Consider the following 143,774-nt stretch of genomic DNA (forward strand, 5'->3'; position numbering starts at 1 on the left):
CTCATTCCATAATCTTCCGAATGACACAAAGTGCACCAGGATTAGGACTCGAGGGAAATTTGCATCCCGAACAAGCTCCATTCGCCATTGTTTCGGACAGGGACGTTTTTTCGGGTATAAATTCCATTCTTTTTTCACTCTCCTCAGTAAAGAGTGTTGTGGTGATATTTCACAATTTTGGGTAGGCCCGAGAGGCCTCGTTCATTCTACGAGTGTTATTTTGTAATGGGAAGAGGAGGAGGAGGCCTCAAGGAGACAGGAAAGAAAATAGCCGGAGTCTTTGACCTCTTGTGCAAGACTCAAGGATGTCTGTTTGCCAGTGAATACGCGTGTGACGCATCGCTTTTGTTTGAACACGTCGAAATTTTCACACGTTGTGAGAGAGGCAAAGACATCGTGGTGCTCACCCAATACCACCTAGTCCTAGATCACAATTCCCCAAACTTTTTGCTCCATCGCCTCCCCCCACAAGCGAACCCGTAGGATCGTATGCCATACTCGTATATAACTTCTATCGCTCCCTCCCCTGGACCGTTCCATCGCCTACCAGGGGGCAATATGGCCCACTTTGGGAAACACTGGTCTAGATCATAGGTATGATCCCCCATACTGCAGAATAGCCCCTAGGCTAGGAGCTTTGACAGGACAATCTAATCACATTTTTCACGGGCCCCACTACAGCCAATTTATAGTTTGAAAAACAAGAAAAATGATAAGAATCGTCCCGGAACCCCGAGCTGGTGCCCTGTCTACCTCACCCTTGTAGGGGCTATGATCATAGGTTTTCAACTGGAGTTCCGCAAGAGCTTTCGAGGTCACCGCGGAATCCAACGCTAAATTTTTATTTGCGAGTACTATTATAGAGAAATATTCATTTTTGTTTGGCTGCCATTTGGACAGTCTCACAATCATTAAAGGTTCCGTATAACTGTCGCGCATTCATCAAGGATTCCGTGCAACAGTCTCGTCTTATCGGAGGGTTCTGCAACAGTATTGGCAATATAATGAAGGGTTCCGTCCAACAGTCTCATAATATTAAGGGGTTTGTGTCTCGCAGTCATTGAGTGTAACTGTGTAACAGTTTGATATTCTCATCATCTGTGTAACAATCTGATATTCTCATCATCCGTGTGACAATCTGATATTCATCAAGGATTCCGTGTAACAGTCGGATATTCATCAAGCGTTCCGTCCAACAGTCATCGGGAGGTCTGTGTAACGATCTGATATTCATCAAAGGTTCCGTGTAGCAATTTGGTATTCATCAAGGGTTCCGTGTAACAGTCTGATATTCATCAAGAGTTCCGTCCAACAGTCTCACAGTCATCGAGGGTTCGGTGTAACAATCTGATATTCATCAAGGATTCCGTGTAACAGTCGGATATCCATCTAGGGTTCCGTGTAACGAACTGAAATGTTGGAAGCCTAGATACTACGTCAGCTGTCCATTTGTTATTGTCTCACCCGGACTTACTGGGTTGGCTGAGAACCAAAATTTTAACCACTTTACGATCAAGGACGTAATATTCCGTCCAAATGCTTGTGGAATGAACTCAAAAACAAGCTCTCTCTCTGTTTTCTTTCCTCTCTCCTCATTATAGCAAGGGTTTGTTGTAACCCCAGGAAGTTGTTCTTTTTTGCCTTCTCTTTTATTTCTACACAATTACCAGTGACTTTTTCCTCACATATGATGCATCTTCCTATTATATACATGCAAGAGCAAAAGAGAACAGGTTGGATGAGGGTGGAAAGAGAAATCTCTCTACTTCGTATATACCAACTCCATCTTTTATCTCTCTATCCTCTCTCTCATATCTGTACATTTTCCTTTCACACATTTGTGTTTCTTTTTTCCTTCCTATTCTTCTACTTTTTTCCCCTTTCCCGTTTTCCTTGCGGTTAGGTTAGGACAAGATTTATATATTTATCGCCCCTTCGTCAAATAGCGATCATCCGAATTTCTCGCCAGTTCCTTGTAAGCGAAGGGGTTCATGCTCCGTATAATGAATGACAAAACAGCAGGCCCGTCACTTAGGACGGGGGGCTTTTGAAAATACACTAAAAATGGTATATACATATATATATACATACATTGAGCACATGTGCTTTGCCCCCCCCCCCCCCGGAAAAAGTTGAAATGACGGCCCTGCAAAACAGAAGAAAGTTTCGAAAGCACATTTCTTTCCTAAACATTGTGCCTTTCTCATGAACCGCAAAAATGCATCATCAACTTATCACAATCAACTTCGGTTATAACGACACTTCGAAAGAAAGTGGCTGGTTCTCACAGAGAATAACGTTAATAAGCCTTGGGCGTTATAACGTCGATGAGAATGACGACGTCGGATATAACGGAGCTTTTTACTTCTGTTCCTATCTGCTTCGGTTGTAGTGACACCTCGGCTTTAACGTCAATCTTTGGCAATTTGATGAAACCGCAACGACCTTGGATATAACGACAACTTTTGTCGATTTCCGCTTCCGTTTTCAACTTCGGTTATAACGACAAACCGATTATAACGCCAATAATTAGCGGTCTCAGTGATTTCCTCGAAGAATAAATCTGGGAAAGTTATAACGTCGATGAAACCGCAACGACCTCGGATACGACGAGAATTTTTGACGCTTTTTTTGCGTTCGAAACAAAAGTTCTTCGTGTGTTTTCTTTACTCTTTCTTCACCACTGCAAAGCTTTACAGTAACGCAATTATCTGCGAAGAAGTTGCTCTTTCTTTCCCTCCTTTCTTTCTATACTCCTGTTAATGATTTTTTTTCCGCACATCTAATGTATCTTTCTGCTATATGCATGTAAGAGCGAAAGAGAATAAATACGTAGGTGAAGGACTCTGAAAAAAGAACTCTCTTATCTACCTTATGTATTATATTTTTTCCCTTTTATATATTTTTTCTTTCCTCATTCTTCTTTTTTCTAACGATGCGGTTAGGTTAGGACGAGGTTACCAGATTTATCGCTGATTCGTTAAATAGAGGTAATCCAAATTTCTTGCCAAAAGCTTATACGTGAACTGGTTAATCTGACTTTTGGTGCAAAAATGAGATGGTTGAACTGAATCTTGGCGTGGTGATATGTCATTTATATTTGACTCTTTGGTGTGGAAATGCGTCATTACTTTGGTTCTTGTCGGGGGAAAATGATGGCAAATCTGTCTCTTGGCAGGGGGAAAATGATGGTTAATCTGACTTTTGGTGGAGAAAATGAATCTTACTCTTGATGGCAAAATCAGATGATCAAACTTATTCTTGGCGTGGGAATGAGTTATACTTATATATATACACTTAAAAGGTAATTATTTGAAGAAAACATGAATGCAAGATGGAATTATATGAGAGTGAAATAGAACCTATGCAGTGGGTCGTCATCAGGGGCAACCCCACGTATGGTTCGAAAAGAGTAAGCGTTTCTGAAGGGTGGATATGCCCGATTACATTTAAATTCCAACCCTTGTTTCCCCCGACGCCTGCCTTCTCTAAAAACATGTCGGACGAAAAAATGACTATGAAAAAATATGTTGCAGAAAATACGACATTCTTTTCGAACCATTCATGGAGTTGCCCCCGACGATGACCCACTGCATCGGTTCTATTTCACTCCCATAAAATTCTATCTTTGTATTCATTTTTTACTTCAAATAATTCTCTTTTAAGTATAACTCATCAATGTTTCCCAAAGTGAACAATCATGATCCAAGGGGGATGGTAGGAGCTACGGCTGCCTAATTATTTTCTTCTACCATAAACCTGTTGCTGATAAGTTCTGTGATACGGGTCGCAATTAGGTACTTTGTCGGCCGGCTCAAGCACGCATTTTGCCCCCGCCCCAGCCGTATAATGTACAAGGAGCAGTGAAAGAGTGAATTTGAGGTGCCCCTTCAAATCCAGCACCCGGGGCACCAAGCCATTACCTCCTAGAGCAGCGGTTCTCAACCTTTTTTGACTCGTGGAGCCCTTTCTGGTCTATAATTTCTATTGCGGGGCCCCGTAGACCTATTTTTTATTTATTCATCGAAGTTAATTATTTTTATTTATATTACTTAAAATATTTATAATTTTTTCAAATTTACTGTTTTTTTTATTTTCCTCGAGCGGCCGCGGATCACAGGTTGAGAACCGCTGTCCCAGAGGTTTTCTAGTATCTAGGAGGCAATGACTAGACCCGTCTGCTCTCCTCTAGTTGCGGCCCTGTCTGCCATACATGGCTCACTGATTCATTTGCTCACTTTACTACAAAGCTGTAATCCTCACTGCTGTTGGAGGGGGGGTGGGGGGCGGCAGTACCGTCTTAACGCATCGGTCCACCCGAGCACGACCCAGGGCCTCAAGAAAAGGAGTCGCACAAAAATGAGATCTGACTGAAATTTTTGAAAGTAAGCATATGAATTTGTAGGCAAGCATTTTTAGCCAGGTAGGGCCTCAGAAAATTTGCTTGGCCCCGGTAGGGGGCGTGATGCTCTCAAGACTGCCCTGGGGGGGGGGGGGAAATTACTTAATACAGGATGGCTATTACAAAGATAAAAGACGCAATAAGTGGTCCTCAAAAATAATCGTGTGAATATCAAAGATATTTTATACAGGTTCCTACTACTGAGATAAACGGTGGCAGTTTTGGAGGGAAAAATTTTTTTTTGATTCTAATAAGCAAATAAATCTGATTCTTATAACCGATGATTTTCCTACGTTAAAATGACGTTTGGTTTTCGTTTCGCTGATTTGATTCTTACAAGTGGTTGATTATTATAACCAGCGATTATTATAGGCGGTGGCTACTGTATCCTACCGTTGGCGGGAATATGATGATCTGACCTTTGGTTAGAATAAGCGGGAAAAACGTCAAGTTAATCCGACTTGTAGCAAAAATTTGGTGACTGTTCTGATTTTTCGCTTGGAATTATTATCAGTGCTCTTAGCCGTGCGCCCACAACAGGTGACTGCGTCGGGACGGGACAATGTGGTGCTGGATAATGCATACGAGGACTGCTGCTTTGGTGATTAATCTCTTGGCGATACATGGCTGATTATCACTGTTATACAGCGTGGTTCCCTAATTACAATGCGTTTCAGACATGTATATGCCTTTATAATGGTTTGTCACTCATTTAATGCTGCCAATACAAAACCCGGGCAGCGCCGGGTATTGTAGCTAGTAAATACACTCATGTCCATAAATTAAGGATAATTCAGAATCACACGGAAATCGAAATCTGAAGTAAAAATTTCACCTCTAGAATTATCACACACATCTGCAAGAATGATATGCAAATTTCAGGAAGCCACCAGATGATGCCGATAGTACGTCACAATGACGAGAGTGTAAGAGGGGGGTATATAAGGAATGGTGGCAAAGAAGTAAAATTGTTCACAAGAGTTCTGTAAGGTGCTCAGTGCCATAAGCGAATAGTTATGACACAGAGGACGCATGTGGGTGATTTTTTACGTGGTAGAATTATCGGCCGCCTGGAATGTGGGCGTACTCAGATGGAAGTATCCGAGGAACTTGGAATTGCCCAAAGTGTCATCTCTAGGCTTTGGCAACGATTCCAAGATAACGGAAATCTCAGTAGACGTTACAGTACAGGTCGCCCCGAGTTACAACGCCTAATGAAGACCGGTATTTGGCAGTAACTGCCAAAAGAAGCAGACGGAGCACAGCATCCGACCTGTCTCGTCAGCTATCTGCAGCCACGGGTACCACAGTTTCAAGGCAAACCGTGTACAGACGTTTGGGAGATATTGGTCTATATGCTCGCCTGCCTATCAGATGTGTTCCGCTCACGGCAACTCACGGACATCGTCACAGTGGGCTTGTGTGATGTTTTCCGACGAGTCCAGGTTTAGCTCGCAGTCTGATTCACGTCGGACTTTCATATGGAGAACGCCAGGTACCCGTTACCACCAAGACAACATCATTGAACGACACCGTTACGGTGGTGCAGCATTGCTCGTTTGGAGTGGAATTATACTGGGTTCCAGAACACATCTGAATGTTCAAACCGGAACCATGAAAGCCCAAATTTATCGGGACATCATTCTGGAACAACATGTACGTTTGTTTAGTGGTGCCACGGGCGCAGAATTTGTGTTTATGGATGACAACGCCGAGCAAACACCGTGAACGAATGCCTTGAATCTGAGGATATAACCCGTATGGAATGGCCAGCATTCTCACCTGACTTGAATCCGATAGAGCATGTGTGGGACATGCTTGGCCGACGAGTTGCAGCCCGTCAACCACCTCCTACATGTGTACCGGAACTTCGGAGAGCATTGCTTGCTGAGTGGAGTGATCTTCCCCAAGATCAGATCGATAATTTGATACTGAGCATGCCTAGGCGTTGTACGGACTGTATTTCATCGCATGGGAGACATACAATGTATTAACCATCATACCAACCATGTAATAGTAAGTTTTTGTAAAGGAGATATTTTTTTTACAATTGCTCCAGGGAGCAAAAATCGTAGTTTTTATGAATGGTATCATGTTCTTTATCTTTTGTTTAATAAATGGGCTTTATGTATAAGTAACGTATGTTTTGTTTCTGAACCTTTATTTGCCGGAGCTGGCATTATCCTCAATTTATGGACATGAGTGTAAATAAGCACCAAAGCATAAAATAAATCACCATAAAAACTTGAAATTTCTCAGGAAAAATCACTTTACTTACTATAAATACACTGTACATATACATAATTATCGTCTGATAATTTCCCAATAAGAGAAAAACAAAATAGTATTCACCAGACACATTTTTTGACACTTTTCTCGTCCATTTTTGACACATTTACTAGAAAAAAAAATTAATAAAAAGCTCCAACGAAAAAAATATCCGAAGAAAAAAAAAAATTAACGAGACAAATTTCAGTCCATTTTCCGGACCCCACAAATTGGGACCAATCACGTCAGCATTAGGTGCTCCCGATGTGATGACCAGTCGAAATCACGGTGCTCCTTCGGAAGGATTGATTGATTGGAGAGCTTCTCCCCCGATATTCGCGCCGTCCCAACAATCGTATCTCTGCAAAGCTCTCGCCATGGCTTCCGAGGGAGGGAGGGAGAGAGAGAGAGAGAAATAAAATGGTTGAGAGGTTGAAAATGTCTCTCTGACTTCCTCAGAAGTTTTCGAAATGGTGGATGAAATGTGGATACTTCCTTTGCTTGTTGACGGTCTCGCAGGCGGCGCTGATGCTCTTCGTCAGAGCGGACGGTCCGCAGCTGAACACTCCTACCTTGCTGACCTGTCCAAAGTTAAGAGACACGTGTTCGTTAATAGTCACGTATATGCACCTTCACACCATATTATAAGCCGGATCCACACCAGCGGCTTCAACCGCGCGGAAAAACTGGTTCAGAGGCATGGGCGGAGATACGGGGGGGGGCGGCGTCGGGGGGGGCATTGCCCTCTCCAGCGTCAAAGGTGAAGTCGACTGATCTAATGTATATGCATGTATGAATTTACATCATCATCATCGTGCCTCCCAGACTTCTAAGTCTATCTCCGCCTATGTTTAGAGGTGGGGCCTAGGCACAGCGCGGCCTATTTCAATGGTTGGTTTTGCGGGCCGACCCCACCCACAACCGGTTTTGCGCAGCTCAGAATCGCGTAGCGCGGCTGGTGTGGACCCGGCTTGAGACGCAAACATAAAATTCAGAGATAGTTTCAGAAAATCTATGAAAAACCAGAAATCATTTTAAAAATCACTGAAAATTGAGGAAATAATTTTTAAATTTCATAATCAATGAACATTCAAAACTGCATAATTTCAGGATAAATAGAAATTCAGAAATAATTTCAGAATAATGAGAATTCGGAAATAAATGCAGAATAATGAGAATTCGGAAATAAATGCAGAATAATGAGAATTCGGAAATAAATGCAGAATAATGAGAATTCAGAAATAAATGAAGAATAACGAGAATTCTTAAATAAATGCAGAATAATGAGAATTCTTAAATAAATGCAGAATAATGAGAATTCTTAAATAAATGCAGAATAATGAGAATTCTTAAATAAATGCAGAATAATGAGAATGCAGAAATAAATGCAGAATAATGAGAATTCAGAAATAAATGAAGAATAACGAGAATTCTTAAATAAATGCAGAATAATGAGAATTCAGAAATAAATGCAGAATAATGAGAATTCAGAAATAAATGCAGAATAACGAGAATTCTTAAATAAATGCAGAATAATGAGAATTCAGAAATAAATGCAGAATAATGAGAATTCAGAAATAAATGAAGAATAACGAGAATTCTTAAATAAATGCAGAATAATGAGAATTCAGAAATAAATGCAGAATAACGAGAATTCAGAAATAAATGCAGAATAACGAGAATTCAGAAATAAATGCAGAATAATGAAAGTTCTGAAGTAACGAACTGTAGAATAATGAAATTTGGAATCAACGGAGAAAAAAAAAATTTCAGAAGAGAAATGTGTGTGAAAATTGAGAAATAATTTCGCAATCACACAATGAATGAAAAACTCGTAATATCAGAATCAAACAAAATTTGGAAACAATCTCCGAACTGATTTCAGAAATAGTTTCAGAGAATCAATGAAAAGTCAGAAATAATTTCAGATTTGAAGAAAGTTGACAAATAATTTGAAAATAATTTTAGTTGTGAAACTATTTCTGATTTTTCAACGAATTTCAGAATTAATTTCGGAATCAATAAAATTCCAAAAATAATTTCAGAATAAATGAAAAAATAATATAATTTCAGAATTGTTTAAAATTTAGAATAACTGAATATAAGTAACAATTTGATAATTCTTAAGAATAACACCCAACGCCTCGTGAGTGGATACGTACGTATGAGTGTTGGTACTGGACGAACTTGAGGAAAGAGGTCATGTCCGGCCGCCCGAAGTGATTGACCGCCCGAAGACCCGTGAACATGCTCTTGTTCGATATCCTCTGGAAGTGGTTCTCGCATATGTACTAGAAATATACACAGTAAAAGTCCGTTATAACGAGTACGGCATATAACGAGGATCTCGTTGTTAGAGATTGTTAAACAGAAGTCTCGTGTTGTTTAGGATTGTTAAAGATAAGAGATTGTTAAACAGAAGTCTCGTTTAGGAGATTGTGTTAAAGATACAAAATATTTTCGTTTATAGCGAGTAATTTATCAATGGAAATCCGAACACATTCACTATAACGACAACGGAAATTCTCTGGAAGCATGTTTCCCCCCATTTCGTTTCTTTTTAAGAAAATCTATAATTTAAGAAATCTATAAAATTGATTTTCTCTGTGTCTGTGTGTGCGTGAATGTTCTCTATACAAATCTACAATTTTGAATCGATCGCCACCAAATTTTGCATATATATCAAATGGGATCCGACTTAAACGATAGACTACTTTAAAAGTTCGTCAGAGCAGGGCAAATGCCCCAACTGGGCAAAAAAAACTGTCGGGCAACTTGGTTTTTGGGCCTGAACAATCACTTTCCGAAAGTTTGCTTTGGTTACCGTGGTTCCCTAGCAATGCGTTTCAGACGTTTATATGCCTTTACAATGGTTTGTCACTTTAACGTAAGGCGACTCGATAAGGATTCTGTTATTCTTCTCATTCTAGTGCCTTATTTATTCCCTTATTCTAGTGGCTATACTTTAACGCTGCCAGTGTGTATGTATAATAGTTTATGCCTTTATAATGGTTTGTGAAACTTTTTCAATCCCTCCAGTAATGAGAGCTTTTTGAATAGACGTCAGAATCATCATCAGCATCACTTTGAGGGGCAGGTAAAGGATGATCCCTATAGAAATGAGTGTTAAAATTGCCGATTTTACTGTAGAAATGTGGAAATTTGGTGGGGGTTTTCCGCCACATCAATGATTTTAAAAATTGTATTGAATTCTCGATTTTTGAAATATTGAGTTCGCTCAAAGATATACGAAGCCCAGGAGATTAAATATGAAGTAATTAGCCCCGGACCTACTTATGAGTTGGATATTCATGCAATAACATTGATTTAAACTATTTATTTATATCTTCTCCAGCATGAAAAAATTAATACCTCCGTATTGACTTTTAATATATTCAACTGCATAAATTCATACAGTTTAGGTTTTTTTTAAATTAATTATAAGCCCATAAAGTACATCGAAGAAATTCAACAGCTTAATTAGGCATTTTTTGAAGAAGAAACGGGCAGTTCATTCACTAATGACATAGCTCAAGTCGTCTTTCCCACTCTATAATTCGCAGATGATATTAAGCTATTCTCAAAGACGGACAACACAATTGGCCTTGAGGCTGCCTGCTTTCGTCTAAGAAGCTGGAACAATCTTCCTATTTCTATCGGCAAGAGTGGCTCTATGCGTCTAGTCTGACCCACCGACCCTGTCTGCTATCTGATAGGTCCTGAAGTTTTGCAACACTTGACCATATGCTCTGATCTGGGTATTTCAATATTCGGTTCCCTTGACTTCACGGATCGTTAGCGTAATATGGTCTGCAGGCCTAGTAGAGTCGCATATATGATACGCACGGCTCGATAATGTAAGTGAGTAAGTAAGTGACTAAGGGGGTAAGTGCGATATGCATACCCTGACTTTCGCTTTTTGCACATGTCCGACTGATTCTTGAATACTGCTCGCAGGTGTGGTGTCCATACAAAATTAAAGGCATATTACACGTCGAGAGTCCCCAAATGGCTTTTACTAAACGAATTACAGGTGTTGGTGTAAGATAATACCAAGAGAGACTCGAGATACTTGGCGGAGTGGAGCAGGGCTCGAGCTGACCTTATAATAACTGGTACATAATATGATATATTTGCCTTCTGATAACTCTTTTTTCGAAATCTTGGACAGGCGAACCTTGAACCTCCGCAGTCACAGTCTTCAATTCCAGTGGCCAGAGATGACCGCTATTTTTATGGCTTTAGATGCCGTTCAGCTAGACTGTGGAACAGTCTTCCACGTGACCACGTTTCCGCCCCTTATGCTGGATTCGTTTCTTCCTTGGACGATTTCAACTTTGCACCTTATATGAAGTGGTTTTTCTATTTGATTTATGTGTTCTTTTATGCTTTTGGTTTTGAATCTTACCAGCGTATGTGCAATCTTGACTACTGGGTTGTGTGATAAATAAATAAATACTCAGGGCTATACTTATCCCCGCCGACTACTCTCATGACGTCACAGATGAACTTGGCAACCCATGCGGAGGCCTTCTATCTTCAGGAGGTGCTAGGCAAACACGCATTTCGGCGCTGCCGTATAGTGTAGAAGAAGCAGTTCAAGATTGAATTCGGCATCCCCTTCTAGTCCACCGCTCGGACACTAGATCCACCTGCTCTTTCCCTAGTGGAGGCCCTACCAATTTCCGTGTATACTTTCGAAAATTTTAATCGGATCTAATTTTCACGAGGTGCCCTCTGTACTAGCGGGCCATGCACGGATGGGCCCATGCGTCAAGACGGCACTGACCGCAGATTGAAAGCGTAGTTCTGATCTGTGGTGTCACTCATGTTAATTTGTTTCTGTTTTGGCAAAATGTCGAAAAAAAAGGTAAATTAAATATTAAGACTCACCAACATAGTTGTGCGCAAATCGAATTTATGGAAGAACTGCGTGATGAATATGTGTACTTCCAGGACGTTGGTGACGTCTTTCTTCTCGACGTCCCTCAGGACGTCTATAAACCACTCGAAGTGCCGGTGAGACGGACAAATCCACAAAAAGTACACCTGGTGGCCAAAAAAAGAAATTAAAAAAAAACAATCAACACATGCAGGACTTCTATACCCTCCTGCAACATGCACTGAATACGAAAATTAATAGGATGTCATATGCAAATTGGTAATCTATATACATACATTGATTATGTGTGTATGTTCTCTATGCAAAAATCTACGATTTTAGACCGATGTCTGTGAAATTTAGCATACATGCCAAACCGGGCCCAACTTGAACGATAGGCTACTTGATAAGTTCGCCAGAGCTAGGCAAGTTCCCGAAATGGGCCAAAAAGTTGTCAGGTAACAAGAGTTTGTGGGACTAAGCAATGACTTTCGGAATGTCTGAGGACGGGGTTACACTATAAAAATTTGATAAAAGTTATTTTATAAAACTTTAAAACGCAACCAATAAGCATATCTGCTACATTCGAGCGAATGTAATCCGATGGGATTGTGAGCAAATGCGCAGATGATGTGAAACTTATGGGGTTAGTCGGGAATCGAAGCGAAAGGGGACAGGTTCCAGACGAATTTGAACAGGATTGCAGCATGAATGGAGCATTAACAAGTGTATTTTGGTTTGGACAACCTACGTTCCACCTACGAGTTGAATGGGGGGGGGGGGGGTGTCTCATTCCGGATGCAACTAACATCACCGATTTGGGAATTCTCATTGACGAGCGACTTAGATTTGCTGAACATTGTTCAGCGGTGGTAAAAAAAAACGAATAGAATGGTCGGTTTCATTCTCAAAAAAGGGTCTCTTCGCGCTCTCCTAAAGTCATTCTTCCTCTTTTCCTAGGCTCATTTCGTCCTGGATTTGCCGTCAGATTTTGGAGACCATACTTACAGAGGGACATTGAGAAGGTACAGAGAAGGGGCCACGCGTGCTCTTGATGGCACAAGGGACTTTAGCTACGGAGAAAAAATTCTGAAAATGTTCATATTTTGGAAGAACGCAGGTGTCGGGGGATGTGATTGAAGTGTTTAAAGTTTTCAAAGGGAGATGGACAGTATTATAAATAATGTTTCAAGAACTGGTTTAATATTAACAACAGATTATTTATTACGTTAAAAGTGGAGATACATAAACTAAGCACTGGAGTGAAAATGCCCAAACCGTCCACTCGCAGGAGACAAAAAAAAACGTTGTGTTCACAAAAGCCCGTTGCCACTACATGACAGCAAAATAAACCCCCCCCCCCCTCTTGGTTTTAGCCTTTTAAATGGCTAAGTACCGTATATACTCGTGTATAAGCCGAGTTTTTTTGTGGAAAAATTCGTTCCTCAAGTGGAGAGGTCGGCTTATACTCGGGTCAGTTTTTGATGACAATATATCGACTCCGCAATCAGTAGGCATTTTTGTAGGCGGCATTATTGGTATGAGATATGTTCAAACTCCACAGAACCAATAATGTCAGAGCCGAGGCAAAGAAATGGAAAATAGCATTGCCTTTAATACCAGGTGGGCTAACGTCGATTGTACAGCCTTTAGATGTGAGCATGAACAAGCCTCTCAAAGACTATTTGAGTAATTTGCGGATCGAATGGATGAGTTCCGATGATAAAGAAACTACAAAATAGTGGTGCCTTGAAGAAACCTGACATTGCCTAGTATGCCAATGAGTACATGCGGCGTGGAATTCTGTTTCCACCGAAATTATCATCCGATCCTTCAAAAAGTGTTGCATGAGCAATGCGATGGACGGAACTGAAGATGATATCCTCTTTGAAAGTGACAATGGAGATGACAGCCCAGATGAGGATAAAAACGAAGATGCCACACCCCCTATGATGATCTGATAGATTACAATGAGCTTGGAGACACAGAAGAAACGGATTAAAAATTTTGAATCAATTTCTATCGTAAATTTCCGTAAGATATTCATTTTGCATGAAAATATAAGATTTTTTTTCTCTAAAATGCTAGGATTTTCTGTGGGTCGGCTTAAACACGGGTTTTCAATTTATTGCGGTTTTGGTGGTCCTGAAGTGGGGAGGGGTGGGGGGTCGGCTTATACACGAGTATATACGGTATATTTATTACAGATACGAAGGGGCATGAGTTATTAATCTCAATAGTCAATCAACTGCTTCGACCAGTGTCGATTGGTAAGGGACAATTCTAGGTCGTTGTGTCGCAGGGAGTTTTTCCTCTAATGGGGGGTGGGAATAGGTTACCTGCGGGGGTCTTGCATACGATTGACACGTTTTAAAAAGAAATACGATAAACATATTGGGATAAATCGAAAAGATAACGGTACTTAGAAGGAGGCAACCATATTTTTATGGGCGTCTTTTTTTTCAGCCACCTCATTGGACAACTTCGTCTGTTGTGGCCTCTGTATTCATAGACATAAATTTTTACCTGAAATCACTTTGAATGATTCTGTAATTATTTATTTTTGGTAATTATAATTATTTATTTTTGGTAATTAATTCCTACAATATTCCATATTTTTCAATAATTATTTTGTGTTTTTCTTTTATTTATTTGCGTAGTAGGCTTATTAGTAGGCATTTCTATCCCAAATTCTGAAATTATTTCTTTGATTAATTCTGGAGTTTATCGGGGGTTTTTTTCTCGATGTTTTTAACCATTTTCTGAAAATGATTTGCGGTCCACGGCAAAAAACTAAATTTGGCCCGTGGACCGGAGGTTGTGCACCCCTCCCCCTGCTTTAGATCAATACACACCTTTTTGCAAGCGACTCCAGAGTACCTGTTGGTGGAGGTGCCGAAGACGAGATCGTTGAGAATCGACGCGTAAGGAGTGACTCCGATCCCACCTCCGACCATGACGGCGACTTCGAACTTGTACCAGTCCTGGTTGCCACCGCCGTAAGGACCTTCCAGTCGGATCTGGCGAGGGACCTACGACCAAAAATAAAGAAAGAAAGCCATCACGCATATTGCCACAATCGGTGCAGCCTTTCATTATACGTATTGGCTTGGAACCGAGCATAGTGCAAGACTCACCCGGATCCTGTGCCCGTTGACGAGGTTGTTCGGATCGAAGAAGTTCCTGAGTTTCCAGGTCCACGGACCCTGGGCCTTGACGTGCACGGACAGGTAGTTCTCGTGAGGAGCCGACGTCAGGGTCAGCGAGTGGTACTCGCTCGGACGGAACGCGGTGCAGGCCAATCGCACCCACTGGCCGGATAGGTACTTGAAATTCGGTGGCCTCGCAAACTTGACCATCGTGACATCTATCGACAAGGAAAAGGAGTATGAGCTAATCTGTAGACAACGAGATTATTACACAAGGTGATTCAGGAAGTGAAACTTTAAGGAATGATACAGTTCCTGCAGTGAATCGCTAGACGGCACTGTCATCGAACGCATAAGGGGGAATTCACGTCAACAGACACTCACCCTGTCGGGTCCGACACGGTAACCATTCTTTAACATAAAAATGTCTGTCTGTGCCTGCGCAGACCACGACACGATAGATATGAATATGTTCATGAGTTTTATATTAAAGAATGTTTACCGTGTCTGTGGATGTGAATCCACCCTACAGCGCTGGTTTTGCTGTCATTTCTATCGTGGAATTACAGAAGGGATGGACGAATCTGGAATAGGTGAACATGCATTTCATATTTGGCTCTGCTGCTGCGGACGAGAGTACTCCGGAAGCCCAAAGACTGTAACGGAAGTTTTTTAAGAGTGCTCTGAAAGGCCGAAGACCAGTAGTGTTTAGATTGAGTTTGAAAGCCAAACTTTGATTGTAGCGAATATGTTTGGGCCCCTGAAGCCCGAAAAAATGTACCAGGAGCGTTTGAGAATGCTCCGGAAGCCTTCAGACTGCACCGGGATTGTTTGTGAGTTCCCTGGAAGTCTTAAGACTATAACGGGAACGTTTGGGAGCGCTCTGGAAATTCAAAGACTGTAACGGGAGCGTTTTAGAGTGGACACCGATTGCCTTTGTCAGCGTCATGCAGGATACAAAGCATGCTGCGAGTTCGAGGACGCCACAAGAATCTTGTTTTGAACAGACGCCGGTTTCCTTCGTTTGCGGCATGCAGGATGCATAGTGCGTCATGACTGTGAGGTTGCCACAAGAAACCCGCACGTGGACACCGGTACCCTACGTCAGCGGCACGCAGGATACATGGTGTGCCAGGCCTATTAAGATGCCACAAGAAGCCCGTTCGACGTGGATACCGGTTCCCTTTGTCAGTGGCATGTGGGATACGTGAATTGCCAGCAGTTGTGAGGGCGAAAATAATTGTTTCATGTATGTTCTATCATTCCTGAAAGTTTTGCCTTCTAAATGACCCCTTGTACATATACAGTATCCAAGTTTGGTCGGCTCGTTACATCGAAAGATTTCGAACTCACCGGATGGCAACAGCTCCGTTTCCAGGATGTCCAGCTCGACGAACTTCGTCTGCAGGCTGACAATCTTGTCCAAGACGTAAATGACGGCCGGTCCGACGAAGAACATCCAGAACCTGGGAGTCTGCGAAGGAAAAAAAATACCATGAACACCTATCTACGCAACCAGAATATGGCCGGTAACACTACAGTATCCAGCTGCGTAAAGACTTTTCCTCGGACTCTACTGAACTTACCCCAGTGATCTTGGCCAATCCGTGCATGAGGCACAGGACGAACAGCAGCACGTACAGGCTGTGTGTCGACCAGAAGTATTTGTAGGCTTTCTGGCGGATGCGCGGGTGTGCGAAGACGTACATTATGCACACTATGATGTACAGCAGGAGACCAGTTATACCTGAAAACGTACAATTTAAGTTGCGGTCAACGTCTTGCGTACTTTACAAAAAATTCTCGCGCAGTGTTTGTCCATCCGTCACAGCCCCCCCCCTCCTGTTATCCTCCCTTCGTATGGCAAACGAATAATAAGTCTGAACTGGGGGTTTCACCGAACGCTAGGGTGGGACAAGGGTCCCCAAGACGTCACTATCGGTTACGTAAGAAACAATAATGAATTACAGCGACAAATGGTCCTCGTGTGTCCTGGTAATGCTTCTAGATCAATAGTTTCCGACCTGTGGTACGCGTACCTTCTGGAGATACGTGACGGGGAGGCCATTCAGGGGTTCGTGCAAAATAATCAGCAACAGCGGGGGGAAAAAGGAGTCAAGTTATAAAAAAAGTGCAAAAAACTTAATCGTATGCGTAACCGAAAAAAAAAAAAACAGGCCTCTAACGCATTGTTTTTTTCTTATTGAAGACAGGCTAAGAGAGCTTCCTACGCATTTTAAGAGATGCTCAGGCCTTAAACGCATTTCTATTTGTACACAATATGCGCTAACACATTCCTATAGGATACGCAAAGCAAGCCTTAAACGCATCCTATAGGCATGAAACGCTTTCAACTCATTTTTATGCGTGTGTGGCGTGACCTTCGGTGCATATGTGCATGGGTACATATACATGTATGGGTAATGCGACATTCGATGTATTCTTTTTCGTAGACCTACTGGGCACGCGTCTTCAACGCATTCCTATTGGTAGCAATACGCGCTTTTGACGCATTCTCATCGGTATGCAACACGAGCCTTGCACACATTCCCATGGGAACGCAATGAACGCCTTGAACACATTCCTATGTGTATGCAACGCACGTTTTGAAGATATGGGATCTTATACAGCGCACGCCTTGGCCACATTTCTATGGGTACGCGACAAGTGTCTTGAACACATTCCTATAGCTCCGAAATACGTGAATTTAACGCCTCTCTACAGGTATGCACTATCACTATTCACTGTCGCGACAAGTGCCTTGAACACATTTCTTTGGGTAGGCAACAAGTACTTTGAGCACATTCTCACAGGTATACAACGCACGCTTTGACCACATTCCTATGGGCACGCTATGTGACCTTGGACACATTCCTATAGCTCCGAAATACGCGCCTTCAACGCATCTCCACAGGTATGAACACTCGTCTTTGACGTTTTTTACTGATAGGTACGCGATACGCGTCTTCTCAACGCATTCGTATAGGTAATATTCAACTTTTTACTGAAATAAAGAGTAAACTCAGCGCCCTCCCTGGTCCAGCTCCAAGGGCACCAGACACTAGTTATGGTCCTGCGCAGGAGATACGCAAGCCTTCTACGAATTTCCGAGGGGTAAATAACGACTTCTACAGGCTGGTTCATTATCCGTAGAATCCCGGGATCGAATGCAAATAACATGTAACACTCAGATATGTCATTCATGTTTCAAGGCGTTGTATAGTTGTTAAAATGAAAAAGTTAACTTCTTTTATGCAGTCCCCCGTGTGCCCCAAAACCCAATTAGAAAGTTCTTTCCCTGTCTGTCCTGATGCCAACAAAAAAAAAATTATGTTTCTAAGTGCTGAGATATTCAAATTCGAAAAACGGAGGAAAGTTGGGAAAAAGAACTAAATGCGGGTAAAAACGGGTTACGTACTAGGATCAAAGGTTCGCCAGTAAAATGTCATACGCCCTGTTTGCTATGCTGCACCCTGTACACAATGAAGACACCTAACGCGTTAATTTTCTTACCTGTCAGAGTCTGGAAGAACCAATAGGAGATCGTCGGCTTGAAATCTGAGCTGCAAAAAAGTTTAATAATAATAATATTATTATTAATCGCAAATGATAATTATGATAATTAGTGTGTGTTGGTGAGAGAGAGAGAACTCACTCGAAGTGCATCTCGCTGGTCAGACACCTCAGGTTGTCGATTGGCTGAGTGGAAACGTGGTAAAAGTTTATACAATGCCCAACGGTGTGGATCACTAGAAGAAGAAAAGTTAATACATTATTATTAAAGTTTATCTTGCGGAAGGGGGGCTGTCCCCGATCATGACCTCGAGGTACTTTAGCCAAGGGAATTCTGCGCGCCCCCCCCCCCCCACACACGGAATCAGAGAAAATGATTGCTGTGGATAAGTTTACTATATTCTCAGAGGCGGATTTATGGGTTTACCGCCTGCGACTTGCTCATATTTTGCCACAAGTTTGCCCCCTATAGGCCATTTAATTTTTTCCGCCTGTAGACTATTCAAATTATGCAACCTGTAGGATTTTTTTTGAGGACTGTATTTGGCTAGAAATCTCCTGCTTACAAATTTACATGCTTGCTATTGAAGATTTTAACCAGATTTCATCAGTCCTCCCCCCCCCTTCCGGGGTGGGCCCATGCTTTTAAACGCCACTGAATCCCAAATCACTTAAGTGACCCGCGGCACAATTCCAAATTACTTAAGTGGACTGCGATATGTTTCCAAATCAATGAAATGGCCCGCAATCTTCCAAACGTTGAGCACTCTTGAACTGAAATTTTCCGCCTCCTGCGAATTTGACGCTGAGCTCCTCTATAAACACACCTCTGACCAAACTATCAGTTATGTAAGGCCACCCCCCTCCATCCCCTTCGAAAAAAATTAAAAAATTCCTGTCTAGGGACAGCCCCCACCCCCTTCCCAAACCAACGCAAAAGCATCTGTCCATAGAAGTAGCAGAGTATAGAAATGAATCAAACAAAGAGCAATGGCTTGTGACCATCGAGCTTATATTACTTACTTACTAAGGCCGGCATTACACTATAAAAATTTGATAAAAGTTCTTTTATAAAACATGAAAAACATGCAACCAATAAGTGCATCTATTACATTCGATCCAATGTAACCGATACGCTTATTGGTTGCATTTTTAAAGTTCTATTAAAGAACTTTTTTAAAACTTTAATCCCGGCCTAAGTAAGTATAAGCAGAAACGGATTTTAGTCGGTTGAGCTCCGGGCGCAACAGAAAATATCGGGCCTCTCAAATTAAAAAAAAAAAAGTGTAAAGTTTGAGTTTTTCGGGGCCCGGAGCGCCGCTTCTGAATATAAGCTCGATGCTTGCGACTCGTGCACAAAGCTGCATTAAGAGCATCTAATTAAGCATCTTTCAAGCGGCTTTGCTCGTGCACGATAAAAAAAAAAAGGCGCGCTAATGCAAATGAGGACGAGCTCCACAACGTTCGTGTGCTGCCATCTGGCGGGCACTGGTTCATTTCCGATTCACCTTGACAGCTGGCGCCCTCTGTTCTATCATCGGTCATCATTTATCTCTTTACAAGAAATATGTTATATATATGTATTCTCTTTACCACAGAGAAATATGTGTGTGTGCCACGCTCAGGCCGAAATCTGTCACTTCTCTCGTACAAATTACCCGAATTTCCTTCCACTCCGGAGATTGATGCATTACTGGTCCTCTTTTTTTCCTGAATTTCTGCCCTCCTTGGCTGTTTCCTCTGAATTTCTGGCTTACCCTCCCCCCCCCCCCCTCTTTCCGGGCATTCTCTGAATCTCTCCTCCCCTCCCCCTTCCCTTTCCAAATTGTTTACTCCCGTAGGTCTTTCTTCTGAATTTCTGCCTCCCTTTGCCTCTATGTGAGTTTCTGCCTCGCTTTGTTTCTGTCTGTATCCTTTTGCCTCTATCTGAATTTCTGCCCCCCCCCCTCCCTCCCAGCCATTTCCTGAATTTCCCCTACCCTTTCTGAATTTCTGGATCCCTTTAGCTCCATTTGAAAATTTCTTACTATCTTTATATCTGTTTGAATTTCTCTCTTCCTTTGCCTCTATCTGAATTTCTGCCTCCTTTTGGCTTAATAGGAATTTCTTCCTTCCTTCTGTTTGAACTTATCCCTACGTTTTCCTCTATGTGACCCCCCACCCCCATCTCCATCAGAATTCTCCCTTCCTTTGCCTCTATCAGAATTTTCCTCTTTGACTTTATCAGGATTCCTCTCTTTCTTTGCCTTTATCTGAATTTCTCCTTTTCTTCGCCTTTATCTGGATTTCTCCCTTTCTTTGCCTTTATCTCAATTTCTCCCTTTCTTTGCCTTTATCCGAATTTCTCCCTTTCTTTGCCTCTATCCGAATTTCTTCATTTCTTTGCCTTTATCCGAATTTCTCCTTTTCTTTGCCTTTATCTGGATTTCTCCCTTTCTTTGACTTTATCCGAATTTCTCCCTTTCTTTGCCTTTATCTCAATTTCTCCTTTTCTTTGCCTTTATCCGAATTTCTCCTTTTCTTTGCCTTTATCTGGATTTCTCCCTTTCTTTGCCTTTATCCGAATTTCTCCCTTTCTTTGCCTTTATCTCAATTTCTCCTTTTCTTTGCCTTTATCCGAATTTCTCCATTTCTTTGCCTCTATCCGAATTTCTCCATTTCTTTGCCTTTATCCGAATTTCTCCTTTTCTTTGCCTTTATCTGAATTTCTCCCTTTCTTTGCCTCTACCTGTATTTCTGCCTCTCCCCCCCCCCCCCCCATCTTCTGGGATCGCCGTGCATGCAAAATATGCATTCCAGACATTTTTGAAACGATGCAAAGTAGATGTAGGCATATTCAGAGCCAAACTTTTAATATGCATAATTCCTACTTCTACGTCGCAAGCTTCAAAATCGTCTTTGGGAGGGGGGGGGGGGGATGTTTGTGGACCAAAGTGAAATGAAATGTCCGGTTGAGTCCTCAAGATTGAGTGCGTGCTAGAAGGGGCTATGCGCGTGCGTAGTCTTTTAGCAGGTGATGGGGGGAAAACCGTAGGTAGGTAATATTATACTCACGCGTGAAAACGAGGGCGGTGATGGCGACCACCTTGTGGAACTGGACGTGGGAGTCCAGGGGCACGTACTGGTGCACGGGCAGCTCCCTCAGCTTCGTGATCAGGTTCCTGCACATGGTCAGCAGCAGCAACGGGTAGCAGAAGGATAGCGAGGCCGCCGAGCCCCTCGTTATGGCTATGCCGAGACCCATCACGTGCCTCAGGTCCATGTGCTCTGCCAAGTAAGCGTAATCTGCAATGTGCAATATACAAATGTATCAATGCGTGCATTTCAACTTGTACAGTAATAAAAAGTGTTGATCTCCTGGTTGGGGCGAGGACTCCGATTTACGGAAAATTCACCGACAACAATTCGTCATCAGTGAGTGAGTGACTGTGTGATTGAGCAAAGTAGTAGATGTGTGACCGAATTGGTTGGTGAATGAGCTATCGAATGAGCTAGAGAGTGAATGAGTGAGTAACCATATCAGTGTTCGAGTGATAGGGTAAGTTACCAAGTGAATGAGCGATTGACTGAGTGACCGTATGAGTGGTTGAGTAAGAAAGTAACTGAATGGGTGACCAAGTAATAGTATAAATGACTGAGGAAGTGAGTAGCCGTATAAATGATCGAGTGAGTAAGTAACCGTATCAGTGAGATCGAGTGAGTGAGTAACCGTATCAGTGAGATCGAGTGAGAGGATGAGTTAACAAGTTAGTGATTGAGTGGGTAAGTTACCAAGTGATTGAGCTATTCAGTGGAGCGAGTGGCCGTATGAATGACCAAGAAAGGAGTAAAAGTGAGTGGTTGAGTGAGTGACCAACCAATGAATGGTAAATGGCAGAGTGAGTGATTCAATGGCCGTTTACGTGACCTAGTGAGTGACAGTACGAAAGACCAAGTGAGTGACAGTACAAAATACCAAGTGAGTGACAGTACGAAAGACCAAGTGAGTAAGCAATTGCTTGACAGAGTGAATGAGCGATTGCGTAGGTGAGTAATCAAATGAGTAGGTGAATTACCGAGTGAGTGACCCACTCACTCGAGCACCAGATCACTCACTCCCTTGCTGATATGCTCTTTCGCCAACTCGCTCGACCCATTTGATCAATCACTCACTTTCTCACTCACCGCTCATCCATTCGATCACTCTGCCACTTAGTCGGTGAATTGTTGGAGATGAATTTTTTCCGTACGCGGGGTCCCTTTGAAAACGAAATTAAAAAAAAAAATGCTCACAAGTGAATCGTTCCAAGAAAAGCACCACGGTAATGACGTAGAAGACGAAAAGGTAGAATATGTGCTGGCGGTATTCCTCGAGGAAAGTCGCCAAGTGGTTCCACTTCTTCAACATGCAGTTCGGCTGCTTCTCCGGTGGCCTGCTTATCTGGAAACTAGTCATCCTAAAATGAGAAGAAGAAAAAATAAGTCGCTCAATTCTGGGTACGACGTCATCTAGTCACTTCAACAATCACATAATCACGGGCGTATTCACGGGGGAGCTAAGGGCGGCAAATTCGGGTGGGTGACAAACTGAGTGGTCGAGAAAATAAGACTAGAATGGGAGAAGGGCGGCAAAACCATAAACCAGTATCGAGAAGCACGTGAGTGACTAAAAGCGTTGGCAAGAATTTGTGCCACCAAAAGAGTGTGACCTAGAGAATCAGGAGCTAGGTCAGTGAGCGGCCAAAACAGTAAGCCATAGAGTAAGAAACCATGTCATTGACCAACTGAGCGACCAAAAGATTTACCCACAGAGCATAAAAGTATATGAGCGACTAAAAGTGTGTGCAAGTGTGTGAGTGAGTAAACGAATGTGCTAGCATAAATGTGTGACTATAGACTATTCAAACATGTAAGCGAGTTAAACAATGTGCAAGTATGTCAGCGTCCAAAAGAGTTACCTAAAGAGCGAGGTGGCAAATCAGTTTGAAAGAGTTGGCCTAGAGAGTGAAAGACCAGATCAGTGAGCAACCAAAATTTACCTAGTCCTAGAGAGTGTATAACCATGGGAGTGACCAAACGAGACATCTAATGACCGTTTGATGAAAATAGTGTCCTCGTAAGTGTGCAAGTGTCCAAAATGTTGATTTAAAGAGTGTGTAAGCATGCGAGTGTCCAAAAGAGTGACCTCGCTCTTTCGGTCACTCTTTTGTTCGAGTAAAATACTCCTCGATCTTTAGGAGTCAGATCAGTGAGTGAATGAACTAGAAAGTGAAGATCAGAAAGTGGAACCAGATCAGTGAGCAACCAAAATATTTATCTACAGAGCGACCAAACGAGAATACGGAAAACCTCGTAAATGTCAAAGAATTTGAGCAACCTAAATGGTGATCTAAAGTGTACAAGGATGTGAACGACCAAAGAAAGAATGTGCAAACAGGTCAGTGTCCTAAAAAGCCATGTGCCAGATCAGTGAATGGCCATCTCAGTGAGCGACCAAGAGCGTGTGAAAGGGGGGAAGAAAGAAAGATAGAACAGGGTGGCAACGTATTGAATGCGCCTCTGCATACGGGAAATCGTCTCGTCATCGTCATCTTACCTGGCGACGTTCGTCGACGTGTCCAGGAAGTTCTGTTTCGCTCCTGCAAAAAACAAAAGAAAGCGTGATGTAGTCGCTCATCATGGTCTTCTATCAAAAGTCAGAATAGAGACACTCTCAGAGACATTCAAGACACGTAAATGCAAACAAGGTCACACAACAAAGGCACAATTGCTGTCGAAATTTGCAGGACCGCAAAACCTTTTTACGGCTCAGGGCCTGTGGGAATGTGAGAAATAGTTTGCATTTCGCACATGCCGCTAAAAAAACAAACAAATGGGGAAAAACAGTTCAAGGATCGACTAACATAATAATAATAAGAATACGTAATAGGGAAAAATAGTAATTATGAGGAATGATAAATGTATGGGGAAATATAATTTGTGGGTGACTCACGGTTTACGGAAATTTCGCTTGCCCTGACCGTGTTAGTGACGAAGTGAGTGGGTGAGTGACCATATGAGTCACCAAGTGAGTGACCGTATGAATGATCTAGTGAGTGATTATATGACTGGCCAAGTCGAATGGCTATATGAGTGACCAGTAAACAACTTCGTTTACCTTTGGTATAACTTTTTTACCGAAAGTCCCAGCGATTTTCTGGGACCCGTATTTTTCTGGAGGAAAAATGACCAAGCCGGTTTTTTCTTCGCACATTCGTCCCAAATAGATATGTTGAAAATCTTGTCATAAACCCATCAAGCTTATATTACTGGAGGGAGTATGACGTCAGTGGTCTCCGCCTAGGCAGTGCTGAAAACGGTGTCCCGCAACACCATTTATTTGAAGATCACGTGACTCGGTGAAAACAAACACGATCTCCCGTTATTTTCTTATAAGGCATCCACATTAATTTAAAACAATAAATTAAATAATTTTAGCATCGATGAGATAATTCCAAAATTAATGAAAGGGGCCATGCAAGTATTACGTAAGCAGATTTTCAGCCCCCCTTCGCCCGTTGCCAGCAAAACACTGACCCCCCCCCCCCTCCCTTGTCAGTAAAATTTCGTCAGCACCTTAGAATATTTCATATCTTCAAAACGGGTGGTTGATGACGTAAGCAACCGTCAGAAAATCCGAAACCCCCCTCCCCTTCGATGCTGACGTAATACTTTAATGACCCCAAAGAGATAATTCCAGAATTAATGAGATATAATTTCAGAATCAATGAAAGAAATAATTCCAGCATTAATAAAAAAATAATTTCATCATTAATGAAAGAAACAAATCCAGAATTGATGAAAGCAATTATTCCAGAAAGAAATAATAATTAATAAAAGAAGAATAATTCCAGAGTTAATGAAAGGAAATTCAAGAATTAATGAAAGGAAATTTTTCCGCAAAGAAATAGGGAAATTGCCTGGCGGGAACTGCGTTTTCACCGAGTCACGTGATGTCCTTGCATTCGATGTTGACCACGCCGCAGCGGCTCGATGCATAAAGCCGGGTTTTCCTAGGAGCAGGTTTTCTGTGCCGCGTGCAACGTAAATCGCCCAGCGCGACACGCCGTCCACTCACCAATAAGCAAAACCGCATGACTGTTTTCCTACAGAGCGCGATACGTCTCACGACAGCGCTTTACGTCGGGCGTGATTGGCCGACTGCTTCTGGAGGAACCAAATGCGTCGTGAGCCGCGGTTTTGCCGATATTCTCTTCACTCTTGTGTGTTTTCTTTCCCTTCCCCCTGAAACCGGAGCATGCAGACGACAGAGTAGCTGATGCCAATCCCATATACTATAATATGACCGCCTTCTGATCTGATGCACCCCGCTAGGAAAACACAAACGCGTAGCGTAATTATGTAACACGTTTCTGCCTGCGCGAAATGGTCTAATTCGGTTCACGTGGCGCAAGAAACCTATTCCTAGGAAAACCCGGCTTAAACCACTTTATCTTTTAAATATGACAACATTTATCTTATCATGGCACCGCTGGCACTGAGCTTTCCTTATACCTCAGTGAACGCTGGTCATAACCAAGAAGGCTGGGTCACAAGATTGTCACAAGCCTACAGCTGATTGGCTATTTTCAGGGTTGTTATGACGTCACGTTTTCCCATAGCGGAATTCCGCCATCGCTAGTCATTGTAAAGACCCGCTCGCTCTGTTTTCGTTCTCCCTTGTCGTCTGGTGTTTCTGTATTGGAAAGTGTTCGCGTTGAGAAGGGTGTCAATGATAATCTTCAAGGACATCCTCACCGGTGACGAAATGTTCACCGACTCGTCCAAGTACACTCTCGTCGACGGATGTCTGTTCGAGGTCGAATGCCACCTCGTTTCCCGCAGCGCCGTCGGAGACATCAAGCTGTCCGGTGCGAACCCTTCAGCCACCGAATCTTGCGACGTCGACGACTCGGCCAACGTCGAATCCGGGCTGGACCTGGTCCTGAACCAGCGTCTGATACAGATCGATTTCTCCAGCAAGGCCGACTACAAGACCTACCTGAAGAACTACTGCAAGGCCCTGCGGGACAAGCTGGTCGAGATGGGCAAGTCCGACGCCGAGATCGGAGAGGCGAAGGCGGCGCTCACCGAGGCCGTCAAGAAGGTTCTGCCGAAAGTCGGCGACGTCCAATTCTACGTGGGGGAGAGCTCCAACCCGGACGGCCTGGTGGCAGTGCTGGAATACAGGGAGGAGGGTGAGGAGGCCGGTGGCCTGGAGAAGCCCGTCATGATCTTCTTCAAGCACGGCCTACTGGAAGAGAAAGTGTGACTCACCGACCACTTTTCTTGTTTAACGTCATTCTCTCAGTAAATGACTTTGAATTTATACGGCTTGTTCATCCATCCATGTGTGTGCGTATGTATATATATATGAAATGTTGCGATAGCGGGCAGCAGAAGCGGGTTTCCCGCCTGTGGGAGCGCTTGCCCCCCCCCCCCCCAAAGCTTGCATATTTGTAAACTCTTTAGGTCACTCGTTTGGTGACACTCATGTGGTCTCTAGGTCACTATTTTGTTCATTCACATGCTTACACACGCGCAATAAGTCACTCGCATGTTTGCACGCACGCCGCCCTTTAGACCAGTGTTTTGGGGCAACTCACGTGCTCTCTAGGCAGGGCCGTCGGGGGCCCAAGTGAATTTTCTGAAGAACGACCAGGTAAATTTATATGCATACTCCTCGAAAATTTCAACTTGTTCTCATTTTTTGTGAGGCCTTTTCACTTGAGGCCCCCAGGCCACATCCGGGTGGGCTTATACGTGAAGACGGCACTGGCTCAAAGTCACTCACGTGCTTGAAAACTGTAAATCACTCATTCAGATAGACTTGAAGATCTGGGGTGGCACGATGATGATGCTACACACGCATCTTTGGTGTTGGGAGGGGAAAGAAATATTGCCCCCCCCCCAGGGCCTGTTTCTCGCATGAGCAAACGAGGCACGTTCTTAGTGCCCCATAAAATTTCAGCCCCTCCCCCGAAATTAGCTGCCTCTCGTACTATGGATACGAGACATCGCGAATTATCGCCAAAAGCAATATTAAAGACAAGTAGAGTTGCATTTATAGCCAAAATCGAAGAATTGCCATTTACAGCCGTCAAACCGAAAGATACCCAGGCAACATAGCCATATGCCAATATCGGCTCATTGTCCACACGGACTAGATACCTCTGGCAATTTATTCATAAAAAAAGTATACATGACAATCATAACAACTATAAAATCAGCCAAAAAGAATGGTGAAAGGCAAGTGAACTCGCCAGTTAGGGACCGTTCAAGTATTATGTAAGCAAATTTTTAGCCATTTTTGACCCCTCCCCCCCCCCCCCCCTTGTCAGTAAAATTTCGTCATCAGCTCTGCCCCTTTGAATCCTATAAACTCATATTTTCATAAAGAGTGGTTGCTGACGTGAGCATTATCCAAACCCTCCCCCTTGTCAGCAAATCGGACGCCCCCCCCCATAGATGAAGACGTAATACTTGAACGGCCCCTTATAGCTGAAAAATCGAAGTAAAGGTACTAACTATAGTAAAAAAAAAGAAAGAAAATGCCAACATCAAAACATCTGGGGTATTAATTTAACGTCCGAACGTTGGCGCCATCCATCGACAGACCTGCGGAATCATCAGAAAAATGAAACCGATTACAACAGGGTTTCTCAAACTGAGCGCCGCTAACCTTTGTCGGGGGCGGTTGTTCGACAAACGTTTTCCGAAAAGATTCTCCGTTGATAACCCCTGGATTATGGAACAGCTGCTGCCATCTGATTTCTACAAAATAAAACGCACCTAGTACCATTCTTGGGAACTAGGTGGCAGTAAACCATCAAGGAAATATTTTTCGATGTCAACGATTCGAAACGTTGTACAGTCAAAGCCGTACAGCTTTCGGGAAGTAGGTCAAAACCGACAATATTGACACCAGCAACGAAAAAATTGGATGTTTGGCTTTTCCGGATTTGGTGCATTTGCAACTGAGGAAGAGTTTATTGTATCGATGGTAACCTGTATCACCAGGGGCCTGGCAGCAAATTCAACATGCTTGTTGACATATGTATAAAATTTGGACGGCTTTGATAGGCGGGGGGAAAAAAAATATCCCGTGTCATGAATTTGCTGCCATCTATGGTTTAGAAATAGTACTAGTTGATAGTTTCCTTTCTGAATAACAGATATGAGCATGAGTCCTATTTTCATATTTGCGATTCAATTATGAAGTTCTTAAATTTCTGGATAGGTGGCGGAAAAAGCTGCAGCATTTTGACACGAACTTTCAAATTGCATTAGGTATGCCATATTTTCCGGGAAACATTCGATCTCACGCACGCGCAATTGTCGCCAAAATAATTAAGCGAATGGTGGGAGAGGGGGTTCAGAAATTTCTCCCTCGCAAATTTCGCCGACCCTGCACGCGCAAGTGTGCCGTATTGGCCGATCAAGTAAGTGATTGTGTGAGTGAACAAATGATTTGGTGAGTAACCGTATGAGTGACCAAATAAGTTTGTGAGTGACTGCACGGTTTAGTGAATTACCATATGAAGGCATGAGTGACCAAGTAAGTGAGTGTAAGCATGAGTAAGGCCGGTATTACACTATAAAAGTTTGATAAAATCCCTTTTATAAAACTTGAAAAATCTCACCAATAAGGTTTATTGGCTACATTCTAGAAAATGCAACCGGTGACCTTATTGGCTGTATTTTTCAAGTTTTATAAAAGGACCTTTATCAAACTTTTATAGTGTAATACCGGCCTTAGTAAATGTGAGTAGCTGCGTGTGCATGACCATCATAATCTCAAATTTTACATCGCAGCAACCTTGACTGCATGGGCTGATCCAGGGTACTTCCATCAATCATCTTGGTCACTACTGTAAAATACGGGACAAGCGTGATATCGGGCTCTTGAGAAGAAATTGCTCACCTCTGATGGCGCTCAAAAAAAAAGCATTAAATTATTCGCAATCAACAATGAAAGTCGCCAATTCAGGGCAAAAAAAAAAAAAAACGGAACTGATAGCAGAGTTCTGGCTTTCAAAAATAGATTTAGATTACTCACCGTTATCAAAATAAAAATCGCCAATTCAGTCAAAAAAAACAGGACAGATGGCCAGCAGTATTACCTTTGCAGTCGAGGCCAATGGCGATGAAATCCCCTCGGTACTCCTTCATCATGAGCTTGAAGTCGTCGTAGCTGAGCTCGTTCTTGTCCTGGAGGCCGGACGCGGCGAACATGCCCTCTATCAAGTCCAGAACCTGCTGTTCCTCCAACGAGTTGGCCTTGGCGATGTCCACCAGAGACCTGAGCATCCTCATGAGCTCGCTCTTGTCGATGACGCCGTTGCCGTCGTCGTCGCACATGTCGAACACGATCCTCAGCTTGTCCTCCGTCTTGCCTGCGAATCAACAGCAAAATTAATGAAACATAACCATCTTCGTGGCGACTTTATTTGGCGACCGAATGCAGCTTAAATAAAACCATTCGATAACGAGATATAGCCAAAACATATTCATAATCGGCTTCTTGCCCTAATAGGTGTTTATTCTGGGTAATGTGTGTGTGTGTGTGTCGGAGTGAGCGAGTTATTGTGCATTAATGGGCACTACTGTCCCGTAATTTACGGGACACAACCACTTTCCCCGCTCCATTTTACTCTTGGGGTAATTCCCCTCCTGGATCTGATGTCCCGTATTATATTATTCTTGGGGTCTACAACCTTCTCCGGATCCTGTTGGTTGGTCAGAGAATAATTTCGCTTGAATTAGAGGGGGCTTCCCAAACATCGAGGGACCCTGCGCAGATTTCACATACTTGTCAATTACGGAATCAGGCTCAGCTTAGTTAGCAATAGCCTCTGCGCCCTGCCTTGAGCGAAGCCCTTGACAGAGTCATAGCTCTCCACATCCTGCACCAGGCCCTTAGGCTGGAAGACCCCCCCCCCCAGACCAAATTTTCCACGGGGTCTGACCTCTATAGTAAATTTAGTGATTAGTTAATTTCAAGTGTGAAAAAACAAAATATGACAAGAGCTCTAGTGCAGGGCTCGGTCATCCCCGTCCTTGTATGGGCCATGAATAGAGTTGAGACCTCGTATCTGACAGCTACGCTTGAGAATCACTGCCCAGGGCCTCAAATGGCAAGTCCTGACATGAAGGATGCACTAGATCAAGTATTTAGGGAGGCCCTAGAAAGATGTTTAATTCGTGAGTGAATATGTTTGAATTTGGTGTGCCCCGGAAAAATTTTCAACTTTCCCCCATGCGGAAATAGGGCCCTGGGAAATAGAACCTACCAGTTTCCTCGGAACAGCTACGCATGGAGTAAAACAGTAGCTGCGCTAAAAAAGTCGCCAATGTTGACAAAATCTTACCTCGAGAGAAGAGGACGACGGTGTCCAGGAATTCCTGGAAGCTGATGCATCCGTCCTTGTCCTTGTCGACGCAGTTGAACATCTGCTTGACGAACAGCGAGTCGGGCCTCATGCCCAGGGCCTCGGCGAACTCCTTCTTCGTGAGCGAGGTGCGCATCACCATGATGACGTCGCTGCTGACGTCCTCGAGCTTCCTCTTCTCGCCGGGCCTCAGGCCGAACGTCAGGGCGTAGGCCTCCCTGAAGAAGTGCTCCAGGCGCTTCTGCCTCTTCTCCTTTGTCTCGGCGTTGGCCAGCATCACGTCGCGGTACGTCTGGACGATGTCCAGCGACCTCTTCTGGCTCGAGAGGAACGATTCCAGCTTACCCAGGAACTTCTTCCGCGACTGCTCGCTGTCGAACTGCATCACCTGGTGGCGGAACATTCAATTAATACTGATTTCATCAACACGCGATATGTGCCAGTGGCGTCTTTGGGGGGAGGGGGGGGACAGGCTACGGGACCTAAGTCTGAGCCGAGTCCCCATACTATTTTAATGCACTACGTATGAAGTAAAACCCCTGTTTAAGGGACGGGTGTCCTGATCCGTGCCTCTTAAATAGTGATTAATGGTTGTCCCTTAAATGGCATACTCTTAAATAGAAGTATCCGTTATCAGAACACGTATGAAGACACGTATCAGAAGTTTTGTCCCTTAAGGGACAAAACGTCTGATTCCGGGCCACACCGGTAAAATGCTATCGGAAATTCAATTGATAACAAAAGTGGACTTTTCATTTTTTTTTACCAAATCGTGGTCCCTCGGCGATTTCAGCAGGACCATGGGCTTCTTGTTGATGTCCTCGGTGACCTCGACGACGATGGTGCTGAGTCCCTTAAGTTCGACCCTGCGTTGTACCTCTCCCTTGCGGTTGAGGGTCGAGATCGAGTCGTCGGGCCCTATCTTGACCTTGACGCAGCGTTTGTGGTTGCTGTGCAGCCATTCCTTTACCTCTGCAAATACATAAAAACACATATAATGTGGGTGACCATATTTCAATACAGTGGAAACGGGGGTGGACGAATGTCGCCAATTTCCCCACCAGATATCACCAGTCGGACAACAAATTGGACCAAATATCGCCGATGCACGACCAAAATGCTATAATAATAATATCTCTCGGAATGACCCGGGACCATGGGCTCCCTACATTCTGCAGCAGGGGCACACCCCAGACTAATTTTTTCAAGGAGTCCCTCTATACTAAATTCATCGATCAAAAAACGATGAGAATCGTCCGTTGTCCCTGAGCTAGAGTTCTGTCAGCCCCATCTTTGGTGGAAAGGGATCCCCATGACCGAAACAGAACTTTGACCTTTGAAGGTCCGACCCATAGACGGAGATAGACTTCAATATCTGGGGGGCACGATGATTGCTGGGGGCATGATGATGATGATGTCAATTCATATATATGCAAATACATTAGATCAGTAGGCTTTACCTTTGACGCTTCCCCCCCCCCCGTATCTCCGCCCATGGTCCGACCCAACCTCTTCCCCATCTCGGAGACCGAAACAGGCCTCTAAAATCGGGAGTCTGGTCACCCTATTGAAAACTAACGCCAATAACGTCATTAAAATTTTGGAATGGGAGGTAGGGCAGTAGCGTAGGCTGCAGAGGACCCCCGCAGGGCCACCCTAATAACACCATGGGCTCTTCAACAAAGTGATATCTGGGGGCTCCACCTAGCTCATATGCATCTTGAAAATCATAGTACAGTTTTTCATTATCACGAACACCCCCAACGCATTTGAGGGTCCCAGAAAATGCATGGATGGGCTTTTGTGTGAATGCACCCCACCTGGTAGAATAATTTCAACATCTTTAGAAGCTTACCTAGGAGGTCCCTGTATGCAGTTACGGCTTTTACGGGGGGGGGGGGGGGTGGAGCTGTGCACACTAATCAGCTAGGATCCAATCCGAGGTTTATGAGGGTGCCAACAATTTTTTTATCAACCATTTTGTGGCCTGTTTTCTGCGGCAAAACGTGAATCTTCTCTGATTTTCGAAGTGATGTGGTCTGAGCCAACCTGGAGGCCCCCCTGCCCCAGTTTCTGGTGAATTTTGTTAGGAATGTCTCTGGTCATCTCGTCAAATGTCCTCGTGAATGTCTGCAGGGAACCATTCAAGTATTACGTAAACAGATTTTCAGCCATTTTTGACCCCCCCCCCCGTCAACGAAATTTCGTCAGCAGCTTAGAATATTTCATATCTTCAAAAAGGGGTGGTTGATGACGTAAACATCCTTCAAACCCCCCTCCCCCTTGTCATCAAAAGTCAGCAATTCCGAAACCCCTCCCCCCCCCCCCCCCGATGCTGACGTAATACTTGAATGAACCCTAGTCATCAGATCGGGCACCGACGTAGACTCGGGGAGGGGGGAAGCAGGAATCCAGCCACCACACCCTTCCCCCCCCCCCATCGTGACTTGGGTCAAATATTGTTCGTTAGTCAGTGGTGAATTGATTTTATGTATTTCATTTTTGGGTCCCTGGGTAACTAACTAGCTTGCTCATGCGGAAATATAAGGCCCAGGATAAAAGTCTCCAACCAGGTTGCCGATATACGGCCAATGTGCCAAATCGAGATGAAACTTGGCGAGTAAATAAAATATCGTGAAAAACACGTGATCGCCAAGGTCGCTAAATGATGGGATAATTTAGTTTATTTTTGTCCAATTTGGCTGAAAAAAAAATTTATCAGCCGATTGGCTACAATTGAAAAGGGGAAGAAAATACACCCCTTCCTTTCTTGGAGGAGAGATCATTATAGTGACAACTAGTTCAATACTGAAGACACCATACCCTCGATCACCAACGACAATACTTGGAACACTAGACCTGGTTTAATACTGAGGACAATAGACAATACCACTAGCAGCACTCGGTTCAATACTAAGGGCACCGGACCAATCACTAGCTAGACTCGGTTCGGTACTGAGGACACCCGACCATTCGCTAACGACGATCGGTTCATGATTAAGGACTCCTAACCCGATGATTAGACAAGACTTGGGGATACTTGACACGACCATCAGACAAAATTCGACCCAAAAACTGGAGACACTTGAGTGAATACTTGTCCCTGGGAATAGATTTTAGTATCTAGCGATGACGCAGCTGCCGACAGAACAGTTTTTGTTTACAACAACCGCCAGAGGGCTCGCTACTTACCCAGTTTCTCGTAATGTTTCTCGGTCTTCTGTTCCTGTTTCTGCTTCATCCTGCGGCGACGGCCATTCTCCAGTTTAACGACACCATATCCAATGGCGGCACAAACTGCAAAAAAAAGAAAAATAGAAAAGTAATACAATCTCACGTGAGTCGTCAAATGATCACCGTCACTAATCGATTGGCGTCGAAACTCACCTATCGGTATAAACGCCAGCAATATGCAGGAATAGATGTAAGTCACTTCATTCCCGTGGAAGTAGTCGTAGCCGCCGAGGGTCATGCACGGCTCCAGGATTGAGCTTACTAGTTGCCTGGGCTGTGGACAGGGATCACCTGAGAGCAACAGAAACGCAAAATTAAAAGGCTGTCTTAGGGGGTCTCAGAACTCCAACGCCAAAATGAGAGAGGCGATAGTGCACGTCAAGACGAACAATTTTTCCAATAAAACACATGGTCGCAACCCATTTATTCAGGAGATACGTGCATTAACCCACTTCATAAGTCGCCAAAATATGGCAACATTAGCGTGAAGAGCTACGCGCGCGCTCGAGGAAATTTCTTCATTCCATTTTTTATAGTCACCACTGCTCTCCCCCTACTTTCCTCCCCTCATACTCCCATTATCTTCACAGGACTTTTTTTTCTTTTCTTTCTTTGGTGACATTGGCGTTAATGTGAGCTGAACATGGAAGTCATTTGTGACCACAGACTCCATTGACTACTAAACTATCGCCCCTCTCATTTTTTTTTTGGCGGTATATCAATATCGACTCTCACCGACCGTCACGCTCACTCACCTTGCCTCCAGATGAAGACGTCCTTCTGTATGTCCCCGGGATGGATGTTGGTCGCATTAACGAGGACGTCCCACAGCCGAATCCTTCTGATTTCATCAATCTCTTCGGGCGTGAAAATGCTTAAAGAGAAGAACTGTCAAAAATTAGGGCCCCGAGACAGATAATATACAGACTTGGCCCGCTTTATTCGAGGGCCCCGCGGACAAGATAATAATATATACAGACTATGTGAAGAATGAATGAAATGGGCCCGCGCGGCAGCGAGAGGAATGGGAAAATTGGCACTCACCTGTTCTGCGTGTTTTCGAACCAGAACCTGTCGGCGTCTCGGATCCGTTCGAACTGCTGCCGTATGATCTTGCGGAACAGCGGACCGGGTCGTCCGTCAACGTCCGTCTCGAGCATGCCGCCGATGTAGAGATCGATGTCGTCCATGTTCTTGTACAGGTTCGCCATGTCGTCGAACAGCTAAAGATCAGAAAACGAGACGGGGTTCTCTTAGTGACTGAACGAACGTGTGCGTCGTACGTACAAAGACAACTAGTGTCTGTCTGTTGAGATCAGACACGCATTCAATGCTGGTGACTCAAATCGGTGAATAAGTTACACACACGCACATCATTTAATAATGGGACATTTGACCTAGTGATTACTTTTTAAATTTGCCCCGATCACTAGCGACACTCGAATCAACGTCAAAGACACTAGAGTATACTTTTATCAACGTTAGGACATATACTGGGGACACTAGATATCAGTAGCAACACTCGTATCAGTACTTGGGATACTTGACCCGATTCTTTAGGCACACGTGGTTCAATACTTAGGACATGTGCCCCCCCTAATAAATAGCGATAACTTGGACACTAGATCTAATCACTAGCGACACTAGGTCATTTCTTGGAATACTCGACACGTTCCTTCAGCGACACTCGGTCCATTGCTTGCCCTGACAAATAGTGACAATACTTGGGACATTAGATCCGATCACTAGCGACACTAGGTTCAGTTCTTGGGACACTTGCCCTGATAAATAGTGACACTCGTTTACTTAATACTTGGGATGCTTCACCGAGTGCGAGAGGCATCCTAGTCTCTCAGCACACGTGGAGGTGTCCAGTGTCCGAAGCATATAAAATAGTGTCGCTTCCCAAGTATTTAACCTAGCGTCGTTTCCCAAGTATTGTGGTATCCGGAGTTATTATCACTCTGTCACACAAGGTGATTTAAGTACAGTCCTAACTTGGTTGCCTCCGAAGTTGGTCGTTTATAGTGATCTCGTAGGGTGCTCCTCTGGATACTACTATACTTGGGAAGTGACACTATTTTATATACTTCAGACACTGAAACCCCCCCCCCCACCACCAATTTCTAGCGACACTGAGATCAATGCCGGGGACACTAGAGACGTGAACCAGATGAACACTGGGACACTTGACACGATTACCAGACACATTCGATCCAAAAACTGGACACATGCTTAACACGATCGCCAGTGATATGTGTAGCAAGTGTAATCATACCTTGGGGGTGGCCTTGTACATCTCCGGATTGATGTGCGACCAGTTCTTGACTTGGTGCATGCCGAAGTACTTTCGCACGGTGTTGTAGTCGGGCAGACCGTTGTCTCGACCCCTCATGACGTTGAGGGCGGCCAGGTCTCGCCTCGAGAAGTCCATGGGCCCGAACAGCTTGTCTGTAAAGTGGTAAATACGATTACAATCTACTCAATAACGCTCTAATCTAGTTATGAAACAGCAGAATGGCGGACTCACCCCTGACGTCAGAGCAGAGCACGTTGTCCTCTCGTTCGGATATCTGCGAGGCCATCCCCATGAACAGTTCTTCGATGCCACTCTCTTCCATCACGGACTACGAAATAAAACGTTAAATGGTCATCATGAAGCGATCCCCGTCGTTCTCGCACGATATATTATTATAAAGAGTATGTGTGCGAACTCAACTTACCACAGAGTCCCACCAAGTAGAGCAGAGTCTCACCGCGGGGTAACCCGTCGGAGTCTTGCGGAACTCGCATTGGCCGTTCCTGCAAAAAACATTATGAAAGAATATCAATTATTGCCTGCACGTGGTAGTGCTGCCATCCAACTTCTATAGACGAAACTGGCGATAAATAAATATTTTGATGAGTGCGATTGAAATGTTCTAAAAGAAGATTTTTCTCATCGCCTATCTTGTTTGTCGCTTAAGAGGTAAAACTTACTCTTAAAATAAGACTTAGTCATTCTCACGCACACTTATTCGTTTGTTACAGTTAATTGTATATCCGAAATCTCTAGTTGGCGATATTTTTGGCGACAAAAAATTTCCAGCGTCACAGAGGATGTTATGATCGCGTGTCACGTTCGTGGATGAAAATAGGAGCGGGTGAGTATTTCAGAGAATTTTGTACTTGTGGTTCGAGTGGCATATAGAACGTACATATGTTACTGCCAAAGCCCGAAGTGCGGCCAATTCCCTTACGGGGCCAGCCACTTCGCGAATTGGCCAAGAGTTTTGGACAAAGTCCGAATTGCAGAAATGATTCGGACTTTGGCCGGTCATTTCGCGAAGTGGCCGAAGATTTCTGGCCAAAGCTCGATGTGCTGATGTAAGACACCCGGTAGGAACCAAATCCATTCTTTTTAATCACCAACGTGTGGCCATATAGTGTGGCTATATAGCAGCTGTATTGGATTAGCTCCAAGTGAAAAATTTGAGAGAAAAACTATAAAATTAATTATATATAAACATATAGTTTTTTCTGCCAAGTTTTGGAGGAAAAAAAATGATTGCCGCATCGTGACCGGTTTGATGGGTGGCCATAACTAACGTAGATATAATTATCACGAAAATGTACGCCACCTTGACGATGATTCTTAATCATGTCTTTCGTTATCGGACTTTGGCCAGGGATCAATTCAATTCAATTCGCCGACAATAGCCCCGGCAAATCGTCTAGGGACAATTTACTGCCGAATCCCTTTCGGGGGGGCTAATGCGGGTTTTTTATTGTTTATGAAAAAATATTTACAAAGCAAGACAAAAGAAAAATATTTACATGATATATACATTATATACATAAAGATTTCACGCCGCTATGTAAACCGACATTTTTCATTTTTTTTTTTTTTTTTTTATGCACAACCATTCATAGCCCTGATCACAGTTTGTCCCGGGGGTCTCTTGGGCCGTGACTTGGTCGCTAACTTATTGTTCAATGGCGCCGTGTTGCTGCCTGTGCTGCTAGTCTGCTGGATCTTCTCGTAGGCTGATCTGGTCTAGTTGTGTGGTTGCCTATGTCTATTCTCCTCCTGTGGAGTTTTTCAATGCCCTCTTTTTCGAGATAGCGCACGAGATTCTCAAGAGTTCGTGATTCTTTTTCGAGCCGGCTCATCCTCCTAAACCACTCCTTCACCAGCTCCTGCCTTGGTTTGATCAGGTGGAAGACTTTTGTGTAAGGGCAGCTGGTGGCATAGTGGAGTGGTGTGCCGACTTCTCCACACATACATTTGTTGTTGTTAGATATTTTGAATCTCTCGAGGTAGCTGGGGAATGGTCCATGACCAGTAAAGAAAATGGCTTTCTCTCGGGACCATCCCACAGCCCTCCATCCGACTCGAGGTAGGATATCGTGAATCAGTCTGCCTGGGTGTTCAGGTTCGTCCCAGTCCTCCTGCCACATTTTTAATAAGTGACTTTTCAGATTGGCCAGGGATCACCGGCCACTTCGCGAACTGGTCGCATCACGAATTGGTCAATTTCGGGCTTTGGCAGTAACATAAGGGTAGCCATGATCAAAGTTGGCGCGTTCTGAGACTGCTTACAGAAATGAGAAAGTTCTGAAAATTTGGTAACATCTAGATGAAGGGATGGAGAGAATTTTCAAAGTGCAACTTTTTGCAAATTTTAAACCTTAAAGTTTGGCCAAGTATCCCCGAACACAAGTGTTGACTGTCTCCAAAGTTCAATCGAATATCTTTAGTCATTAGGTCAAACGTACCCAATGTTCAATCAAGTGTTCGGTCATCTGGCCAAGTGTCGCCCCAGTATTCAATCAAGTGTATAATAATCTGACCAAGTGTCCTTGTATTTCAATCGAGTGTCTTTTGTCATGGTGGGGGGTCTAGTGTCCTGAGCAGCGAGGGGCTGTAGTCATCAGGACAAGTGTCCCTACTTCTGAATCGAGTGTGCTTAGTCATCGATCAAGTATCAAATGCTGCCCCCCCCCCTCCCCGAAATGTGACAAAATGACCGAAAAAAGGGAAAAACATGGCCACATCTATTGTACTATCATTTTGGTTTGCCCCCCCCCCCCCACGAACGAAATTTCTGGCTACGGGCCTGTAAGCATGATAGTGAACAAAAGGTTGACCCAGCGGTCATGGGACGAAAAGAGTGATCTAGAGAACGTGCAAGTATGCGAACGACGAACAAAGTGACATAGAGAGGGATCAGGTCAGTGAGTAACCAAAAGAGTGTGTGAGCATGTGAGTGACACAGCAGAGAGAGAGAGAGAGGGCGATCTACAAAGTGTACGAGTATTGGAGTGACCAAGAGAGTGACCTAGAAATTGTCAAAGCATGGGAGTGACTTGTAAAACGGGGAGCCCCTTTGCACTTGAGGTTCCTGGGTAGTAACCGAGTGGGCCCACGCGTTAAGGCGGTATTGCTGGCCATTCGGGGGGGGGGAAGCTATAGAACAGTAATGACTGAAGCATATGTTTTCAATTGCTGATTAGGTTCAAAAACTTGAATTCCACGTTTTTTAACCAATCAGCAACGCGACGTTTCATCTTTAGGTCGTAAAAATCCGAACCCTCGTTATTATATATATCGGCCATTTTCTAACATTGGACCCCCCCCCCCCCGTACTAGGACCGCCTTAAAGCCGGGTTTTCCTAGGAATAGGTTTGTTGCGCAGCGTGAACCGAATTAGACTATTTCGCGCCGACAGAATCATGTTACATAATTACGCTACGCGTTTGTGTTTTCCTAGCGTGGCGCATCATATCAGGTCGGCTATATAAAGTATATGGATTTGGCATCAGCTACTCTGTCGTCTGCATGCTCCGGTTTGAAGGGAAGGGAAAGAAAACACACAAGAGTGAAGAGAATATCGGAAAAACGCGCGGCGCACGACGCATTTGACTCCTCCAGAAGCAATCGGCCAATCACGCCAGACGTAAAGCGCTGTCGTGAGGCGTATTGCGCTCTGTAGGAAAACAGTCATGCTGCTTTTCTTACTGGTGAGTGGACGGCGTGTCGCGCTGGGCGAATCACGTTGCGCGCGGCACAGGAAACCTGCTCCTAGGAAAACCCGGCTTAAGAGAATCATGAAGAACCTGGCGAAATAATTTTTCCTGAGACCCCCCCCCCCCCCCACAAAGCTGCATAGAAATACCCACCTACCAATTCGCATGTTTACTGTCAAAATTTTCAATCAGATCTCATTGCCATCATAAGAGGGGAGGGGCCTCCATGCCGTACACGGGTGAATTCATGCGTTAAGGCGGCACTGATGGGAGTGGCCAAAAGAGTGGCGCAGAGACAGTGCCGTCTTAACGCATGGGTGTTAAGACAGCAAACTCGAGTGCAGACTGGGCCTCTGGATAGTGAGATCTGGTTTAGATTTTCGGGATTAAGCATGTGAATTGGTAGGCACGTATTTCTAATCAGATGGAGGGGGACGGGGGCTCAGAAAACTCGATTGGCCCGGGGGGGGGCCTATGATGCTCTTAAGATGGCCCTGCGTAGAGAGTGTGAAAGCATGTGAGCAAACAAAAAAAAGAGTGATTTAAAGATAAACCATTTCAAGAGGGAAAAATGAGGGCACCAAGCGGGCTATAGCGGCAAATTTTAGAAATGAGTGGTCATGAAAATTAGACTAGAATGAGGAAAGGGTGGTAAGAAGTTTCATAACTCGCAGGCGGAAAAATCTTAATACGGATAATCTATCCGTAAGATATTATTACGGATATTATTTCCGGATAACTATTTGCATGTAGTGCATATTGTTACTTACCGTTTGTAGAGCCCCGGAGGGATGAGAGTGTGGCCGAATCGAAATGCCGCCGACTGGAAGACGTGGCAAACACCCGGATGCAAGTCTGGTTGGTAACCTGCTCGTGAAATAGAAAGGACCAAATGTCAAGGACAAAAAGAAGACAAGGACAACGAGTGATGATTATACAGTGCACGCCAACATTTGAGTACATTGAAAAATGTCGAACCTTGATACGGTGCGACGTCCTCCATCAACAACGTCGGCAAGTACTCGTACAGGATGATGTTCTGGATACTGGCCGTCACCCACCGCCTGGCCCTCTGGAAGATGTCCTCGTCCGACCAATCCGGGTGCTGGCCGTGGATCCTGCGAGCCACGACGTTGTGCCACCTGTGGAACAGGATCCCGAACGAAAGGATCGCCGGATTCTGGTTCGTCCTCGGATCTCCCAAAACTGATACAAAAAACAAAATATCAAATCACTGAAATCGGTCACTTCGTTGGATCGAACCACGATGTCGTTGGTGGTACGACGTCGGTATAAGGTCCTCATTCATGACATACGTGGTACTTGTACGTCGTCTTTCCAAGTGTTTTGTCATTAAATCGAGTTTCCCCAGTCCATGGCATTCAACCAACTATCCCTAGTTATTTTGCCAAGTGTCCCCGGTATTGAAACAAACGTGTGTCCTCAGTTGTCTTGTTAAGTGCCCCGTCATTGTCTAATGTCCCTAGTCGTCTTGGCAACTTTCCGTCATTAAATCGAATTTCCTCTGTTGCATTGCTAAGTTTCCACAGCATTCAACTAAATGTCCCCAATCATCTTGCCAAGTGTCTGGCAAGATGTATTAAATAGTATTAAATCCCAGTATTAAATCCAGTGTCTCTAGATGTCTTGTCAAGTGCCTCTCGTCATTGAATCGAGTGTTTCTCTTATATTGTCAAGTGTCCGCAGTATTCAATCAAGTATCCTCAGTCATCTGACCAAGTGTCTCCGGTATTGAAACAAGTGTCTCTAATCAGTAAGTCTCATTATTAAATCGCGTGTTTTTATTCGCAGGATCAAGTTAACCATATCATGCGCATGCTCCGCAATTTGTTAGAAATTCCAGAAAGGAATGTTCAGAGGAATGCGCTGTAGTGTCTCTAGTTATCTTGTCTAATGTATTCAGTAGGCTATTGGATCGAATGTGTCTGGTAATTGTATCAGGTGTCCCCCCAGGTTAAATCGATTGCATCCGTATCACTGAGTCAAGTGTCCTCGGTATTGAACCGAGTGTCTCCAGTGATCGGGTAAAGCAACCCGCTTTCCCGTGGTTGAATCGGGTGTCTGGTCATGGTCTCTAGTGTCATCAGTATTTAATCAAGTGTCTGTAGTGATCATGTTAATTGATCCCAGAGGTGAATCAGATATATCTGTATGTCAATGAGTCTATTGTCTTTGTTTTCTCCATTTGGCATTCTCATGAGGCTCGATTGAAAATTAAAATATGGCCAATTTCCGAAGTCTGGTCAGTTCGTGAAATTGATACGCGTGTTTTGGCTAAAATTCGAGGTAGAATACCACTTCGGGCTTTTGCCGGCCAGTTCGAGAACTTATGACAGACTTCGGAACATTGGCCGTAATTTTTATAAACACTTACGGTACATCCTCTCCGGTGTCAGCATGCCGAGGTGACGAGCGGGCGGATAATTGATGAGTGGCGCCCTCTCGTGGTTCTTCGGAGGAAATAATCCGCCCGAATCTGTACGAAACGTCCCGTTCTCGAACGTTCTCATGATGTTGACCCAAGCCTCGCTGGTGCTGTACACGAAGCTGCCGTCGATCCAGCTGGTCATCTGGTTCAGCTGAAACGATCGAAATAGGAATCCGTGACCATTATTGCAGTAGTTTTCAAATATTTGGTGACCACACGGCCCCTCACTCTAGCAATCATTCATCCCATGGCTCCATCTCCATAGCCATCATTTACCTGTGACTCCTTTGCCAGGGTGGTAGTTTTACCAGTGGCTCCCCCTCCAATTTTTACCCAGTTCCTTTCCCTCATTTGCTGGTGTTCTTTCCATACGTGGCTCCCCCTCCAATTTTTACCTATGCTTCTTCTACCAATCACCTAAGGGTCCCTTCCACACATCATTTACATACATCCCTTCCATAAATTACCGGTGGCTCCCTTCCATGAACTACCCGTGGCACGTACGGCTCCCTTCCATGAACTACCTGCGGCACCTACGGGTCTCTTCCATCAGCTTCATACGTCCCTTCTATCAATTACCTGCGGCGGTCTTTTACTATTTATTCATGTCCAATCCATAAATTACTTGCGACCCTTCCATGAACTACCTGTGGCACCTCCGGCTCCCTCCCATCATTTACATTGCACCTCTCTTCCGCCCTTTACATCCTTCTACTCTATACCCCCTCCATAAATTACTTGCGGCTCCCTTCCATGAACTACCCGCGGCACTTACGTCTCCCTTACATGAACTACCTGCGGCACCTCCATCATTTACACCGCACTTTTCTTCCATCCTTTACGTGTGGCTACCTTCGACCATATGTCCCTTCTATCAATTTTCCTCCGGCTCCTTTCCATCATTTGCCTATATGTCCCGTCCCGTGCATCAATTGCCCAATGACAGTGACTATTTATACGCAGCTCCTTTGTGTCTACGAGCTCACCCTTGCGATCATTCACCTGCACAACGCATCCTTCGAGAGACAACCTCTGTATCGATGAATCATGATCGAACATTGAAGACGTTGCGAAACAACAACTGTCCCGTCCGGATGATCTGGACAATTATCCATAATAAAGTGGAGCGAATGGGGAGGGAGGGAGACAAAATAATGACCGTAGTAATAACGAAGAGTTGTGCGTTCACTGTGCCAAGGTCTCGGCACTAATACTGCGGACATTAATCGGCGCTCCACCTACAATAATTAGGGTAATCTCGGCAAATAACCCTCGAAGTGATCGCAATTATCATTTCATCGCCAATCACCGGCGATGGCCGTTTCTTCCGGATGGATGCGTCGTCGTCGTTCATGAATGGGAAAAGAAAAAAGGCAAATTATGGCCATCGGTGGCGAAAGCGACCATCCAAGGTCGACGCGGTCATGGTCCAGAACATCATAGAATCGGCCATCTGGTTTATGATCGGCCATTACACGTGCCTCCCATCCAGGAGTGGATTTATGGTTTCACCGCCAATGGCCTAAACACGACAGAGACAACCGTTGTATCGATGAATTCAGCGTGGCCAAATTCGAGAAAATTCCAAGAAAATTTGACATTCTAGGCTAATTTTCATGGCCACTCATTCCTAAAATTTACCTCCCTGGGCTATTCCAACACCTTCTAAAGCACATCTAGTTAAAGATGGCGCTGGCTATTCCTTGCTTAGACACCAACCCCCCCCCCACCCCACTGTCAATATGCCTCTACACTCCCGGCCTCACACACTTTCTCGATTGCTCTTATGGTCACTGACTGACCTGATACCTCGCTCTCTAGGTCACATTTTTAGTCACTCCCATGCTCCAGCACTTTCTTGCTTACTGTTTTAGCCACTCACTGGCCTGATATTTCGTTCTTAGGTCACTCTCACGCGTGTACGCTCTCTAGGTCACTCTTTTGACCATTTATATGCTTGCACACGCTGTAGGTCACTCTTTTATTCTCTCACCGACCTAGTCCCCTACATTCTAGATCACTTCTATGCTTGCACATACTATTTTGGTTACTCGCATTATTACAAACTCTTAATGTCACTCTTTAGGTCTCTCACTGACCATCTTCCTTGCCCTTTAGGTTTACTCATGTGCTTGCAAAGTTTTTCCGTCATTCATTTGGTCACTCACTTGTATAGGCGCGGAAAGGACCACTCTCCCTCCACATATATAAAGTGTATATATTCTGTATATATTCGTTTATTATTAGGAGGGGGTAGCTCAGTCCCCTCACAATTTTTTTTTTGGGGGGGGGGGGAGGCTCAAATAGTCTCACCCCGCCATTCGGGCGCTAGTCTCTCGCTTTCTAGGCAAAGGCGGATTTATTGTTTTACTGCCTGTGGGCTATAGAAATTTTGCCACCCTTCGCCCATTCTACTATAATATCCTTGACCACTCAAACCTCGAATTAGCCGCCCCTTTTCCACCCTAGGACCCTGAATAACCTGCTAAGACCCCCCCTCCCGTAAATACACCTCTGGTCCTATTACGAAAGGAGACAAATCGAGAAGCAACACACTTACTTGTTCCCTTGGACTATTCGGCGATTGTCCGGTCTTCGGGTCGTACAACGCCCTGGAGAACGGCATGAAGGTCTGGCCCTGGCAGTCCTTGTCGAACGCGTCGTCGCAGGCCTGGACGGGGATCTTTTGGACCTCTATGGGGCAACCGGATTCGCTGGCCATCAGGATCTCGGACGTGGCGACCTGTCCTGTTTCGACGAAAATTCCCAATGTGAGATTCACGGCGGCGGAAAATTCATCGCCAACAATTCATTGCCACGCAATCACCGAAAGGAAAATTTACCGCTGGGAAAATTCGCGGTCAAACAATTAATCGGAAAAGTGACATAATGAGTGAGTGGGTGAGCAAGTGAGTGAGGAGTTAGTGAATGAAAGCAGGTAATCAAACGTGTAACTGAGGGAGTTAAGTGCCACAACAAATGAAGGAGTTAGTGAGACAGAGCAAGTGAGGGAGTTAGTGGCTCAGCAAGTGAAGGAATCAGTGACTAGCAGGTGAGGGAGTTAGTGACACAGCAAGTGAGCGAATGAATGAACAAGTGAGTGGATGAATGAGCAAGTGAGTGGGTCAATGAGCAAGTGAGTGAGCAGGTAAGCAAATGAACGAGTAAGTGACTCACTCAATAACTCACTCACTCGGTAACTCCCTTATATGGTCGGTCACTCACTCATACGGTCACTCGCTCACTCGATAACTCACTCATATGATCGCGCACTCACACGATAACCTCTCGATCACTCACACGGTCATTCAACCATTTAATGGTTCACTAATACGGTCACTCAACCATTTAATGGTTCACTAATACGGTCACTCAACCATTTAATGGTTCACTAATACGGTCACTCAACCATTTAATGGTTCACTAATACGGTCACTCAACCATTTAATGGTTCACTAATACGGTCACTCAACCATTTAATGGTTCACTAATACGGTCACTCAACCATTTAATGGTTCACTAATACGGTCACTCAACCATTTAATGGTTCACTAATACGGTCACTCACTCGATCACACATACGGTCACTCGCTCATTCATATTCACTCATTTGCTTAATCACTCGATCACTCACTTACTGGTGACGAACTGTTGTCGGTGGATTTTTTCCCAGAGGCGAATTTGCGTGGCGGTGAAATTCTTCTCGAATCATGGCAAATGCTTAATTGGGGGACGGATACTCACCGAAGAAAACGAAGAGAGCCGTCAGGTTGCGGACGGAAGATTGGCCGTCGGTCCCTCTCATGAGAGCTTGACTAAGAGACCTCGCGGACGGCCGGTTCATACCAGCCATCTGGTACACGCCGTCCGCGTACGATGGCGGCGCTTTCCTCGTCAGTTGGCTGTCTGCAAATCAAGGAAAAAACACTCTTTCATTTTCGAAGAAACACCCATTTATATAAAATGGCTGCCGGCCGTCACCACCCGACAGCGACCGAGAGGTAATAAATTGCTCACCGATCGATCCCCAATCCGGATGGGCGAGGTTGTTGTACCAGCCATCGTATCTCTGCTTCTCGGTGACCAGCATCCTGTCGTCGTCGTCGTCTTCGTCCTCGTCCGCCGCTGAAACTGACAAACCATACATTTTACTCCTCCAAATTGCAAAATCAATGCAAAATCGCAACGAATGGATTCATCTCCAAGACAGAAAAAATGCATTTTTTTACGCTCTATTAAATAGTAAAGAAACTCGACCCCCCCCCCCTCCCCCAACTCACCTAGACTGCCGGCGAGCACTGCCTGTACCCATCATAAAAGAAAGAGCACCCCTTACGGCAAGTTTGACATATGAATGCATGAAATCAGGATGACTTCAATACCTTGAATGCAATTTGTATAAGGTGGGTTTAATTGGAACGGTTGATCAAGTGCTCGCGAGCGCGAAATAGGGCACGTGTATCGAGCACTGAGTGTACCTCAGGGAGCACCGTGGTGATCGCGAGCAACGGGTTGAATATGCCTGCCGTAAACAATGGGGCACTCCCTCTTCCCTCCCGCGATTACTAGACACTCGACGATTGAATGCTGAAGATACTAGATCTGATGACTAGACCAGTGGCTCTGAACCTAAGGGCAGGTGGCTCCCCTTGTGGTCCTCAGATATTCTGGGGAAGGGGGAACACGGGTGAAAATCAGATGAAGGAGGGAGCCACGACAAGTGTTGAAAGGGGAAGACAGAGAGCCATGAAGAAATAAAGCTTTCAGGTAGGAATATATGGTGGAAAAAAAATGTGACCACTTTCAGAATTCAGCGAAACTGTCCATAGGAAGGACCGTTTTAACTCATGGGACCACGTAGGCATGTGACTCGGCACCTCATATTCATGGGGGGGGGGGGGGGCTACACGTTGCGATATGATACTATGATCAAATGTTGTAAATGTATAAGCTGTTACTTCTCCAGCTAAGTATGGGTCCCCATATCTTGGATCCAGGCCACTAGGCTGAAATCTTTAATGGGCCTCCTCTATAGTGAATTTATAGTGTAAAAAAATGATAATGAGACTTGTTCCGGGGACCCCCACTGGGCCGGAGCTATATCAGCCCCACCCTTGCAGGCGCCATGACTTGGGACCCACGATGTTGTGACGGTCATGCAAATAAAATCTCCACGAGGAGGTTCAGGGTAGGTGCAGACCAAGGGTAATGTATCGGTAGTGTCTATTGTAGGTTCGGATGATCGTCCCATATTCTACACATCGATCTTATTTGGCTCTTGGGGGGGGGGGGTGATCACCAATCTTCTGGATCCCATCGATAAGTAGAAGGGCCTTGATCTTGGTTGGATGAAGGTAAGGAGCCCCTGAATAAGAGGGAGGTGGGCATGGGCTGAAAAGGGTTGAGAAACACTGGACTGGACAATCGTTTGAAACTGGGATCTCTCGACACAGCGGCAAACTGAATCGGCAACACTCGATTGAACATTGGGGACACTCGACCCGATAACTAAAGACACTCGATTGAATCATGGAGACAATCTATCGTTTCTATGGCCAAACACTTTCGATTGAGTACTACCACTACACTGAATAACTACTATCTAACCGTACCTGCACCTAGTACACATTACTCTCTACGGAATTAACTTCATTGAATACTGAAGATACTCAACCCGATGACGACACTTGATTTAATACTGGAGTCAATTGACTCCATGACTTGATTGAATGCTGAAGACACTTGATTCGATGTCTAGACATTCGATTCAATACTGGGGGCAATTGATCTCCATACTGAAAACACTTGATTGATTCGATGACCCGACACTAGATTCAATACTTAAAACAATTGATCCCATGACACACTTGATTGAACACTGAAGACAATTGATTGAACAGTGAAGACAATTGATTGAACACTGAAGACAATTGATTGAACAGTGAAGACAATTGATTGAACACTGAAGACAATTGATTGAACACTGAAGACAATTGATTGAACACTGAAGACAATTGATTGAACACTGAAGACAATTGATTGAATGCCGAAGCCACTTGATTGAATACTAAAGACACTTCTTCATTTGATGACTAGACGATCGAATACTGAGTATAATTGACCCAATGACTATACACTTGCTTGAATACTGGGGGACACTTGACACGATTACTAAAGATACTGAATTAAATGCTAGGGGAATGCTTTACATGGTGACTGCTGTCGATTGTATACTGGGGACACTTGATCCCATGACTAAAGACATTCAATTGAATACCGGAGTCACTTAACACGATGATAAATACTTCGATTTAATACTGGGAACATTTGAATCGATGACAAAAAGACAGATGGCTTGTGAATTACTGATACGTGTGAATACTGAGCGCGCTTGACACGATGACCAAAGGCACTGAATTCTATACTGGGAATGTTTGACATCGTGACTGCTGTCGATTGTATACTCTGGGGACACTTGACTAAAGACAGTCGATTCTCTTATTGAGGACATTCTGTATCTGGTGACGTTTCACACGAGAACCAATCGTGGAAGTGACTGGTCTTGCCTCAGCTGACCAGTCCCTGCCACGTTCGCGATACAGCCATCGAATCAATCTCAAAATGATACACATACATGCATACACATAAAACAAAATGGCGTCCAGGAAGTAAAACCCCAATTTCTCCCCACATATCGATTCTTGATAATATTTCCGACCAGCAACCCAGGGTCACAGGTGATTATGCCCCCACACACACACAGAGATTGTTCCCAATAGCCATGATTTATGTCCAATATAATCCCTGCCGCCGGACGGACACCCCTGACCCGATAACACAACATCTCGCGATAACAATAAAAGATAATAATTTTTGCAAAATTACGCGAGAAAAGAAAAAAAAAAAGTTGCAAAACTCGTAGAAATAAATAATTTTTCTTCTTGTTCTTCTCTTTTTGGCCGCCATTTTATTTATTTTTTCACACATAGCTGGTCAACCCTTTCCTCGCCATTAACGGGTCGCTCGTGCGATATATTATAAATATATTATAAATAAATATGTATATTGCTTTTTCTTTGTATTACTATATATAATATAGTATGTGTGCGTGTGTATGCTCTGATTCTTTATAAACGTCTAACAAAATGGCGGATTATTATTTGCCGGTCAAGGATTCAACAAACGTCTGGTGATGGATATGATTGTTGAACAAAAAGAAGCAAGAAAATGGTAACAAAGTTTTTAACTGGCCAGCCATTGGCCAGTCCACCTTGAGCTCAAACGATTCTCCCCCCACCGCTATTTCACATGATATAGCGTCGAGGTTATGGACCCCCCTTTTTTTTTGACGGGTAAGACCTTGGTGTTAGGTTTGCAATACATTGCAAAGTGATTGGCGTCGAGGGTTTTTTTTTTTATCCCTTTCTTCTGTCAATAAGAAGGGACGCCTCGAACTTTCCGTGTTGTCCACTTAAAAGCAGGGGTTCTTAACCTTTTTCAGCCGCGACCCAAAAGCAACAACATGATCAGCTTCGCGACCCACGGGACTGTTTGTGTTTCGGAAATTAGTGAAGCCAGTGCCGCGACAATACATTTGTAACAGGACTGATATGCATGGCTCATCTAGGAAACTCCTGCGAATCAAGTTTGTGACCCGTACCTCAGGAACACTGGCTGTAAATGGATTTGCACGACCCATCTCTTATGCCCTTCGAAAAAAGTTCGGGTCGTGTACCATAGCTTAAGAATCGCCGTCTACAAATGGATTTGTACACCTCGGAAGCCCCTCCCCCTGCCATCCAAGTTTGGGTCGTGTCCCATTGCTCACGAATCCCTTGCCATGAGTAGATTTTTATGACCCCCCCCCCCCCCGCAAATCAATTTTGGGTCGTGCCCCATAGCTCAAGAATACTCGGCTGTAAAAAAAGGGTTTTCACGACCCATCTCGGATGCCCCTACGAAGCAATTTTGGGTCGTGCTCATACAACACCTTCTAAAGCACAGCTATAGATGGCGTTGGCTCATAGCTGAAAAATACTCGGCTATAAAGTGGGTTTTCACGACCCATTTCGGATGATGTCCCCCGTGAAGCAATTTTGGGCCATGCCCCATAGCATGGGTGGAGATACGGGGGGGGAGCATTGCCCCCCCCCCCCCAGTGTCAAAGGTGAACTTCACTGATCTAATGTATATATGCATATATGAATTGACATTATCATCGGACTTCCATCATCCCCCCAGACTTCCAAGTCTATCTCCGCCTATGCCCCATAGCTGAAGAATACTCGGCTGTAAGTAGGTTTTTACGACCTATCTCGGATGTCCCTACGAATCAATTCTGGGTCGTGCCGCATAGAGAACATCAAGAATACTAGGCTGTGAGTGGGTTTACGCGACTCATTTTGAAGTTCCTGCGACCCAAGTTTGGGTCGCGACAAGTAGGTTCACTTTACTGTGATTTTCACACACCCCCCCCCCCCATCCGGTGATGATGGGTTTAGCGATTTTCTTGAAGTCCGATAAATGCGGAAAAGTCGTTGCGAGGGGAGGAGTGGCTCTCCGGTGATGGTGTTTGTGGCTATACCTTGCTTGGAACGCTCTCCGGGCTTGAACATTGCCCGGTTCTTCCAGCATACTCAGCACCCCTTGGGGAACCCGGCTTATATCTCCCATGGAGACCGAGCGGGAGTATGTTTGGTGATGAAGTGAAGTAGGTTAACTTTACCTACCGATCCTGGGGCGACCACCGATGTGGATGGAGCCTTCATTTCCCACCCAACTCCTCTGATTGGAAATTGCCGTATGTCGATATATGACCGGAGTTGGTGTGCGGTAAAGTAGTAGGTTAACTTAAAGTGTGCCGTGAAAATTCAGCTGTAGGTTCAAGCGTGCCGTAAAAAACTGTAGGTTCGAGTGTCGTGAGATGCAAAAAAAAAAAAAAAATCCAGGCTCAAGTGTTTGTTGAGATAAAAAAAGGACGGCAGTGCCGGGGGCTACTTTCGTGAAAACGTCAGTCGTGTCGAAATTAAATTTTCTGTACTTATAAAATGCTGGATCATGTGAACAAAAGTGCGAATATCGATCTGAAGTTGGCTCCTAAGGAGGGGAGACTGGTGGACAGAGAATAAGAATGGGTAACTTTGATACTACTGTAGTAATAGGGTGGAATGTCTTGGAAAAGGAGTGCAAGAGCACACGAAATGGCGCTAAGCGATTTCAAGGTGTTACGACAGTGTCCGTTGTTAGACGCGCTAATAAAGTCTGACATGAAGTTGGAGAGCGAGCCCATCATTCCTGAAAGAGTACGAGCGAATGCGGAGTTTTTTTCACCGGCCCACGAAAGTGGCCGTTTGTGCATGCCGGTAATGAAAGTGGCCGTTCAGAGAATGGAGGCCCAAGATGCCATGACGGCGTAGAACGAGAGTTGCCGAAGAAAAAGGCTTTATTGCTTCCTGATTTTTATATGGGCTGCATTTCGTTGGACTCGGTGAAATTTGAGGGAACGTTTTGTAATTTTTAAATCTGCTTCCCATGGGGCTCGGTTTCTTGTTAAATATAAGCGTCCGTTCCCCAATTTTTAAGTCCCCCCATTTTCCATTGGTTTTCGTGTTTCTTGTGAAATTTGAGCAACCTTTCTCCAATTTTGTCTCCTTTGCATTGGTTTCCGTGGGGTTCGGTTTCTTTTGATATTTGATCGACCTTTTCCTTTGCATTGGTTTCTTTGGGGCTCGGTTACTTGTGATATTTGAGCGACCTTCTCCTTTGCATTGGTTTCCGTGGGGCTCGGTTTCTTGCTAAATTTGAGCAACCTTTCTGCAATTTTTAGTCTCCATTCCATTAGTTTCCATGGGGCTCGGTTTCTTGTTAAATTTAAGCGTCCGTTCTCCAATTTTTAGTTTCTCTTCCGCGACCGTTCTCCAATTTTCAAACTTTCTTGGGGCCCGGTCTGTTGTGAAATTTGTGAGTGGCCTTCCCCAATTTTTACTCTCTTTTCATTGTTTTTCGTTTGCTTCAATTTCTTGTTAAACTTGAGCGAATGTTCTCCAGTTTTCAAATTGACTCTTTTCCAGTGGTTGCCGTCGGGCTCGGTTTCTTTTTTGAGAACAAACGTTCTCCAACTGTTTTTAAAGTAATTGTCGTTGTCGAGCCTGCTGGAAGTGTAATTTCGGTTCCCCGCTGTCGTATTGGGAATGCCAAGTAGGTCCAATGGGTCTGGGTCGACCTCCGTTGAACTATTCATTTCATCAGCAACGAAATTCGCAGCCATACTTGATTCAGTCCCGTCCGATGCCGCAAGAGTTGCCTGACGGCGCTTGCGTTAATTATGTAGGGAAGTACTACGCGTACGTTTTGTGTTCCGGCCCTCATTCTTTTTGTGATTTTGTTCCAAGAAAAATTTGTGGACGATTTTTTTTTTTTTATTTTGGTTGTACTTTGCACTCATATATCGCGGGATTTTGAAAAAATCCGGAAGTGTTCGCACTTTTTTCTAATTTAGAGCGTTGTATCTTTTCAAGTATTTAAGATACAAATTTAATGAACTGTGTGCTATAACTCCATGCTGTGTAAATGAGGAATACATATGCTATGACCCAGAATGAGTAATATATAAGCATATGTATTCCTCTTCAAAACATTACTTGGTTTACTGGAATTGGATAAGTGGTTCCTGAGATATGATCCCATTTATAGACACGTTTCGAATCCGAAAATGAAAATCGTTGGTTCATTTTGCGCAAGCACAATTGCTGAAGTCAGGCTGCTGCAAATATAAAAATGATACTGACACAAACTTTGGTTTTTCCTCTTTAAAACGAGACCAAGATGGCAGCGCTATATCCATTTTTATGGAGTTATTTAAGTTTGACATTTCTTCGACAAAAACTGTCGCTCATTTGGGCGCGATTGCCTCTTCTGCATCGATTTTAAAGACGTTTGCACGTCAAAAACGATAGGTTCAAGCTTCCTTCAAGTGTCCTGTGAGATGAAAAACTGTATATTCGAGTGTCAATTGAGATACAAACACCGTAGGCTAAAGAAAGTGTCCCTGTCCCTTGAGATAAGAAAAAATGTTTCTTCAAGTGTCTCATGAAGTTAAATAAAAACCAGGCTCAAGTTTTTCTTGAGATAGAAAACGAAACATTCAATCGTCCCGTGAGATTGAAGAAACTGCAGGTTCTCAAGTATCCCTTGATATGAGAAAAACTGTAGGTTCAAGTGTCCCTTGAGATTAGAAAAAAGAACTATACGCGCAAGTGCCCATTGAAATAAAAAAAGAACTTGTGGGTTCTAGTGAACCTTGAGATTCAAAACTGAATGTTCAAGTGTCCCTTGAGATTCAAAACTGAATGTTCAAGTGTCCCTTGAGATTCGAAACTCCGTTCAAGTGTCCCTTGAGATTCGAAACTCCGTTCAAGTGTCCCTTGAGATTCGAAACTGAATGTTCAAGTGTCCCTTGAGATTAAAAAATAAAAGAACTACACGTGCAAATGCCCATTGAAATAAAAAAAGAGCCTGTGGGTTGTAGTGTCCCTTGAGATATTTGATCATTTTTGATCATTTTTGTCGCACCACGGTCATTTTCTGCACACGAGGGCTAATTAGACCGGGACCTACAATTTATTGCCGATTCCGAACGGCAGGCTTGTTTTTTTACACTCGTCGAGGGGTTGGTGCGCTAACCCCTCGATGGGGGACTCCTTGCGGTAGCAATTTTTGCTGCGGTCAAGTCACCGTTTTTTGTTGTACCCCTACGTCAGGAAAGTTTTCTGACAAGGACGAACTGGGTATCGAACTCGCGACACCTCTAAACATCCTTTGGTACTTTAGGCGAGCATCTTATCGACCGGGCTACCGCGCCCCCCTTGAGATACAAAACTACGTTCAAGTGTCCCTCGGAGAAAAAAAAACACAACAACAACAACAACAGAACTGTAGGTCCAAGTGTTTCCTGAAATAGGAAAATACTGATAAACACTAGAGAGTAAGTAAATCTTTGTTTCCACTATCGGAGGAGGCGGCATAAGTAAATTCGAGAAACTCTCAGAATGATGCAAGCAATACGCAATTAACAACTATTTAGGCCAAAAATCACGAACAAAAATTTGCATAAAAACCCTGAGACGAAGATTCGAAAAGAGAGCCACAAAATGCCTTTTTTTACGGCCCTCTTACGGCCGAAATTTTTACTAGTTTTTTTTTTAAACTGTTAGTTTTTACAGGAAAAAAAAAAACGCAAAGAAAGCGTTTTTTTATTTCAATGCCAAAATGCATGCGCTGATGCTTCCGAACATTTCCAAATACCGCGGAACGGCCTTCGACGTAAAAACGTTTTACGAACTCGAAAAAAAAAAGAATAATAATAAAGAAAAAGCCAAGAGAGAGAGAGACTAGATTATGCGCCATCATGGGTATGACCTTGTAACCCTTCGCACCAAACAAAAACTGGGCCAAATAACCAAATACGGATAAAGGGAAATTGATTTTTAAAAACGCCAGTTAATCCCTTCAACATCTAATTAACTATTAATCACCCCGAAATCCGACGATTGACGGTCAAAAAGTGGTACCAGTGCCCGAGCATTGGCGAAATTCCCCCACGATAACGATCGGAATCTTATTCGGGTTCGGTTTTAATTTTCCGGTTTTTGCGAAAATACTTTTGGTATGACACTGTACATGTTGCATGTCTAATGAAAGCTTATTTTACACGTTTCCGGTTGACGCCGGGCTCGTTTCTCTACCTTAGATGGTTCTCGAGGAAACCGCGACCGAACCCACGACGTCGTTTCCGAGAAAAATCTGCAATCAGAGTGTCGTGGCGGCGGCCGTTTTTGTTTTCTATACGCCCTACTTGTCCCGATTTAATTACCGAGTTGGAAATCCTCGGATAATGAGGACGACCTACTAATGGTAATTAGGCTCGCACTCGAATTCGCCCGGCCTGGCTGTTCGTAATTGAGCGAAATCAATAGATTATTGGGCAGTATCGGAAGGGATCCGGAAATTTCGCCAACGACATTTTGCCCCGACGTTTCACCTCCGACTTCTCACCCGCGACATTCCGCTCCCAACGTTTCGCCTCAGACCTCCCCCCGACATTTACCGTCCACATTCCGCTCCCCAAAGTTCCGTCCTTGAAGTTTTGGAGTCTCCCCCCACGACATTTAGCCCACGATATTTTGCTCCTCACTTTTCACCTCCGACATGCCGCCCCCGACGTTGCGTCTCTGAAATTTCGGCCCCAGAAATTTCATCTCTGACATTACGCCTTCTCTTACCGTATGAGTGAGCAAGTGAGTTTGTTTGATTGAGTGATTGCGCGAGCGATCAAGTAATTGGATGAGTGGCCATATAAGTGGGTGAGTGACCATATAAATTGTGAGTGATTATATAAGTAGATGAATGATAGTATGGGTGACCCAATGAGTGACCACACAAGTAAGTACAAGTGACTGTGTGAGTGTGCGAGTGATTGTATGAATGATCGAGTGACAGTATCACTGGTCAAGGGAATGGACGTATGAGTGACCAAATGAGTGATGATAAGAGTGTGTGAGTGACAATATCGTCACTCACTTGGTAACTCATACGGTCACTCACGCATTCATTTGGTCACTCATCCATTCACTTCGTCACTCAAACGGTTAGGGTAAGCGAAATTTCCGTAAACAGTATTGGAAGCCAAAAACGCTCAAGGCCCGACTTTACCTCGAATGGAGGACTCCCGACAAAAGTCGATGATATTTGGTTAGTTGGTAATTACTTTTCTGTTTTAATTTATGCCCTCTTTGCCCATGCAGTTATCGGGCCCAGATGGCGCTATCGGCTTGATATGATCTAATGAATTTCCGCAGTTGTGACACCTTCGGTCGCATGCATGGACACGTAAATAATGGACACACGCGATAAATGCGAAATTTAAGAAGTAAATGCGGTAAATGCAAAATTTGCCAATTGTGACGAATAAATGCTAAAATTTGAATATTTACTACTTTTTAGCGAAATCTAGTTAATTTACACTTTTTGAAGCGATAAAGTCGTAATTTTGCTCAGTACTTGTGAGCATTTGTGAACCACGAGCATCACTTCTTTCCCCTCCGACACCGTGTTAGATGTAACTGCAGTCGAGTTCGGTTATAACGTAGCCTCTAAGTGATTCGGGAAGTGTACGTAATAACCAAAGTGTACGTCATAAGCGCGAGGCGTTGAAATTAGCTTACGTAGCAATAGCATATATACATTATTGAGATTGTCGTTGACGAAATAAGCTTATGCAGCACATAATTGAAATATAATAATATAGTTTTTGATTGTTATCTGGAAAGTTAATATTTTGTACTACAGTCGAATCCCGTTGTAACGAACTCCAAGAGACCGGAGAAATCACTTCGTTATAACGAAATTTCGTTATAAAGGAATTCTAGTTTTTCTGCATTGTTCCTATGTTAACTTATCTGGGGGATTAGAAACGTGTTCGTTAAAACGAGGGTTCTGCTATATCGGTATTCGTTAAAACGGGATTCGATTGTATTTAAAAATTCAGAAAAAAAATTCCTCACTGATGTTTATGTATTTTATATATACACGTCACTAATCAATACAGTCAAATCCTGTTTTAACGAATACCGTTATAACGAAAATCTCGTTTTAACGAACATTTTTCTATAATCCCCCAAATAAATTTACATGGGAACAATGCTAGGTAACCTGCAATTCCTTTATAACGAAATTTCGTTTTAACGAAGTGATTCCTCCGGTCTCTTGGCGTTCGTTATAACGGGATTCCACTGTAATACAATTGAATTAGCTTTTCAATAGTGAGTGAGTGGATTTGCAACAATTGTGGATTCGAAAAGCACAGACGATACAGTTTTCGCACACAAAAACAGGATTTTGTTAAATATCGAAAAATTTATTGCCAAAATAGTTACATTTTTCCTCGAAAGATAGCGCTGAACTTAGGACGATAATTAGTGCCATCTGTTGACGAGAAATGTAAATATTTTGGCAATGTTAAATTATTGAAAAAAATTTGGGTCTTTTTGTGAGAAAACGTCAATATATATATATAAATATCGCCCGCATACTATGAATGTTGTACAAAAAAAAATCTATTTTTGACTATTTTTCTAGGGTTTTCTTCGAATTATGTTATATCCGGATTATTCTCTTGGTTAAGACCATTCTTTTGGTTTGTTATATCCACAGTGTTATGTTTTAAGCAGGGTATGTTATAACAGAGGTAGAAATATATAGATGGGAATAGGCCAAATTTTAAGCATTACACAACCGTATGTTATATCCACGGTTTATGTTATATCCGAGTTATAAGTGTACTCGACTATATATGCAACTTTTTGGAATTTCGGAGAAAGACGCTATAAAAAGCATTTGAAAAATAAGGAGAAAGTGTTGGAGAGAATATATTACTATGCAATGCGGAAATTTTTGATTTGAACCAGTTTTTATTTGTTCTAGAGGTTGTTTATTGTGAAATTTTTCATTGGGAATTTCGTTACTGCGACTAAATGCGGAATTCCTGATCTGAATGTTTTTTTGCGAATAAATGCCAAATTTCTGATTTCAAAATTGATTCATTGCGAAATTTACTTATCTCTAGTCATAAGTGAACAAGAACCATTAAGCACAGAAAACGTGGCGCCCTCAAAAGATGGAGGGTCCGGGCAAGGGGGGGGGGGCTGGATATTCAGGGTTCTTCAGTTCCTCGTTTTTCAGATCGCTTCAGTGACACAAAGGTTTCTGACAGCTGGCTGATGCCAAGATACATTTTGGCAAGAGAGAAGATTCAACTGTCCCTGCAGGGAATCGAACCCACGTCCTTTCACTTTCCGGGTGAACACGCTGGACCAGTGGTCGGCAAACTCATTAGTCAACAGAGCCAAATATCAACAGTACAACGATTGAAAAAAATTTCTTTCGAGAGCCAAATTTATTTCAAACTTAAACTATATAGGTAGGTACGTTGTTATTAACTACTTTGGCCTTTGCTAAAAACGTCCTCGATCTGATTGAGGTACGTTCGCTGAGAGGTCGACCTCTTCAGACTCGCCCATCCACACTCGTCTTGTATATGACCGATGTTGGATGCGGATGGAGAGAGGTGACCAAGGGAGATTAGTCATGAGAGGTGGTGGCCCATTAGCTTCTTCTTCTATGATCTGGCCGGGTAGAGGTTGACGTTCCTTTGGTATGGAAAACATTGCATGCCCCCTCCCCCTCATGTTCCGAGAAGACTCGTCCTTTGCGTCTATCTGCCCCCAGTACCATAGGCGGAGATAGACTTGGAAGTCTAGGGGGGCACGGTCATTATTGCTGGAAGGGGCAATGCCCACCCACGCCCCCCCCCCTGTATCTCCGCCCATGCCCAGTACCTTAAGAAAAAGCCTCGTTTTCGACAACTGTTTCCCAAACTTCCTAGTTTCGACCCACCTGATTGGTCGCGGAAGTGTCACATAACAGCAGCGTCAGGCTTTCGGCAAAAGCCCGCGAAAAAGATGACTCACTAGGGAGGGGAAGGGAGCGAGAACAAAATGGCCAAAATGTGTGTCTAAACCAGTGCCGTCTAAACGCATGGGGCCCACCCGGGCACGGCCCGGGGGTCCTCAAGGAAAGAGAGGCCTCAAAGAAATTAGAACCGGTTGAAATTTTCGAAAATTCGTCACGTAGAGCCTCAGAAAAATCACTTGGCCCGGGGCCCCATCATGCTCTTAAGTCTACACATGATTTTTCAAAAATCTGGAGTTTTTGTTCTCCCCGCTCGTGGTATTTTGTCGAAGAGCCACACTCTAGGGGCCAAAGAGCCGCATGTGGCTCGCGAGCCGCGGTTTGCCGACCACTGCCCTAGAAGCAACGAATATCTCAATCTTTCCTTGGAGCTCGTGTGCATTGAACAGGAGCTCCTTTTCTTTCTTTCCAAAATATATCTCCGCATCGGGCAGCTGTTAAAAACCTTTGCATGGATAGCAGAGAGTGACATCATCCTTGGACACTCAGCACATTTCTAGATCACTTAAATGACCCACGGCACAGTTCCAGATTTCTTAAGTGACTCGCGGCACATTTCTAGATCACTCAAGTGACCTGGGACACATTTAAAGATCACGTAAATGACCCTCAAACCATTTCAAACCAATGCGGTACTGCACTCTCCCAAAGGTTGAGCACCATTTTATTTGCGTGTAGAGCAGTGATTCCCAACATGGGCGATGGAATGTTCCGGCGGTAGAAGCAGCTAGTATAACATAGGATCGTATGGGTTATATTGTGTTGGGGGGAAGAAAAAAATTTCTGAAGAAGGGGGCGATGGGACAAAAAGGTTGGGAAACTATATTGTAGAGTCTGCGAAAATTTTAACCTGGGGGGGGGCTGCCAAAGATCCCAGCCCCTAAGGGCCTCCTGCCGCAGGATGTGGCAACCATTGGCACCCCCTCCCCACCCCCCAGGTTAAAATTTTCACAGATTCTACAATATAGTTTCCCAACCTTTTTTGTCCCATCGCCCCCTTCTTCAGAAATTTTTTTCTCCCATCGCCCCCCAACGCAATCTAACCCATGGGATCCTATGGAAAGGTCTCAAACATTTGGCCCTTTTTATTAAAAACCCACCTCCTCAAATTATTATTATGTTGATACGCGTGTACAAGACAAGAGTTGGGGGGGGGGGGGCCTGGGAAATGATCGACACTTTCTCTTCCTGTTTCGTTCGATTGGGACGTCTGAAGGCCAAAACATCATCATCAGAAAAGCGGCCATTTTTTTTTTTTGTGACGTGACCGTGACCCAAACCGTCATGACCGAGAATATGAGGTCCCTTTTCCTTTCATTGCAGGTGAACAACAATGAGAATACATTGCCGCTTGGGGGCGTTTTAGTTCTGACGGCATGTTGTGACGAATGTGTGCAACGCCGTTGATGTATTGTAATTATTAGCGATAACGCTGTTTCGATTTGTTCACGGACAATTCGCCTGCCATGACCGTGTGAGTGACCAAGTGTTTGACCATTCGAATGACTTGGTCTATCATACGGTCGTATGATTGACCAAGTTTGTATATGAGTGACTGTATGAATGACCAAAAGCTTGACTGATTGACTGACCAAGAAGTGAGTGACCGTATTAGTAATCGAATCAGTGACCGGAGGAGTGATCAAATGAGTGAGCAAAAATGGTCATTCACTTGATCATTAATACGGTCACTGGATCACTCATACAGTCACTCGCACACTCACTTGGTCACTCATACGGCCATTCACTTGATTAGCCATATTTTCACTAACACGGTCACTCGCACACCCACTTGGCCACTCGTACGGTCACTCACTCACACCCAACTTACTCATGCGGTCACTTGCTTTGTCACTCATACGATCACTCATAAGGTATCTTTTTTTGCACTCACTTGTATGGTCACTAATATAGTAACTCACAGAATCACTCTCTCGGTCATTCATACGCTCAGGGCAGGCGAAATTTCTGGATTTCGTTTCGATACAAGTTAATCCTATTAACGGATGGTGGGGGGGGGGGGGGGAGGGGAGTAGTAACCTATAGCTCCAGGTGGCAAGTTCGGAAGGGCGGCAAATTTTTCGGAATGAGGGCGTCAGGACAATTACACTACAATGGGTACGTGGCGGCAAAATATGAAAAGTATACCGGGTAAACCGTTTTTTAACCCCCAACTTTCCTCCGTTTTTTCGAATTCAAACATTAATATATATATCTAGCGGATAACGCATTCGGAAACGTGGATTATGTATATATATTTTGGCATCAGAAGAGACAGGGCAACATTTCTGTCGAAATGTTGCCGTCTGTTTACTACAATTTATATGTGTAAGAGAATAATTTAATTTTCGTATCTTTCAAATATCATTGAGGATGAAACTAAAATTTCAATTAAATTTTAGCTGGCGATTTCCTGTATTAAACTTCAACTCTGAAATGGGCGTGAAAGTAAAACACCTCATACACGTGCGAGGACCACTTTGAAAGGTTTTAGCAGCTCAGCTAGAGCCTGCATAACAACCATCGAGTTGATTTGCATCGAATTCAAATTTCAAGTTTGACACGCATTGAAAGAACACTGAAAACATTTCGTGCCAAAGCTCTTATTTCTTCGATGCATTTCTTTTTTGCTTTGGAAAAAAATTACTACTAAAGTTTAAAAATTTGTTCTAATTTTCGTGGGGTTTCTCGAAACTGCATTTGAACGAAACTTTTCCCAAGTAACGGAACCCCACGGTAACCAATCAGTTGCAGCAAGAGTGGAACAAACTTGCCTCCAATATCGATTCATCGTTTATACGGCTTGGACAGCCACATTAGATAGAGTTTGGACATTCGTTCTTTTTCGAAGAGCTTGGACATCCGCTTTCGTTTGGGTTCGAAGGGCTTGGATAGCCGCTTCCGTTTGCACTTCCGTTCTTTTCCGAAGGGCTTGGACATCCGCTTCCATTTGTGTTCAAAGGGCTTGGACAGCCGCTTCCGTTTGCACTTCCGTTCTTTTCCGAAGGGCTTGGACAGCCTTTTTAGATCAAGTTTGGACATTCGTTCTCTTCCAAAGGGCTTGGACAGCCGCTTTCGTTTGCACTTTCGTTCGGGTTCGAAGGGCTAGGACAGCCGCTTTCTTTGCCCTCCACTTACCTGCACAAACACTTACGTTCGCACGCGTGCCTAGGCAGCAACTACTTTCGTTCTTGTTTGCGGGGCAGGAGTGTCACTTCCGTTCTTGTTTGCGGAGGTGGCAGGCACTAGCCTGCCCTTAGAAGTTATAGGCTCGCAATTCAGTACGTACTTTGTTAGCGCAATTCCAACATCAACAACTTTGAGTCGCTTAGCGCTATTTCATGCGCTCTCCCACACTCCTCTCGATTGACACTCCGCCCCATAACTACTTTCGAAGTTCGTATCATCATCTATTTGAATTCTCTCTGTCTCTCCTCCGCCACCACCCTTCTTTTTCAGTTGCCGGAAAGCAATTCAGATCGATCTTCATTTTGATACGGATTCCGGTCCTTCCCGTATGTGAAATTTTGTTCCCATGTCCCGTTTTTGTGCTATGGGTATCCTTCGCTTTACGCGATCTCACTTTACGCGGTTTTTTATGACGCGATCGTTTGCATAATAATTATTCGAGTCAAAATCTCACGCCAGAGCATAATTCCTGTGGTCTTTATATACAGGGTGGGCAAAAAGTCCGTAGAAACTTTAAAAATTCATAAAATCAGGAAAAATATCTGAAATAAAACACGGTTTGCAGGGTTTGCCTCAAACTCGTTTATTACAGCAGTGTATGTTTCACATGACCACCACCACAGGGCATAACACATTGCAGGCGAGTCACAAATCCAGCAACGGCAGAGCGCAGCAGGTCCGGATGTATACATGACACCTCTCGGTGGATCGCATCTTTCAGTTCCGACAGATTGGAATGGACTGGATCGATACGCCCAGGATTTCAAAGCTCGTACTAGCGCCTCCTATCGGCTGTTTTTTTTCCTGTCTTAAAAAAAAAAATTCCGTGACCTAGTGATGCAAACCCTGCAAACCGTTTTTTGTTATTTTTCCGGTTTTTATGCATTTTTAAAGTTTCTACGGACTTTTTACCCACCCTGTACATCTCGTGATAGAATATAGTTCACGTAGTCGATTATTTGATTATTTTTGTGACACCACGGCCACCATTTCCGTACACGAGGGCTAATTAGACAAGGACACAATTTATTGCCGATTCCGAACGGCAGCGTTAGACGTTTTGCCCTTTTTTTTTTTACTCGCCGAGGGCATGGTGTGTTAACGCCTCGGTGTGAGACTCCCTGAGGTAACAATCTTTGTCCGCGCTATTAAAGTTTCAGACAAGGACGAATCGGGAATCGAATTAGCGACATCTCTATACATCGTTTAGTACTTTAAGCGAGTATACCCTGGAGTACCACACCCTTCTCGCGGTCTTTGTTATGAACATCTCGACGGAGCGGTAGCTCAGGTCGATGAGATGCTCGCCTCAAGTACCAAAGGATGTTTAGAGGTACCGCGAGTTCGATACCCGGTCGTCCTTGCCACAAAACGTTCCTGACACACGGGTACAACATACAACAAAAACGGTGACGACCGCAGGGGTTAGCGCACCAACCTCTCGATGAGTTTAAAAAATAAGCCTGCCGTTCGGAATCGGCAATAAACTGTACTTCCCGGTCTAATTATCCCTCGTGTGAAGAAAAATGACCGTGGTGCGACAAAAATGATCAATGTTGATCAACATCTCGAGATAGCTAGAGCATGGTCCTGCGGTCCTGCTGCTATGTCGTTCTCGCGATAGAGTATGGTTCTCGTGGACATTGAGGAGCGTCACTTTCGTTCGCGTTCGCGGAGGTGGCAGACATTAGCTGGCCCTTAGAAGTTATGGGCTCGCAGTTCAACACGCGCTTTGTTAGCGCAAGTCCAACACCCACAACTTTGAGTCGCCTGGCGAGCGTTCTCTCACTTCGCTATTGACACGCCGCCCCTTAACCACTTTCGAAGTTCGTATCATCACTTATTTGGATTCTCTCTGTCTCTCTTTCACCCCCTCTTTTTAATTGCAGAAAAGCATCTTCATTTTGATACGGATTCCGGCCCTTCATTTAATGAAATTTTTATCCCGTTTATGTCCCGTTTTTGTGGCATGGATATCCTTCGCTTTATGATGATTTTCATGACTCGATCATTTACATACCAGTTAATTGCGTACAAATCTCGCAAAACAATATGGTTCCCGTGGTTCTCTGTGCATCGATATATATATAGTGTGGTTCCCGTGGCTTTCTGCTATGTATCTCGTGATAGTGTTTCCCTGGTCCTTCTATATAGATCTCACGATAGAGTGTGGTTCACGTGGTCCTTCGCGATAGATAGAGTGGTTTCCGTAGTCCTTCTGCTATGTACATCTCTTGATATATATCGAGTGTGGTTCTCGTGGTCCTGCTACGAACATCTCGCGATAGTGTGTGGTAACCGTGGTCTCTCTGCTGTATATATCTCCCGATAAATAGAGTGTAGTTGCGGTGGTCCTTCTGCTCTAAACGTGCGAGAGTTTTGTTCCCGTGGTCCTTCTGCTATGTATGCGATAGATAGAGTGTGGTTCCCGTGGACGTCTTGTGATTGAACATGGTTCCTGTGGTCCTTCTGCTATACATCCTGTACATAGAGTGTGGTTCCCGTGGTCTTTCTGTTATTTACATCTCGCGATATATAGAACGTGGTTTTCGTGATCCTTCTGATGTGCATCTCGCAATAGAGTGTGGTTCCCGTGGTCTTTCTGCTATGTACTTCTCGCGATAGATAGTGTGTGGTTCCTGTGGTCCTTTTGCTACGTATTTCTAGCGATACAGACAGTGTGGTTCCCGTGGTCCTTCTGCTATGTAGATCTCACGATAGAGTGTGGTTCACGCGGTCTTTATGCTATGTATCTCGCGATAGAGTGTGGTTCCCGTGGTCCTTCTGATGTGCATCTCGTAATAGATAGAGTGTGGTTTCCGTGGTCCTTCTGCTACGTACGTTTCGCAATAGATAGAGTGTGGTTTCCGTGGTCCTTCTGCTACGTACGTTTCGCAATAGATAGAGTGTGGTTTCCGTGGTCCTTCTGCTACGTACGTTTCGCAATAGATAGAGTGTGGTTTCCGTGGTCCTTCTGCTACGTACGTTTCGCAATAGATAGAGTGTGGTTCCCGTGGTCCTTCTGCTACGTACGTTTCGCAATAGATAGAGTGTGGTTTCCGTGGTCCTTCTGCTACGTACGTTTCGCAATAGATAGAGTGTGGTTCCCGTGGTCCTTCTGCTATGTACATCTCGCAATAGATAGAGTGTGGTTCCCGTGGTCCTTCTGCTATGTACATCTCGCAATAGATACGTCTCGCGTTATGTATAGTGTGGTTCCCGTGGTCCTTCGAGATAGATGGAGTGGTTTCCGTAGTCCTTCTGCTATGTACATCTCTTGATATATATCGAGTGTGGTTCTCGTGGTCCTGCTACGAACATCTCTCGATAGTGTGTGGTAACCGTGGTCTTTCTGCTGTATATATCTCCCGATAAATAGAGTTTAGTTGCGGTGGTCCTTCTGCTCTAAACGCGCGAGAGTATTGTTCCCGTGGTCCTTCTGCTATGTACATCTCGCAATAGATACGTCTCGCGTTATGTATAGTGTGGTTCCCGTGGTCCTTCGAGATAGATGGAGTGGTTTCCGTAGTCCTTCTGCTATGTACATCTCTTGATATATATCGAGTGTGGTTCTCGTGGTCCTGCTACGAACATCTCTCGATAGTGTGTGGTAACCGTGGTCTTTCTGCTGTATATATCTCCCGATAAATAGAGTTTAGTTGCGGTGGTCCTTCTGCTCTAAACGCGCGAGAGTATTGTTCCCGTGGTCTTTCCGCTGTGTATGCGATAGATAGAGTGTGGTTCCCGTGGACGTCTTGTGATAGAACATGGTTCCTGTGGTCCTTCTGCTTTACATCCTGTACATAGAGTGTGGTTCCCGTGGTCTTTCTGTTATTTACATCTCGCGATAGATAGAACGTGGTTTTCGTGATCCTTCTGATGTGCATCTCGCAATAGAGTGTGGTTCCCGTGGTCTTTCTGCTATGTACTTTTCGCGATAGATAGTGTGTGGTTCTTGTTACGTATTTCTAGCGATACAGACAGTGTGGTTCCCGTGGTCCTTCTGCTATGTAGATCTCACGATAGATAGTTTGGTTCACGCTGTCTTTATGCTATGTATCTCGCGATAGAGTGTGGTTCCCGTGGTCCTTCTGATGTGCATCTCGTAATAGATAGAGTGTGGTTTCCGTGGTCCTTCTGCTACGTACGTCTCGCAATATATAGTGTGTGGTTCCCATGGTCTTTCTGCTATGTACATCTCGATATATATAGTGTGATTCCCGTGGACCTTCTGCTATGTAGGTCTCGCGATAGATAGATGGAGTGGTTTCCGTGGTCCTTCTGCTATGTACATCTCGCAATAGATAGAGTGTGGTTTCCGTGGTCCTTCTGCTATGTACATCTCGCAATAGATAGAGTGTGGTTCCCGTGGTCCTTCTGCTATGTACATCTCACAATAGATAGAGTGTGGTTCCCGTGGTACTTCTGCTATGTACATCTCGCAATAGATAGAGTGTGGTTCCCGTGGTCCTGCTATGTACATCTCGCAATAGATAGAGTGTGGTTTTCGTGGTCCTTCTGATGTGCATCTCGCAACAGAGTGTGGTTCCCGTGGTCCTTCGGGATAGATACATCTGGCGATAGAGATTTTAGTTCCCGTGGTCCTTCTGCTGTGTACATCTCTTGATATATATCGAGTGTGGTTCTCGTGGTCCTTCTGCCAAACACATCTCGTGATAGTCTGTGGTACCCGTGGTCTTTCAGCTGTATACATCTCCTGACAAGTAGAGTGTAGTTGCGGTGGTCCTTCTGCTCAAAAAGACACGCGATAGTTTTGTTCCCGTGATCCTTTTGCTGTGTACATTACACGATGGATAGAGTGTGGTTCCGTGGACGTCTCGTGATAGAATATAGTTCACGTGTTCCTTCTATGTACAGCTTGCTATATATAAAGTGCGGTTCCCGTAGTTTTTGTGTATCTCGTGATAGATAGATTGTGGTTCACGTGGTCCTTCTGTCATGCACATCTCGCGATAGAGTGTGGTTCCCGAGGACGGCTCGTGATAGAATATGGTTCCTGTGGTCCTGCTACGCACATCTCACGATATGAAGAGTGGTTCCCATCCTTTTTCTGCCATGTATAACATGCAATAGAGTGTGGTTCCCGTGGTCTTTATGTACGTCTCGCGATAGATAGAGTGTGGTTTCCGTGTTCCTTCTTTCTGCTATGTGCATCTCTTGATATATATCGAGTGTGGTTTTCGTGGTCCTTCTACCAAACGCATCTCACTATAGTGTGTGGTACCCGTGGTCTTTCTGCTGTATACATCTCGTGATAAATAGAGTGTAGTTGCAGTGGTCCTTCTGCTCTAAACGACGCGCGATAATTTTGTTCCCGTGATCCTTCATAATGTGTACATTACGCGATGGATAGAGTGTGGTTCCCGTGGACGTCTCGTGATAGAATATAGTTCACGTGTTCCTTCTATGTACAGCTTGCTATATATAAAGTGCGGTTCCCGTAGTTTTTATGTGTATCTCGTGATAGATAGATTGTGGTTCACGTGGTCCTTCTGTCATGCACATCTCGCGATAGAGTGTGGTTCCCGAGGACGTCTCGTGATAGAATATGGTTCCTGTGGTCCTTCTGCTACGTACATCTCACGATATGTGGAATGCTGTTCCCATGCTCTTTCTGCTATGTATAACAAGCAATAGATGTTGTTTCCGTGGTCCTTCTGATGTGCATCTCGCGATAGAGTGGGGTTTTCCGTGATCCATTTACTATGTTCATCTCGCGGTAGAGTATGGTTCTTGTGGTCCTTCCGTGGATGTTGATCTGTTTGTAGAATATGATTCCCGAGATTCTTATGGTATATCATTTGATCATTTTTGTCGCACCCCGGTCATTTTCTGCACACGAGGGCTAATTAGACCGGGACCTACAATTTATTGCCGATTCCGAACGGCAGGCTTGTTTTTTATACTCGTCGGGGGGTTGGTACGCTAACCCCTCGATGGGGGGGACTCCCTGCGGTAGCAATGTTTTCTGTGGTCATGTCACCGTTTCTGTTGTACCCCTATGTCAGGAAAGTTTTCTGACAAGGACGAACCGGGTATCGAACTCGCGACACCTCCGCACATCCTTTGGTACTTTAGGCGAGTATCTTATCGACCTGGGCTACCGCGCCCTTTTTGGTATATAAATCCCGTGATAGACAGAGTATGGTTCTCATGGTCTGTCTGCTTTGCACATCCCGCTATAGATAGACTATGGTTGACGGGGTCCTATTGACCATTTCGTATTCGTCCCGTGTTCCATCCAGTCGGGTTTTTTAAAAAAACAATTTTTCTTGAATGTAATTACCGATGTCTTCGCCAAGAACCAAGAAATCCTTGCCTTGGTGGAGCACAGTTGAACCCCGAAACTATACATACAACACTTTTCAACGTGAATGACATACCTGAGTACTAGACGTTATTTGAATACTTTTGTAATTGGAAGTATATCTCTAGCATTAACTGTTTTCGACAGTAAAATACCAAACGTTCTGTAACCTCTGTGTGTGTGTGTGTGTGTGTGTGTGTTTTGTGTTTCGTTCCTGAATTAATTTTCATAAAAGTGAAGCCAAAATCAAACACGTATTAGCCATAGCCGAAAAAACATTAAAGTAAACGAATTCATAGAAATCACTTATTAGATTATTAATGTAATCAATTAGCAATAGAAAAAAAACCACGAATTTTCTAACAGATAAAAAACGTATTATCCAAGGGGGTGCGGGAAGGTGAGTGACATTGCTATGGGGGGGGGGGGGGAACCACTGGACTAGACCAACACCCCCTACAGAAAAGACCTATGGGGATGTTGACTAGACACTCGATTGAATACTGTGGGGACACTTGATCACATAAATGGGAACTCGCTTGAACACTGGAGACACTTGATCGGGTGACTTCACACTCGATCAAATAACTTGACCCGATGATATCATTGATTGAATACTGGGGATACTTGACCTGATGACCACCATCGATTGAATACTGGGAACATTTGCACTGATGGCTAACGAGGTAGGATCTCCAATTAGAAGAATGTCGAGGAAAAATCTCGCCAAAAATGTGAACATTTCGTGCTCATCTCACGTATATACAATCTTATATATAAATGTGAAAGTATGTATGTATGTATGTATGTATGTATGTATGTATGCTCTTTATACAAATCTACAGTTTTAGACCGATCGTCGCCAGATTTTGCATATATACCAAACAGGACCGGGATTGAGCCGTAGGCTACTTTAAAAGTTCGTCAGAGCTGGGCAAATGCCCGAAATGGGCGAAAAACTGTCGGGCAACAATGGTTTTGGGGGCCTCAACAATCACTTTCGGAACGTTTACTTTGGTTACCGTGGTTCCCAACAATGCGTTTCAGACGTGTATATGTCTTTACAATGGTTTGTCACATCTTTAACACTGCCATCATTACAGTTTATTCCTTTATAATGGTTTGGCTCTTTTCCAATACTCCCAGTAATTAAAAAAAAACCCTGGAAGCGCCATATATATTTGCTTGCATGTATACAGGGTGTCCTGTAAGTGCTAATGTGGTCTTTATCTCATCAACCACCCATCGTTGAGGTATAGTTTCAATTTAAAAAGTGCTTAAAAGGAGTTTGAATAATATTCGCTGCAGAAGCTGGACATCTGACGTCACTAACAACAGAGAACAACAACTACGGCGATAAAACTGGGAATAAAAATGTTAAACGCCAGCTGATGAACTCAATGCTTGCCTCAAATCATCAGCACTCTACTTCACCAAACACCAACCATGGCCATATCGCTACATTGCAATTTACTGCCATTAGTGAGATGGGTTGGAAGTGAAGGTGCTGTCTATAGGTGGTCGCCTCAACACTCTGGCACGAAGCTAAAAAATTATCATTATCCACCAACATGCGAGTTCAACTGCAAAATGACTCGGCACTGCTATCATTTTCACATCAGTTGATCAAACTTGGCAATGGAAGAATTCCCGTAGACCCAAGCACTGGACTGATAACGTTCCCAAATGGATTTTGCCAGTTATTATATATATAAACTCAGTTCAAGAACTTGCAGACAAAGTCTTCCCAAGCATTCAGCAAAATGACCAAAACCATGAGTGGCTTTCTGAGAGCGATTCTCGCACCGAAAAATGACAGTGTGAACAAGATCAACGAAAAAATCCTAAAAATTATTCCAGGAGACTCCACATCTTACAAATCGGTTGACACTGTCACAGACACGGCACAGACATTTAGTTCCGTATCCTGCAGAATTTCTGAACTCCTTTGGATATTCCGGGTGTGCCACCACACAATTTGACCCTCAAAGTCGGAGCACCAATAATGCTTTTAAGAAATTTGGACACACCGAGACTCTGCAATGGCACCAGACTCTGCGTGAAGAAATTTCACAATTGCATCATTGAAGCAACGATTCTAACTGGCTGTGAAAAAAGAAGAAGAAATCTTCATTCCACGTATCCCAATTATCATCGAAGAAATGCCATTCACTTTCAAGTCATTACAGTTCCGGATTCGTTTAGCTTTTGCCATGACAATCAACAAAGCGCAAGGCCAGTCGTTAGCAGTGGCAGGTATCAACTTACTTGAGCCCTGTTTTTCACACGGACACCTTTTCGTCACCTGTTCACGTGTTGGTAATAGCAAAAATTTGTACATCTACACACCAGATGGAAAAAGAAAAAATATTGTGTATCCACAAGCGATTGCCTGAAGATTTTAATTAAAATATTTAAAAATAAAAGTAATTTTTTTTACTTGATGCAGAAATTTTTTTCATTAAGATATAATTAATAAGCTATACATATATAAATTTTTTACGGGGCGGGCAACGTCGCCGGGTATCAGCTAGTCTCCAATAAAAACAAGAATATCGAGGAAAAATTCCGCCAAATATGAATAATTCGTGAACATTTCGAGCAGAGTTTTCTATAAAGACTAGAACGTGGAGAGGCTGATTCTAGCCAAGCAGGTCTTGAATGCATGACCTGGCACTCCTCAAGAACAACCACACAACTCGCCATTTGCTGTCGTCGTTATCTCTGAACGGCCATTCATCATCGCCACAAACAAAACAAAAACCGCCAACAGGAACAATAGCCACCAACAAACAAACAAACAACTCGTCCTCTTTTCTCTCTCTCTCTGCCCAATGTCCACCATAGTGGGGGCCGCACAAATAAAGAAAAAAACTGCGGACACTACCATTCTCTTCCTTTCTGACAATGACAAGAGATAAAGGATTGGCGAGATTTTTTTTTTAAATCTATTTTGTTGGTGTTAACAAAGAAAGGGTTAAAATGGCGGCCCAATTTTCTCGGAATCCGATACTCGTTTATGTAATTGCACCATTTACCAGCAAGATATACTTTATTAGTATTTTTCGAGGTGAAAAAAAGGGGCCATCGGTGCGCCTCTTTTCCCACAATGAAGTGCTTTTCTTATATATATGAGGCCTGTAGATAATTTGGTTCCCAAAGGAGATAATATAAGTAGGCCAAGCATTATTCGATATACATAATCGTGTGTGAGAATCGGGAGGTGTGGGGCTCGATATGGCCCTTTATTTTATTTTTCCCTTTAAAAAGTGGAATTTCGGGTGATTACGGAAAGCGGCCATCGTTTTTGTGAAAAGGCCGTTGTTATTTTTCGTGTGGCTATTGTTATTAAGGGCTCCGTTGGCAGCAGGGCCCAACCTCGACTTACGTACGGTGGCTGCGCAAAGATGAGCGTAAAATTCAACTGACCAACGACTTTGTGGGCGATGAACCACGATGCGGAACCGGCACGATTCCCGGGCGTGTGTATCCATCTTTACCATATTGGATGCACACGAATCCTGCCAGTTCCATACCCGAGACACCTGATTCCTTCACTGGAGAAACTCGAGAAACCGCGAGACACCCAGGCTTTGTCGCAAGAAGCAACGTAAGCACATCAGCCCCCGGGGGAGACCAGGGCATCTCCGACAAAAACCAAAATTTATTGAAAAGTCAAAGACTACCTATAGTATATTGGAAACACTTAATCCGATGATAATCGACTCTCTATTGAATACCGTGGACAATTTACCAGATAACCAATTGAATACTGGAAACAGTTTACCAAATGATTTGACAGTAGATCGAATGTTGGGGACACTTGGCCAGACGAGTAGACACTCGGTTGAATGCTGGGGACATTGAACATTGAAGGACCCGGCACATGCAACACCACCTATAGAACAAGGCCTCCGTACGAAGCTTGTGACGTCAATGAAGAAGGCCATTTCTCCGATTGCCATTGGATATACCTCAAAAAAGAGGTAACGATATTGCATGCGTCGGCCTGCTATATCCAATATCAGGTGAAATGGCCTTCTTCAGTGACGTCACAAGCTTCGTGAGGAGGCCTTGTTCTATAAGTGGTGTTGGCACATGCCACTTCACATATCACTGGGGACTGAATGACTAGACACTCGATTGAATACCGGTGACACTTCATGCGATGGCAATTCTTGATTGAATACTGAAGACATTGGATCATTTGACTTCAGTTCCGGAAGTGCTAGTACGTGTGTGCCTCAGTCTTAGTGCGTATCCAATAGCGTGTCTGATTTTTTTTTTCAGCGCTAGTGCCATCTATATTTCAAATTGTGAGTGAAGTGTAAAGTTTGAATATTTGTACTGTTGTAGGGCTGTTTCTTCCTGTGGCGGGTCAATTGGATACTGGGATGCTTGAACAGGTGACTAGACACTGAATTAAATACCTGTGACGTTAGATAGGGTGGTCATTCGTGATTGAATACTAAAGACATTTGACCTGATGGCTAAAGACGTCAATTAAATGCTGAGACACTTGAACGGACAGATTGACTAGACTCTCGATCAAATACGAGATGACCAAATGACTCAACACTCAATTGAATACTGAGACACTTGATCTGATTGCTATTCTCGACTGAATACCGGAGAAGAACTTGAACAATGACTAGAGACACTCTATTTAATTTCGGGGACACTTGACCCGATGACTTCACATTCGCTTGAACACTGGGGACACTTGAGCCAATGACTGGACACTCGATTGAATTCCGGGGAAATTTGACCCGTGACCAGAGACATTCGATTGAGCACCGGACAAACATATGACAAAATGCCGTAAATGCATATTTTTGCTTATTTTCAAACTTTTTTTGCAATAACGCCTTTTTTTTTAAATTTTTCCTGCCATAAATGCCTATTTTGACGTTGTTTTGAGTTTGTTCGTAAATTTCAGAGGCCATATTCTGTAGAACTTAGATGTTTTGGACCATGGAGAACTTCAAAAGACTTGATCTTTTTAAAATCTCTAACTCTTAGTATTAATTATTATCAGAAATAAACGCCCCCGCCAGCCCCCACCCACCCATTTAAGAGTCCCATTTAAACGCAAATAGGTGCAAGTGCCTGAGAGATAGAGAACTTCATGTTGCCCTGCATTAACTTGGCTTTGGCCTGACGTGAATGTTTTTGTTTCAGACGAACGCAACCTATGTATGAGAAAAATTAGAGTTTGTTTCTCCTCATAGCATATCTTGCTCGTGTGTTTGACAGCATTGTATATGTATAGCTGACCGATCCCTGTCCCAAGAGGTCATCAGTTGATGGCTAGGCTCACTCAGGCCGTGCACGAGTTGAGAGGGCTATGGTCCTGGGGCCAGGATTGTATATTAAGACCCATTTTATTTTTTTACACCACAAATGCACTGCAAACAACCAAGTTATTTCAGGTATATAGTATTTGTGTGTGTGTGATTAAATTGATCAGAAACGCTCTCAGACAGTGCCGTCTTAACGCATAGGCCCACCCGGGCCGGGGGGCCTCAAGAGAAGAAGGGGGGGGGGGGGCTTACAAAAACGAGAACCAGTTAAATTTTTCCCCAATTGGCCAGGTAGAGCTTCAGAAGAATTACTTGGCCCGGGGACCCATGACGACCCTGCTCTCAGACTCGTATGACAGGTGCGGTCATATAAGGCCCTACCCTTGGAATATATGTCCGCATAAGTGGTAATACGAATGGAAATTTGGTGGGGCTGTGTTTCAACTATAAAAAAATGATAATAAATTTTCCAAATATTGCAACAAATAAATGAGAATCATTCGTAACTCGAAAGAGCCCCACAATCATTTCTTATATGGGCTTCGCGTCTGGTCGTGCTGGCCTTGGAATCGGCGTAATCCTGAGGGACCACAAATACTTTATTTTTTACATGAAATCAATTTAATTTTGATTTAGTGCCCATTTTGATCATTTTTAGTGCCTAAACTTCCGGCCTCTACACAGGACCCTCAGTCTGAAGATACTCGATTGAATTCTGGGGGGGGGGGGGGGACACCTAACACTCCATTGGATACAGCGTGTCACACACGACTATGAGCCCAGCAGTTTGAAAATACTACGGAAATCTGGTCAATTGTCCGTGGTATTTTATCGAGCACAGGGGGGGGGGGGGCGATCGAGCTGACAGGGCTTTAACCCTGGGGCCCGGGACAGTTCTCGTCATTTTTTGCTTTTTCATGTTATAAATTAACTACAGAAGGGGCCCGGGGGCCTGCAAAAGATCCCAGCCTGGGGGCCCCGCTCCAGGATGTGGGGGCCATGTTATCGAGTGTCATCAGATGACCAGACACTCGATAAAATACCGCGGTCCATACACTAGATGACTCGACACTCAATTAAACACTACTACTACTTAACCGTACATACACCTCGTTCACATTCCTCTTCGGAATTTCTAACGAATCGGCACATACTAGAATGTGTGTTCTGAGTGAATGTGTGGCCCTAGCGTATCCATGTTGTATGGAGTTGAGCTTGTTTTTTTTTTATGCTGCCATCTGTCTTCCATTTTTTGAAGTAAAGATGGAAATGATTGAATTTTCGTGTTATGTCAGTATTGTGATGTAGGTCTGTTTGCTCTGTGCGGAGTTACTTTTTTAAACGGGAGACCGGCTCGCATTTGCGCTTCGAAGCTGGAAAACCGCAGAATCAATGACTTTAACAAATGACTAGACCAGTGATTCCCAACGTGGGCGTAATAAACGCCTCTGGGGGGCGATGGAATGTTCCGGCGGGGGGGGCTGGTAGAAGTTACGAGTATAACATGATTCTATGGGTTAGATTGCGTTGGGAGTGATGGGACAAAAAAGGTTGGGAAACTATGGACTAGATGCTCGATTGAATACAGGATACTTTATCCGATGGCTGAAACAAATCGATTGAATTCTGGGGACACATGACTCTATGACTAAAGACACTCGATTGAAATCTGTGGAAACTTGTCCGGATGACACTAGATCAGTGATTCCCAACGTGGGCGTTAACGCCCCCTTGGGAGAGATGGAATGTTCCGGGGGTGGTAGAAGCTTGAAGTATAACAGGATCCTATAGGTTAGATTGCGTTGGGGGGGGGGGGAGAAAAACATTTCTGAAGTAGGGGGCGATGGGACAAAAAAGGTTGGGAAACTATACACTAGATTGAAAACTGAGGATAAGTGACTCAATGAATACTCTCGATGCAAGTGCATCACAACGCCCACACGACCGCACAGCAGTACAACTTGCTGGGCACGTGACTTGTCGCGAGCCGAACAGCTTGTCACACAATCGCAAGCCGCACGAGTAGCGTGGACCCTTCTCGTAGAAAACCGACTTCTGCTGAGGGACCACTTAGCGCCAGCGAAATCGTCGCCAACTTCTGCCAAACGACAACGATGCGTCACTCGATATCAATTTGTTGTCATTCTTCTCCCTTATTAAGTGAATCCGAAAGCAGTTTGGACACTGTCAAGCCATTCGAAAAAAAATAATAAAACGACCACGTGCTGTGTAAATGCGTCGCGAAAAGTCTTTTCAGACATTCAAAATGGCGGTCGGGAGGTGTACGGGTGATGATGTATTACGTATATGCACACTGTTCACACGCGCACACACACACACAGGGGCGTGACACGTTGTTGTTATTATTATTGCGTACGTACTCAATAAAAGCATGACCAGAAAGCGAAAGCGTTCTCTTTCTTTTTTGTTTTTCTTCTTGGTTCGTTTTGTATTTGGCTCGCGTCGGTCCTCATCAGTGACAGCCATTTTGGTTTCCTTTCCCCCACCTTCCGTGAATGACCGAAATGCCAACAAGTGGACCGTTTAAAGCCCATTAATTAAGCTGATAAGAGAGTAGCGGTGGTGGCCCCCACTTCTTATTAATGAACTGAAACCTTGACCGTAAAACGTGTTTCACGTCATTCCCAAAATGCCTGTCGATATTTAACCTCAAAAAAAGAGAGTAAATCTCCCTTGTGAGTGGGTGCCGCCATATGAGGGAGGGACCTTGGGAGCCCGCCGGGCTTCCCACGTTCATAGGAAGAGGACGTGGTGAAATCAATTATCGCTTTCGATTGACGGATCAATATATGGTCGATGTGCAACGAACTGATTCGTGATGCTCCCTCCAGACCCATTCCGCTGTGGGATCGTCTGATTTCGCAAATGTCACACACAAACCATTAGTACTCAAAGGCTTCAAGCACTTACGGCTGGAGGTTCTTAACCTTCTTTCAGCCGCGACCCAAAATCAACGATATGGTCAGCTTTGCGACCCAAGGGACTGTTCGTTTATTCGAAATTAGTGATGCCAGTGACTCAATAAGTGCATTCACAACTGGATTGTAAGTGAATTTATACGACCCATCACAGAAGCATTACGAATCATGTTTGGCTCGTGATCCATAGCTCAAGAATCCCTGGCTGTAAGTGGATTTGTACGACCCTTCTCCGACTCAACTTTTGGTCGCAACCCATAGATTAAGAACCCCGGGACTTACGGGATCCAGCGAGTGCGGATACTACTACTTGACCAAACATGCACCTCGTACACATTCCTCCGAAGAATTTCTAACGAATCGGAACGTATTGTGTGAGTGTATGTAAAATATGCATCGCCCGTACGCACTTATGTTGTTAGAGTTGACCTTGTTTGGTGGGGTGTTTTGCTAGTGCTGCCATCTATGTTTCACATTTTGAAGTAAAGATGTTAAACGCTTGGGGGGGGGGTGTTATGTGAGTATCATGGTGAAGGTCTGCGGAGAGACTTATTAAATAGCGAGAACGGTTCGCGCATTCACTCCTCGAAGTTGGAACGGGTGAAGTTGAAGCGGGTGCGGGAAACAGGACAATGTGTCGGGGGGGGGGGGAGTGACTAATTGTATACGTTCGGAGAATCGCCCATATTTTACGGGGAGACCTTACAACGAATATTTCCCTATATTATCCGGCTCTTGAGAGCTCTTCTGGATCCACGCCTAGCTGGCATCCAGCAACTTCCGCGTCAACAGCTGCGCAATTCCCTGAGGGGGTGAAAAACTTGTCGTCTTGGAAATAAAGATTCCGTGAGTCCACCTGTCGTAAATGTATCTCGCATTCTGTGTTTAACCTACGTAGGCTGATACGATGGGGGGTGGGGGCGTTTAGTGAAAAAATCGTATTATTGGCACAGGCAGGAGAATGGAGGCGGAGGAGTCCTCCCATTCTAGGAGTCTGTTATTTGACCTCGACATCGTTTAACAGTGGTCTTCCTTACTCAGCCATCTTACACCAGCTATCCAACTTAGTCATCATTTGCTAGCGATCTTACTTAGCCGTCATTCATTTACCATACCCTTGTCTCATACCGAGGTAGCCACATGGCATCTGTGGCGGTCCGGGGTGGACTTGCAGAGCGAGTGAGTGCTAGCACTACTTCCTATATGCAATAGGAGGTAGTAGGAGGTAGTAGTGCTAGAGAGTGCTCCCAAGTGAGCCACTCTGGGCTTGTCTTGGTCATCTATTCGGCTGCTCTCTGGAGCGCCGGGTGGATGTCCGGGAGGATCTCGGAGTGGAATGGCAACGAGAGTAGACGGCGCTGTGGGTACGAGGATCGTCTGATCATCAGACGCAACTGTAGGCCCTCAGGGACGGGTCAGGTCTGTGAATGTATACCCTTGCCTCTTTTATCCAACATTTACCCGCAGCTTCATCGCTATAGTACCTACGTAGATTTCCAACTGGTATTCCGCGGAACTCTAGGGTTCCAACAAAAAAAGCTAATACAATAGGTGTCCCATAAAGTTCACGCAAAAGTTCTGAGGTTTAAGAATCCTCACTCGAAGATTATAGAAAAATTCCAACAACAAAAAAAATCATCTTTTTTACGACTAAGACTGGACCGTCGTGGGACATTCGTTTTTTCCTACTGTTGAGCATTTTGCCCTTGCGTGTGGGGTAGGGCTACCTATCTTCCAGTGGACCAGCAGCCTTACGATTTCCATATAAAACGAATAACAATATTAATGACGTCTTATCCGACTTAGAACTAGTAGCTTATGGTTTGAAATGCAATGTTAAAAACAAAAAACATTAATGCAAATTACACAAACGAATAAAACGTGAAGTGAAAAGACTCTCAGTTTTAAGCCTATATTTGCGCAGTGTTTCTAATCAACTACTACTACTACTACTAAACCAGACATGCACCTCGTTCATATTCCTCTGCGGAACTTCCAACGAATTGGTACATGTTGGAATGTGTGTGCATGTATAGTGAACCTTACGTGAAGATCGTTTCTGTGTAATGCTTGCTATGTGTAGTGCTGCCATCTGCAATCAACTTTTTTTAATCTCTGAGTTTTTTCTCGACTCATAGAGATTGAAGTGTAATGAATGAATAATTATACCGTTTTGTAGGTCTCTTGCTCTCTGCGGCGAGACTTTTTAACGGGGAGATCGGCTCGCATTTGCGCCTTGAAGTTGGGAACCGCAGAAAACCAACTTCAGCCGGCCACCAACGTTGACTCACTAGGTCCCTCACTCCTTCACTCACGCACTCGCTAACTACTCCGTCACTCACTAATCACTCACGTCAATCACTCCCTCTCTAACCCCTCGCTCACTGACTAACCACTATGTCACTCACTTAATCACTTTGTCACCAACTCTGTCACTCACTTACTCACTTTGTCATTCACTCTGTCGCTCGCTTACTCACTCACTCAGTAACCACACTGTCACACTCACCTCACGTCCGTATTCACCGACAGAGTTCAAACTACAATCGCAGGTGAAAGGATTGGAGATCGGATCGGCACACGGATTGGTATAGAATAAGGTTTTCACCCAATCCGAGTCGATCTCCTGTCCAAAAATTGTGTGAACACCACCCTCTCTTTTGTCACTCCCCAGGTCATTGCTCGTTCACTTACTTGCTCAATCATGACTACTCAACCGTACATGCTAGTCGTACACGTTCCTCTGTGAAAACTAAAGAATTGGTGCATGCCAGAATGTGTGTTCTTAAGTTTATGCATGGCCCTAACGTGTGTATGTTGTTAGAATTGTGTTTGTCTCGTGTTCTTGCTGGTGCAGTCATTGTCTTCCATATTTTGAAGTAAAGATGGTAAATGCTCGAATTTTTCATGTTTTAGGTCTGTCTGTTCTCTGTGGAGAGACTTGAATGGAAGAGACCGGCTCGCACACACGCCTTGGGGTTGGAAAACCGCAAAACACCAACTACAGCAGACCACTGCTGCTAAAAATCCGTCCGTCCGATGAAGTTTTCCCCAACGGGGTTCGAACCTGGATCCTTACGATCAGAGTCCAGCACGATGCCCACGCGACCGCACAGCGTCCCCTTGCTTAATCACTAACTCACACACTCGTGTTAAACTGTTGTCGGTGAATTTTCCTTGTGAATTGCATGGCGGAGAATTTTCCGTGTCGAACTGTTCGGGGAATTTTCCGACGATGAATTTTCCTTTTGGTGAAGTGCATGAAGCGGAATTTTCCGTCGATAACTCGCATGTGCATGGTGAATTGCATCGCGATGAATTTTCCGACCATGAACTTTTGTTGATGAACTCTTGCGATGAATTGCATCGCGGTGAATTTTTTGTTGAAGAATTTCGCTCGCGATGAATTTTCCGGTCATGAATTTTTGTTGAAGAATTTCTCTTGCGATGATATTGCATCGCGGTGAATTTTCCGACCATGAATTTTTTGTTGAAGAGTTTCCCTTGCGATGAATTGCATCGCGATGAATTTTCCGACCATGAATTTTTTGTTGAAGAATTCCCCTTGCGATGAATTTCATCGCGGTGAATTTTTTGTTGAAGAATTTCGCTCGCGATGAATTTTCCGGCCATGAATTTTTGTTGAAGAATTCCCCTTGCGATGAATTTTCCGACCATGTACTTTTTGTTGAAGAATTTCCCTTGCGATGAATTGCATGGCAGTGAATGTTCCGTAAATCCCACTGCTTCTCCGATTTTGCGGCGGCTTTTATTCCAGTCGGTAATAGAATTAATTCGCCCTCGTAATACCAACAAAACAGACGAATCGCAACTTCCTACGAATTCTCGGACGAACGAACTATCGCCAACATCGCCAGAAGGAAACAGTCACCTCTCACACAAACGAAGAACATCCTTTTTCACGGCGATTCTTCGGACACCATCCCCAGTCAGAAAAGAAACAAAAAAAAAAACACATAATATGTTGATTAATATTCCGTTCCACATGCGCACGAGCATCTTTTTACCTCGGCAATGGCATCCTACCTATGGCTAGGCTAGCAAGCAGGCATGGGTGAAAGTTACAAGAAAACAGAAAGGAGACCGAATGGTCCACTAAACACCACCAAAACGGTGTCGTCGTCCATAAGAAATATAAAGAAAAGCTCTAGCAATATATTTTTCCCTTTGCAAGTCAGGTATGTGGGTCAAGCGAAAGTGGCCCCAGGAGCCAGTGGCCGAAGAACACTTCCTAGTTGGCGTTTGTTCTTTCTTTCTTACAACGACCTCCTAACGACGGACACGATAAGCAAAAAAAAAAGTACTTTGTCTCTATATAACGCCAGTAGGTCATACAATAAGAAGAGACCCTTTCTTTCCGTTATAAACAGTAATAACAACAACAACGACGGCGGTAATGATAACAGGCTTGGAAGAGAAAAAAAAAACAAAAACATGCCGAGAATGTTGTTATCCGAAAACCGAAACTAACGCAACATTCCGATAATATCTAATCGTGTTATAATGGGCTTTTGTATATAACGTGCGTACGTAGTATATGAGATAACGAAGCAATGTTTTTTTTTTGTGATGAATGTTACGTGTCCGTTAACTTGAAGTGTTTCTCGGAAAGGCTGTAAATCAGGGTGACCGGCCCACATGCGGCCCAATAACCACTTTCAAACTTACAAAATTAAATATTGTTCTAATACCTGCGTTGACCTATGCCATGCAATGATGCCCGAACAGTTTTTTGATGAACAGTTTGATAAGCAGTTTTTTCTCCAAAAAATTCAGCCTAAAACAGTTTTTCTTTCCAATAAGGCCCAAAACAGTTTTTTCCCCACCAATGAGACTCAAAATATCCCCTTCCCCTCGTGTGTGTATGCGTGATGCGCTTGTGAGTTTTTGTGCTCGCGATATACAAGTGTCTCCCCCCCCCCAAAGTACAGCCTAAATACGTTTTTCCCCCTTTAAATGCGGGACTTAAAACAGTTTTTTTTCCTCCCGATGGGGCCCAAAATATTTCCTATTCCCCCCCCCCCCCTTCCCCAATGCCGCCCTATACAGTTTTCTTCTCCCAATGCGGCGCATACAACAGTTTTTTCTTTGAGTGTAGCCCAAAATAATATTTTCCTCCAAGTGCAACCTATAAAGGTTTTTTAGCTCACATTGAAGCCCAAAACAGCCCCCACCCACAACACTGCCCGAAACAGTTTTTCTCCCAATTCAGCCCTAAATGGTTTTTCTTCTCCCAATACGGACGGAAAATCTTTTTTTTCGCCCGATGTGGCCATGGAAAACGTTTTCTTCTTCCAAATGCGGCCCAAAACGGTTATTTTTTCCTCCCGAAAGCCCCCCCCCCCACCTCCAAAAATGTGGAAATCTCCAAATGCCTCCGAGAAATCGGGTTTTCTACTTTTCTATAATGATTCCCAATAGTTTTTTTCCCCTCCAAATGTGGCGCAAAAAACAGATTTTTCTTCTTCCAGTGCGGACAAGAAAACCGGGAATTTTTTACGTTCCAAGTTCCCAGGCCATGCCCAAGTGCATAATAGGCATCCATAATAATGAGATCTCGCACAATGATTTTTGAAAATGCGCATTTGTAGTTGGTACTTCCAGCATAGAATATGATTTGGTCGGGGGAAGGGCGGACATGATGCTGTAAAGCGGCCGCGATCATATGTTTGTTTCACACTTAAAATTATATTCAAAATAGAAATCAGGTGTCGTGATTTTTAACTGGTGTGCCTCGGGCACGTCAAGCTGGTATCAGGGCTATTTAAAAAAGGGCTGTTTCATCTCTATGAAGTTGAGCTTACCGCCTTGGATCAGTGGGCGTGGTCTCGGAGCCGCTGTATGTGACGTCACGGCCCTGGTACTTTTTTTCTCTCGCAAACGACATCTCTTCAATACAGTACGTTTAATAAGTTGTCCTAATTTAAATTTTAGTTTGAGATCTCTCGTTCATGGTGTTGTTTCGGCGTCACTGATATGAGCGGATGGTAATTATAATATTTTTTATTATGATGTTGACTTGCATGTGACAAACGAATGTAAGTTGCGCGATTGCAACGTGCAAGAACAACTGGCAGGCAAATTTCTCTCGGATACTTTATCCTCCGGTGGATTAATGGTGCCGTCGGAGACATGGAGAAGAATGGTTGATAGAGCTCCGAGAAAGACCTTTTAAATCTCTCCATGTTGAGCGTGAGACATTCAGCAAAGGTGTTATTAAAGAGCTGAAAGAGAAACTCGGTGCGGAGGAGTTCCCTGATACATATGCTTATGATAGCCCCACAAGCTATGCACATTTATTCTAGGATAGGGATTTTTATCAGAATTAAAAGTTTGAATAGGGATAAAAAGTAAAGAAATAGATAAATTCTAAGAAATAGTTATAGTGAATAATTAATGTGTCTTTTTATATCAGCATTCAAAATAATAACTTCAAACATTTTATATTAGTTTTTTTATGTTGTAATTATATTGGTAATAACAAAGTCTCCAAAGCTTCTATAACTTGAAAAAAGGAAAACAAAAAGATAATTGAAAATTATTAGAAAGTTCAGAAGATAATTGCAATTATCTGTCTGGAGTTGGCTTTTTTTTGCAATCAACCCAATAACAAACGTACGTGATTCAACTGAAATGGATCCGAGAAAAATGTTCTTAGTGGAAGTTCTCTCATAAGCGAATACAAAACTTCATATTTTAAATGTTTAAATGGATGAACGAAGCAAGCCAAGAAATGAGCAGATACTTAATAGAAATAATCGGAAAGATAATTTTGGAAAAAATTCAGCGAAATGGGCACACTACAGCGATTGTGCAAACTACCCTAATTAACAAGGTAGCAAAGCGAGCGCACTCGGTTCTGCTGGCTAAATTGAAATCAATACCATTAGCTGGTACCGACTCCAGCGCTTCGTGTTATATGGCCCTGGGCGGTATGAGAAGGTACCAAGGGTTTTATGGATATATGCAGTGCTGTATATTCTAACACTTAAATCTCAGAGTAGGGTTCCTTGAACCTAATAAAGAGTTTGGAATCCTTCCTCCTAAGGGAAATGAATTCCACGATTCTTGGATTCGTGCCAAGTGGCTCGAACTCGTGGTCACGATTCGTGGTGCGACTAAAAATGCAAAATACCGACGAGGTTGGCGATCGTCTTTACGACAAGGACAAAAAGTCCTCCAATCGAAAGAACCAAACGTCCGGATAAAAAAAGTCGTGTTGGATTTCAAGGGCAGGCAGCTGCCGGACGAAGCACAAATATTCATGAACGGGACGCTGTACGTCCCAAGGTATTGCCACACGTACAATGGTCAATAAATCAGCGGACGGAGTCTTTTCTAAAACGTCGTCGGCTGTGACAAATGCCACTTATTAGGGAGTCGATTGGCGACCAGAAAAGGGTCAAGGGATCCCCCCCCCTCCATCTCCCGATGATTATATAAATATGGCAACGCCAATCATGGCAGACAATGGGGGTATGTCCTGTCCATTCCTCTCACACACACACTACGATTGAAAAAAAGACGAGTGACAGCGACAAACAACAAGAAAGCTATTGATTTTTTTTGAAGAAGCAGTTCTTGACCCGATGACCGCATTTTTTACTTTTCCCGAATGTATCTTATTGTGTCCACTTGGCTCTGCCTTCCTTCTCAAGGTCCCCCTCCGCCTCCTTATTCTTGTGGGACATTGTCTCTTAATATATATATACATATTGGGAGAGGAAGGACAATATTTAAACATGTTTAAAAAAACCGATTGGTCGAATGGGCGGGGTAAGGTCGAACCTTTCTGAGCCATGATATGACAACCCCAAGACACTTAATTTTTCGGATTGGCAACGCCCGAAGTGACAAATCCGTCTCAAATCTTGGCCCTGGCCGCGGGCAATCACATACAAGGAAAGGCTCTCTTTAGATCGATTTACTGACCATCGACAACCCTAGAACTATCGATAGGGTATCCAGACATCATCAGGCACCAAAACTGAAGATGTGCCAGAAATGTACCGCTGAAATGGGCTGACTTTAACGGTAACATTTTAAGACAAACAATTTTTCCAATTTTACACGGGGTCGCAAATGACTTTCATTTTCAGCAGTTAGCATGGAATTGGTGCCAAAAGGGGGAGGGGAGAGTTCTAAAGCACCTCTGAGAGAGATTGACAGGGTGGGAAAAATATTTTCCTCTCACGCACACACAAAATATCGTTAACGGAAAAATTTTGGTGCAGACTGTATCATAGACACGGCCACAAGTTTTGGCGTGAATACGTTCTTTGTGTGTTGAGTCACGTGGTAAGTACTGTACTTTTCTTTCAACCGAACACATGCGCAATTTACTACTGAGTAAGTTGCGCTGCCGGAAGCGTGAGTGTGTGACTAGAGCACGTATCTAGTGTTGCGTCTGATTTTTCAGTGATGCCATCTATATTTCAAATTGTACGTGAATTGTAACGATTGAGCATTTGTAAGGTTGTAGGCCTGTTGCTTTCGGTGGCGAGGCTTTTTTTAGGGAAGATATCGGCTCACATCCGCACCTCGAAGTTGGGAGCCACAGGAAAACCAACTTCAGTCGACCACCGCTGGTGGCGTCGGGGTCCGGTGCCCGCACAAGAAGAGGTATTTAAACTAAAGTTGCGTCATCATTGGAATTGTCTTAACGAGATCTACCTTCAGAAACTTTCAAAAACACTGATATATTCTCAATACTTCCTGAGAAATAAGCATTTGAACGATTTCGTTGAGTAAACTTTTTGCGAATGCATGAATATCTGGCGACGAATGTATCTGGTATCGCCGCCAGATGATTTGAAAGACGTGTTCACGCTAAAAAAAGAGACGATATTTTTTTCCTTCCTTCACTGGAAGAAACAAATTTCCGTGTCGGAGTGTGAGCAGGGTTGCCATATTTTGGCGACTTATGGGAGTGAACTAATGCAAGTATCCCTCGAATAAGTGGGTTTCGATCCGGGTTTACATCGGAAAAGTTGTTTTGTATTGACTTGTCTCATTTTGGCGGTGGAGTTCTAGGGGACACTCTGTTCGCTATTACATACAAACTGGATTGGCGTAAATCGGCTGTTCTGCAGTGGGAAATAGTCGGTTTAGAGACAGCGCTACAATTAGAGGAAGTCTGTTTGGGAACAGCGCGCGCGCTACAACTAAAAGAAATTTCATGCAAGGATGTGACGTCACTCTCCGCTACCATACGGAGGTTTTTAACAACTGGCTGTTGCGAAGATGAATTTTTTGGAAAGAGAGAAAATTCAACTGACTTTGCGGGGAATCGAACCCACGTCCTTTCACTTTCCGGAACGCCCTAGACCACTAGACTACAAAGGCAACGAATCTCTCAATCTTTCCTTGGAGCTCGTGTGCACTGAACGTAGGACGTTGACGGTCGGATTTCCCTAGGGCCAAGCTCGCAACTGCTGAGCTGTCACCAGATGGCGACTTATGCAAGGATGACAGCTGTCGTTCCCTTTTCTCGTCGAATTCTTTTAAATTCTCCCTCCACTGAGCACGCCACCGGGCACAGGGCGTGCTCGGCAGAGAGAATTTAAAAGAAAAATGGTATATATAATAAGTTAGTTCAATCAACGAAATGGCAAGGAATAACAATAAGGAATAAGCAAAAATAATTCGTAGCGTGAAGCCCCCCCCCCCCCTGCCACCGAAGGATAATTCGCAACAGGGAACTCGAGTCTGGTAAGGGGCCATTCAAGTATTACGCAAGCAAATTTTCAGCCATTTTTGACCCCCTCCCCCCTTGTCAGCAAAAGTCAGCAAAACACTGGCCCCCTCTCCCCCCTGTCAACAAAATTTCGTCAGCAGCTTAGAATATTTCATATTTTCAAAAAGGTGTGGTTAATGGCGTAAGCAACCTTCAAACACCCCTCCCCCCCCCCTTGTCATCAAAAGTCAGCAAATCCGAAACCCCCTCGATGCTGACGTAATACTTTAATGACCCCTAAAGGCAATTCCGCATTCTTTGGTCGATCCTTCTACCGAGCGATTGGAACCCTCTAAATTATGGAAACCTCCAGATTTTTAATCCTCTGGAACAAACAGTTACGCCATTGGTCCAACTTACAACGATAATGCAACGGAATTAACGTGCGACATGCGAAAGTGCCACCACTACCACCGAAATTTTGCTTTTCTTTTTCCGTTACGTCACTTTTTTTTTAAAGACACGCTCAGCTGGTGTTGCCATTTTCATTTTCCGTTTCTTGGATCGGTCACGCAGGCGACTCGATGGCCACTGATCCATATTAACGAATATATAGACGCGTCCGTTGCCGAAGTTGGACAAAGCCCAGCAAAAAGTCTTATTACCGAAAAAATGTCGTATATAGCGATAAATTGCATTCGGCGGCTTCGGATATCTACATGGGAAACACCGTGAAAGTTGGCTTGCAAGGCACTTATTTGTGGAGTCAGTCAGTTAAAGCATCGTTATTGATTGATTGTCCTTTTTTTGGTGGAGTCGGTCATCGTTTTGCTCCAGAGCCTTTCAAGAACGACATGAATTCGATTACACGTTATCCAATTTGACTCGACAGTAAAAAAAAAACGCGAGCATATAATAAACAGGTTCGTGAACTCAACACGTTGCGTAATTTGCTCATCGGACCATACGAAATTATTGCACTAAATATTAACTGACGCGACGCTATTACCTAAAGCACTTTTTCGGCGATATTTCACTTCCCCCCCCCCCCCACCACCACCGCCCATGATCGGTGATTGCTCACCGACATCACCGTCGTTATACTGATTCACGGGAGGAAAGTTCGCCGCCGAAAGATTGAGGGAGTGACCGAGTCAGTGAGCAAGTGAAAGAAAGAGTGGTTAAGCGTGCAGGTGACCGAAAAAACGGAAATGAGTGAGTGAAAGAGAGCAGATGGCTAAAGGCAGTCAACAAGTGAGCGAGCATCGGTGAGAAATTGAGCAGGGGAATGAGTAGTGAGAGAGTAAGCGGGTGAAAAAATCAATTTAGTGAATAAGCGAGTAAGAGCAAATGACTGGGCCAGCTATTCAGTGGAAGAGCAAGTGATGAGTGACTGAGTAATTCAGTGTGAAGGCAAGTGATGAGTGACTGAGTAATTCAGTGTGAAGGCAAGTGAGTGAATTAGCAAATGAGATAATCAGCTCACTCCTTTGCTCTCTGACTGTCAATTCCTCACCAACTAGTCACTCGCTTCCTTAATCGTCACTCGTTTGCTGACTGACTCGCTCAATTTTCCTCGCCACCAGGTCACTCTCTTCCTTAATTGTTTCACTCGCTGACTCACTGACTCACCTACTCGATCATTTGCTAACTCCTTACCCACTCACTTCATCACTCACTCAACAATTTACTCACTCCTCGATTCAGTCACCTGCTCACTCACTACCTCATTTGCTCCCTCACTCGCTCAATTCGTAACTCAATCGATCACCCACTCAATTGTCTCATTGACTCGGTTATTCACTCACGCCATTCTCGCTGACACCATCATTCACTTACTCACTCAATTGTCTAGTTACTCGATGTTGCTCAGTCACTCGCTCAGTTGCTAATCACTCGGTCACTTACTCAACTGCTCACTGACTCGGTCAATTGGTCATTCATTTACTCACATGCTCACTCACTCACTCTCTCTCTCAATTACTCACTGATTCGCTATATCACTTGTTCCCTCGCTCGCTCATTACGCACAGCCACTTGCTTTCTCGATCGGTCGATGAGTTTCAGTGGTGAACCGTTTTGTCGGCGAATTTCACTTCCGAGGAATTAATTTCGTGGCGGTGAATTTTCCGCACATCCGCATTCCCTCATCCGCATTCCCTGCATCCGCGATGACGAACAGGACGAATCCTTCTCTTATATTATCTCGAATACATTTCACACTTCAACGTCAAGGACGTTTCATACGGTATCCCACCCTCGCTGCTTTCCATCATCCATTATATACATCATGATCGTTGGCCTCGACTCTATTCGCGAAGGCAACGCCCCCTCGAGATCCGAATGAGAACTTTCACCAAAAAGGAAGGAAAAGAAGGACCTTGAAAAAATAAAATACGGAAAGCGTTTCTTCTTTAAGATCTCACCTTCGTCTCACTTGAATTCCCAGCATTCCCTCTGCAACCACACCTACCTCTACATCGACGGGGATACATTAAAAAAAAGACACTTTTTTTTTTTTTATATTAGACCGCAAGGTTGATTATCCGTCATCATCGAGACACACTCTCGGGAAATTCCCATTGGGTGCTGCCATTCCGAACAATCTACAAATGTCATCGCCATCGACACTTGTGGAAATTCCACGGACGTCATTATTGTGGCAAGGGCATCCGTGGGAAAATGTCAAAATGTTTGAATGTCAATACGTCTTTCACGCATCGTAACAGGGCCATTACGAGATCCGTAGACAGAGTAGTCTCAGTGCCCAACAAGCGCGGATCCAGAGGGAGCGAGGGGAGCGATCGCCCCTCCCGAGAACCCAATAATTTGGAAGAACGCTGTACATGGATTCGGGATGATAAATGCAACTTCACAAATAAGTCGCTTCTCCGACACATCATCGTAGGTCGGCCGGTCTCCGCTCCATTCTCAGCTGAAAATGTTTGCCTCGGTTTCATTATAGCAGCTGAAGATGTGTGCCTCGGCTCCATTTGCAGCTGAAGATGTCTGCCTCGGCTCCATTTGCAGCTGAAGATGTCTGTTTCAGCTTTTTTTTTCGCAACCAAAGATATCCACCTTGGCTCATTCGCAACTGAAACGAAGGAACTTAGCTCTGGAAACGTCTGCCTCCGCTCCATTCGAGAAGCTGAAGTTGTCTGCCTTCGTTCAAGCATTCATATAAAGGGGGGGGGGGGGTGGAGTAGGAACGACCGCCCCTCCAAAGTGCTGAATAATATGGGAAAACTTGTCTGTAATGCAAAATACGGGACGATTCAACGAACTTACACAGTTCACGCCTTCTGGCACATCTTCCTCGCCTGCACCCGTGCATGGCAGGAGAAGGGTGGGGGGATCTCGTGAGATTAGATGCTATTATATTTTTTGAAAGTACCAATGGTAAGAAGGAACTTCCAGCTTGGTAGAGGGCCCTAAATTATCGCTTTTCCTGAGAGGGACCTGTCCGTAAATAGTATATATCCCCCCTTCCAATCCTACATGCCAGAGACAGCGTGCAAATTTTCACTTTTTGATTTATAAGCTGGTGTTGGATAACTCATTCTGCTATAGAAGTCTTATCCGAAAATGGTATCTCCGCTATTACTACGAAGGTTTCGACAGTTGGCTAGTGCGAAGATAAATAAATCCAGGAAATAAATTTCAACTGGCCAAAAAGACGGGACAGCCAGAAAAACCGGGACTGTCCCGGGTAAGACGGGACGTATGGCCACCCTACCTCTCCAGAGTATTTTTCGAAATATCTCGAAATGGCTAAGACACCATTGCTAGTAAAAAGGAAAATACGGAAATTCCTTTACTTCCGTATAAATCTGGATTTTTTTTTTTCTGGAGGTGAAAGAAACTGATAACACAAGAAAGTATATTTTCGTGATGGTAATTACTAAAGCCCGGATTATATGATATGCAAATGCATATGCGCATATGCATTTTGCATATTTTAGTTTCTTTTTTAGCGCTGATGCGTATAAATACATGAAAGCAAAGAATTTTCAGAATAAGTGCATATTTTTCTGAAGAGGTTTGATCACTTTTTCTACAATTTTTCGAATGAATATTGCTTATAATAACATCGGGTTTTTTTGCAATATTTACCAAATATCAACCGTTTCATTGTAGGGCTATTTCTAGGGATAGCGCAAAAAAAGTGTTCGTTTTCTTCAAAAATTTTTCTTCAGAAATAGCTAAGTTTACATGTTCGGAATTCTTTTGTTAAGGGGAAAGTGCTCAAATACCTACCCTCTCCCCCCCCCCCCCATCGCTGTAAGCAAAATCATTAATTCTGAAAATTTGCTTGGAGTTAAAAATAATTTAAAAACTGATTTTTAAGAGTAACTCAACTCCGTACCTAATAGCGCTGCAAGTGTGATTGTAATCAGCAAATGTTTCCTAACCAATGATTCCTTAAGGGGTCATTAAGTATTACGTCAGCATGGGGGGGGGGGGTTCGGATTTGATGACAAAGGGGGAGGGGGGTTTGAAGGTTGCTTATGTCATCAACCACCCCTTTCTGAAGATATGAAATATTCTAAGCTGCTGACGAAATTTTGCTGACAGGGGGGGAGGGGGTTCAGTGTTTGCTGACTTTTGCTGAGAGGGGGGTCAAAAATGGCTGAAAATCTGCTTACGTAATACTTGAATGGCCCCTAATGAATGATCGGAACAACGCAAATTTTGGATTTTTATCAAAAAAAGGTGTCCTAATTCCGTCCTCCCTTTAAAGTTATTATCTACGTAATTTAGTTTATTGGTGCCAATAAGGTTTGATTTGAAGGAGTGGTCTTTAACGGGCTTAGTCAGTAAATACGTATTTTTTAATGAAGGGTTCTTTGGATTATTAGGGTCCAATGCAAATATTTCACTCATCCCATGTAGAAATCAGACCCAGATAGTAGTATAGACCAAAATGGAATTTCTATAATCAAACTCGATCATGACCCCACCCCCATATCCCGCAGTGGCCCCACCCCCCACCACCAGACTTTTTACTGGCCCTCTATAGTAAATTCATAGTGTGAAAAACAAAAATTGGTAAGAATCGTACCCGGTTCCTGGAGGGAAGCCCTGTTTGCTCCACCCTTATAAGGGTTTATTCACTCGAGAAATCCAGCTTACACTCGTGTCACGGCCCCCCATAATCGATGCAGGTGCCCACCCAGACTCGTCGTAAACCAATCTTCAAGGCAAATCAATCGAATTACAAATTTTCAAATAAATTGTGAAACATTTACTTTTTCACACGAGTAATGTACGTTCATTGCGAGGGCCGATCGCGGCCGATCTTGACCGGGCTTTGGGGGGGGGGAATTTATTGTGGCAATAATATTGTGGCCTAACCGATGTTGTGTTGAGTCTAGTCTGGGCAACGCCTAATCGATGATATTTCGAGATACTGTACTCACGAGCGCGAACGCAAATGAAGGCCGGAAAGGCCGGCCTTGAAAAATTTTTTACACACGCGGCCTTCTCTCTCTCTTCTTTTTTTTCTCGATAATTTTAGAAATTCGCGAATGAAATCGCCATATTAATTGAATGGTCATTTTAGGAGATATGAGTCGCGGGGGCATGAACGGAAGTCGAAAAGTGACCAATCTATAGAAATTCTTATTCATTCTTATGGCCCGTTGCGTACGATCTCGACTCTCATGGCCGAACGCAACCAACCGATCCTTTGCTCGGGCGATCTTCTTGGCTTTCTCGGGCTCGGCTTTCCTTTTTTTTTTGTTAACATATCTCACTCTCTCTCTCTCTCACTAATATACTGTATTTTACTGAACCAGAACGTTTAGCTTTTTGTTGTGCCCGTTGCTTGAGTACCAATGCCCAGAGGAGAAGTATTTACTGGACTTAGAGCCAGGGCCATCTTAAGAGCATCACGGGCCCCCGGGCCAAGTGATTTTTCTGAGGCCCTACCTGGCAAATTCTCGAAAAATTCAACTACTTCTCATTTTTTGAGGAGTTTCTACGGATTTTCTACCATAAAATACGGAACTGCGGCGAATCGTGAAAAACTACGGAAGTCTGGGGGGTTTTTTTTCCAAACTTCTTTTTCTCAAGGACTTCTTTGAATTCCATTACCTATTGAGTAAAAAATGACGTCACGCAAAGACGACATCTCCAAAGAATAAATATCAAATTAATAAAAAAATCAGCCAATCGACATAAAAATGGTGCGGTTCACACGAAGATAACTTATATCACGGCCTAAGTAGAGTTCTTTTTGATAAATAAAAATTCAAATTTCACTCACGGATGGCGCTGTAAAACGAAAAAGTCGACATCTACGTAAAAAAAAAATTATTTTCTGTACAAATCTACAATTTCGCGCGAATCTTTGCCAAATTTTGTGTTACACAAGCCCAAGCCGATAGATCGGAATTTTAACACCAACTGTACCTAGTGTAAAGTTTTTGACTGAAAGTCTCAATACTCTTCATCGCAAGTGGCGACGAGATCATGCCGGTATTCGCAGTTTTCAGTCAGAGAGAGAGAAATAAAGTGTAAAAATTATTATTTAACCCTTTAAGCATTGACGCGTTATCTCGAATCCTTAAAAACCCCTCTTACTTCAGCAATGGCAAACCCAGGCATTACGTAAAGTAGATTTGTCAATGTTACACTTTTCCCTGCACCCCTTACTTCGCATCCGCTGAAAAAAAATCGGAAGGGAAATGATACTTCTCTCATTAAAAAGTACATGGCATTTCGAGGGGGGGGGGGGGGTTTGGTGATTTCTGCTGTGCTTCGTATAGGGTTAATCAAAAAGTGCTTTCAATTTACTTATTCACAGCGATAAGGGCGATTCTAAATTCATGGAACAAACTTTAAGAGGTGATATGATAAGGCACCAAAACAAGCAGTTTTGGTCAGAATGTACTGTCGAATCGCAATAGAAAAGGCGGTACAGGCTGTTTTTAGAGAGTGCACAACAGCACTTCACCAAAAAGCTAATGTATCATATTTTTCCGAGACGGATTTGCTACGATAAGTGCCAGCAACCATTCGAGGGTGTGGGGGGGGGGGGTTGTAATGTGGTAGACACACAACATACTCATGGTGCAACCTGGAACCACACGGGATAAGAATTTCGCTACTTTGCAAACAATGTAATCGTTTGGTCCTCACCTGAAAAATTAATTCCCTAATTATCTCAAGGAATGAAAGTGGTTGGTTATTGGTCACTTTTATGTAGGGGGAAAGAGATATCCATTTCCGTACCTATACATTCAGTGTTCGCCAAGCGCATCAAAGCTGCGTGATTCACGCACAAAATTCAATTTTACGCCTCCAAATTTTGTTGAGGAGTGAAAATACTCCGACTCTTACAGGATTTTTTTTTTAATTTACGTCAAAATTACCTTTTCCGATAACATTGCTTACATCTACACGCACATCTATCTAGAGCATAGTTTCCCAACCTTTTTTGTCCCATCGCCCCCTTCTCCAGAAATTATTTCCTCCCATCGCCCCCCAACGCAATCTAACCCATAGGATTCTATGTTAAACCCGTAGCTTCTAGCACCCCCCTAGAACATTCCATCACCCCCCCCAGGAGGCGTTAACGCCCACGTTGGGAATCACAGATCTAGAGCAACCTTTTTTGTGCCCCCCCCCCATCGCTCCCTTCTTCAGAAATTTTTTCTCCCATCGCCCCCCAACGCAATCTAACCCATAGAATCCTATGCTATACCCGTAGCTTCTACCGCCCCCCTGGAACATTCCATCGCCCCCGGGGGTGTTAATGCCCACGTTGGGAATCACTGATCTTGTGCATCCTGGGTGTCCGGGTACAAACTGATTTTTCTAACCCCCCCCCCCCCCCCCCACCACCACCAATTGACATGCAGACGTCGAAAAATTTTAATCAGATCTCAATGTCGTAAGGCTCCCGGGACGTTAGTGGGTGGGCGCTCATTGCTCTTAAAGACTACTCTCTCTCTCTCTCTCTCTCTGTCTCCCCTCTCTACCCATAAATCATATATTATTTCTTTCACGAATCGATTTCTGAGGATATTTATTCCACCCTCTGCAAAAAGCTGCAGATAATACGTAAACAATTCATAAAAGTATTCATAGCTCCATGGGTGAAACGGGAGGGGGGGGAGGGTTCAAGGGGGCAACTGCCCTGGAAGGCCATCTTAAAAAAATGGCGGCAGATTTTAAGGATATAAACAAAAAAAACAATACTGTACAAAAAACATCGTTTCAAATTTTTTGGAGTTCTAACACTGGGGGGAGGGAGGAAACAATCAGCCCGGCTGGCAATTTTGGAGGGGGGGTGGCATATTTTATGAGAAACAAAAAAATCCCGTTATAAAATCGTCGAATTTTACAGAGGAGGGGACGGCAAATTCAAGTTTGACCCGTTTAAGGAAATTCAAGTCTGGGAACAGGAAAATCAATATTGCTCCTGCCGACAAAAATCTTAGTTACGAACCATGTACGCAGCGTATTAAGAGATTTTTTTTCTTAACGTAAAATCCTCGGAGACTACGCTAACCAAAGAAACAGTGATTTAACAGCGTTACATTTCCTCGACCAGTGGTTCCCAATCCGGGGTGCCTGGATCCCCACAGTTCCATGGACTTTTTCAGCGGGTGTCCACGCACCAGTTTCATAATCATGAAGATAAATTAATGTTACGTTGAAAAATAAAGAAATAATATAACTTATTTGAAAACTTTTAATTGAATTTACTCGCATAGGCGACGTTGGTGGACTGGACTGCAGTAGGAATATTGTTATGAGTTCTGACGAAAATTGTACTTGTGTATGTGATGACATCTCTCCGTAGCATTAAACATTGTTTTACACTTTTCTACATCTACTGGACACAGGAGTCCAGTAGATGGCATTGCTATCGCATCACATTTGTTATTACTGGATAGAATGTCCTCCATTGTTCGAGAACATTCTCGCTGATAGATGACTAGTTTCTGCTGCTGTGAATGGGATTCCATTTCAGACACCAAGATTTCTAGGGGTAGGGGTCCGTGACTAAAAGTATTTGGGAACCACTGGTCTACACCGATAGATCGGCATTTCACCAAGTTTGTCTTTTTTTTTTAATTTTACTTCGTTGATTTCTTGACTGACAGATTGATCAGCCCTCATTACACTTAGCAAGTTACTATTTTCTCATATTTCGGCCGAATTTCGAAATCCTCGGAGGGAAACGCAGTTAAAAAAGTTAATCAAACAAGTCCGTTTCATCAATCAACAATGTCATCAGCTTTGTCCCTTCTCAGCAAAGGAGAGAGAACAAGTTGTGTTTTTTCTTAGTTTCAACAATGCTAAAAATAATTTATTTATTTTTTTAAATTAGAAACAAATCAAAAAGAAGTGGTGTCTTACCTCCGATGGATGACGACAATACGATGAAAATAACCAACAGTATGTTATAACGGGCTCTCCACTTCACACGGGGCCCCATATTCTATGACCGGGCCCCCTTATCCCCCCACAAAACACAAACTTGAACGAACAAAAACAAAACCAAAAGGATGTGGTCACAGTCTTCTTTCCCGAGCAAATACCTCTCGTCGCTTTATAAAGCCTCGAATCGAAAAAAAAATGACCGAAGTGGACACGAACAAAAGAAAAGAAACCAATTTTTCTTCAAAACAAAAGCTTCATCGCGACTAGATAAAATAGAAGATAAATACTCCTTCCGCCTGCAAGGCACGTCCACTCGCTGAAGCAGCCAACGACCAACTGGTGGCGAAACCACCAACCTGTTTTTTACTCTCGAACACAAACGAGGAAAAAGAAACAAAAATGTCTGCTTATTATCATTATGTATTTTATTTTTATTGTATATTTTCTCTTTGCTTAGGAAAAAGTGTTGCCAAAACGAGAAGAAAAAAAAAAAGAGGACAAAAACAAAACGTAGTCGTATTGTAATGTCCGTATGGCATATTGGAAATTTCGCAGCCAATTATTGGCGATAAAAAAAGAAGGGATAGATAGACTTTGGCGAGAACTTCCCATTGTGAATGAACTTTTACTTTTTCGGCAGGGATTCCCGAAATTTCGACAGTAACAGCAATTTTCGGAATTTCAAATATTTCGTGGCATTCCGGTCAAGTTTCAGCGGGGCCGCATTTACCAGGCACGGTATAATTTTCACACATACCTGTGTGAAAATTATACCGTGGCCAGAGGTGTCTTGATCATTTCGGGGGGAGGGGGGGGTGGTCCTTTTAGCCCGGATTTTATATATTCTGTGGGAAATGGGAATCGGGATCCGAAAATTGATACATTATTTCATAATACACAGGAATGCTGAAAAACACCTACGCAAAAGAATATAGACACAATTAAATGTAAATTAACTAAAAAAATTCATAACAATTTAGAATCGGAGAAAATTTTAAAATAAATAATTTCAAAACCAATCGAAATCGAAACCTAATGAAAGAAATTTATAAGAACTGAGAACTAACGAAAATTCAGAATTAATGAATAGAAAATAAGAAAAATGATTCACGGAGATAATTCAATTACCCATGAAAAATTAAAGTAAATGAAAGAATTCCAGCACCAATTATTATTCAGAATAAACGACAGAAATAATCTCAGCACCCATTATAATTCAGAATAAATGAAAAAGTAATTTCAGCACCCATTATATAATTCAGAATAAATGAAAGAAATAATTCCAGCACCAATTATAATTAAGAATAAACGACAAAAATAATCCCAGCACCCATTATAATTAAGAATAAATGAAAGAAATAACTTCAGCACCCATTATAATTCAGAATAAATATAAGAAATATTTCCAGAATTGAATGAAAATTTAGAGTTTATTAAATAAATAACACCAGAGTTATTTCTTTCTAGATAAAAATGCAGATTTTTCCAGAATGAATGAAAATTCAGAATTTATCAAAGAAATTATTATTACCGGATCTGGCTCCCCCCCCCCCAAAAAAAAAACCACGAGGCCCGGTGCGACTGCATCTGTCGCGCATCCCTAAGGGCAACTCTGAGTTGCAGAGTCTTATAGTGTCCTCCTATAATGTGCCATGACACTCAGATTTTAAAATTGTGCGATTTATTCTGGTTGTGGTAGCCCAGGTCAATAATAAACTCGCCTAGAGTGCCAAAGGATGTTTAGAGGTGTCTCGCCTGTCCGATAACCGGTTCGTCCTTGTCAGAAACTTTCCTGACGCAGGGGTACAACAGAAACGGTGACAAGATTGCTACCGCCGGGAGTCCCATGCCGAAGGGTTAGCGCACCAATCTCTCGGTGAATGTTTAAAAAAAAAGCTGCCGTTCGGAATCGGTAATAAATTGTAGGTCGAGAATCTAATTAGCCCTCGTGTGCAGAAAATGACCGTGGTTCGACACAAAAATTATCAAACGATATATTCTGAAATAGAAGTAAAATATGAAAAATTATCAGCAAAAAGTTATCCCTAAAATGTTGAAAGAAGATGATCTTCTGCATGTACTGCGTGTGCCATAAATTCATAAATAGTTTAAAAAATTGAAGGAATTGAAGGTATATTTGAATGCGATTTGCAAAAAATAGTTATTCTAGTGAAGTGGATATTTTTTTTTTTTGCAGGAAAAAAAATTAGTTCTAATTTTTGTCGATACAGGGAGCTGAACAACCAATAGGACCAGTCCAATAGGAGTGATTGGACCTCTTCTGTGTCTGAAACGTTCATAAAGATGAGGTAAAATAACTTTTCCAATAGTGCTTTATCCACCAATGAATCCAAATATATCTGCTACTGTTAACGTGATATTACACATAATAACCGGTTATTATGCATATTTGCCAATCGTCTCGGTAAGTTTGATAAATTTATCAGTTTTACCAGCGATTGATAACCAAGTGTCGTTGGTAAATTCGGTTAATACTTGAAATTTATCAACTTTATCTGTGATTATACCCTCCTATTGTGATTGGTGAATTTGATAAATATGAAAAAAATTCTAAATAAGTCTAGTATGCGCGGTGAATATAGTTGAACCCTAATAGAATGATAACAAACTTTACTATCGTACCCCGATATAACGATAACAAACTTTACTATCGTACCCCGATATAACGATAACAAATTTCACTATCGTACCCCGATATAACGATAACAAATTTCACTATCTTACCCCGATATAATGATACAATACATGTGCGAATTACCATGTATAGTATATAATATAGTACGATTTATCACGTTTACCAACAACGCGATGCTTGAGTTCGAAGGTAAAACTGATTAATTTAGGGAAATTTATTAAATTTACCAACGCCGCTTGGGTACTATGCATAATCAGCGGTTATATAAGTGATAAATTTGAGGAAATTTATAAAACTTATTAAAATGCTCGACGATTACGCAGAATAACCGGATTTATCACATTCACCGTAACATATCCCCCAATCCATCACACAATGAAAACCTTACGTACGAGCCAGTAACAGGAAAATTCCGAAATGATACGTATACTAAAAATAAATATATATACAGTCGAATCCCGTTATAACGAACTCCAAGAGACCTGAGTTATAACGAAATTTCGTTACAAAGGAATTCCAGTTTTTTTTGTATTGTTCCTACGTAAACGTATCTGGGGGGGATTAGAAACGTGTTCGTTAAAACGCGATTTTCGCTATACTGGTATTCGTTAAAACGGGATTCGACTGTATATACCATTTTTAGTTTATTTTCAAAAGCCGGGGAGGGCAACGGCACCCTCCCTGATGACGGGACACCCCAAATGACGGGCCTGTCTAAGTGCGGCTCTCTGACAAAAGTGGCCCCCAACAAAGTTCCCGTTCATCATGTTTCTAACTCAAAACTTACACAATCCTTTAAGTCAGGGTTTAACTTCCTGAGGTCAAAAGGAAAAATTCTTCAGTGAGAAAATGTGCAACCCACACATTTTTGTGGCACCAAAGTCTGAAAGGGGTCAGAGTCTACGAATATGAGTATTTTGAACTGAAAAATGTGAAAATGAACTTTTGAAATGTGAAAAAATAATTTAAAAAAAAGAAAATTCGAGCAATAGTTGCTGCATAATTAATGGTAATTATTGGTTTTTATAAAATTAAGACGTGAAAGGTATTTCACCATTATCCTGCTCTAAGCTCCCCCTCCTCTGTAAATACGCTTCTCTTAGTCAGTCCCATCCTTATAGACGGACTAACTATATGATAACCCTGATATCAGAGGCATATTTATGATTTTGCCGCGTGTGGGCTACACGAACTTTGTCGTCCTTCTTCATTTTTTGACCACTCATTCCTCGAATTTTAACCCGCTTAGCCCCCAGCCCTGCAAAAAAGACGTCCGTGTCTATAAAAGCCACTCTTTTGGTCATTCTCATGCTCGCGCACTCTTAGTCACTCCGTATGCTTGCACACGCTCTAGACCACTCTTTTGGTGATTCACATGCTTGCTCGCACATTATGTCACTTCAAACACAGGGCCGTCATTTCAACTTTTTCCAGGGGGGTAGCAAAGAACATGTACTCAATGTATGTATATATATATATATACCACATTTTTAATGTATTTTCAAAAGCCAGGGGGAAAACGGCCCCCCTCCCCAAATGACGGACCTGACTCCAACGGTCATTCAAATTCTTGCAGACACTCTAGGCCACTCTTTTGATCTTCGACGTGCTTGCACACGCTGTAGGTCACTCATTCAATCTCAAAATCGTTTACGGGCCTTCTCCCATTATTATAATAATTTTCTTAACAGTTCAAATCTCCAAATTTTCCGCCTGTCTGAGCTTGCCGCCCTGGGTTGTAGCCCGCTAAGCCGCCGCCCCCCCCCCACCCCTCGTAAATACGCCACTGGCTGGTATACGAGATCTGATTTCGTGGGTGTGCCCGGAACGATGATGTGCCTCGCGTGAACTTCCCGATAAGGCATAACCTTCGTTTGAAAATTAGATCCGAAAGATGGCCTACAATACAACACATGCACGCACAATCATCTGTAATTTTGATGTTTTATGCCCAAGGCGCCCTTGACCGCCTCCATCCTCACAGCCGACAGAGAGAGAGATTTTACCCTGGCATTTAATTAAAATAATTATTTTTAATAGATTTTCGATCCAGATTAGAGCGCACCGGTGATTTTCTTTTTTTACAATTTACCGACCATGACATACATTTTGCATGAAATTTTACTTTGCAACTGAAATTCACTTGATTTGCAAATCTTTTGAATCGTTGAGATTCCTGAACAAATCTCCAGTTACGTACTTTAATTGTAGAAACGGCTGGAATAAGAAAGTAGACGGTGGGGGGGGACTTGAAACTCACTATCGGAATAATTTCGAATAGACATGATTAATTGCTTATCTAATGTGTATACATACAGGGTGTCCCACTTAATTGGATTGCCCCCCCCCCCTCCATTCGAGGAATCTAGATATTTGGTTATGGTGCCCCGTGAAAGGGCACATAACCTGCCCCCCTCGCTCCGAGTAAATGAAAGATGACCAATTCGTCGCGCTCAAAAACTCGTCCCGTGATAACTCTTCGCAGCATTTATGATGGTATAAACTTGTCGCTGCGACAACTGGTCACGCGTCAATTCGCCGTGGTGTAAACTCACCACTGCGTCAATTTTCCGTGGTACAAACTCGTCGCTGCGCCGATTCATCGTGACGCCAATTTGCTGAGTACAAACTTGGCACCAGTGTAGGCCAATGTGCATCAAAATACAATTTCGCTACTCCAAATTTTGTTCCAGAGTGAAAATACTTCTTCAAATTTCACGTAACTTTTTCTGAGAGTTTAACAACACTGAGTTTACTGAGAGCAATAACACTTGATGCTCACCTTCTTTCATTTTCAACGATTTTGAAATTCGTGTAATCACTTAGAAACGTGGAACTTTTTTTACTGGGAGCAGGGGGACCAAATAAAAAGTTAATTTTTCAATTTCCGAAACAGTGTACTTTGCAATATGAAAGACGTATCTGAGGTCTACACTTTATTCAGATACTTTTCCTGATTATTTCTAACGATTCGTGAGTTATTTCAGGATGAAATAACTCACAGCAGTAGTAGGTAGGGCTCGGGGATCCATGATGTTCTTAAGTCAGCCATCTCGTTGGGCAATCTGCCTGTTGTGGCGTTGTATTTGTATTAAGATTTTTTTATATGCTTTAATTGAGGAAATGAACGCTCAGCAGAGCAATTCGTAATCATGAATGTTAAAAATGCCCTGAAACCGGTATCAACATTCGGAAAAGCTCACTCAATTTGTCTTCTACAATTATTTTGTATAGTTCCGATTGTGAGTGAATACAGTATTTGTATTAAGTAATTTGTAAAAGAAATACATGCTTTTACAGTATTTGTTCCACGGAATTTATGCCGCACATAAGAATGGAATTAGTGTAGAGCTCAGCTGCTAAGTTCTCGTTCAAGTCCAGTGCATAAGCATCAATCAGTTTTGATTTTTCACATACAAAAATTTGTATGAAAATTAATCAAAAAAAAAATTTTAAACAAAGCGTTGCGCAAATGATCAGTTCAAACACATTGAACGCCAGTCGAAAATGGTTTAACCCTTTATATCCGACATTATGAAAAGTAGAATGAGAAGCAAATTGTAATAAACTAAAATAAAAGTGTAAATGTAATGATAATAATAAATATTTACCACGTGAATTATTTGGTAGGTCATTTCAGTTCTAATTAAAGACAACAAAACAATGTTTTTGAAACAATTAATTAGTTCAAAACACAAATAATCGAACGTGGGGTATTTCAAAGTATCGTCTTTATGTAGAGGGTTAAATAATGTTTCTGTACATAATATTTTAGATAAGTGACCATGTTGAAAATTATTTTAATCAATATTTTGTGATCTAATTTTTCATCATTGGGGAATGAATACAAATTGATTGAACAGAAACGGATGATGGAAAAACTCGCGTTGTGATGGTCAAGCCCGGCCGTATCCATTAATATAGGTGGCGCGCCCGAGATTCGCTCTCGTGGCAGTCGTGTTCGAGAGTAGTTCGAACGAGGAAGTTGTGATGTCGCCCACGCGGTGTATGTTTTGCTGTAGACAGAATTTAGATAGGATTTTTTCCCCCAGATGTAAACTTTCTTGTCCCTTCTTGAAAATAAATATAGTAGTTTCAACCCTACGAGGCTACAACGTTCAAATTGAGTTTGGTGGGTGTTTAGAAGACAAGCCTGAAATTTACTACCTCCACGGTGAAAAGCAGTTTTCGCGTGTAGGCCATCCAAACCCCCCCCCCCCCCTCTTTTAGGCAATTCCCTACAATTTCTAAAGGAAACAAGCAACACCATGAAAATTGAAAGTAGTTCCGAAATCAGTGACTAACCTAAAAATAACCGATTTTCTAAAAAAAAAAAAACACTACAAGATCCAAGTGAATAATAATTATTATTATATTCGTCATATTATATGACGATGTCAATTTATATGTATGCATTTACATTAGATCAGCCGGTTCCGTGATTGGCGCTGGAAAGGGGGGGGGCGTATCTCCACCCAGAGATTTAATAAATATGTTCAGCAAATCAAATTTCTCTTTCAATGAGCGGGAAAAGCCTCGACTTCTTAATACTTAATCGATTCCTATATTTGTTTACAGTTAGCGAATGCGCGTGAAATGAATAAAATATTTCTTATAGCATCAATTAATATTAATTAAAAAGTTACCAATATACTGCGTTTGTTAAGAATTTCAAAATATTCCACTAATTAAACATTTCTGATTAACCAGTCAAAAATTTTAATCGATTCCCAGGCCTAATATATACATTTCGCCGGTGCAAAATAAATATTCATTGTACCCAGTGCCATCTTAACGCATGGGCCCACCTGGGCGCGGCCCGGAGGCCTCAAAAAACTGAGTAGGTGAATTTTTCGAAAATTTGCCAGGTAGAGCCTCAGAAAAATCACTTGGCCCGGGGGCCCATGATGCTCTTAAGACGGCACTGGTTCTAATCGCCCCCACCCTCTTTAGAAGAAAAAAAAATGAAAAGCTCTCCTCGAGAAAATTCCGCATTCTGAAAAGCCGACTGATTTAATGTATGTAATGTACATAGGAATATACGCACAGGAGTTTTCACATAGGAATGCGATGAATTGACATCATCATCATCGTCCCCCCCGCAGAGTCTATCGTCAATGTTCATCGGGGGTTCAACTGAGTTGTCGGCGAATGTCTCCTGAATACGAAATCAAGTATCCACTCTCAATGGTTTGAGTGAGCTCCATGCCATTCCCCCCCCCCCCCCACACACACACACACACACAATGGTGGCATGGGCCCGGGACTAATATTATTATTGTTTTTTAGACTATAAGACTATAAATTCGCCCACCAAAGTACTCAGTCTAGGGCGACCTGGCTCCGGGATGTGGGGGAGGGTGCCATTGGTGAGTATCGAGACACTCTCGCAGAAAAAGGAAAAATTTTACTCTTACATGAAATGTGCCTCCTGACTTTTTTCCCCCAGATGGGAAGAAGGGGGGGACACATTATAATTTTTACACCTGCGCAGACCTGTTGTTTCTCTGCGCACAGAATTTCGCTCTGTGATGAACGACAAAATAACACGCTACCTTATGCAATATAGGGAATTTTTAGAGGGGGGACCAGAGCAGTGAATGACCAAAAGGTTGATCTTGAGAATTTGTAAGCATAGGAGTGACCAGGTCAGTGAATGACCAAAAGATTGACCAGAAAAGTGTGGAAGCGAGTGAATAGCCCACTAGGAGCCTATAGTAGTCCTTCAAGCAAATAATCGTAGATTGTGTATTTGTATTTGTATTTATAAAAAAATAAATAAATTATGCGTATAAAAGATATTTAATGCAAAGAAGAAGAACGGGAAAAAGGAGTCTCGAAAAAAATTTTCTCTTTCCCAAATTAAACGACCCTGAACAGAGACGAAATTTGAATTTTTTCTGGTAATTAATTAAAAAATATATATATAACATTATATATATATAATGAGAACAGTACTTTGCAAACACTAAGTGGTGAACCGGAACAGGTGCCCCAAAAATTTCCTGAGGGCCCCATTAAAATAAGTTGAAAAAAAAAAATCTTGTGTTCATTAATTCAATTATTTTGGTGGCATTCGTTTGGTCCGGACCCCATTATAGAAGACCTTGGCACGATGTTACTGACTCCGAGTTTCAGGGTCCATAGATTATAAAAATATATAAAAATTGGGAAAAAAATAAAAATTATAAAGTTGGGAAGGGGGAAGCATGATTTTTTTTCTTGTTTCGACAATGTTTAGTTGTATCACGCGAAATCAATCAGGGAAAATAAACTATGAATAAATAGTTTAGATTATAAATAGCTCCGATGAAATAAACTATCTAGGAATCGTTTTTAATAAAAACCTTAAATGGAAGACTCAAGCGGTGACAGTAAGCAATAAACTAAAATACATCAATACCAAGATTTACTGCTTGAAAAATATTATATCCCCTAAATTTCTTCGTACTATTTACTTCGCATGGATTTTACCAGTCATACAATATGGTATATCGGTATGGGGCGGTGATTATGACTCAAATATAAATATAATAAGAAACACTCTGAGAAAAGTTGTGAATAATATATCTGAAAAAATAAACATAATCCAAGACTGTCACAATGATTATAGATTTAACATCAATAAACTCTATCTTTACAAAATATTATTCTTTATTCAGAAAAATCCCGATTGGTTCAGAATTAAACACCAGCAGAGACAAACAAGACAACACGGAATTCAATACGCCATAATTAAACCAAACAAAACCATAATACAAAAACAATTCATATACATAGCACCTAAAGAATATAATAGATTGAATAACGAAATAAAAGCGGAAAAATCACTACACAAATTCAAAAAACTACTCATAAACAAAATCAACACAATTGAATAATAATCCCATATACATGCATCTTTTTTTCTCTCTTTACGAATGTAATGTGAGGACAATATTATATCTTAATTATATACACCATTGGTCTGTTGTCAACCCCAATATATACTACATTATCAATATGCCATGGACGAATTATGTAATCCCTTGGGCTAATATATAAATGGTAATATATATGTTTTTTTTGTATATTGCGTCTGTATTATATGTTGTAATATGTGTGTGTGTAATAAATTTCAAATTTCAAAAATTCTCATTTCACCTGTCCTCTGGTTCATTTCTAGGTTTTTGTTTTTGACGGCTCCTTACACTCCGAAGAAAGAAATGAACTTGCCATTCAGTTCAGTTTTTTTCTTTGCTCGTAGAGAGCTGTTGTGAACGAAAACTTCTGCTGTCGTCTGCTTCATTCTAGGTGCTTTGTTTTTGATGGCTCCTTATGCTCTTAAGAAAGAACTGAACTTGCTATCCAGTTCAGTTTGTGGGCTTGGATCGGAGGGAGCTGTTGTGAACGAAAACTTTTGCTGTCGTCTGCTTCATTCTAGGTGCTTTGTTTTTGATGGCTCCTTATGCTCTTAAGAAAGAACTGAACTTGCTATCCAGTTCAGTTTGTGGGCTTGGATCGGAGGGAGCTGTTGTGAACGAAAACTTCTGCTGTCGTCTGCTTCATTCTAGGTGCTTTGTTTTTGTGGCTCCTTTATGCTCTTAAGAAAGAACTGAACTTGCCATCCAGTTCAGTTTGGGGTTGTGGATCGTAGGGAGCTGTTGGGAACGAAAACTTTTGCTGTCGTCTGCTTCATTCTAGGTGCTTTGTTTTTGATGGCTCCTTATGCTCCTAAGAAAGAACTGAACTTGCCATCCAGTTCAGTTTGTGGACTTGAATCGTAGGGAACTGTTGTAAACGGAAACTTCTGCTGTGTCGTCTGCTTCATTCTAGGTGCTTTATTTTTGATGGTTCCTTTGTGCTCCTAAGAAAGGACTGAGCTTACATTCAGTTCAGTTTGTGGGCTTTTCTCGTAGAGAACTGCACAGAATAAAAATTGCTGTTTCTTGATCCGGAATTCATTATCACGATTTCAGTCATCTTCCTTTTTGACAATAGATGGCAGCAAAAACTGTGTATAAGAACAGTGGAAATTCACACTTTATTTCTAGTCTGCTTCTTCCCTGGTTCTGTATTTCTCATCTCTAGAGCCCGGAAATTCAGGCAAAATGTCATAAATGCCCTTTTTCCCCTATTTTTAAACTTTTTTGGTAAAAATGATTTTTTTTTTAATTTTTAAATTTCGTGCTAGAAATGCCTATTTTAACATGATTTCAAGTTTATTAGTGAATTTCAGAAGTCATAATCTGTAAAACTTGGATATTTTGGGCATTGAGAATTCCAAAAGAATTGCTTTATTAAAATTTTCCAACACTCAGTATTAGTTATCAATCCACCCCTCCCTCCCCTTCGTTCCAGCCCCATGTTTACGCAACTAAGTGATCTGAGAGATTGGTGTTGGCATGAATTAGTAACTTTGCTTTGACTGGATGGTGTTAGACGAGAGTGATTTTGTTTCAGATGAACGCAGCTTGTGTTGGAAAAGCAAAGGAAAATTAGAAATTTGTTTCCGCACAGGCTGCACGTAATATACCTCTCTCAGGCACTGTACTGCGTTTTATGAGCATAGCGGACAATGATTGCCCCAAGAGGCCTTGAATTGATGTCATAACTCACTCACACAAGGCGGGGTAGGAGTAGGCAGGTTCTGAGGCCCATGCTGGTTTTGAGGTTTTCGTTTGGTCCATGAACTAATACTTCTGGTTTTTTTTTCTTATGGCTGGATCGTGTCTGGACACCATAAACACTGTGCTGACATTGCCTGAAGGAATGACAATTAACCGGGTATTGATGACAACTACGTACATGAAAAGAGTGTTCGGAAATAAGTTGGTGGTGCCTGAAATCTTCTGGGAAGTTTGCGCCTTCCTTTTAGGGAAATATCAGTGTCTTCCAGGGAGACGTGTTTCACAGATAATGCCCTTTCTTTGTCACCGCTCGAACTACTGAGGGGGCTATATATGCCAGATTATAGAGAAATATTTACAAATTTATTTACAGGTTTCCCCAAGGAAGGTGAAATATTTGCTTAGGCCTTCTATATTTTTCTCGTGCTGACAAAGTACGTCCAGGCTGAGAATCACTGGTTTACGTGACTTTCAATAAAATTCACTTGCCTCTACTTTTAACAGATGGCACCACAATATGAGTAATTTTCTTTTTTTCTGGAAATTGAAATGCGGGATCCAAAAAACAGAATAGGAAAAATCTGAGAATTTAGAAATATGCCAAACATATGTCCTATTTTGTCAACAACCATTAATTTCTTTCTTTGTATAAATTTTTTTTCATTATGTGAATGTTGAGAAGTAATTCCTCATGATGTCCACCTTAATTTCGATAATATATGGTCAGATTTAGATTGCAGTATCTAGCAACCCGTTCAACTAATTAACAAAGTATTTTTAAAAAAACAAAAAGTCATACAAAATAATGGTTATCAATATTTTATTATAGGAAACATGTTTCAGTGCTCCATCCATGAGATGGTAGGTACATTGCGTAGGTTCTATCAATACCTAACGTCAGTCGCATCTGTTAAATTTATGGGGGATAGCCTTGAGTTATAAAGTACTGTATAATTAAAGAAGAAGAGGTGCAATTGGTAAACAAGAAACATGGCGTTCATGCAATGGAGGCGTTTCAATTTTTTCGATAAAGAACTGGTGAAGGATCCGAGCACCGAAACACCTTTCAACAAACTCAAGGACCTTAACATAACGTGCTGCTCGAGCGGGAAAGGCAGCATAGTGCTCGGTGATGCCAAGGGGAACGTCTACTTCCTGGACAGGCTCTACACGCTGTCCTCGTTCAGGGCGTACGAGGTGACCGTCACCCACGTCGAGCAGCTCAAGCAGAACCCCACGCTCGTCACGTCTGGATCCGACGAGCCGGAGCTCGAGGTGCTCATCAAGATATGGAACACGGACAGGACCAACGAGATCGGCGGGAAGACCTCGGCAGCTTGCCTCCGGGTCATCAGGTGCTCTCCGTCGGTCACGGCACCTCTGACCGCCATCGCCGTCCACGAGAGTATGACCCTTCTGGCCGTCGGCTTCGAGGACAGCAACATCCTTCTCGTCAAGGGCGACATCGCCAAGGAGAGGAACAGCAAGCTGGTGCTCTTCCAGGCGAGCACCATGCCGATAACAGGTCTCGGACTGCGCATACAGGACAGCAAGCACGTGCTGCTGTTCGCGTCGACCACGGATGAAGTCATCTCCTACACGTTCACGTCGAAGAACAGGGAGGTCACCCGTCTGCACAACGTCGGATGTCCAACGAAATGCTCCGTGATGAACGACACCAAGCACCACCACCAATTCGTCATCGGCAGGGAGGACGCCCTCTATTTCTACCAGCACGATGCCAGGGGACCCTGCATGGTTTTCGAGGGAGAAAAGCTCCTCCTCCACATGTTCAAGAGCTATCTTGTAGTCGTTAGCAAAGACAACAAGGTCAAGGCACCCTCTGTCACTAATATATCTGCCGGAATGCATATTGTCACCATCTATGACATCCAGAACAAGTTCATCGCATTTTCCTCTACCTTCCCTCCTATTATTGATGTGGTCTCCGAATGGGGTTTGATATTCGTTGTCACCAAAGATGGTAAATTGTTCAGCTTACGGGAGAAAGATACCCAGAGTAAGCTTGACTTACTCTTCCGGAAGAACCAATACGGGTTAGCGGTGAGTCTCGCTAACAGCCAGCTGTATGACGAGGAGGGTCTGATTGACATATTCCGGCAGTATGGGGATCATCTGTATGGCAAAGGTGATCACGACGGCGCTATAGCGCAGTATAAAAGAACCATCGGTAAACTGGAGGCATCCTATGTGATCCGAAAGTTTTTGGATGCCCAACGTATCCATAACCTGACTGATTACCTTCAGTGTCTGCATGAAAAGGGTTTCGCATCTGAGGACCACACCACTCTCCTTCTCAACTGTTACACGAAACTGAAAGATAAGAACAAACTGAACGAATTTATAATGCCGAAGGATCACGAAGTCAATTTTGACGTTGAAATCGCGATGAAAGTTTGTAGGCAGGCCGGTTACTACGACTATGCTCTGTATCTTGCAGAAAAGCATGGGCAGCATGATTGGTACTTGAAGATACAGATCGAGGATCTCAAAGGTTACGGGGAAGCGTTGAAGTACATCAGCCAGTTGAAATTCCCAGAGATTGAGAAAAACATCAAGGTGTATGGGAAGGTGTTGATGCGGGAAGTTCCGGAACAGACCACAGCATTCTTGAAGTCCATGTGTACGGGTTCGGAGAAAGGAAACGTCGCTGTTGAAGATCTCATCCATATATTTGATCGCAACTCAACGCAGCTGATGGGGTTTCTGGAACATGTCCGCAAGTACCAGTTGTCTATGTCCAATTCCATGTTCACGATATTATTGGAATTGTATCTCCAGGCCTATAAACAAGAGCAGGACAAGTCGGCGAAAGCAATCCAGGAACAGAAAATAATAGAGATGCTCAAGGTTTCTGATTGGTACGACACCAATCAGGCACTGGTGTTATGCAACTTGAGCAATTTCAAAGCCGGCATACTCTACATATACGAGAGAGAGAAGCTTTATCAACAGATACTCTCTTACCACATCGAAAACAAAGACTATGAAAGCGCTGTAAAGACATGCAGGGCATTCGGAAACAGTGATCCAAATCTCTGGGTCCAGGCCCTCTGGTACTTCTGCCAGTTGGACCAGAGTCAAAAGATGCATACCACGACCATACTGAACGAGATAGAGGAACGCAACTTGCTGTCTCCGATACTAGTCGTTGAAATTATGTCGAAGAGCCACACGGCGACTCTCGAACTGATAAAGGACTATATCTGTCGGTACCTGCAGAAGGAGGAGCGGCAGATATCAGAGGATGAGGACTACATCGAACAGTACAAGAAGGAGACAGAGAAGATGCGCAGGCAAATCGAAGAGCTTAAGAAGGGCGTCAAGATATTCCAGGTCGCGAAGTGCAGTGGCTGCATGCACCAGCTGGAGCTGCCGTCAGTGCATTTCCTATGCAACCATTCCTACCACCAGCAGTGCTTTGAGAGCTACAGCGCTGAGAACGACGCAGAGTGTCCCCTGTGTTATCCAGAGAACCGCAAGGTGTTGGACATAATACATTCTCAGAACCAGCACCGGGATCTACACGAAGAGTTCCATCATAACCTGGAAAGATCGGAGGACAGCTTCTCTGTCGTGGCTGATTATTTTGGTAGGGGCGTCTTCAGCAATATGATAGATTCAAAACGGACATCCTCAAAACCTGATACAAATTAGCAGCCAGCAGTCAAATTGTTTAGATTAAAAATATCTATGTAAAGAATTTAATAATATATATTCTTGCCAATCTCAGATTATGCAGTATATTACTGAATATGGTTTTGCAAAAATTGGCTCATTCTGTTCTGCAATCACATGAAAACCGTTCGATTAGATTTATCGAGACAAAGGTCATATCCAAAGGTGCTGCAGAATTAAACAAGGGGGGGGGGGGGGTCTATGAGAAAGCCAGAATGCACATGTATTCAAAAGGTGAAAGCATTGTAATTTGTCTTTTGGCAGTTTTGATAACAAAATAATGATTTTGATAAATTCACGAAAGGCAAAAATAGGATGCCACGTAAAAAAATACTAGCTTCCTATACTAATTTCAGAACCATTTAGATAAAGGGTGCTCAACCTATTGAAGAGTATAAGGTCGCATAAGTGAATCTATAAATGTGCCACAGGCCACTCAAGTGTGCTGCGGGTTGCTTAAGTGGTCTAGGAGTGTACTGCAGGTCACTTAAGTCAGATAAGAATGTTCCACAAGCCATATAAGTGATTTAAAACAGTGTCCCAGATCATTTAATTGGTCTGTGTATGCACTGCGGGTCACTCAAGTGGTCTGAGAATATGCCGCTACTCACTTAAATAATTTGGTTATGTTATCAGTTAATTTTTAAAAATTAAGTTTGAGGTTGCACGGGTCACATTAGATGACTCTGAGGGCCAAATTTGGCCTTGCAGGCCATGGGTTCAGCATGTATGGTTTAGGTCAAAAATAACAAAACTGTCAATTAAAATAATTTTCTCGATTAAACTATTAGTGCTATTACAAAAAGTTTTGCAATTAGCTGTGATCTGCAAAACAACATTTGTATCAAATTTCCCTGCATAATGACATTGAATCTCGGTCAGGAATAATTCTAAATAATTAGAAAGCATTAAAATTTCAATAGAAGTTGCCAAAAGAGAAGTCTTGCAAAAAAGCTGTCATCGGTATTGGTTTATATTACTATACGTTTTCCTCCAACACCAGCGATTGGCATCATCAGGAGGTGTCGTAACTCAATATCTAATTCAAAGCTTTGTTGTTGTTAATTCCAAGGTTTTTCAACAGCTGACCAACCAATCATCTCAGCGTGTGCTTTTACCAGTCTGTCAGGTGCTAAGTCTTTTGATTGGTTGTATTGAATATCAAACTGTTGATGTCTCATGAGTGGCACCTTTACTTCTTTTCATAAAAAGTTACGAGTAATCTTATTGGTTGTGGCCTTGGGACGGAGAGGGTCTGATTTACGTTTCACAGTCAGGATCCATGCCCTACTAATCTCCATCACTCTCTCTCTCCGATTGTCAGAATTTTGATGTTTAGGTATTTCTATGGCTTCTACATATATCCTACAACAACCCTGCATATGACCCAGGTTCAAATCCACAAACAAAGTCTGTAGAGATTTTGAATTTAAATTGATAACTAGTTTATTAACAATATCAACAGGGTTAACTCGGATTAAGATTAAAAAAAATTAACATGACTGTTAAGAATTGCATTCATACCAATAACAAATTCCACTTGCAAGTACAAGGAATCAATATACACGGAAGAACCGGTCACAGTACAACAACTATGACATCATCAACGCAACCTTGAAAGAGAGTGGGCAAGGTTATGATTCAGCAACGAGATTAGGCTTCAGCATGGCATGTGGGCATGGTGAGACCATGAACCAGTAGACCTAACGAGTAGAGCCAGGATGGCGATCATCAACAGGAGATAGGATAGCAGATGCGAGTACAAGAAGACAATCCAAACCAGCTGGCGGTGATGCTTAGTACAAGTGGGTTAAACTGGATATTATTTCAAACATGTGACAATTGCATTTTGCTGGGTGAGCAGGCATGCAGCTCACCAAGAGCCAATCAGCAAGGCATTAGTGGAACGATAATGGGTGGAGAACAAATGTGAGGATGATCACAACTTTCAGGTATTTATACCTATTGTTATAGGTAACAATAATGCAATTACAATAACTATTAAATGCAATAACAATTTATACCTATGTCATAGGTAACAATTTTTATAGGTACACACACACAAAGAGCTCTTCTAATTCACAATGGCTTACATTGGTAATATAACAAGTGCATGACGATCCAACTCCAAGGACCAACCACCTCAAAAAAGGCATATTAAAACTCGGCCAATAAAAAAAAACAATACAACAAATTTACATTTCAAACACTGATATTGAATTGCTAAAAATTTCACAAAGCAAAAATGGCAACAAAAACAATCAAAATAGAGATGTGATCAAGATCGCATATTTCTAAATAAAATATTTTAAACAATTTTAACTATATAAACATACACAAATATATAACATGTATGAAAAACATTGCAGAGATGAAATGTGGCCAATTTCGCAGAGGGTCGTAACTATTGTTATAATCCAAGAAAAGAAGCTGAAACAAAATCAACAAAACAATTTGATTTGCTTGCTGCCATTTGTCCAGTGACGTAAAGATGCCACTCACAGTACATCAGCAATTTGATATTCAATACGGCCAAGCAGCACCTGCCAGGCAGAATAAAAAGCATAAGTACATCTACTGCGATGATCTAACGTCAGCTGTGGGAAAATCTGGATTTCCAGCTAGAAAAAATAAATCTTTGAAATGTAGTGTTGAGTTACGATTCCTGCTGATAATGACAACTTCTGGTATTGGGGAAACGTTGAGCAAAATTAACTCATACTGGTGACTGCATTCCCCCCACACACATACACACACAAAGAGCTCTTCTAATTCACAATGTGAAAACCTTATCAAGTTCAAAGTACAAAGTTATTTTCTGGTTTTTGACTACAGGGAGTCTCGATAATTTGAGGTGAATGAGACCCCTCTACAGAGATTACTGAAAATTCTGATTATCCGAAAAGTAATACAAAACAGCTTTCAGAAAGAGAGGAAGAGGTGTGTACTCTCATTTTGCCCTTAATTTCATGACTTAATTCAATACACAACTGCCAAGACCCATAGACTTTAGTTAGGCTGATGGGACTCTAGACCGCCCAGATATTAATTTTTTTGCACAATAAATTTAACTATAGAGTAGCCTGGGGATCTACCAGAGATACCCTGTGTAGGGACAAGACCTCCTTTCAACTGAAGTTACTCTCATTCACGAAAAAAATGGGAGGAACTGAAACAAAACTTGTGCTTAGCCAAAAAAACAGGTTTTGAAAAATTCAAATACATTGGATTATCCAGAATCTTGAAGTTTTGAGACTTGAATTATCGAGACTAATGTAATGAAAGACTCCTGTTTAATACCCCGGACAAATTTTGAATAGAACTTATGCATTGAACTTATCAACCATTTTTTTCCTATGAGCACTTGTGCATAATGGCATCTACCATTTTTTGATGTTGCTAAACTGTGATATTTAGCACCGATAATAGACTGTGAGAGAGCTTTTGCTTTTATTTTGTCATCACGGCTCGCACTGATTGCATGGGAGGAAGCGCGCTCTGTGCACTGATCCCACCCCATGCAGCAAGTCTTCCAGAGATGTCATGATGCTAACTATTGACTATGAGTACAAGTGAAACTAAACTTGGCTAAGTGCCAGCACGCAAGTGTACAACATGTATTTTAGACTGCATATTTGCAGTATATGCGCCAACTCAAAAATAGTCAACAGCATATTGTGTAAATACCTACCTCTTCATGTAACGACAACATAGCTAAATATAAAAATGAACCAAAAAACATTATTAAATGAAAAGAAAAAACTTGTGCAGAGACTATCCATACACCCTTCCAGATGGGAAAGAATATCGTCACTTTTAGATGATGACGATAACTATTCGAACTACCCACACGATCAAAAAGCTATTGGTACCAGTGTTCTTATAACCGTATGAACCCATCACCAATAGGAAGAGAAGCAACAAACCAAGGCTAAGATTCCATAAGAGAGGTTGAGAAAAATTGACGCTTACCAATTTTACTTACCCCCTTGATGACACAGAACTTTTTTGCTCTTTAACATTGCAAAAATTCAAGATGGCCACTAAAGTTATGAGCAATTTGATGACAAATGCAAAAATAATAGCGAGAACATCGCGAAGAGGAATTCTGGAACCATAGAAGAAAGTGTTGGCTGTGGGATTTGCATTTAGATTTGGAGTAGGTTTGCCTGTTTGGGCAAAGCCAACCAAAATTTTTATGTCGGTCGCTGTTTCAGACCATTTCAACAGATATTTTGAGTAAGAAACCGTGGTATCTTTTGCTGGGATGATGCCAACTTCTGTTAAACATTGAAGCTTTTTTTTCCATCTGTGAGATTCAAGAATGTTCATCCGTGAAAAAAATTTAAAAATTCATGATAACGAGATCTATATATATGACGCTGGTGATAATAAGCACTGAAAATAATGTTAAAATAGATCAGGCTAGTATGTTGGCTTGAAAAAAATCCTTCTCGGCATTGAAAAAATTTGAAAAAGGTGAATCATCAAGGTAATCTGTTAAGAACAAAAAAAAAATCCAAACTCGCCACAATCTAGCTTACAGAATCTTAGCCACAAATCAACGAGCAGAAGGAATAAAATTGCCAAAAAAAAAATGTCGCCAAGTAAGATAACGGGATTATTCTATAACTGTGAGAAATTCCTGGAACTTTTGTGTCTTATTATTAAAAAATTATTTGTTTGATTCTGCCGCATCTTATCAGATATGTTGGTGTTGAATCCTGTTGTTTCCCTTTATAAATTTACTCTAATGAGTCCCTGGTACTTTCTTGTTATAGTGGATAATTCTTCAATCTGACCAGCCCTTATACATAATTCACTGCATAATGCTATGTTTAAGATATGTGAACTGCATATTTTTTGTTTTTTCTGTTGGTCACATTTGAGTTGATATGTGTATATTTTGTTTAATTATTTTCTATGGAAATCGTTGAAATATAAATATTGGAAAGAAGAAAAAATCTTTCGATAGAAGAAATTGGAAACTAAAAAGGACGTGAATGTTTTTAGAATGTGGTTTGTTTTTGATATGTGCATAGACAATTAATTAACATACACTCCAAACTTCAATTACTTGTTGGATTCTGTCATGCATTTTATTCCATCAGTATATTGCAAAAAAAAAAAAAATTTTCTCATTGAAATTTCGCTCAAATTGATTTTCTGTTGTGAATAATGACAAACTTTTTAATCAATGAGCTGCATCAATTAATTTTAATTTGTCAATGTCTTTGTGAATATTGTCTGTATTGTGAAAATTTCATGTAACAGCGTTTTTGCTTGAGAATATTTAAGAAGACTTAAGAAGTGATTCTTAAATGTATTTATATATATATAGATAAATCTTCACTCGCGCACTTTAGCCATAATTATATCTGTGATCACTATCGTTTGTGGTATAATCGGCACCTGGCGCAAATCGGGCAAACACGATTATCAGGCTTGTAGCTGCTGAATCAAGTTAGTAATCCATTATTAGCTCCAGCCACTTCGTGACTGTCAGTGAACATCTTCACGCATGTGCTTTCATTATTATCTAATTTAACAGAAGGAATCTATATCAATTGGCATCTGGCACAAACAGTTTCAAGATCCACTTGAGTTATTTCACGTGTCCTGGGCAATGGATTTGTCTAACCCTGCTCGATACATGTATACTTGATATATCAGATACTTAATTTTTTGTTTATATATGTGTGAATCAACATGCTTTGAGAAAGTAATTTGAACAATTTGTAATTTTTCAATGTAAAAATCATGCATTCAGTCTCTGCGGCTTAAATCTATCTGCAAATAAAAAAAGAAGTATTTAGTGATTCACAATATAGCTGGAGCCAGTCATGTGCAGTGTCTTAATGGTTGGGCAAACAGGGCCTAATGGCCCTGGTTGAAAAAAGAAAAGAATAGAAGCATGGCCCCCACAAAGAGGGAGGGGCTGACAGGGCTCTAGTACTACAGAAGGGACCCATGAAAAGTCTGACCGGAGGGCCACAAAAGATCCCAGCCTAAGGACCCCACTCCAGGATGGGCCATGGGTAGAGGCTCTTTTTTTGTGAATCTTATCACTCAGGAATGGGTGATGCACTCTTGAAATTCCCACCTATAATGAGTGGCGATTAACCAACTATCATATTTACCAATCGTCTCGGATTTACTTTCCGAATTTAGAGCCTGATTTTCAAGAGAACCATTCTAATAAAACAAATAAAGCATAAATCCCCACAACTCAAATCTTTATTTAGTTGTACATACATGTACATACCCTTCAAACATGAAGATATGCTGTTCGCGGCCGATTTAAATCAACCATCCCTCTCAACACTTCAAATTTCTGTCGATGTCACAATCGATTAAGGATGAGCGAATATCCATCCCTCACCCCCTCTAATCTGCTCAGCCATTTACCGTATTTACCCCTCGTAGTTTAGTTGCATGTACTAACGCTTTAACTTTTACACAACTAAAGTATGCAAAGCCAATTCTCAATGTGAGGAGAGACTAGTTAGGATTAGGTTATGACTAAAAGCTATGCTGTACAAGTTTTTTTTCTTTTTTCTGATTCATTGGTGCAAACCAAAAAAGAAAAACCCAGGAAAATCTATTCTGATTCACAAGCCGTAGAGCTATCCGTTGAAAGAATAACAGACTTGAAAACCTCTGAAGTCCTCCAATTCAATTTACTCCTTGACATTGGTTCAGACTGAAAACAGAAGAAAGGGTGCAAGCTCCATTTTTTTTGTTGGAAATCTTACTCAGAATGGGTGATTGGTCGAAATTCCCATCAATGATGAGTGACAATTGATCAAGTTGGACTCTGCATAGAATTATTTGCATAAAAACCTAGAGGATCCTCTAGGTGTTTTATGCTATACTACCTCGAAGATAATACCCCAACCAATATGAACTTTAATTAGTTGCTTATGCATGAAGCCGAGTCGTTAAAAATTGTACGGTCAGAGAGATTCCATTACAGCATGCTTTATTTATAAGGTTTCATTTTGACTTTTGATTGATCTTTTTTTCTGCTAAACTGTTGGAAATGGTTGTCGTAAATGGAAAAGAAGCAACAATGCAGCAGGGAAAGTGAATCGTAACAAAAAAGGATTCAGGCGAGCTTGAGTTGCAGCGCATATTCAAGCATTGGGGAAATTAGCACGGCCATGAGTAACAAAAGTCGAGTAAAAATCTTCACGAGAAGTGGATTAATCTTTTGTTTCCTCATCTATTTCAGTTAGAACTGGAAATCCAGGGCTAGCTCATCCGCCATATTTCGAAGTGTGACATCAATATTATTGCTACAGCCAATAGCTGTTCCCTATTCCGATTAGGTGTTTAACGATTAGACGTCACTGAACACACAGAAAACAAGTTTTGCCACTCCGTCGATAGAGGGTGATGAACATCGAGCTTATAAATAATATAAGCTCGATGGGGATGAAGCTTTTGACATATTTCAGACGCCGCAACTTCAGACTAATAAGTTGACCATACGTCCTGCATTTCCATATATCCGTGTTCTTTATTCAAAGATTGAAATTATCTTTCAAACTTCTAATTATGTTTATGATAATCACGTCTTTAAATGTATATTCATCTCGCATACTTATGTTTAAACGTTTTATATCGTAGAATTCATTTCATCCACCGTGATTTGCGATGGTGCTCCATTTCCCGCCATTGGCGATTTTTCAGTAATTTTAGCTGCAGTTGGCAATTTCACTTACCTTTATTACATCGAACTTATATTACAGTAATATAGGCTCGATGCTTTATCATTTCCAGTGATAGTTGGCACCTTTGCTTATCTTTACCATCATTTTTGGCGATAATTAGGCTCCTCTATTTTCCCGCATTGTTTTGGAATCCCAATCTTTCCTATTTTTGTCGAGAATATAGTCAGTTCAAGGACAAGATTTAGTGCATTATGTAGATGAAACTTTTATTGGATAGTTTAATATGCGGAATTCATTAATAGCGTAATTACATGTAAGAAATTATGAAAATAATTCAAACTTAAAGAAAATTACTGTTGTACACGGTAACGAAAACACTGGAGAAATCAATTATGCCGAATTTATTTCTTCACTCATAAATGAAATATATTAATTTATTTATTGTAAATATACCAAAAAAATAAATATTTGTACCGTATAAGATGAAAAAGAAAAAAATAATTAAATAAATAGAGAAATCGTCATCATAATCATAAATCGTTTGCCATGATCGCGCTTTGAAAAGGAAGATTTTTTTAATTTACTTTTTTATTTGCACAAGATACTTCTTGTGCCGGTGGCATCATCCACTCTAGCGCATTTTTCCAACGGATATCATTTGGTGAGTGCCATTTTACTTTTTTTGCGGGTATAATTTTAGTAATTAGATGTTTACTTATCGCATCTTGATTCGTAACCGAGTGTTTTTTCATTAAGAGAAGTAAGAGTTTCATCATTTTACGTATCGCTATTCACTACTTTCTTATAGTTTTATTATTACTACGCATCGTAAGTTCGCGCAATGTATAGGTGTAGGTATAATGAGGGAGGGTGGAGGGGTTGAAGGGTAAAGGCATTTCAAGTCGGTTTAATGAAATAAAAAGTAAATTTAAAGTCGTACGTAATTAAATTCTGATAAAATGGAAGGAAACAAATCGCGTGTAAATCTGAATTCGACGCCCGATAACCATTTGTCATTATTTTACCGGTTTCGCACGGCGGCCGGTGTTAAGCCTAATCACGATCCCTCTTCTTTGTCGATAATGGCATTGTGTTTCGGGCCCGTCGGTGCCTCGAACTCTGATATACTGAAAGGAGACCGAATTCGTCGATTTTATCGAAAAAAATTGAACTGTAATTCGTATTTTCGATGGAGGATAGTGAATCGAGTTAGAAACGCTATTTTTTTCCCCTTATATTGGATCGGTTGATCCCTATTCAATCCAATCGGCTATTGCGCGCTAATAAACCGCCGTCATGTGACCGATTTTTTTCTTTTCCTTTGTATAGTTATCGGGGCCCGATTTAGCTTATGCATGCAATTAATGAAATCGTGTTTATTACCTCGTACTGGTTTTTTTTATAACCGGCTCCCATGACCTTTGCCATTAAATTTTCGGAGGTGAAGCGCTCATGAATTGGGCTGTTTCAGAAATTTGTCATAATGAAAAAGATTGTGAATTCATTAATGACAATGCTCGGCTCATTTTTACTGATTTTGTGTCATGGTCAGAGCCGGCTTTAGGCATTTTGGGGCATTCCAGAAAAAATGTGCATTCACCCCCAAACCCGGTAAACTCGGCCAAGGCCTAGGAGTCCAAAGTGGACAATTTCTTTTTAATGTCGATTATTGTCTACAAAATTGATTTCCACGTTTAATTTTGTACAAAACTCAGCTAAAGGCCCCTAATGCAGGGGGTGCTAAACTAAAGTTGAAAGGGGAAAGCTTTTTGGAGCGGAAGAAAACATGTCCTTTTTTTTCTTTATTACCCCAATTTCATTGGGCATCCTTAGCCACCATCTTTAATTTCTATAAAATTTGAGTTTTCTTTCCCCCCCCCCCTCAATATAGTATTTCCAATAACTGTTCATGGAATCGGGAAAATTAATGTAAAATATGGAAATTGGAAAACCTTAGATCACCATGATGACTAGAAATCTTTAAAGAGAAATTTGGCTAACGCTCTGAGGTTCCAATGTTCCTGGGGCTCCAAGTCCTGCACGGGTGGTTTTTTTATCAAAGGCTGGTGTTTGTTATAATAAAATAGGCAGGACCTATTTCCTGCGATCAAAATGATGAAAAATAAATTAGTCCAGGGGTTTATGGTCCCCAATGCATGGCTTGACAAAAAAAGTCTGGGCAGCCTGGTAATCTTAAATGTCCACCTGAATTGCATAGTGGTCATATCTTCCGAAAAATTCCAAAATCTCCAGAATTTCGGCTGCGCCCGCAAAGAAATCTATTTTTTAAGCAGGATAATATCCCTAAAGAATTTTCCCGGTAAAAACACTGTTGCTTATATTTTGCCCCTCTTCTCAAAATGGCTTGACAAGTTTGAAGTAAATTGTTGCCGTTTTGTTTGATTATTTTATGCAATATTTGATAGGGGAAAGACATTTTGGAAAACAAAGCCGGCAGTCGAATCTGCAAGATGACTTGTATCTCAAATGACCATGTCTTATCAAGTCTGTTTTGTTTTAATGGTCCAATGCTAATTTTTTTTGGTGGGATTCAGTTTGTAAAGGTATTTACAGGGTTCTCGTCCTGAAAAATCATCAGAAAATGAAAAATGGTGGGGGGGAAGTATATTTGAAATACATAAGTAGGAAAATAAGCAGATGTTTGATCAGAAAAAAGTTCTGCGACGGGGGGGGGGGGGGGGGGGGGGGTTCCGAAATTTGAAAAGTTAAGATGCTGAATTATATTTCTTCCAGAGAAATATGCAGATTTTGTTGGGAACCCTGTATCTCTAATTCAACCCACTGTTTGGCAATAATTGACTTTTTTTTTAAAAGAAAAATCCCTCAAATTTCATCTAATGAAATATCCTTCATTTTTTTCAAAAAAAAGATTTAAGTTATGGTTTTGTAAGAAATTTCAGGGGTGGGAACTCTGCGCCAAAACTAATATCTTGCGCCATCCTGCTCCAATAGCGTATTTTCGTATTTTTCTGTACCAAATAACGAATTTTGCTTCAGTGTGCCCGGAATTTCAGAAAGGGCGTCAAAAAATGTTTTTTTCTGCTAGCCACAAAACGTTTCTTTACGAGAAGAGCGTGTTTTATTCCACTATACTTAAACTATCGCCCCTGATCGGGCTTTCCATCGCGAAAGCCGAATTACGAATGTTAGTTGAGAAACTTTTGCTCAATAACGAGCGTTAAATCGTCCAGATCGCCAATCTCGCTAGATGAGTGCTGAATCGCCAAACATCGAGTTGATTCTTCCCAACTTCTCTCCCATTTTGCAACAATTTCTTTCCAAGTATAAAAAATTTTTTTAGCTCATTTGAAGTGCTGCTGTGCAAGGCAGCAAATAGTGTTCTCAGTAAGCAAAAATCGTCTTAAATAGATGGGTACAAAAAATTTTATGACAGCCGCGTTTTCAAACAAGGTGTCAAAAGCCTAAAACATAAAAACAAAAATCAAGTTGACGAAAAGATGTTTGATAACAAAAGACAGTGCAGTTTTATTTTGAAAAGGGTTGAGGGTTAACGAAAATATTCTTGTTAATTTCACTGCTCCAATTTATAAATATCTGCTCCGAATCCCATATTTTGCTGTTCCAAATCCTGAATTATGCTGCTCCAAAATGAACTTAGTCACTTCCCACCCCTGAAATTTTTATCTCTACGAAAGTCTCCTTAATTCACTATAGCTGAAGATGCCAGCTGTGATATGAAATATGCGTTAGGCTTGAAGTTCCCCTTTCCCGATATTTTCAGGCCTTCTCAATATTTCCAACAAATGAGTCTGTATATGAAACACTGTATATACTATTCACAGTATCGGGTAGAAAGAAATGTGAAGGCAAAGCTCAAAATTTAAGTTTTGTAAACATTTATATTTTGGGCCAGGTTGGATGTTGATATGTCTCACTGTTTTGATGTCTAAAACTTGCTGGCATAAAAGGTATACTGCATATCATAATCTGACGAGGAACCTGGGAAATCAAAAAAGGTCAAATACGGGGGGGGGGGGTGAGGAATTGAAATTATTATTGGTTAATTATTCCATCAGTTATAAGGACGTATTATAATCAGATCTTGTGTATTAGTTACACAATTTTATTTTTAAGATATTTGTTATTGTGTGAATGATATTGTAATGTATGTGTATGTGATGAGTGCTGCATCTTTTTTTTTGCTCCCAGCTCTGCATATAGACAATTGTCTTTTATTGAGATTCACATAGCATCTTTGTCATTTATTGTATGACTGACATTATACTATGTTTAAAAAATATGCCGTTTTGGTGCATATGTTAAACGAACGATTTTACGAATATCTTGTGTTTCAAAAGTGTAAAAAAAACCTTGTTCTCTGCATCCTATTGATGCTTTTCCTGTATTTTCAGGGTCGTGTTTTGCTGATTCTTGTTTTGACATTGCAGTTTGGCCATTGCTTATTGCTCTCATCAAGTGTAAGTTGATGCAATTGTCAACCACTGGGGACTGTTTACTTCTGAAGAAGAGAGGTTGGCCCCAAGTGGCATTTGATGATTGGTCATTTTTGACTTTTACTACTACTGCTACTCATAGTGATGATGAAAAAATTAGCATGCTTATTGATGATGTTTACTGATTTCAAAGCATTTTTTCAGTAGCATGCGTTCTCAGCTCACTCGGCCATCAAGTGGGCTAAGGAATTTGCATTTTTTATGCTGATGCATTTTTTATTATGTACAGAACTTGAGTTCTGGACTTTTTTTTACCATTACAGAAATGAGGGAAGTGATCATAAAAATTGTATGAATGTGTAATTATAGTTTCATTTCAGGATGTGGTGACATTGTGGGATCGGTATAAGTGTTTGAGTTATGAGTCACTTTTCAAGTTGATTCGTCAAACTCTCTTATAACAAACTTTAAAAAGACTAAAACCTTGTTTTTCTATATGGAATTTTAAACTCGTTACAAGCAGTAGACCTAAAATTTTCATGTTATAAGCTGGGTTTGACCTATCTTTACTTCCCAAAGCAGAATATTCTGCAACAAGCCCTCTGCCGACTGGAAATGTTCTGTATTATAAATTCTCATGATATTGTTTCTTCGCAACACTTCTTTAATTTTTTCCAGATTGTTTTGTGAGATGTATGCTGTAGATTTCGGCATATTCTGCTTTGGGAACTTTTCTTATTATCGTGACAAAAATATATTTTTGACGTACAATTTTGTTATGATGTTTTGTTGTGTTAATTTATTTTAAAAAGGTTAATTATCCTTTGAGATACAATGAAAAATCAGGAGTGTGTATAACATCAGTTACTTAAGTTTTGTGTGCAATCACTATATTTGAATGTGAAGACAATGACATTATCTCATCTTCAATCTTCTCTAATTTCATGTACTGTAACCACTCCTCATGTTCCTTGATATGTATTTTATGGAGAAAGTCAATATCGTAAAAGTAACTGTTAAGGAAATGTATATGAATGCTTAAAAGTATCTAAAAAAAAATAGACCTGCTAATTTTCTCCGGATTTTTCAGCCTTCCTCCCGCTCTGGAATTATTGGAAATTTCTTCTAAAAATTTTTCCTCTCGATTTTAACATAAAAATATAATTGCGCATGCGTCATTTTTGACATGTTCTTTGGGTATAAGGAATGGGCTAGAGTGGCAAGACTATCGCAAACGACAGAAATCTTTCAAATGAAGAATAGGTAGTTTTTCTCATCATGAAACTGGTTTATCTGTAAAAAACAGAGCTCAGCTGATAGCTTATGCGTTTTGTGAACTTTGTCTGTGCAACGTTAATCATGCTCACCTTGCAACAGTCTTAAAAAGATCTTTTCATATATTTCAAAAACAGTTTGCTGGATTGCGTGAATTTCTTGCTTGTCAAGGCACTGGATTCAGTGTATATGTAGACTTTCCAGCCTCCCTTACATTGTAGCATAGCTGCCAAGTCTCCCGATTTTTCCAAGAATCTCCCGAATTTTTATGAAAATCACAAAATCCCTAATTGTCCCTAAACATTTTCTACTTTATTTTAAAAAAAAACCCCACTTATGAAAACAATCCCTTAGGAATTTCTTGTGGAGTGAATCCTTTTTTTTTCTCTTTTCGAAATGACGTCAAACGTCGTAAATGGGGAAATTCCCCATTTTACAAACCCTCTGATAACAAGAATGTTGTTTGTCTTATCATGCAGGGAAATAGCTTAGCAGCCAATAGTCCTGGATAATAAAGATTATAGTGACGTGCATATGGTCAGAATTTCTTTTTTTGATGTTACGTACGTGCGATAAAACAAAACGTGAATACTGATAAGCAAAAACATATTTAATCAATTTTAAAGATACTTATTCCGATGAATTTCCTTACATCAAACATTCCAGAAAAGGGTTGACTTTTCCTTTTTTTACAAGTTGTGTTACGTATATAAATGTCGGTCATGGAAAGACTGCCATCATCCCTCATGTGAAATGGAAAAAAAACCAAGCAAGTGTCACAAAAAGTCAGTGTTTAAAAATTGATTTTTTCCCCTTCATTTTCCGATGATTTTGGGGTCATTCACGCAGAATGTTTGTTCACAGCGTTTCTGATTGAACACAATATTTTTTTTAGATCACCATTTTGAAGTTTCGGCCTCCAATTTCACTTGTGTTTTGCGTAAGGATTTTATTCCCAAGGGTTTTACTTTTATGTGTAAAAAATCCCTGTCATATTTATTAGGGAGTGGTTTTAGCATAAAATACGGGTTCGAGCGAAAATCTCCAGAATTTTCATTTTCAAAAGTTAGCAGCTATGTTGTAGTTTTCAGTCATAATTACCCGTGCTGTTTTCAGCCATGCTTTTAAATGTGTTCATGTTCGCGTTGCTCCGGGTCTTGATTATTATTTTTATTTATTTTTTTATTATTATTTTTTTTTTGCTATAGATAAAATAGCTATACAGTGATCTCTGGTAGTTCTGCAATCTGTTTGTCAACCATGTGATATCAAGCTGTTGCAATATGGTTTCATTTAAATTGAAGCGTTCATTGGATCATCTGGTATTTTACGGAACAGATTTTTCATTGATATTCACTGCACTTAGGGTAACTATTTCCCTCTGGATCCATGCCTGTTCCAGATATGAAAATTGAAAATAAAATGTACACTGTTGCCTCTTAGCGGAAAGTTTTTCTGCTCAGGACCTGCCTGAAAGAAGAAAGCTTTTGATTGGTTCCTTTATTTCAGAAGTTCACGGGTCTGAAAATATTCTCATTAAATGGTCCAAGCAATGTCGGCTGACCAATTGGTTGATATTTCCTTGAGAAAAATGAGGGAAATTGTCAGTTATAGCAAAAAATTGTCAAAAGTTAGTGAAGTTGCCAACTATTACTAAAATTGCTGATAAAAACCCAATAGTGGGGAATGAATTGTTGCTGCAAGTCAGTGGGCCAAAATGGATTTTGTAAAGGAAAAAATGTTTGGGGTGACAAAATGAATGAAATTAATATTCATAATTATAGACATGATTATCATAATTTACTAGCATGTGAAATATTTTATTGTTTGCTTTCAGTGAACAAAAAAAATTTCAGGTTTTGTGGGGAAAAAACAAAATGCAAATTCAGTAGAAAGGTTAGAAGTTATATGTCATGAGACAAACCAGATTTTTACGTTTATTTTAGATAAGTCTGGGAATGGGCACCTATGATAATTCCAAAGAATGAAATTTTTTTTGAATTTTCATTGTTTTTAAGAGAAATTCTACGAGTCCTTATTGATTATTCGTTACTGTCCCATTTACATTGGAAATTAAATATTGCAGGAAGTTAATGCAAAAGATGTCTTTTTTCCGATAGTCGTCATTGGTCACATGTGTTAAGTGGAAGTATTTCAAGATAGGCAAAGGAGCTTACAGTAGTTTTTGCGGTGTAAAGAATTGTGGGTTGTGGGGACAAGGTCGGAGGTACCTACCATTCCTCTCCACAAAAAGATGGTCTTTTAAGGTATCTTTCCTTTCCCCCAGTGCAAGGGAAAAAGGTTGCCATGTAGATAATACTCACCAAAACAACCCCCCAATCTTATGTATGTAAACAAGACTTGTGGCATTGCTTATGCTATTGAAAAGGGAAGAGTCATCCTAACCTTGTAAGCACATCATATTTGCAGGTGGTTAGAACAGCAACCTCTCGGTAAAAAAGAATCTGTTTCGACTATGATAGGGTCACCTCTTGCGGCGATGGCACTCCAAACAATGATGCTTCATCCGTCTAGATCATAGTTTCCCCAACCTTTTTTGTCCCACCACCCCATTGGAAGTTTTCTCTCCCATGGCCCCCCCCCCCCCCAAATGCAATTCAGCCCGTAGGATCCTATGTTATTGATGGACGTCTTACGTATTTGCTGATGTACATGACATGAAAAACTAAAATAGAAATTTCTCATGCAATGAGTACTAAATACATACCCATGGCTTCTACCGCCCCCTGGAACATTTCATTGCCCTCAAGAGCGTTAATGTCCCCGTTGGGAATCACTGGTCTGGATCATAGTTTGCCAACCTTTTTGTCTCGTTGCCTTCTTCAGAAATTCTTTTTTCCTAATGCCATAGCTGCCAAGTCTCCTGAATTTTAGCTTCATCCCTCTGCCTCCCGAGAAGTTCTTAAATCTCCCGAATTTTTACGAAAATCACAAAAAAAACCCTAATTGTCCCTGAAAATTCCCGCTTCTGGAAACAATTCCTAAGGAATTTCTTGTGGGGCATGAAGTCTTTTGCCTCCTCTCCCCCCCCCCCCTTTTCAAAATGACGCCGCATGTCGTAAATGGGAAAATTCCTTTTTCAAGGAAGTTTTACAAACTCTGATGGTAACAAGAAAGTTGTTTGTCTTATCGTTCAGGGAAATAGCTTAGCAGCCAATAGTCCTGGATAATTGAAGATTATTGTGACGCGCATATGGTCAAAATTTCTGTTGAAGTTTTGTCTGTGCGATATAACAAAACATGAATACTGATAAGCAAAAACATATTTAATCAATTTTATATTTACCCAACGATGAATTTCCTTTCAAACGTTTCAGAAAAGGCCCGCCTTTCCTTTTTTGTAAAATTTATGTTACGGACATAAACATCTGTCATGGTGAAAGACTTACATCATCACCCATGTGAAATGAAAAAAAAAACATCAAGCAAGTGTCACAAAAAGTCAGTGTTCTTTAAAAATTGACGTTTTTTTTACTTCATCTTCCGATGATTTTGAGGTCATTCGCGCAGAATGTTTCTTCACAGCTTTTCTGATTGAACACAATATTCATATATTTTTTTAGATCACCATGTTGAAGTTTTGGGTTCCAATTTGACTTGTTTTTGACGTAGGGATTTTATTCCCAAAGGTTTAACTTCCATGTGTGTAAAATCCCTATCTTATTTTAAAGAAGGTAACGTCATCATCGTCCCCCCCCCCCCCTCCTCCCAGACGGTAACGGGTATCTTCATCCTGTTGCTTGTGAGCACCACGGTGCTCTCTGAAGCACCTGAAATGCTCGTGTAAACACCTTGTACAAAGAAAGAAGGATTGAAATTCCGGATTTCGTGCATGGGTATGTTAAACTTGCAGTAAGGGTGTTTTTCTTATGATAGATACATGCAGTGCTCCTGAAAAAGATTCAAGACTCCTGCCTTAGAACATTTCATCGCCCATGTTGGGAATCACTGGTCTAGATGCACCAGTACCCCTGACACGATCGATATTTTTTTCACTTCATCTCCACATCCTTTGAATAATGGATGCATGTAGGTCTGTTTCTGCTCCAATATAACAAAGACCAACCAGCCGTTCGTGGGCCTGAACAGGGCTGTCTTAAGATCATCGTGGACCTTCCAGGCGAAGTGATTTTTCTGAGGCCCTACATTTCAAAATCTCAAATTCAACTACCTTTCTTTTTCTGAGGTCCTTTTCTCTTGAGGATACCGGGCCATACATTAAGACAGCACTAGGCCTGAAATGAAAATCTTCGTAAACACACTTCGTTGACTAACTCCATGTATCTTCTGAGACTAAAAACAACACAGAAGAAAACAGGTTTTCTTCTGTGATGGAGTATTATTTGTTGACTTGTCTGGCATTTCTTTTATCTTGCTAACTAATCAAAAACTTGCATTTTGGATCATAGTTCAGCTGCACTTTTTTGGCAATTTCCCTAATTGTATAACTAAATCATGGTGTTGAATTTTCTGTCAGGCAGTGTATTTGGAAATTGAAGACATTCTATTATAAGAGGGCTTAGTTGTACCCTCTCCTCCCTGGAATTTATGAATATCTAATGTAATTTCTATTACAGTGACATGTTTCCCCCATGTGGTCCTGTAATCTAATCTCACAATTATGGGATCAGCAGTTATTCCCAAATATGGAAAACCGAATAGAAATGCATTGAATAAGAAGTCGGCACATAATTATTTTAAGAGTGCCTACCATATTAAGTTTGGCAGTCTACTAGATATTCATTTAAAAAAAATTAAAATTTTTTAAAAGTTGAAGTGAATTGTTTTTTCAATTTTGGAAAAATGTGCCACTCCTGATAAACCATAGCATGGCACACATGCCGCTCATTGGCCACCTCTGGGCTAGTGCAATAGTTTTGACAAATCAAACATTGGGCACTGGCCAAAGAAATTTTCTTGGAGCCAAGCCTATTTTTTTAGAGAAAAGCTCCAATGTTTTATTTGAGAATTGACTCCTTTCCATGTTGTCCTGTCAATAACTTGTGTGCTGTAATTATAAACTTGTATCTGTCAATGCGCATGTTTTAGTTGACCCAGCATGGGATTTACCTAGCCGTGGTCTAATATTGAACAGCTTGATGCAATAGTATTTATTAGAATGAAGTTGTCTAAAAATATTTTTAGGAAACCGCTGACATTTTATCATATTTCACTCAAATTTGTCTTCAATATTTTTAAATTTGTCTTCAGTTTTTGTTCCTCCGAGAGCATCTAATGGCATTAGCATTTTGTAATGCCTGATCGCTTGTGATGAAATGTATTATTGTGAGCAGTATTGCTACACTTTCTGAGCAATACCCAAAAGTTTGAATTTTTTTTACAAAGGCATTTGACTGAATTTTGTCATAGTATATTTTCTGGTTGTAATAACAGTGATTAAAAAGTAGTGTTAATTTGGTGGCTTGTGATGCTGCAACTTTTCTCGGTTTGTAGTGTATCAGGATTTTGCCATGTGTATTTTGAGGAAGCTACTGAGTAAAATATCTAAAATATTTCCATTGCATAGCTGTCAAAAAGTCTCCACAATTTCTACTCCATCTTTCACATTTCAAGGGCGATTATATAAAATTCCTACTTTTTGAGGAAAAATTATTCCCATAGAATTTTACCCGGAAAAATACCATTGCTTTTGTTTTCCATCACCAAAATGAGTTCACAAGCATGAAATGTTTCATTTTCGGGGGGGTGGGGGAGATTAAATTCGCTAAACACCAGCACCAATTCAATCTTGATGTTCGAAATTCACAATATGACACTTGTCTGCTTTGTCTATACGTTTCGTTGAGTCTGGTGTCTCCCATTTTAGGCCCAATGGAATTTTTGGTTGGTGAGATTTGATTGTTTAATTACCTGTCATTACTTTCCATACTGGTTATCAATGATTGCCAACTTGGTGCTAATTGTCGATGGTTTGCATGATATGTTTTTGCAAAGGGGGAAAGTCCTGACAATATTTTTCTTTCAAAAAATCCAGATATTGTTTTTCGAAAATCTTATTTGAAATACTTATTTGAAAACACATTTAGATTCACACGAAAACTGTTAATTCTTATTTTTCCAAGTTTACAACTGTGATATATGTTGTGGCGTATGTCTTAAGACTTCACTTAGGCATTTTGCAAAATGACCAGATTTGGCAAGAACACTATATATAATATAAAAATGAAGGTTGTGTATATAAGTTATAGTTTATCCATAGTTTGAATGCATCCGAGTATATGTTGATTTGTGCAATTCAAAAATTTAAGTAGGATTTCTCAGTGCTTGTGTTTACGTATTGTTTTCACGCTGCATTATGATATCAAAGATTTGACTTATGTAAAGATCAGATTATACGTCACAATTTTGTTCTGAATGTCAATCTGCAACTTTTTATTATAGTTATCTAAATTTGGTCTCTTGTCTTCAAGATATTGAAAGTGTATTATAATAAATGTCTTGAACCTTCAAATGAAAGTAAATATTAGATCTTGGCACTAGAACGACAGGAATTTTGAACTATCTAGAACTATGGCAAGTGGTCAACTTGATTACAATGGCAAAAATCTTAACATGAATTAATTTTTTTTACCAAAACCTCCTGAAAACAATATTTATTCAGTAGCTTTGATTTATTTTTGCAGCTTTTACTTATTTAGGGGGGGGGGAATTTTCAATAATATGGCTTGTTTTGTCAAAGACTAATCACTTAAACTATTGTTTTGCTATCATGAAGGGAGTTTCAATCACAATTGTTCAAGCTCTTCTGACTCATTTTTATGTGACCGACAAGGTTTAATGTGGTAATAATGTGGGTGAGAAACTTGCAGAGATTGCATTTACAGTATAAACAATTCGTTAATAGCTGTCAAGAATTGATATCAGGACTGGATACGTTCCGTTTTGTGTCTGAGATATATCAGTGTTCCGAAGGATGTGTTCATCCTTAGTAGATTTGTGATTAAGATGACCGTATCTGTTCTAGCATTGACATATGTAACTAGTGTCTTGTTGCACAGCAATAATGTTGGAATGGGCAATTTATTTTCAAAAATGAACAGTGCCAATAGGTAGATATATTTAATAGTGAATGGAATAAAATGTCAAATTTGATCAGGGTTCTGCTGTCAAAGTACAGTGACAAATTTCTTATGCTCTAACATAAGTGTTATGAACAAATTACATATCAATGTCCGTTGATAAATTACTGTTCTAATCAAATTACTGTTCCATTTTGAAAGTTTGGTTGCCAAGTTGTAAAATTTGACATGAATCAGCTAGTTTAATATTTTTAACTATTTAGAATTGTGGTGAAACTGATGAAATTCATTTTATAAGATGTCATTGCTTCCAGAAAAATTGATACATTTTTAATTTCTGGTTTTCAGGTGCACTGAAAAGTGTCATCATTTGTTATATCCGGACAGTTGAAGGAGATACCGCTGCTCACAAGACTTCATTCCTTTTCTTCCATCTGTTCTTCGGACTCACATTTCTGACGGAACTAGTAACTTCCTATGAGAAACATGTCATACAGAAACCATTATAGTGGAAGCCCTTGGCAGCAAGGAGGTCCTCCATTCGGTGTTGGGAATTACGGACAAAACTATGGTGGGTATAATGATAACTACCCAATGATGAATGCTGGTTATGGTAGGAGTCAAGGTGGTTATGGAGGCATGTATGGAGGTGGAGGCATGGGTCAGATGCGGTCAATGGGCTATGGTGGCCCCTCTCCATCCCGCTACGGGAATGATAGGATGGGTGGTGGTGGACGCCAGATGATGTCTCGTGGTCAGATGCAGCGTAAACGACTTCCCCAGCGTAGCCCTGTAGGCGGCCCAAGACCCAAGCGTCCTAATCTAAGCGGTAGTGGAAGTGGCGGCGACAGGAGGATGTCCAAGCCGAGGCGAAGGCGAGACTCCAGAGGCGGGTCTAAGGGTCGTGGGCGTAGTGATGAGGATGATGCTTACAATCCTGCTGAACCCACTGATGACACATCAGATATCGAATTCATGGATGGATTCGAGAGCTGGCATGGATCTGGAGACGAGGCAGATGATGAGGAAGTAGGAACCGCTAAGGAAAACGGTGACCAAGACCTTGAGGAGGTTGGAGAGGGAGAGAACAAAGATGACTCTAAGCCATCTCAGAAAAGGTTGATTTGTTATGTGTGTAAGGTAACATGCTCTACTGAAAAGGTATATCGTAAGCATCAGAACAGCAAGAGCCATACAGATAAAATAGATGAGTTGGTATCGATACGAAGGGAGAAACGACAGGGATCCCAGGATGATGACAAGGGCTCGGATAAGGAGAGTAAGGATGGTAAGAAGAAGGTTCGTAAGCCTGGTAATTGGTGTACAGTGTGTGAGATTGTCTTCAACGGAAACTTCCTAGCTCACCGCCGCACTAAAGAACACAGGAAGAAACGTGACAAGAAGTATCCCAAGTGTCGACCATGTAGACTTGGCTTCAGTAGCTCGGAAGAGTACAGAGATCATTATAAGAGTGAAGATCATAAGCAGAAATCTGCAGAGTTCCATTACCTCAAGGGTCTAGAATCTGGTTCGGATAATGATGAGGCTGCCATCAAACCTATAAAATTGGAACCTGAGGAAGAAGCCAAAAATGAAGAAGAAAAGGTTGAGGAATCCATTGCTGATGAAGAACCTCCGGAAGAGAAGACTGATGAAGAGTCTGTCAAAACTGAAATAAAAACTGAGGCTGATGCAGAAGGTGAAGGTGCAGAGAAGAAAGAGAAAGAAGACAAAGATAAAAAAGAAACTGATAAAGCTCCAGAGAAAAAGAAGCCTCGCGAGCCAAAAGCTTCGGGACAATCTTTTGTGATCTCTGTTCAGGGATACTATTGTAAGCTTTGTCGCAAGTTCTTTAAGGATGTCTCAGTAGCAAAATCCAAGCATTGCCGTTCCATCATGCACGTGGAAGCTTTCAAGAAAGCAATGGAAGATGCTCTTGTTCAAGAGGAAGAACGTCAGAAATTAGCAGAAGAACAAGATAAGATTGATAGAGAAGCTGCAGAGGCAGCAGAGTTGGCCGCAGATGTAGCTGCTGTGGAAAGGGCTGCCAAAGAGGCAGTGAAGCGCGAGGCAGCTAAGAAAAAGGCGGAAATGAAAAAGGGTCAAGACGTTGAAATGAAAGACGTCGACCAGGCAGCAGAGTCCGGCAAAAGCGACAAGGAAGAGGAGAAAATGGACACCACTGCCAGCGATCAAAAAGTAGAAAACGGGTCTAAGGAATCCGACCAAGCCACAGTTAAGGCTGAGGCGAAAGAAGAGAAGGCTGACGACGAGAAGGGTGAGGCCATTGAAGAGAGTGTTGATGGTGATGAGGATGGGGACGAGGAGCCCGAGAAGGTGAAAGAGGAGATAACTACGAGTCCAGCTACCAGACGTGGACGCGGCCGTGGCAGAGGCAGGAAGAGGCGATAAGATGTGGTCAGGAAATCTGGTTTCTGGAGTAGAGTGACTCCCAAAAAAAGGTCTCTGCAAGGTGAAGTAAAATATAATAAGGTCATCACTTCTTTGAGTAATATCTTGATCACCAAAGGTTAAGGTGAAAACCGTATGTCTGTAAAAAAAAAACTGTTCTTCATTTATCATATTCAAACAGTGGATAAGAAATTTTTGTAAACCCCTAAAAAATTTTTCGATTTTCAAATTTGTTTTTATTGGAAAAAGGACTATTTTTAATTGGTTTTTTTCATGCTTATATGTGATACCATAGTTTAAAAAAGGCCATCAGAATTTCCGATTGAAGAAAAGTATATATATAATGAATTCAAGCATGACGAAGAAAAAATTGTAGTGTGGCAGTTTTTTAAGATTTGATTTCATTATTGATTTTTTTTTTCGAATGTCATAGTCACTCATTCCACAATTTTTTTTCTCTCGTTTGACTATGTGAGGAAAGCTACTAAAGAAAAATGTCCATTGTTCCTGTGGTAATGTATTCATCTGTAGCTTTTTACACACATTAAACCCACTCGTAACAAGAACTTGGTTTGGTGCTTATTCCTTGTGTTTATTTGCTTTGATGTTTAGTCACTACGAACTTGCTGAATTATAGAGTCGGATGATTGTTACCTATATATAGGAAGCAAAAGAAAAATGAGACAAGACTGATGCATAAGTGAAACTAAAAGCTGTTTCGGTTTCATTTCCCTTGAAAATTACTTGCATTGTTGCGTGCTCAATCTATGTCATTCGTCGAACATTGACTGCAACATGCCGAATTATTTATAAAATTGATACATATTCCTGTCACTTGAACCACACAAAACATGTGCCTAATACTATCAGCATAATTGTGAAGGTTGCTTCTTAGGGTGTCATTATGTGAAAATTATTTGGTCATGATTCAATGTAGATGCTGGAAAAGAAAAACTTGTCTAGAGACTTTAAATTTTACTCATCTATTATGCAGTGTTTTTCCCGATAATTCTCAATCATTTTAAATATCTGGATTATACAAATTTTTGAATTGTGTGTATGCGTAATTCATGTGATGACGAGTGTAGTGTTGCTCGGCTATTCCTCCCATTTCTTTTAACCTTCAAGTTGTTTCGATGTCAAATTCAATTGTTCAGCTGTAGTTCATTTTAACCGTTACGAAAGAATTTTTTTTCTCGATGCCGAATTCGACTGTTGGTGACAGTACCAAAAAAAACATTTGCAGGTCACGATACTTTGTGAGGTTTAATGCTTGAATTCATTATTTTCTAGTTTCCTTAAGGGAGAAAACCATTTTGGGGGGGGGGGGTATTTCCAAACTAAGTAACAAGTGGAATTAATATTGCATTGATTATTTTTTTTCGGAAACTATTTGTACTGGGAATCGAAGATATGAGAAAGAATCGGTCTGTAATTTGATATAATTATTTCTTTTAGTTTTGTTAAAATGTGAATGACTCAAGAAATTGAACTTCTCTTTATTGTTTAGTAAAATTCCAAATCATTACATTTTTCTTTCTTCAATTTTCATTTGCTGATGCATGTAAGATATTTTTCTTTGATACGTGACATTTCATTTGCACCTGTATTTAACCAAAACGTTTGAGTAAAGGTAAAATTTAGAAATCTAGAATTTCCTTGAACTAGTCATTTGATGATTTGAATCATTCGAGTTTGAATTTTGCATTTGATCTACATTTTTGTTGCCAATTAGAACACAGTGGAAGTCTTGGCTTCAATTCCCTTTGCAGTATTCAAATAGAGAATTTTATGGAATGAAAGCTGCAGAGTCTTTCCATGTTGTATAAGAAAAATGTTAAGGTATTTAATGTAGAATGGGTCTTCAGGCGCGGCGGGCCATCAGCTCGTGTAATTAAGTGGTACCTTAAGGGCCAGTTAGAAAAAAATAATTGAATAGATGGATGGTGAATTTTTGCTCTGCCAAGATACATGAAATCTGTGGGCTTTCTGGATATTATGCCGAGGTGAACAGGAAAAAGGTCATTTCTCTCCTTAGTTTGATCCCCAGTGAAGATTACTTTTTTCCTGTTCACCTCTGCATAATATCCATAAGCCTAATTGATTTCAGAAATCAATGTTTTTAATTTCAGAATAAATTTCTTTCCTTAATTAATTTTTTGATTAGTTTTAAAATTATTTTTCCCACTATTGTGAATGTTCTTTGATTAATTGTAATCTGAAATCTCTAAATGATTTTTATTCCGTTAATTCTGAAATTATTTCCCTTCTCAATATATCTATCGTTTCCAATAATTATGCCGGTATTTTATTGATTGTGAAAAATAGTTTTTATCAAATTATTTTCACAATTAGAGCACTGAGGAAGGAAGGCTTTTCTTCAAATGAATTACCTTCACAGTATTCATATATAGAATTTTATCTAAGATATTGATGTAAAACAGGGGTCGTCTTAATTTCTCTTATTAGAAAAAATAACCTATAAATCATGGATTAATTTTGAGTTTTCATCAATTCAGAAATTTTCTTTAATTCTAGAACTAATCATTTTTCAGTTTTTGGCAATAATTTTTCAGAAAATGGTCGGCTGCCCGTGCGTTGACGGGCCCCCGTAAAATTTTTAGAAAAACGATTTTTTTGCGATTCAGAACTGGTTGATTCACCTCGGATATGTGGCTATCAAATGAAGCCCTTTGAGCTACAGCTGTGACGTTGTAAAGGACTTCGAATTTATGCTACACAGTTGTAGATTTTCTAGAAACTACCCGGTTTCCCTTATCAAAATAGATTCGGGGACGGCGGCAACCTAGATTCGAACCATAACTTTTTCTGTGGTCACACTCCCAGACCGCCGCGAAGCTGGGCTGGGCTCAGCAATGGGGTGAGTTCTGGCATTCCTTCATGTGATCACAACTAAGCTGCAACTGTTAATTTTTTTTAAAGGTATGTTGTACGTGGTACCGATATTTTTAGGGTACAGGAAACTTCTAAACGACAAGAATAAGAATTTTTTTTTGTATGATCAATGACTACCAAATAATTTAAATTTTTTCCCCCTATTCTACTTTTCAGTGTTGTAGGTTGGCAAAAAAATTACATTTCTATGCAATATATTTTTGTATCTCTTTTGAACATTTTGATAATTTTTGAACTTTTATTTTTTTCTAGTTCAGTTAGTCATTTGCCCAATTCGTTACCACGCACAAATCGATAAATTGAGATAGTAGCACTTTTTAATTGTTTTAACCTCTAAGTTGGTTGTGATTTGATGGAATAGTTACTTTAGAATTCCAGCGAAATAAACTAATTTGTCAAAAAGTAAGGCTTAACGAAAGGGGAGGGAGCAGCCTTTATATTTTCGTTATTTCAAATGCTACGCCATCGTTTGAACTCAGCTGAAAGCTGACAACAGGGATACTTAGCTCAATTAGAAAAGTTAGAACTTCTCTCTAAAAAAGAATTTCTGATGGTAGGCTGACAGCTGATTCCAAATTTATGCCTCGAAACAAAATCTTGCCCTCACACATACTCATTGGGTGCCCAGAAAATTAGGAGCGCCCCTCACTTTGACTCGTCTGAGCAACAAGTGCGCGGACATAATAAACCAGATTTGCTGGAAAGTTTCCTCCTTGTCAGTAGCACCAGTAAACGTTGCAATTTGCATTCATAGGGTAAACGAGATTTGAACGCGGCATGATTGTGAGTGCCAAAAAAATGGCGCTTCCACAGTATTTCCGAAGCCCCTAACCGTGGCTTTTGTCGTACATCAGTATGTCGAGTCGACCAACAGGAGTCCCTTTGATCACGCTAGAAAACCGCTTTCGTGGACTGGAGAACGTTGAAATTGGACACTTGATGAATGGAAGAAGGTTGGTCTGACTAGTCAAGATTTCTCCATGACGTTGATGAAATTATCCGTGTGTGGCGCAAACAGCTCGAACCCATTAATTCTACATGCTACATGACAACTGTTCAAGCGGGTAGCGACGGCATTTTCGGCACTGTCGCGAGCATTTTCCTTGGTCCCTGAAATTTCCATTGGAAATATCCGTTAATGCTAACGCATCGTTGCTGACAACGTGCATCTGTTAATGACCATGTTTTCTAATGGTTATATTTCCAGCAGGACAATGCACCCTCCCATGGTGCTGGAATTATCTCGGATTGGTTTGAAGAACATGATTCGGAACTTCAATTGTGCTCAGTCACCCGAACCCTACCCAAATAAGCATTTGTGGGACGAGTTTGAAAGGCTGTTAAAGGCTCTGAAACACCACCTTCTAATCTGAGGGGAATTAAGAGCTGTATGTTTCGTTAGCATGGGCAAATATGGGGGCCGTCATTTCAACTTTTTCCGGGGGGGGGGGGGCGAGCGAAGCACATGTACGTGTACTCAATGTATTTAAATATATACCATTTTTAGCGCATTTCAAAAGACGGGCCTGGCTAATATTCCTCAATGGTTTCAGCAACTTGTCCATGCCTGAGATGTCATTTCAAAGCCAGAGGAGGTTCCACACGTTGTGAGTAGCAGGGTGTTCCTAATTTTTTGGCCACTGGTTGTATATCCCCGTATACACAAGTTTAGAACAGGGCTGTAGGCAGTTCATTTCAATGGTGGAGGGGGGGGGGGCAGACTCCCCCTTCCCTCTCTCTAGTCTTGGTTCAGAACCACTACTGTTAGAACGTAATATCTTTGATGCTAAAAACTGCTACAGTATATACAGAGTGGGTTAGCGTTCTATGATTTGAAGCGATTCTTTCTAAAGAGAAAATCTGTACTGAACTATTTGGGGAACCGCAGAAGAAACGTGGATTGGGCTAGGGAGCCGCGGAGTTTGTCCCCTGAACCACTGTGTCAATTTGTGCATTTTGTGTCAAAAGCGTGAAAGGACGTGCAGACGATAAAACAGCTGATTCGCTACGCTGAAGCGAGTGTGTGGGGGGGGGGGGTGTTTCGTCAGCCATTTCGCGTCGGCAGTAACGTGTATCCTAATCACGCGTTTGTGTTCTTCCTTAACGTGGCGCATCGGCTCGGGGTGGCTATATAGTATATGAGACGCAGGGCCGCAAATTTCACTCTAGTTCAACATCACAGTAGAGGTAAGGGCGCCTAAACAACACTAGCTGGTCGCCAGAATGCGTGCATAAGCCAGGTTTTCCTAGAAGTAGGTTTTTTGCGCCGCGTGAACCAAATTGGATCATTTCGTGTCGAAAGGAACGTGTTACATAATCACGCTACGCGTTTGTGCTTTCCTAGCGTGGAGCATCAGCTCAGCTATATAATATATTTCGTCATATATAGTATGTGTAGCAGTACAGTAGTTTTGATCCACGATGTCACGCATGCGCTCTGGCAACATCACTACAGTCGAATCCCGTTTTAACGAACACTTCTAATCCCCAGATAAATACATAGGAACAATGACAACGAAATTTCTTTATAACGGGATTGCTCCTGTTTTCGGCGCATGCGTACTACTTGGTTCATTACTTCTATTACCACTTGCGTTTCTCCTTGGCGACTGTTGGTTGGGGCCAACGTATCATAAAGGGGCCCCGTGAAAGATCCCAGCCTAGAGGCCCTGCTTCAGGATGTGGGGGCCATGCCGGAGTCACTTCAATGAGTGTGTGCCAGTCAGATATCTGATTATTACTAAGGCCTACATTCTGCAGAAAGCATTCCCTAAAAATTGACCATTTAGGACACGTAAATAAGTAATGATTGTTAGATTCACAATTGTTGCCACAGATTCAATTAGGTGAACTTATTTGATTAATTCTGTGAAGGTAACCATTAGTAGGTGCTCTGTTGGTCATGAGACGATAAACAAGTCATTCAAACTTGCGGCTAGTAAAGTAAGGCGAAAATTTTTTAACAGCATCGAAGAAACGATCTGCAACTGGATAAAGGGGTTGATTAAAAAAATATTGATGATTGCCAATTTTTGTGTGAAAGATTAATCACATCCTCGAAGTAAGCATATGTAGGGAAAACTGGATTTTGGGAATCGACTGCTGTACGTGCTAGATTATAGTTTCCCAACCTTTTTTGTTCCATCGCCCCCTTCAGAAACTTTTTTCTCCCACCGACCCCCGATTCAAGCGAGCCCATAGGATCCTATGTTATACTCTTAGTTTCTATCGCCCACTTTGGGAAACACTGTGCTAGATGATGTGCAAGCTCATTGTAGAAGACACCCTTGTGGCCTGGACACCAAACTAATGAGATTCTTGTCGCCCGCAATGATGATAAATATAAGGCATAAAAAAGTTGCTAAAACCTCGGAATGAGATTTTTGGGTTGATGTTGGCGATCGCTTGAATTGATTTGTTATCGGATAAAATTATGTGCACTGCTCAAAACAATTAGGGGACCACATGGTTTTCACAAAATTACGCAAAGATGTATACCGATAAGTAACATAAAATGAATCATCCATAATTTAAAGCCTAGCAGGAAACGGAAGAAGAAAACTTCATATGCAAATCAAAGTTCATGACGTCAAAAACCAGAAAAAGGAGATAAGGGCAGAAATCGGGATGTTGCAGAAACGTCTGTTTTACTGCCGTAACTGTGAAATTCGATCGCGCAGTATTTTTTTTTTGAGACAAGGTGACTTGATGTCTCAACAACGTGATTTACCGGAATCCATGGCATGGCGTGTTATAGGCAGACTGGAATCCGGGCAAACACAACGTAGTGTCGCGGACGCTGTTGGAGTCGCCAGAAGTGTTGTTGCAAGGCTGTGGAATCGATTCCAAGAAACAGGAAATGTTAGACGTCGACCAGGGCAAGGTCTGCCACGCGCCAGTACAGCAACTGATGACCGGTATATACGGTTAACAGCCCGTCGAAACAGAACAGTGAATGCTACGCAGCTGCAAAGACGGTTGCTCTTGGCAACAGGACGAAGGGTGTCCAGCCAAACAGTACGTAATCGGCTTCATGAGGGAGGGCTCTATGCACGTAGGCCAATGGTCTGCATTCCGTTGCCCCACGCCACCGTGCGGCCCGAAGAAGATGGGCTGCTGAACATCGACATTGGGAGCAACATGATTGGAGCCAAGTGCTGTTTACAGACGAGTCCCGATTCAGTCTGGAGTGTGACACCCGAAGTGCTCTCGTATGGAGGGACAGGGACACTCGAAATAACCCCGCATTCGTTCGTGAAAGGTCACAATACAGACGAGCTGGTTGGATGGTATGGGGTGGAATCAGCATAGGCTGATGTACGGACCTGCATATCATTCGGAATGGCACTTTGACGGCCCGAAGGTATGCAGACGAGATACTGCGACCTCATGTCATCCCTTACGCTGGAGCCATTGGAGATTCCTTTGTTTTCCAGGATGATAATGCCCGACCGCATAGAGCTCGTCTGGTGGAGAACATGCTTGAAGCTGAAACAATACAGCGTATGGAATGGCCAGCGTGCTCTCCTGACCTGAATCCAATCGAGCATATGCTCGGACGACGCATTGCTGTGCGACCAAGGCCGCCTGTTACTGTCCGAGACTTGCAGATTGCACTTCTTGAGGAGTGGAACAGTATTCCCCAAAGTCTGATCGATAACCTCATCGCATCCATGGCAAACAGGTGTGCAGCAGTCTTAGCTGTTCGAGGAGACCACACGCCCTATTAAAACTCATGCATCATGTCTAAACAGTACTTTTTTTTATCGTTTACATGTAACCAAATTGTTGCCCTAAATCATCTTTTCATGTTTTTTTTATATTTTCAAAGAATTAAAGCTTAATTCCAAATTTTTTTACGTCTTTTTTCTGTATTGCGCATTGATACGCGTGTACTATCCATTGTATGCCAATACGTGGCTGTCTCGCACGGTTTTCTTCACTTTTTTGCTTGCTCCCCTAATTGTTTTGAGCAGTGTAGTTTTCATTACTGACAATGAATTTTAGTGCTGCGATCATTATTGCAACACATTCTCCAGTGAAGACAAATGAGCAACATGAAGCGCTGCCTGAAATGAATTACGAGTTTTTGCACAGAAAATTCCAATAGAGGTATGAGCTCCTTTTGAGGCATCTGTAGCTATAATAGTAGAACAAGACCAGAATTTTTGTTCATGTTCATAAAACAGTTGCTTTGTAAGGAGATCATTTGATGATGTTTGAAATGAAAGAGAACTGGTTGTGAAATCAATGTTGATGATAAACCAAGGAGGATTCGCAAAAAACAGGTTGAAGAGGAATAAGTAAATTGTTGTCCTGGATGAATTGAATAATAGAAGGATCCAAAATTTTAGTATGTAAGCCGTCACGGTCAAAACTGAAATTAGAACAGATATGTTTGAACACAAAGCTGTAATGGGAAGCTCTTGCTTTGATAATATTATTAGTGGCGTTTTTTTTAACAAAAACAGTGAAAATGGAGGTTTTCCACAGATGCTGAGTAACAGAGGAATCGGTGTTGAGATTGGTGATAGATAGCAGAACACTTTTGAATATTTTTCTTGGAGCTATTGTGCCACAAGAATGAACTATAATTCACGAAGCTTGAAGTAATGTTAGAACAGATAGCCAAAAATGTATGCCCTTTAGCTCCACGAAGCCTGCTTTCAATCAACTTCATGATATTACAAATGTTAATGGCTTTTTTGGAAATGTGATTGATCTGGGGGGCTCCAACTGAGCTTTTGATCCCAAATAACTCCAAGAATCTTGATATTTTCCTCGTAATTTATCTGAGCACCGTTGATTTGGATGTTTGGGAGAAAAGGAATATTTTTTTTCGTAAAAATGCTGTAACTGCATTTTTCAGTAGATAGAACAAATCCCCACTGATCCATCCAGTTTGAAACAAGGTTTAAGGCAAAATTTAATTCGTCTGTAACATCATTCAAGTCTGATTTACTGATCCAAAGAAAAATGTCATCAGCATAAATGAAGAGATGAATGGAGTTTGGAAGGTGAGAAAGAATGTCAGAAATATATAGATTAAATAGCCATGGAGAAGTAACACATCCTTGAGGCAATCCCCTTTTTAAGTCAATCCAATCTGACTGATGGTTTCTCCAACTAATGATGCATTTTCTGTCCGTCAAAAAATTGTCCATCCATTTAATTAAAGTTCGATGAAACCCAAAAGATTTGAGCTTGTATAAAAGAGCAGGATAGATGACAGAGTCATAGGCGCCTTTAATATCAAGAGAAACAATGACGCCAAATTCTTTGAGCCTGAAAGTATTAGAAATAAAGCATTTTAAGTCATTAAGAAGGTTTTGAGATCCAGAACGTGGTTTAAAGGCATAAATGTTCGCTGGAAAGAGTTTGTATTTTAAGGAGATCCAGTTGAGTCTGTACAGAATTATTCGTTCCAAAATCTTCAGTTTTATGTTTGTTAATGTCAATGGACGATAAGACTTAGGACAACTTGGGTTTTTATTAGGTTTGAGTAAAAAAATTATTTTTCCATACTTCCAATCCACTGGAATGGTTCCAGAGAGCCAAATTTTGTTGTATTCAGCACACAAGAGATGAATTTGATAGTCAGGAATTAAAGAGTATGATTTAGCGTTGATACCATCAGGACCTGGCGATGTGTTTGGAGTACGACGAATTGCAGATTTGAGCTCTCCAATGGTAACTGGAACATTCATCAAATTAGAGAAGTCTTGATGGGGGCCACTGAAACAGTCAAAGAGAAGATTTAGCTGATCCATAGGGTCCACCACTTCTAAATTGTTGACCTGGAACACGAGATGACGATCCACTTGGAGTTTAGACTGTATGAGTTTGAGTTTTCTAAGAATTGTAAAAATCTTGGGATAAGTGGCATGAATAAAAATATTTTTTGACATAAATTCCCTTTTTCGGAGGTTCAGCTTTTTCTTGAATTTTGTATTATTTTTCTTAAAGATGATCCAACACTGAGGACAAGGGCATCTCAGATATTGTCTGAATGGCATTTTCGTACAGATGAGCAATGATCTTAAGGATGAATCAAAATACTCATTATATTGGTGAGAGTGTGATTGTACCTTTTTTTGTAGCTGATATGCAGGATTTTTCTACATGATCAGAAAAAGAGCAAGTATTGTCAAACGATGTGAACTTTTTCCTTGAAGAAATCCCAGTTTGAAGTGGCTATTTTGCGAGAAATTTAATTTACCCGAAGATTGATGTCGAGACAAATAGGCAGATGATCACTGTCGTAAAGGGAGTCACTGCTGTACCAGTTAATTTTACCCATTAAGTTTGAAGAACAAAAACATAAATCTATTGTGTTAGA

General features: G+C 41.9%; 3 protein-coding genes and 1 pseudogene across 6 annotated transcripts; 3 read left to right on the forward strand and 1 right to left on the reverse strand.

Annotated features, from left to right (window-relative positions):
• Positions 1–6,656: 6,656 nt before the first annotated feature.
• LOC149070928 (dual oxidase-like) lies at positions 6,657–96,041 on the reverse strand. Its single transcript, XM_089248506.1, has 29 exons — positions 95,672–96,041; positions 46,334–46,447; positions 46,061–46,222; positions 44,877–45,064; positions 42,263–42,467; positions 40,846–41,073; positions 40,638–40,734; positions 36,582–36,660; positions 36,389–36,485; positions 36,137–36,309; positions 34,903–35,081; positions 34,614–34,732; positions 34,012–34,149; positions 33,817–33,921; positions 31,391–31,596; positions 30,604–31,012; positions 29,356–29,628; positions 23,790–23,832; positions 22,487–22,650; positions 21,269–21,499; positions 18,357–18,450; positions 18,215–18,264; positions 16,288–16,448; positions 16,055–16,175; positions 14,690–14,919; positions 14,408–14,584; positions 11,564–11,719; positions 8,833–8,961; positions 6,657–7,251 (listed from the first exon to the last, which is right to left on the reverse strand). The coding sequence occupies exons 1-29, from the start codon at positions 95,748–95,750 to the stop codon at positions 7,126–7,128; spliced, it is 4,533 nt and encodes a 1,510-aa protein (XP_089104632.1). The 5' UTR covers positions 95,751–96,041; the 3' UTR covers positions 6,657–7,125.
• On the forward strand, positions 25,931–26,504 carry LOC149070929 (translationally-controlled tumor protein homolog pseudogene; annotated as a pseudogene).
• Positions 96,042–107,929: 11,888 nt separating the features above from the next.
• Positions 107,930–115,732, forward strand: Vps11 (vacuolar protein sorting 11). The gene has a single exon (XM_089248334.1). The coding sequence runs from the start codon at positions 107,951–107,953 to the stop codon at positions 110,636–110,638; it is 2,688 nt and encodes an 895-aa protein (XP_089104460.1). The 5' UTR covers positions 107,930–107,950; the 3' UTR covers positions 110,639–115,732.
• Positions 115,733–118,904: 3,172 nt separating this feature from the next.
• LOC149070931 (uncharacterized) lies at positions 118,905–134,085 on the forward strand. 4 transcript variants are annotated; one of them, XM_089248580.1, is made up of 3 exons: positions 118,920–118,996; positions 122,730–122,795; positions 131,456–134,085. In XM_089248580.1, exon 3 carries the CDS (start codon positions 131,585–131,587, stop codon positions 133,517–133,519), a length of 1,935 nt encoding a protein of 644 aa, XP_089104706.1. In that variant the 5' UTR covers positions 118,920–118,996; positions 122,730–122,795; positions 131,456–131,584; the 3' UTR covers positions 133,520–134,085. The 4 variants fall into 4 exon arrangements, with proteins under 4 accessions (XP_089104708.1, XP_089104706.1, XP_089104707.1 ...); XM_089248581.1 differs by having other exon boundaries at positions 118,972–119,095; XM_089248582.1 differs by lacking the exon at positions 122,730–122,795 and having other exon boundaries at positions 118,905–118,996.
• The last annotated feature ends 9,689 nt before the right edge of the window (positions 134,086–143,774 follow it).

Source organism: Pholcus phalangioides, unplaced genomic scaffold (assembly GCF_987345545.1).
Source record: "Pholcus phalangioides strain wild (caught in Gottingen) unplaced genomic scaffold, Ppha-v1.0 ptg000020l_1, whole genome shotgun sequence".
In the NCBI taxonomy this organism is placed as follows: Eukaryota; Metazoa; Arthropoda; class Arachnida; order Araneae; family Pholcidae; genus Pholcus; species Pholcus phalangioides.

Excerpts from the sequence above, each read along its gene's own strand:
- LOC149070931 (XM_089248582.1), top strand. The coding sequence starts at position 131,585 with ATGAGAAACATGTCATACAGAAACCATTATAGTGGAAGCCCTTGGCAG.
- LOC149070928 (XM_089248506.1), bottom strand. The coding sequence starts at position 95,750 with ATGGGGCCCCGTGTGAAGTGGAGAGCCCGTTATAACATACTGTTGGTT. Across the intron at positions 42,468-44,876 it reads CGAATAGTCCAAGGGAACAA|CTGAACCAGATGACCAGCTG; the intron begins GTAAGTGTGTTG and ends CGATCGTTTCAG. Across the intron at positions 40,735-40,845 it reads GGACGTCGCACCGTATCAAG|GTTACCAACCAGACTTGCAT; the intron begins GTTCGACATTTT and ends TTTCACGAGCAG.
- Vps11 (XM_089248334.1), top strand. The coding sequence starts at position 107,951 with ATGGCGTTCATGCAATGGAGGCGTTTCAATTTTTTCGATAAAGAACTG.